General features: G+C 46.5%; 7 protein-coding genes and 2 pseudogenes across 9 annotated transcripts in view; 6 read left to right on the top strand and 3 right to left on the bottom strand.

Moving 5' to 3' along the window:
* CYP4F57 (cytochrome P450 family 4 subfamily F member 57) overlaps positions 1-18721 on the top strand; it is a 20211-nt gene extending 1490 nt beyond the window's left edge. Inside the window, exons 2-12 of the mRNA XM_007995614.3 lie at positions 1514-1658; positions 3585-3638; positions 3731-3858; positions 5738-5859; positions 6829-7099; positions 8135-8201; positions 8399-8528; positions 17550-17683; positions 17775-17839; positions 18050-18132; positions 18525-18721. Of these exons, the coding sequence (XP_007993805.3) occupies positions 1514-1658; positions 3585-3638; positions 3731-3858; positions 5738-5859; positions 6829-7099; positions 8135-8201; positions 8399-8528; positions 17550-17683; positions 17775-17839; positions 18050-18132; positions 18525-18702 (1377 nt within the window). The 3' untranslated portion in view covers positions 18703-18721. The remainder of the gene's footprint in view (positions 1-1513; positions 1659-3584; positions 3639-3730; positions 3859-5737; positions 5860-6828; positions 7100-8134; positions 8202-8398; positions 8529-17549; positions 17684-17774; positions 17840-18049; positions 18133-18524) is intronic.
* Positions 18722-26174: 7453 nt separating this feature from the next.
* Positions 26175-47983, top strand: CYP4F12 (cytochrome P450 family 4 subfamily F member 12). Of its 3 annotated transcripts, XM_007995615.3 has the most exons (13): positions 26230-26303; positions 26697-26895; positions 30457-30601; positions 32433-32486; positions 32580-32707; positions 34588-34709; positions 35676-35946; positions 37017-37083; positions 37268-37397; positions 46773-46906; positions 46998-47062; positions 47268-47350; positions 47742-47983. In XM_007995615.3, exons 2-13 carry the CDS (start codon positions 26698-26700, stop codon positions 47917-47919), a joined length of 1575 nt encoding a protein of 524 aa, XP_007993806.3. In that variant the 5' UTR covers positions 26230-26303; position 26697; the 3' UTR covers positions 47920-47983. The 3 variants fall into 3 exon arrangements, 2 of the variants coding, with proteins under 2 accessions (XP_072872935.1, XP_007993806.3); XM_073016834.1 differs by lacking the exon at positions 30457-30601 and having other exon boundaries at positions 26175-26303; XR_497546.3 differs by lacking the exon at positions 46998-47062 and having other exon boundaries at positions 46773-46939; positions 47742-47765.
* A 2416-nt stretch (positions 47984-50399) lies between these two features.
* LOC119621843 (olfactory receptor 10H4-like) lies at positions 50400-53347 on the bottom strand (annotated as a pseudogene).
* On the top strand, positions 52120-67131 carry LOC103234385 (cytochrome P450 4F11-like). Its single transcript, XM_073015756.1, has 6 exons — positions 52120-52155; positions 54115-54332; positions 55085-55355; positions 56442-56508; positions 56707-56836; positions 67059-67131. The coding sequence occupies exons 1-6, from the start codon at positions 52120-52122 to the stop codon at positions 67129-67131; spliced, it is 795 nt and encodes a 264-aa protein (XP_072871857.1).
* Positions 67132-72566: 5435 nt separating this feature from the next.
* Positions 72567-73986, top strand: OR10H2 (olfactory receptor family 10 subfamily H member 2). Its single transcript, XM_037996078.2, has one exon. The coding sequence runs from the start codon at positions 72978-72980 to the stop codon at positions 73923-73925; it is 948 nt and encodes a 315-aa protein (XP_037852006.2). The 5' UTR covers positions 72567-72977; the 3' UTR covers positions 73926-73986.
* Positions 73987-82853: 8867 nt separating this feature from the next.
* LOC119621842 (olfactory receptor 10H3) lies at positions 82854-88170 on the top strand. The gene is made up of 2 exons (XM_073017279.1): positions 82854-82920; positions 87209-88170. Exons 1-2 carry the CDS (start codon positions 82899-82901, stop codon positions 88168-88170), a joined length of 984 nt encoding a protein of 327 aa, XP_072873380.1. The 5' UTR covers positions 82854-82898.
* A 1921-nt stretch (positions 88171-90091) lies between these two features.
* On the bottom strand, positions 90092-94961 carry LOC119623389 (cytochrome P450 4F11-like; annotated as a pseudogene).
* Positions 94962-107144: 12183 nt separating this feature from the next.
* Positions 107145-108840, top strand: LOC103234088 (olfactory receptor 10H5). Its single transcript, XM_073017278.1, has one exon. The coding sequence runs from the start codon at positions 107148-107150 to the stop codon at positions 108102-108104; it is 957 nt and encodes a 318-aa protein (XP_072873379.1). The 5' UTR covers positions 107145-107147; the 3' UTR covers positions 108105-108840.
* A 9605-nt stretch (positions 108841-118445) lies between these two features.
* LOC103234087 (olfactory receptor 10H1) lies at positions 118446-119399 on the bottom strand. The gene has a single exon (XM_007995618.3). It carries the CDS (start codon positions 119397-119399, stop codon positions 118446-118448), a length of 954 nt encoding a protein of 317 aa, XP_007993809.3.
* Between the last annotated feature and the right edge of the window lie 22734 nt (positions 119400-142133).

Raw genomic sequence — 142133 nt, 5'->3', positions numbered from 1 at the left:
GCGCGCAGACCTTTCATCTGTGGGAGGAACCAGTGCCTGTGTGGATCAGCCAGGACACAAAAGGATGTGGGAACCAGCCCTAGGGATATGTCCTGAGGCCACACTGCTGCCCCAAACCTCCTCCCATGGGGACCTTTCCCTGTAAAGCAATCCCCAGACTGAAATCAGTTCCAGGATGAGAAAACACATCCTCTTGAGCAGAGAGCTTATCTTCTCCCTCTGCTTTGGTGTTTACCCTCGGATCCTGGGACAGCCCCAAGAGAGAAGGAGCAGAGGTCAGCAGAAATCCCCTGCAGCTGTTCAGAATCCAGACACGCTGCTCACTGCAGAGGCTGCACCACGTCCGGTGGCCGCAGGGGGCACTTGTCGCGGCTCCTTCTGGGGAGGAGCATTACTCAGGGTCCTCCTTAGAAACAGACAGGGTCTGTTTCTTCTCACCTCTAATGCATGTATGTATGGAGACAGAAAGAGACAGAGAGATGAGAATTTATTATGGGAATTGGATAATGTGATGATGGAGACCAAGAATTCCCATGATATACCATCCACAAGTCAGAAAGGAGGGATGCTGGTGGTATAAATTCAGCCTGAGTCCAGAAAGGCCTGAGTTGGAGTTCTGAGGGCAGGAGAAGACGGATGTCTCAGCTGCAGAAGAGCGAGCAAATTCTTCCTTTCCTCTGTCTTTTTGTCCTGTTCAAGAATTCAATGAATTGGATGGGTTCTGAGGTCTCAGGGTGGATGGGCTTCCTGAGGGGCTGGACTTCCAGTAGGGGCTCAGGGAGCTGGGTATTGATGGTGGCTGGGGTCTGGGACCCCAGAGAAGCGAGAGACATGGCTCACTCATTCCTCTGCTCACTCACTCATTCCTCTCCTCGCTCACTCATTCCTCTATCCACTCACTCGTTTCTCTCCTCACTCACTCATTCCTCTCCTCACTCACTCATTCCTTTCCTCGCTCAGTCATTCCTCTACCCACTCGTTCATTCATCTCCTCACTCGCTCATTCCTTTCCCTGCTCCCTCATTCCTTTCCTCACTCGCTCATTCCTCTACCCACTCACTCATTTCACTCCTGATTCACTCATTCTTCTCCTCACTTCTCTGCTCACTCATTCCTCTCCTCACTCCTCTGCTCACTCACTGATTCCTCTCCTCGCTCACTCATTCCTCTACCCACCCACTCACTCCTCTCCTCACTCACTGATTCCTCTCCTCACTCACTCATTCCTCTCCTAACTCACTCGTTCCTCTCCTCACTCACTCATTCCTCTACCCACTCACTCATTCCTCTCCTTGCTCATTTCTCTCCTCATTCATTCATTCCCCTCTTCAGTAACTCATTCCTCTGCACCTACTATTTCCATCCTCAGTTCAGCTTCAAACACTAGTATCTCCTGAAACACTCTCAGAGACCCACATAGCAATAATGTTTGACTGGGTATCCTGTAGCCCAGTCAAGTGGACACCTAGAATTAACCATCACAGGAGTTGACAGCCCCCTGACTTGCTTTCAGATCGCTCCTACAGAGGAGGGCATGAAGAACTTGACCCAGCTGTCGGCCACCTATTCCCAGGGGTTTACAATATGGATGGGTCCCATCATCCCCTTCATCGTTTTATGCCACCCTGACACCATCCGGTCTATCACCAGTGCCTCAGGTACCCATGCAGAGCTTGTGGTGGTGGTTGCCAGGCCAAGCCTCTGCGTGGCCCCTGCAGTACCCAGGCCCCTCCTTGAGTATTCATGCCCATCACTGAGACTTCCATCTCAATGTCTTCTCCCTCCATTGCCATCTGCTTCCTGCTTTGGTGTTCTGGGCACCACTGGGGCCCCAAGATGCCTCAATTCAGGGCCCTTTCTTGAAGGAATCCTCATGCTTGAGGACAGAGACATTTCCAGCTTCATGGGATCAGGAATGGGCAAGAGAGAGATGGGTGTGACAATCTAGAGGAGAACTGGGTGTCTGCTGGGGCAGGCTGAAAGGCTTCCTGGAGGAAGAGTTGCTGGAGCTGAGTCTGGACCAATGAGTAGGATTTTTTAAAAGTGTGTGGCAGGATGATGCAGTGGGGATCATTTGTATTTGTGGGCCCAGCCAGTCCCAGCGTCAGCCTTGTCCATCCCTCAGCCCAGAGTGGTAGGAGGACTTGTGGCTGGTGGAGAATCTGGGCTGCTATTCCTGTGACCTCCATCTATGATGAGTCAGTTCCTTCTACCTCATCCTGTCACTCATCCACCCTGCGATCACTGCCTTCCTCCTGCAGGCTTCAGGATTCTCCAATAGGAGATCCCACACCAGCTGCTTGATCTTCCCTGCTCTCTGCCCTTCTCGTCCTTGGACAGACCAGGCTGAGCAAGGGAAGGGGCAGCATCCCACAGAAACTATGGCTCTGACCCTAAAATGCTTAGTGACTCTGTGCAGGTCACCAGCTCTCTCTGGCTGCTGAGGTCTCTTTCAGTTGTGAGTGCTGGAAACTCAACTTTGTGTGCTCTTAGCAAATAAAGAGAATCAAAGTAGTGTAAAGTCCAGAGGGTGGTCTTCAAGCATGGCTGGATCCAGGTGTCAATGAACATCATCAGGAATCTGTCTCCTTTTCTTAAGTTCACCATTCTCTGCATCACTTTTTCTTTTAAGGCAGTCCTTTTCTTACGGTGTCAATCATGGGTCCCAGAAGCTCAGTTTTTGTCAGAAAGCTCACCTTTCCCCCAGGGGCCCCATAAATATTCTATGATTTCTATATTACACCTCGTTACATCTGGTATTGTTTTCCTGGGATCATATGGAGAAGTCATCATGTGTGTGGCTCAGCTGTGGCCAAGGACACTTGGGGCATATGCCAGACTTTCTGGTTCTTCTCTGACATGTAATTTGAAATTGTCTTTTCTCCTCCTTGTCATCTCTTGGCAATGTTTGTAGCTTGCCTAAGATCTGGGACCCAGGGTCCCTTTGAGAACTGTCAGAGTTATTATTTTAGTGTTCCTGAGCCAGGTTTCAGAATCCATTGGAATCATACTTGAAGAAGAGTCTTGGTTATACCTGTGACATGTCCAAGACATTTAAGAACTCATATTTAAATCCTATCTGGGCCCTGTCTTTGGGGTACACAGAGGTCATGTCTGACTATCTCAGGTCCATGTCAGACGATGTGTCATTTAGGGCTCCTCATGTGTGTTGTGGCTATGCCAAGGCATGTTAACGTATGTTGGGGACATGTCCCAAGTCCCAGGTCCATGTCAGGAGATGATAAAGAGTGCTGTGGCAGACAGGGTGCCCTAGGCCTCTTTAAAGGTATTTTGTAGAGTGTGGAGCTACGCTTGAGTGTTGTAGAACATGCTGGGTCATGTAGGAGCCATGTCAAGGTGTTGTGGGGTGTGCTGTGCTCTGTTAGGTTGTGTCATTGCTCTACTGTGCTGTTACAGCCTGGTCTGGTCCTTCTTCCTGTATCCTCCATTCTTCCTTTGCCCTTGGCCTCCTGCCTGCTCTTCTAAGCATGGAGTGGAGAAATTCTTGGTAGGGAGCCTCCCTCTACACCTGAAGTTCCTCTCTTGCCCTTTGCATGGCCCCTGATGGTCGTCATTCATGCCAGCTGCAACTGCACCCAAGGATGACCTCTTCACCAGGTTCCTGAAGCCCTGGCTGGGTGAGTACCTGCAGGCGAAAGGGGTTGGGGATAACTTTGTGGGGGGTGGGGATGATGCTGCTCTTGCCCACTGCCCTTGGTTGCCCTACTAGGAGAAGGGATAATTCTGAGTAATGGTGACAAGTGGAGCCGCCACCGTCGGATGCTGACGCCTGCCTTCCATTTCAACATCCTGAAGCCCTATATAAAGATCTTCAATGAAAGTGTGAACATCATGCTCGTGAGTCCTTTGAACTCTGGTTCCCAGCTAGAGTCTTCGGGTGGAGGGACCAGGGACAGATCTGGTCTGGGATTTTGGCTCTCCTGGGTGGCACTGAGCCATTGTTCTTCCTGTCTGAGACTTGGTTTCTGCATCTTTAAAATGGGGATAATAATCCCTAATTAAAAGGTGGCAAGACGATCGAATGAAGTCATTTGCTTGGCACATAGTAGGTTCTCAGAAGGTGTTAGTTCCTGTTTTTCTCACAGAAACCCTGTAAACTCAAGACAGCAAAGATGAAGATTGCATAGTAGTCATTGCTGATTACAAACCACTTCAAAACTCATTGGCTTAGAGCAATAAGGGTTTATGATTGCTAACAAGTCTGTGAGACAGTTGGCTGGTTCTTCTGGATGTGGAAGGAATCACTCTTGGCACATGAGCAGCTGGGGATCAGGTAGGAGCTTTGCTGATCCTGGCTCAGTTCATTCACATGTTTGGGGCTTCACTGGTTTCAGGCTGATCTGGGATGGCCTCAGCTGTGACACCTGGATTTTCCCCCATGTGATTCTCTGCCTCTAGAAGGCACCCTGTTGCTCACATGGCAGAGAGGCTGCAATGTTTCTGGACATTGTCTCTGCAATGCTTCAAAGTTCAGCCAGGTTTGGGTCTATCAGAGTTATTACATCATCATTTCACCACATTGTATTGGCCAAAGAAAGTCAAAAGTCCAGTACAGACTCAAAGGGGTGTAAAATGGAATTAATCTCTTAATGGGAGTTGCTGAAAAATTACTGTACAAAGGGTGTGAATACAGTGAGAAGCGAAGAATTGGGGGTCAGGATTTCGTGAAGTGTCTAGGATTTTTTTTTTTTTTTAAATATACAAGCTGGTAAGTTAGCTTGTTACTGTTTCATGGATTCTAACAGAAGACACGAGACTCCTGGGTCAGAGACAAAGGGTAGTTGATTACTCATGGCACAATAAGCAACGTGTACTTCTTGTTGGTTTGTATCCTTTTTCTGAGCCAGCCTATATTCCATGGGGATGACACTGGTGGGCCTGTATATTAGCTTGCTCATGCAGTACATTGCATGACAGACAATGGGCATTAGGCTTAGGCAATCTGCTTTAATAGTGGCAGATACAAGCCTGATATTGGTCCAGGGGGAGTCATTGCCTTATCTCTCCAGGTTGTTGTCTGCAAACACAACTCTGAGATATGGCTCAGGTAAGAACATCACAGTCTTGCATTGGTGGCATACCCAGCAAGGATGCTCAGGGCTGATGAAGAAGTGTCTCTTCCAACACAGGGATATTTTTGAAATGAACTTATTACAATGGAGATGAATAAAGTGAACATTTACTGGTCACTCACCATATGCCTGAGAAAATGTCATGTCCCAATGCCAGGATATATGTTGTCTAATTTAATAACCCTGTGAGGTTGTGGTTATTTTTGACCTATTGCAGATGATGAACTGAGGGCCAGAGAGATTAGGGAGCTGAACACAGTTCAACCAGTTAGTAAGTGAGCTAGGAGTGGTGGAACAGAGATTGTATCCTGGTTTATCTGTCCCCAAAGCAGATCACCTTGACCATTATTGAATATTTGACAGGTGGGACCTAGAGGAGGGCAATAGGTTGTACCAAGGGCACACAGAGCATAGGAGACAGAGCTGAGACTTGAATGCCGGTCTCTTGGCTCCAAGTCATGGGTCTTCATCTCCTAATACTAACGCCTTCTGCTTCCATCCAAGTCTGGTTCTCTCTGGCAATGGGTTCCCGGGGCAGAGGACCAGCAGGCTGGTTGTGGGGAAGTCCGTCCTGATGTTTGGGGCTGGGGAGGGGCACAAAGGAGGCAGGGCCCAGCTCTAGCTCTCTTCCCTTCTCTGGCCAGGACAAGTGGCAGCACCTGGCCTCAGAGGGCAGCAGTCGTCTGGACGTGTCTGAGCACATCAGCCTGATGACCTTGGACAGTCTGCAGAGATGCATCTTCAGCTTTGACAGCCACTGTCAGGAGTGAGTTTCTTCCCAGGGCCTGGGATGTGAATCCACGGACCAAAGGGAGTTAAGTTGGGGAGGGAGGAATGAGCAAAGTAACCCGAAGTACCTTTCAGGAGGATTTGTATCATAGTTGGGCTTTGAAGGTCGAGGAAGAGGAGAAAGTGCTGTCTTTCCAGGTAGGTAGAAACATTTGGGTAAAAGCAAGGTTAGGATGAGCCAAACATGTGCAAGATACAGTAGAAATGAGGTTGTGGAAGTAGGGGCTAGATATTAGGGACACTGAAAATTAGGAAAAGTGGTATGAAGTTTATCAAGAGATTTTCAGAGAGCTTTTGTAGTTTCAGCTGATGATGGATGTGGTAAGAGCTGAGCTGTGTGGGAAACTGACGGCTTGCTACCACACCCGGCTAATTTCTGTACTTTTAGTAGAGAGGGGGTTCACCATCATGGCCAGGCTGGTCTCAAACTCCTGACCTCAGTTGATCCGCCCGCTTTGGCCTCCCAAAGTGCTGGGATTACAGGCGTAAGTCACTGTGCCTGGCTGCTCCTTCTGTCTTACAGTGTGAAAGTTGAAACAGAGAGAGAGAGAGAGAAAGAAAGAAAGAGAAATAGAGTTGTTTATGGTGGGAGTTGGAGCAGGGATCAACTGGAAGAGGATGAAGTCTGAGTTGTGTGGACATTTTTGGTAAGGAAAATGATCAGTACTGGATACTGGGTGGGAGACAGAGGAGAGAAACATGGTGTCCAACCTATAGTCTAGGTGCCTTGGTGCATGGAGACTGCTCTCTCAGAGATAGGAAGCAGGGAGAGAAGACAGTCTGGAGAGTCAATCTCACGACTGATACCCACCATGCATCTCTAGGACCATCTGTTTCTAGATACTCAGTTTCCTGATGGGAGGTAGCTCCTGGCTGCTGGTGGGAGGTGTTCCTAGGGCTTTGTATATGTTACATTGTTGCCTCCCTTTCTGCCCTCGGCCTGCAGGAGGCCCAGTGAATATATTGCCACCATCTTGGAGCTCAGTGCCCTTATAGAAAAAAGAAGCCTGGATATCCTCCAGCACACGGACTTTGTGTATTACCTCACCCAAGACGGGCGGCGCTTCCGCAGGGCCTGCCGCCTGGTGCACAACTTCACAGACGCCGTCATCCAGGAGCGGCGCCGCACCCTCCCCACTCAGGGTATTGATGATTTCCTCAAGGACAGAGCCAAGTCCAAGACTCTGGATTTCATTGATGTGCTTCTGCTGAGCAAGGTGGGTTTCTCTACGATCTGAATTTAAGTGAGAGAATAGAGCTTGATGTCAAAGGTCAGATGAAATAAACTGGGCTTCATCCAGAGGGCACTGGGAGCCATGGAAGATACTTGAGAAAGAGAAGGTCACAGGTAGGTTTTAGAGGTGACTCTGTTGAATGCAGCCATCAGGGCACTGCTAATTTTGAAACTGTGAAGAGCCTGAGATTTTACTCAACTTACAAGTCAGTTTGTTAGTCTTTCACATTTTTAGGTATATATATATGTCTATGTCCTTGTCTAAATCTATGATAAAAGATGCACCAAACCCCTGGATCACAGCAGCCCATTAGCTATTTACAGCAATAACAGCAGGCAGGGTAGGATTGTAGTGCTGGCTCCCCACTCCTAGAGCATCACAATGTTTTTACCTGTAAAATTTGCACCATACGAGAGGGGCCCCCACATGATGAGTTTTATATCTTATATAGGACAGCTAGCTCATATGCTTCTTCTTTCTTACAGGGTGAAAGTTGAGACAGAGAGAGAGAGAGAGAGAGAGAGAGAGAGAACGCTTTGTTCTGGAGTATAAACTACTCCTCTCCAGTGAGATGGCAATTTCTGTAGTTTATAACCCAAATATCTTCTGGACAGATAAGATTCTCTTCCGTTTACCGCTCTAGAATGTGAGCAAATATTTTTGGAGCAATACATAATTTCTAACCTCCAAGGCAAATTGCCACTCAAATATCCTGTACCCCAGGTTGCCAGTATCTTTTTCTCTGAAAGTCTGCATGATGCAGAAATATGAAAATATTCCAGAGCCATTGATTCCTCCCACCAGGGACCAAAGAGGAGGCAAGAGAGCTGGGGGAAGCCCTTGGAGAGGGGGCTCTGGTGATGGTGACCAAGAGAGATCTAGAAGGGCAGAGTGGGTTTGAGTTTCTGGAAGATTGGATCTTCAGATATTGTCTCAGGTTAGACTCGGGAGTCTCAGAGATAGTATAATATGTGTGTGTGTGTGTGTGTGTGTGTGTGTGTTTTACTTTCTCTTCAGGATGAAGATGGGAAGGCATTGTCAGATGAGGATGTAAGAGCAGAGGCTGACACCTTCATGTTTGCAGGTGAGGGTCCCAGTGTGGGACTACAGTGGGAATAGGGGTTCTTCCATCTCAGGAACCTGCTGGGTGGACACTGGATCACTTCATTCTGCCCATCGTCCCCCTCCCTCCATCCTCGTGAGGGCCTCAATATATGGGCACTGTCCACCTGGTGGTGTTGAAGCAGCCTGGAGACCCAACCATACCTGGCTGCTCCTCAGGCCATGACACTACGGCCAGCGGTCTCTCCTGGGTCCTGTACAACCTCGCGAGGCACCCAGAATACCAGGAGCGCTGCCGACAGGAGGTGCAAGAGCTTCTGAAGGACCGTGAACCTAAAGAGATTGAATGGTGAGTGCAGGCTCTTGTGGACTGTTCCTGAGCCTGTCATTTCTTTGATCCCCAGGTGGTGGGGGGAGGAGTAGCTGCTTTGTTGATTCTGCCACTATTGCTTAGTGGGTATAAATGCAGAGCACCACAGGTGGGGCTTGATACTCAGCCTGGCTGAGTATCAGGGTAAAGGTTACAGGCCTTTAGGATTGAAAGACCCGGGCTGCTGAAAAAATTAGTGACAGTATGTGAGGACAGATTATGCCACATTGCACATATTCAGCAAGTGAACTTCCCTTCCACTCTCTTTCTTTTCTCCTGGAAATATATATGTGTGTGTGTGTGTGTGTGTGTGTGTGTGTGTGTATGTATATATATTATATATTTTTTGAACATCTTCACTTCTTGAATGTTTGCTCAGGTGGCGAGGGGGAAGTTGTTTTTGTCAATTCTTCCATTATTGCTTAGTAGTACTAGGAGCAGAGCCCAGAGGCAGAACTTGGTATCCAGCCTGGCTAGCAGGGGAAAGTTTCCAGGCTTTTGGGACAGAGAGTCTTAGCCTGCTGAGAGAACCAGTGACAATATGTGAAGGCAGATGATGACACCTAGACATATTCAGTGAATGAATTTTTCCTTCACTCCTTTCTTGTTTTCTCTGAATTATCATTTTTTTCAAACATCTTTACTTCCTGAATGTTTGCTCTTCTGTTCCCTAATTCCTACCCTCCAGTTCAGTCCAGGGAATTGTAAGAGAGACCTGGGGGTAAAAGTCATATATCTCTTGTCTAGAACACCTGCATCATTCATCCATTCAGTCTTCATTCAGCAAACTCCTCCACATGCCTTTCCAATGCGTTCTGTTCCTAGCACCTTTCTGTGCTCTGGAGACCTGGAAAGAACGCTGCCAATGGATGTGTTTTCCAGGTACTCCCAGCCTAGTGGGAACAGTCCCAGTGCAAGACATTCCCAGTCCACATGGGCAAGAATGGAGTTGAGAGCAAGAGAAGCATGGCTGGGAGTGTAGAAAGTGTTTCAAGCTAAACGTGGTGGCTGGCGCCCGTGATACCAAATACTAAGGAGGCTGAAGTGGGAGGATCACTTGAGGTCAGGTTTAAAATGAACCTGGACAATATCTAAATCTGTAAAAAAATCCATCTAAATCTGTAAAGAACCCATCACTGAAAAAGTAAAAAAACAAAATAATAAAGTGCCTCAACTGAAAACCTGAATGATGATCAGTAGATGTTTGGAGGCAGTAGTGCCCTAGGTCAGAAAGACAGCCTGGGCAAAGATGCAGACAGCAGGGGGTGGGGGGCAGAGAGGGAGAAGAGAGAAAGAGAGAAGGAGTGGTTTATGCATCGGGGGAAGGAGATGGTTATACAGGGAGAAAGAAGTAAGACGGAGGGAAAGTGAGGGAGAGCAAGATAGATGCTTGCTGGGAGAGCAATAGAGGAGGGAAGAAAGAAGGAGACAGAGAGAATGAGAGAGGAAGGAACTGAGTTATGATGAGATAATAACCAAGGTAGTGAAGGCAGAGTCCGGCTGTGGAAGGCATCGGAAAGTGGTAATGGCTTCCATTTTAACCCAAAGGCAATGGGGAGCCATAGCAAGTGGTTGAGCAGGGGAGGGTTGGGTCGGATCTGGGCACCAGAAAGATATTTTCCGGGCAACTGTGGAGAGAGGACAAGCTGTAGAATGAAGTCCCCATGAAGATATTCTGGGACCTGAGCCAGGCCAGGGGCTGGGGATGAAGAGGAGGCAATGGACTGGACAGGTGTTTTGGAGGCAGTGTCCTCCCATCCAAGCCTTTGCTCAGCACAGCAGTCTTAAAAGGTGGCAACATATTTTTATGCTTTTAAAAATCAAAATATCAAGTAACATTGTGCACTTTGTAAACAAAAAGTGTCCAAAACATTCATAAAAATGAGCTTCTTTCTTAAGTCTCACCCTAGTGGTTTCTACCATGAATGGTTTTGTGTGTGTCCCTCCAGAAAATGGCTATCCTGATGCCCACTTTATATGAACACAGACTTCTTCTATACAAAAAAGAGTATATAAAAAAGACACAGTATTTTTTCCCAAGACGGTGGATTGGAGGCAATGTCAGTGTGCTCTCCCATGTGGAAGGACAGAATAATGTGTAGAGATTCACACTGTGAACTTTCTTTTCCCAAGAAACAACACGGGAACTTAACAGGAAAACCAAAAGAATCCACAGACCCTTCAATAGAAGCTGCAGGCTGCAGCCTACTCTGTGAGACACGTGAAAAACTGTAAATCCCCAGAGTGTGAGAGTGGGAGAGACTGCCTCCAAGATGCACATCTTCACTGGGGAATCTGAACATCCAGACCACAGGGGAAGGCCTTAACTCTACCTAGGGCTTGAACTGATTTAAGGAATGGTGAGAAATATAAAAGTAGAAGTAGCAGCAGGAAGTGCCTTGCAGGCATTTCCAATCTCCAGCAGGACTGAGGGAAGCCATTCCTTATTGTATCTCACAGGGGGCCTTGGGGAAGTCAGACAACTAGCTCAGGCAGGGGTCACAGGTTGAAATGCCCAACTGAATTTCTTGATATAACCTTGAGTGGGGATGAACGCCCTTGACCAGAACCTGGCAGGCAAGCAGGAAGTGTGCTGTAGACAGGAGTTCAGGAGCTGGGTGCCTGGCCTTGGACAGGGACAAAAAAGGGCGTGCCCTGAAAGCATTGCTATTTCTGCGGGAAAAGTTTATGGCCTGGGACAGGTCTGAGTTCTGTGCAGACTGCCTGGATCTAAATCCAGTACTATGAGTGGAACACTGCAGGTGTGACACCCACCTTGTGCCAACTGCATGGGAGCTGGATGAGGCTTACTGCCACCTGATACTCTCCACTCCCTTGGCAAACTCTTCTGTGTGGCAGAGGCAGGTATACTCACCTCCGGAACATTACCTCAGTGACCTGAGAACTGCCCTCTGACTTTCACAGAAAGTGACTTTTCACAGAAAGGCAAAACAAACAAATAAAAAAAAGTTGCCAAAAAAAAAAACAAAACAAAACAACAACAACCACCTAGGAATATACTTCACCAAGGAGGTTAAAGCTCTCTATAAGAAGAACTACAAAGCAGTGCTGGACAAAACCAGAGATGACACAAACCGATGAAAACATATCCCACGTTCATGGATTGGAAGAATCAATATTGTGAAAATGATCATACTGTGCAAAGCAATCTACAGATTTAATGCACTGCCTATTAAAATACCTTCATCATTTTTCACACAACTGGGAAAAGCAATTCTAAAATTCATATGGAACCAAAAAAGAGCCTGTGTAGTCAAAGCAATACCAAGCAAAAAGAAAAAATTTGGAGGCATCACATTACCAGACTTCAAATTACATTACAAGGCTACAGTTACCAAAACAGCATGGTACTGGTATAAAAGTAGGCATTTAGACTGATGGAACAGAAAGGAGGACCCAGAAATAAACCCAAATACTTACAGCCAACTGATCTTTGACAAAGCATACAAAAACATAAATAGGGGAAAGGACACCCTATTCAATAAATGGTGCTGGGAGAACTGGATAGCAATATGTAGAAAAATGAAACTGGATCCTCATCTCTCACCTTGTACAAAAATCAAAGGCTTAAATCTAAGACCTGAAAGCATAATAATTCTGTAAGACAACCTTGGAAAAACTCTTCTGGACATTGGCCTAGGCAAAGAATTCATGACCAAGACCACAAAAGCAAATGCAACAAAACCAAAAATAAACCAGTGGAACTTAATTAAATGAAAAAGCTTCTGCATAAAATCCATCCAGCAATCCAACTACTATTCACCCAAAGGAAAATAGGTCATTATATGAAAAAGATACAGGCACATGCACGCTTATAGTAGTACAATTCACAATTGTAAAGATATGGAACCAACCTAAGTGCCCATCATCCAACGAGTGGGTAATGTGGCATATATATACCATGGAATACTACTTGTCCATAAAAAGGAATGAAATAATGTCTTTTGCTGCAACTTGGATGGAGCTGGAGGCCATTATTCTAAGTGAAGTAACTCAAAAATAGAAAACCAAATACCATATGTTTTCACCTGTAAGTGGAAGCTAAGCCGTGAAGACATAAATACATACAGAGTGATATAATGAGCTATGGAGACTCGGAGGACAAGGTAGGGAGGTGGGTAAGGGAGAAAAGACTACATATTGGGGACAGTATACACTGCATGAGTGATGGGTGCACTAAAACCTCAGAATTCACCACTATAGAAATCATCCATGTAACCAAACCACTTGTACCCCAAATGCTATTGAAATAAAAAGAAATAAAGTAGACACAGATCTGCACATTAAAATATATCTTTGGGAGCTTTTCTTTTCTTTTTCTCAAAATATGAGTTTCGGAAAATTTGTTATTTTTAATTGACAAATTTTAATTATATATATTTATGCGGTGCAATGTGATGTTATATGTATACAATGCGTAATGACTAAATCAATTTAATAAACATTCGCATCATCTCATATACTCATTATTTTTGTGGTGAGAACATTTGAAATTTGTTCTCTTAACAATTTTGAGATATATATTATTATTAACTGTAGTCATCATGCATGTAATAGACCTCAAAACGTATTCCTCCTGTCTAATGGAAACTTGCACCCTTTGACCAAAGCCTTTCCGTTCTTTCTTCCTCTCTTCTCTGGTAACCACCATTCTCTTCTCGGTTTCTATGATTTCTGTGTTAACTATTTTAGATCTCACAGGTAATTAAGGTCATGTGTTATTTTTCTTCTTGTGCCTGGCTTACTTCACTTAGCGTAATGTCCTCCAGGTTCTTCCATGTTGTCACAAATGAAAGAATTTTCTTCTGTTTTTAAGGCTGAATAGCACTCAATTTTGTATATATACCACATGGAAAATGAGTTTTGAATAACAAAAGCAAAGATGAGAACAGGTTCTTCTTGCACTCAATGAGACATTACAGATAAGACAAGGGTTATCTTTGACATTCCTGCTACCCCACCTAATCTCCCTTTCTCCAAGGAGGCCTGCAGAGATACTGATCTGTCATCTCTCTGCCTATTTATCCATATATCTACATATCTTTCTATCATATATCTCCTTTTATATTCCATATATTTTTTGTCCTATGGTATTTACATATATGGACATTTGCGAACATGCTTTTTTTCCACTCAATAGTGTGTCTAATAACTATTTTTTCTGAGTGCTGAATAGCATTCCATGTTTTATTTGTCCCATCCCTTTCTTGAAGACACTTGTGTAAACATTTCCAATCATTATAGATATGGTCAATTTGCCTTCCAGAGTCTCTGTACTGATTTACCTTCCGGCCTGCATTGTGTGACAGGACTACTGATCCTTATTTTCTCCTTTTGTGTAGCTGTATAGTATTCCATCTTGTGTATGTTTATCTAAACGTCTTCCCATCCATGTATATTTGGCTCGTTTCATGCTTTTGCTAAATTAAACCTGTGCAATTGGCATGTGTGTACAGAGACCATTGCTCATATGTGTAAGCATCTCTGCAGGACAAATTCCCAAAAGGGTAAATGCTGAATCAAAGAACACTTGCATTCTACAATTGTAATAATGATTGCAAATCCATTTCTGTATTAGCTGAGTTTGATGGCACAAGCTTTCCCACAAAGTTGCCAAAAGTATTATTGTATTATTAAAGTTAAAATTTTTGTCAATCTTCACAGTTCACCTTTTAATTAGCGTTTTCTTAAATAAGAGTGAGAAAGAACATCCTTTGCCCAAGTTGATAAGCCACTTATTTTCTTTCTATGGGAGTGGTCACCTTATATTTTCTGCTGTTTTTCTTTGGGTTCTTTTTTCTTATTTACTTATAAGAATGTGCATCACAATTAATGGGTTTTTTCCTGTCTTTTGTTGCAAAAGATTGCCTTTTGACTTTTTTGGGGGGTGCTTTTGGTTAATTTTTATGAAGTTACATTTGTCCATATTTTCTTTTGTATCACATTACCCATCTATTTCCCAGAGTTTTGTGGCGCTTCCTTCAGTGGATGGGAAGTTTTCACTTATTCATACGACTGTCTCTGACCTTTTTAGTCTTTTGAATGCATCTGTTTTTATGACATTGCCAGACTATTTTTATTACTGTGACTGCTTTTTTTTCTTTTATTGAGATGGAGTCTAGCTTTGTCGCCCAGGCTAGAGTGCAGTGGTGCAATCTTGGCTTACTGAAACCTCCTGCCTCCTGGGTTAAAGCCATTCTCCTGCCTCAGCCTCCCGAGTAGCTGGAACTACAGGCACCCTCCACCACACCTGGCTAATTCTTGTATTTTAGGTAGAGATGAGGTTTCACCACGTTGGTCATGCTGGTCTCAAACTCCTGACCTCAAGTGATTCACCCACCTTGGCCTCCCAATACTATGACTTTCTGAAAGATTTTAATATCTGGCAGAGTAGTTTTTTGTTGTTGTTAAATCAACCCTTACAAACATTTGTTGTATGATAAAGTGTATGTTTTATTGAGATTGAGGGAAATTTATAATGAAATACAGAGATTTCATGTTTCTTCTTTTTTTTTTTTTTTGAGAGGGAGTCTCACTCTGTTGTCCAGGCTGGAGTGCAGTGGCATGATCTCTGCTGACTGCAAGCTCCACCTCCTGGGTTCACGCCATTCTTCTGCCTCAGCCTCCCCAGTAGCTGGGACTACAGGCACCTGCCACCATGCTTGGCTCATTTATTTTTTATTTTTTGTAGTTTTAGTAGAGATGGGGTTTCACCATGTTAGCCAGGATGGTCTCGATCTCCTGACCTTGTGATCTGCCTGCCTCAGCCTCCCAAAGTGCTGGAATTACAGGCATGAGCCACCGCGCCTGGCCTCATGTTTCTTTTTAAGTTTCATCCAGGTTTTGTTTTTTTTTTTTTTGATACGGAGTCTCACTCTGTCACCCAGGCTGGAGTGCAGTGGCGCGATCTCGGCTCACTGCAAGCTCCGCCTCCTGGGTTCACGTCATTCTCCTGCCTCAACCTCCCCAGTAGCTGGGACTACAGGCGCCCGCCACCTCGCCCGGCTAGTTTTTTTGTATTTTTTAAGTAGAGACGGGGTTTCACCACTTTAGCCAGGATGGTCTCGATCTCCTGACCTCGTGATCCGCCCATCTCGGCCTCCCAAAGTGCTGGGATTACAGGCTTGAGCCACCGCGCCCGGCCCATCCAAGTATTTTATGTTATTATGACTAGCATCTTTTCTTTCATTATCTTTTCAGTTGACGGTTAATTCTACATGGCAAAACTAACGATTTATGCAAATAAATTCTGTGCCCAATGAACACAGTACATGCTAAAGATGGTGTTGTGTATCAGGAGAAAAAATATAGATAATTAAGTAAAAGTTCTTGGGACAACTGGAAAGCCTTCTGGAAAAAAGGCAACTGAACCTGGTTCTCGTATCTTATGACAAGATAACGTTCAGATTAATCATTTTTTTTCTAAAAGAGTCCTAAAAGCTCTAGAAGGAACCATGAGAAAATTATTTCATAGCTCCAGAGTAGGGATAACCTTATTTTGACGTAAGTCCCAGGGGCTATGAAAAAGTGATACACTGTTAAATGAGAAAACATACATGCCAGGCATGGTGGTTCATGCCTGTAATCCCAGTACTTTGTGAGGCCAAGGTGGGGAGATCACTTGAGATCAGTTCAAGACCAGCCTTGTCAACATGGGGAAAACCCGTCTCTACTAAAAAATAATTTAAAAAACAAAATTAGCTGGCCATGGTGGTGAATGCCTGTAGTCCCAGCTACTTGGAAGGCTGAGGCAGGAGAATCGCTTGAACCTGGGAGATGGAGGTTGCAGTGAGCCGAGATTGCGCCACTGCACTCCAGCCTGGGTGACAGTGACTCCATCCCCCCTTGCCCCCCTCAAAAAAGGATACATAATAGTGTCTACAGCAGATGATGTGCTCCTATACAACTTTTTAAGATGCTAACAATCAGCCCAGAAAGCACGCATTAAAAAAATAATAACCTGGCAACGTGTGGGGAGAAGTAAGTGGCACTGGGCCATAGGAGTGGATTATGTTTTATAGTTTTCAAATTCTGAACCAGATAATTGTAGACGGTATTAAAATTTTAAATAGCCACTGCAAAAGAAGAAAGATTAAGCATAGAATTCAGCTCCTTTGCTGGATCTTAAATGTTTATCAACGTTTTCCAGTGGGGCCTCTAGTGTTTCCTAAGTATAAAATCACTATCTGCCAAAATGATACATTTACTCCCACATTTCAAATGGCATGACTCTTTTTTGCCCTTGCCTAATTGCACTTGCTGTATCTCTAGTACCATGTTAAATAAGAGCAAAACTTTGGATCTGGGTATTTTGTTTGTTATTCATTTGCATTTGAGTTTGCTTTCTTGCCATAGACAATATTTATTTTTATGCAAATTTGTTAACTTTTTACCGCTGGCTTCTGGGTGTTTTCCTCAGAGTGTGTGTATATATATATAAATATATAAAAAAAAATATATATATATATATATATTTTTTGAGATGGAGTCTCGCTCAGTTGCCTAGGCTGAAGTGCAGTGGTGTGATCTCGGCTCACTGCAAGCTCCGCCTCCCGGGTTCACGCCATTCTCCTGCCTCAGTCTCCCAGGTGGCTGGGACTACAGGCGCCCGCCATCACGCTTGGCTAATTTTTTTGTACTTTTTAGTAGAGACGGGGTTTCACCGTGTTAGCCAGGATGGTCTTGATCTCCTGACCTTGTGATCCGCCCATCTTGGCCTCCCAAAGTGCTAGGATTACAGGCGTGAGCCACCGCACCCGGCCAGAGTATATATTTTTAACTACTTGGCTAAATTTTCTCTGATGCTTTTCTAATTCTCTGCTTCTCTAATTATTTTCCGCTTTTTAAAATTCTCAAATGTTTGATCCCCGTAGAGTTTATTTTCGTAATAGGGAGAAAAGGTCTCACTTGCAAATAGAGAAACTGGAGCGTTGTGTCTTTGCTCTCTTGATAATGATTGGGGCTGGGGTGTTTCCTTAGGGACGACCTGGCCCAGCTGCCCTTCCTGACCATGTGCGTGAAGGAGAGCCTGCGGTTACATCCCCCAGCTCCCTTCATCTCCCGACGCTGCACACAGGACACTGTTCTCCCAGATGGCCGAGTCATCCCAAAAGGTGCCCATAGCCTCAGGGGGAGGAGCCTCCCAGGTAGGAAGATGGGCCCTTCAGGGGATCCACGTCCTGACTGCCCCCTTCTCTCCCATAGGCATTATCTGCATGATCAATATTATAGGAGTCCATCACAACCCAACTGTGTGGCCGAATCCTGAGGTGCTGCCTTCCTCATCCACCACCACCACCCCCATCCTCTACCTTTTTTTTTTTTTTTTTTTTGGTGAATTTCAATGTTCCTAGTGGAGGGGGCAGGGTTTTGATGAGGAAAATCCAACATCACCTCCCCCCAACACACACACACAACTGTCTCTCCAAGGCTGCTGGACCTAGGAGACCCCACCCAGCAAACCTTTGTCTCACCTGCAGGTCTATGACCCCTTCCGCTTCGACCCAGAGAACAGCAAGAAGAGGTCACCTCTGGCTTTTATTCCCTTCTCTGCAGGTCCCAGGTAAGAGCGCCCTGTGTCTGAGGCAGGGGTGGGGTGATGGGTGCAGGAGTCGAAAAAGGAGGACGTTGCAGATGGTCCCAGTTCCAGCTCTTCCCTCCATTCCTTCACAGTTTATGGGAAAATGTCCATGGAATGGGGATGACTAGGTCCTAGAGGAGTCCCTGGAGTGCTCAAAATCCCCTTCTCCATCTGCTGGTCTGAGCTGGGAGCTGGAGTCTGGCCCAGGCTCTGGGACACGCAAGCCCACATGGGGGTCCCAGGCACACTTAGCCCCTCTCTACATCTCTCAGGCTGACCTGGGTGTGGTTGGGGGGTCCCGGACCAGGTTCCTGGAGTGATGGGACCCAAATGCGGGTCTTGGGCGCAGTCACAGTCCACTCTCCCACCTGCAGGAACTGCATCGGGCAGGTGTTTGCCATGGCGGAGATGAAGACGGTCCTGGCGCTGTTGCTGCTGCACTTCCGGTTCCTGCCGGATCACACTGAGCCCCGCCGGAAGCCGGAGCTGACCATGCGCGCCGAGGGTGGGCTTTGGCTGCGGGTGGAGCCCCTGAACACGGGCTTGCAGTGACTCTCTGATCCATCCACCTCTTCTTTTTGCAGATTCTAATGAATAAAACGGTGATGTCACCTCTGCCTGGGCCTCACTGACTGCCGGCAGGGGGCTTTGGGGATTGGGAGGCTTCAGGGTGAGGTCTAACCTCGGTGGGTTGGGCGGGGTGTTGTCCCTGACCCCAAGACCCTGACTGCCTCTTTGGCTGAGCATAGGGCCTCCATGCCTACAGCAGGGTCTCTCAGAGCCCAAGTATGGACTTTATCCTGTGGACAATATGGAGCCATGGGAGGGTTTTGAACAGGAGAGAGACCAGGATTAAGAACGGATTTAAGAAGCGAGACCGAGGCTTAGTCAGTGAGAAGCAACCATAGAGGGAGATCCTTTCTTCTGGTGTGGGAGTGTCCCAAGACCGAGATCCCTGGCCAGTTCAGAACATACGGATAGAAGGGTGCAGCTTTTACCCTGGCAGGCTCTCAGGAATTCTGTTTCCTTTCTTGCCAACGTCCCACCCTATGTCTCCCCTTTCCAGTTGATCACTTTTCTGATCCCCTTTTCCTAACTTCAGGCAGCTCCATTTTTTCCCTCTTTTGAGCCCTCTGACTCTGCCCAGGCAGCCCGTCCATCAGGTACTACCTGAATCCTCCCCGTACTCTCTTCTGTTATGTGCCAGGCACTCTCACAAGTGTCAGAGGTTGGGCACGTCCTCACCCTTTCACCTCTAGATTCCTCCTTCATTCCCATCACTGACCCATCTTGGGGTCAGGATCTTCCCGTTTGACACTTGAGATTCAAAGCCAGATGATTGGAAATAAAACACCACCCCAAAGGTATGGGATCTGGAGCCAGACTGTGGTGCTGAAGTCTCACATTTGCTGTGTGACTTGAGCCAGTTAATTCCCCTCTATGTACCTCAGTTTCCTCAAACATATAATGCGGGCAACACTACTTACCTCAGGGTTGTTCTGAGGACAAAGTTTGAGGAACTCAGAACTGTGCCTGGTGCACACTGGATGCTTAATAAATGCGGCCATTATTACCTCCTCTCTGAGAAAGTCTGGCTAATAAAGCATGTTGCCTTTCAAGATAGTATTTTTTTCTACCATGACTTTAAAGACTGTCTTGGAACTCATAGGCAAAAATTCTGATATCTGCTCCTTGAATAATCTCTCGCCTTTTAGGGGACTGTGCATTTAGGAGGCAATTTTTTCCAAGACTGGTTGCGGGCACCTGAAAGTGCAAGGTTGTAGGAGAAGAAAAGAAGCTTCAGTTAATGTTTTAAAATGATGTCCTGCTGCAAACATTGACCTCTGTTCATAGTCTAAGGAATCCTGCGCCACTGCACCCTGCTGACTTGTCAAATCTTTTCTCCAGCTCATATCTCTCCCTTGTTACACTCAGTCGCCATGTCCTTGATTCTTATCTACAAATAAATTGTGTTTTCTTGTTTAGTGCCATTGTACTTCCGTTGTACTTTTGTGAAAGATCAGTTGCCTATATTATCGGGTCTATTTTCTGGGATTTATATTCTGGTCCATTGACCTATTTGTCTTTTCTTTTACTAGTACCACAATATCTTGATTACTGTAACTTTACAGTAAGTCTTGAATTTGTACAACTTCAATAAATGATGCACAACTTCAATAAATTTGTTGAATCTGCACAACTTCAATAAATGATGTTGAGAGAATTGGATGTGTACGTGCAGAAAATCAAACTAGAGTCTTAGCTCTTACCATATTCAAAACTCAAATCAAAATGGATTAAAGACTTAAATGAAAAATCCTAAAACTGCGAATTACTCGAAGAAAACATTGGGGAAATGCTTGAAGAAACTGATACGGGCAATAAGTTTTTTGATAAGAACTCAACAGCATAAGCAGCCAAGGCAAAATAGATGGATGGAGCTAAATCAAACTAAAAAGCTTCTTCAGAGCAAAGAAATCAATCAACAAAGTGAAGAGACAACCTACGGAATGAGAACAAAAATTTTCACATTTTCAGTCTGACAGAGGATTAATAATCAGACCATATGAGGCACTCGAACAACTAAACAGCAAAGGAAGCCCATAAATAATTTAAAGAAAAATGGGCAAATAATTTGAATAGACATTCCTCAAAAGAAGACATACCAATAGGTATATGAAGAGTTGCTCAACATTACTAACCATCTGGGAAATGTAAATCAAAAGCACAGTGAGATAACACCTCACCCCCATTGAAATGGGGATTATGGAAAAGACAGTTTATTTATTTTATTTTTCCTGAGATGGTGGATTGGAGGCATTGTTAGCATGCTTCTCCCACTTGGAAAAACAAATGCATGTGTAAAGATTCACACTGTGAAGTTTTTTCCAAGAAGTGACACAGGAACTTCATAGGAAAACTGAAAGAAATCACCCTTTGAAAGAAGCGTGAGGCTGCAGCCTACATCACGATTCAGGTGGACAACTGTAAGTCCCCAGAGTGTGAGAGAGGGATAAAGTACCTCCAGGATATACAGTCCCACCAGGGAATCTGGCAATCCAGGCCACGTGGAAGGTCTTAAGGAAATGAGGAAATGGGTATATTCTTGGAAACATAAACTCTCCTAGCTTGAAACAGGAAGAAATAGAAACCCTGAGCAGACCAATAACAAGCAGTGAGATTGAATCAGTAATAAATAAATTGGCAACAACAACAACAAGTCCAGGGCCAGTTAAATTCACAGTCAAATTCTACCAGACATTCCAAAAATAATTGGTACCAATCCTACTGAAAGTAGTCCAAAAGATTGAGAAAGAGGGCCTATTCTCTAACTGACTCAGTTTATGAATTCAGTATCACTCTGATAACAAAACCAGGAAAGGACATAACAACATACAAAAACTACAGACCAATACGCTTGATGAACATAGATGCAAAGATCCTCAACAAAATACTAGCTAACCAAATACAACAGCACATCAGAAGGACTATACACAATTGTTAAGTGGGTTTTATCCCAGGGATGCAGGGATGGTTCAACATATGCAAGTCAATAACTGTGATTAATCACATGAACAGAATTAAAAGCAAAAATCACATGATCATCTCCATAGACACAGAAAAAGCATTCTATAAAATCCAGCATCCTTTTATGATAAAAAGAGTCTCAACAAACTAAGCATAGAATAAATATACCTTAACATAATAAAAGTCTTACAAGGCAAAACCACAGCCAACATCAAATGGAATGGGAAAACCTGGAAAACATTTCCCCTGAGAACTGAAACAAGACAAGGATGCCTACTTTCACCATTTCCATTCAATATACTGCTGGAAATCCCAACTACAGCAATCAGGCAAGAGAAAGAAATAAGTCATCCAAATTAGAAAACAGGAGGTCAAAGCATCACTGTTTACTGATGATATGATCATGTATCTAGAAAACCCTAAAGACTCCACCAAAAGACTCCTAGATTTGTTAAATGATTTTAGTAAAATCTCAGGTTACAACATCAATGTAAACAAATCAGCAGCACTGCTATACACCAGCAACGACCAAGCTGAGAATCATATCAAGAACTTAATCCCTTTTGTAATAGCTGCAAAAAATAAAATGCCTAGAAATACACCTGACCAAAGAGGTGAAAAATCTCTACAAGGAGAACTACAAAACACTGCTGTAAGAAATCATAGATGACACAAACAAATGGAAACACATGCCATGTTCATGAGTTGGAAGAATCAATTTGTGAAAATGACCATACTACCCAAAGCAATCTACAGATTCGATGCAATGTCTATCAAAATACCATTATTTTTCACAGAACTAGAAAAAGCAATCCTAAATAGTGACCAAGAGACATCTAGGAGTGCAAGCTGGGCTTGGCTTTCTGGAAGGAGGATGGATCTTCAGAGATTATTTCATGTTAGACTGAGGGGTCCTCAGAGCTGGTGTGATTTTCAAGGGTGTCTTGCCTTCTCTCCAGGATGAAGATGGGAAGGAGTTGTCTGATGAGGACATAAGAGCAGAAGCTGACAACTTCATGTTTGAGGGTGAGGGTCCCAGTGTAGGATTACAGTAAGGGTCAGGATCTCTCATGCCAGGGATGTTGTGGGTGGACCCTGGATCACTTCACCCTTCCCATTCCCCTTCCCCCATCCTCCCACAGGCTCTCAATGCACGGGTGCTGTCCATCCTCTGGTGCTGAAGCAGCCCAGAAACCCAAGACTGCCTGGCCGCCCCTCAGGCCATGACATCATGGCAGGTGGTCTCTCCTGGGTCCTGTACAACATTACAAGGCACCCAGAATGCCAGGAGCGCTGCTGGCAGGAGGTGCAAGAGTTTCTGAAGGACCGCAAGCCTAAAGAGATTGAATGGTGAGTACAGGTGCTGGTGGCTGTTCCTGAGCTCCATGACTCATGTTGGCAGTGTCCATGACTCTGCTTTCCAGGTGGGGAGGGGAGGAAGAGTTGTTTTTGTCTACTCTGTCACTATCGTTTTGTGGAAATGAGCAGAGGACGACAGGCAGGGCTCAATACCCAGTCTGGCTATCAGGGAAAAAGTCGCAGGCTGTTTGGACAGAAAATATCTACTCTGCTGAGAGAATTGGTGACAATGAATGAGGGGAGATGATGCCACTTAACACATGTTTAGTAAATGAACTTCCCCTTCACTCCCTTCTTTTTATCCCGAAAAGTTATTTTGCATGCATCATCTGTTTTAGTTATTACGACAACTTTGTGAGATGGTGCTACTGAAACACCCATTTACAAACGTGAAGGAGCACAGCCTGGTGGTCAGGGGGATACAATGTGAGGCTGGGTGGGTGGTCTGGTGCACAGCCCAGATCCATCAGCTATGTGACTGTGAGTAGTCACTTATTTTCCAGACTTGATTTCTCATTTGTGAAATGGAAAAACAAAATGGTTAATATACTTAAAAGACTTAAAACAGGCTCCATGACTCATGTTGGCAATGTCGATGGCTACCATTCCTGCTCTAGGTTGCCTGCCCCTCCCAGGCACACAGGAGGTCCACAGTGAGCTGAGCCCCTCTAGCCACTGGGGGCACTTTCTTCTCTGTCCCTAGGACTCTGGCTGTTCATCAACCTCTGGCTTTGCTCCCTGAGTAACAGGGATGGAACCGCCAGCAGGTGAGGTCTGTCCTTGCAGAAGGAGTGGGGATTTTGGGGGATGCACCCTACGCGACTGAGGCTGTAGGGCCAGGTGCCTGAATGCCCTGGCTGTTTGAGTTGGCAGGGGTAGTGGGGTGGGGGTGGTCTACGTGCTCCCCAACACCCAACCAGTGTCAGGAGTACTGGCTTCCCCACCCTCCTGCTCAGCATTTCTACTAGGAGCCCCCTCCTTCAAGCCTCCCCTTACCTAAGTCCACCCCACAGGGAAATTCTGGACAGGATCTAGGGAGGGCCAGGAGGGGAGCCCTGGCCCCCTCTGTTGGGCGGAAAATCCTGCGTGTGGGAGAAGGAGCCAGGTACTGTCCAAGGGCCTCAAGATATTTCCCCTTTGGGGCCATCACATTGCCTGAGATTCCTCCACTATAAATGTCCCTATATTAACATGGCATTGACGCTAATGAATGGGGACGGTGCAGCATGGTAGAGAGAACAGATTTGGACTTGAGGGTCTCATAGACCTGAATTCCTGTGAGCTCTGCAACTTGGACTAGGGGACTGCCCTCTCCGAGCCTCAATTTGTTTTTATGTTAAATGGACACCTTCCCTCCTCTGGGTGCCATCACTCAGGTCTCTCCAACAATGCCCAGGGTTCTGGTCTAGAGAGCCGATGGGAGGGTGGTGGGACAGCTTTGGGCACTGTGATGCAGGTGAGCATCTGATACAGTCGGGTGCACGTTATGTAGAACACCTGGCACATGGTAGGTGCACGTTATGTGGAGCACCTGGCACACAGTAGGTACACTTTATGTGGCATACCTGGCACACAGCAGGTGCTCTTTATGTAGCATATCTGGCACACAGTAAGGCACACTTGATATACTGCATCTGGCACACAGTATGTGTGCTTTATGTCAAATATGTTGCACAGAGTACTTTTACTTTATGTAGGGGATCTAACACACAGGAGAAGCATTTTATGTGGAACATCTAGCACACAGTAGGTGTGCCTTATTTAAAGCACCTGGCACACAGCAGGTATGGTTTATATAAAGGGCTAGGGACTCAAGATACAGGTTTTGTGAAGGGCACCCAGCATACAGTAGACACTCTTTATGTGGAGCACCTGGCACACAGTAGGTGCACTATATGTGGAGTAGCCAGCACATAATAGACAAGATTTATGTAGAATACTTGACACAGAGTAGGTGCGCTTTAGGTAGGTCACCAGGTACATAGTAGACATGTTCAATGTGGAGCACCTGACACACAGTAGGTATGCTTTATATACGGCACGTGGCACAGAGTCGGCACGCTTTATACGAAGTACTCTGCACAAAGTAAGCTTGCATTATATAGAGCATGCTGCACACAGTAGGTGAGCTTTATGTGGCACACCTGGCACATAGTAGACAGAATTTATGTAGAGTAGCTGATACACAGTAGGTGCACTTTATATAGTGAGGCTGGCACACACTGAGTGCACACAGTAGTACTTTCCATACAGTCTTTTGCACAGAGTAGAGACAGGCACACAGCAGCTGAAGTGCTAGTTGCCATCCCCTTCCCTTTGGTCCTTCTTTTTGGAGCTCTTTCTTCTTAGGAGCCTTCCCCTGTCGCCCTCTAAGGCCTCATCTAATATCCCATTTCCCAGATGGGAAGCACGAGCCCAGGAGGGCCACATTGCCCACAGTCAGAGAAAGGACAGGGCAGAACAAGGACTCCACTCAGGGTCCTCTCGCTTTGCCCTCCCCTGCCTGGACCCCGTCCACTCACGGTCACTCTCAGCCTCATCCCCTATGCCTCCACTCTGTCCTCCTAAGCCAAGCCCAGCCTGTAGGCCTGTAGGTTTGCTCCTCCAGCTGGACTCTTTATCCTCAGAATCTGACGCTGGTAATCCTCAGTGGGGTTGGGGCTGCATTCCTACTTCCTGCTTCCGGCAGTCAGGTCTCAGCTCAGGCCTTTGGCTGCCTGGAGGCAGGACTTGAACTCTTGCCAGGTTGTGAAGCCAGAGATGAGAGGCTTCTGTCTCTGAATCTCCTAAGTCTGCACCATATATGGTGCCTGATATCCTCCCCGCCTATGTTTGGAGAGGAGCCCACATGATCTGGGACAAGGGTTGGCCTGGCCCAGCTCAACTGGCTGCGAACTCTCACAATAAGTATATGCTTTTATCTGAACACCCTTGTCTTGGAAGGGTAGGGTGAAGGTAAACTTGGGGCTCAGATGCCCCTTTAACCACCCCCCAACTTCCCCTGCAGACTGCCAAGAAGGTACTGAGACCTGAGAATTCAGTGCTCTTGCTGGAGCACCCTAAGCTGCACCCAGCTGGCCCAACTCGAGGTTTTGGCTGGCTGCCCAGGCACGGAAGACACACCCAGACTGTGGGGATTGGCTGCCTCAGCCCATCCCAGCCCAGCCCAGCCTCCTAAGGCCTTCCCTAGGTCAGGGACCAGGGCCAAAGACCTCCCAGCAGAAGCAGAGAGGAGTTTCTGTGGGACAGGCTGTTCCCAACAAAAGGTGCCAGGCTGGGGGTGGCCGGGCTGGAGGGTCCTGGCCTGGAATGGGGAGGGGACTGCCCAAGGCTGGGGTGGCTACAAGCTGCTGGCATGGGAAACTGGTGGTTTCCTGGTAACTGAACTCCTAGCAAATTCCCAAGGATTCAGGCTGGGCCCTTCTGGACTCTAATCAGCCCATCTCTTTCCCTTTCTCTGTGGTTACCAGATCACTGGAGGCCACTTGGTTGTTGGTTTTGGTTGGGCCTTTCTGGACTTTAGATCTCAGCCCTTGTTTACCCACCTCTGAGCCCTCCCTGCCCTGCCCCCAGTAGTTCCTGATCCTGCTCTTCTCCACTGTCCCTGGAGCTCTTCCCTGGGCCTCAGGACCTCACCTTCCATCCCGTCTGCCCTGCAGGATGTCACTGCTGAGCCTGCCCTGGCTGGGCCTCGGACTGGTGGCAACGTCCCCAGGGCTGTTCCTGATGCTGGTTGTGGGCTCCTGGCTCCTCGCCTGCATCCTGGCCTGGACCTATGCCTTCAATGGCAACTGCCGCCGGCTCCAGTGTTTCCCGCAGCCCCCAAAACAGAACTGGTTTTGGGGCCACCTGGGCCTGGTGAGTGTGACAGCAAAATGTGCCTGGGGTCTCAGGGTGGATGGATTTCCAGAGGAGCAGGAATGGTGCTCAGGGAGCTTGGTATTGATGGTGTCTGGGGCGTGGGACCCCAGAGAAGCAAGGGCGATGGCTCACTCATTCCTCTCTTCACTCACTTCTCTACCCACTCATTCATTCCTCTCCTGACTCACTCATCCCTCTACCCACTCACTCATTCCTCTCCTCACTCACTCATTCCTTTCCTCACTCACTCATCCCTCTACCCACTCACTCATTCCTCTACCCACTCACTCATTCCTCTACCCACTCACTCATTCCTCTCCTCACTCACTCCTCTACCCACTCACTCACTCCTCTACCCACTCACTCATTCCTCTACCCACTCACTCACTCCTCTACCCACTCACTCATTCCTCTACCCACTCACTCATTCCTCTACCCACTCACTCACTCCTCTACCCACTCACTCATTCCTCTACCCACTCACTCATTCCTCTACCCACTCACTCACTCCTCTACCCACTCACTCATTCCTCTCCTGACTCACTCATCCCTCTACCCACTCACTCATTCCTTTCCTCACTCACTCATTCCTTTCCTCACTCACTCATTCCTCTACCCACTCACTCATTCCTCTCCTCACTCATCCCTCTACCCACTCACTCATTCCTCTCCTCACTCACTCATTCCTTTCCTCACTCACTCATTCCTCTACCCACTCACTCATTCCTCTCCTGACTCACTCATTCCTCTCCCGACTCACTCATTTCTCTCCTCACTCACTCACCCCTCTACCCACTCACTCATTCCTCTCCTCACTCACTCATTCCTGTCCTCACTCACTCATTCCTCTATCTACTCACTCATTCCTCTCCTCACTCACTCATTCCTGTCCTCACTCACTCATTCCTCTATCCACTCACTCATTCCTCTATCCACTCACTCATTCCTCTACCCACTCACTCATTCCTTTCCTCACTCACTCATTCCTCTATCCACTCTCTCATTCCTCTATCCACTCACTCATTCCTCTACCCACTCACTCATTCCTCTCCTCACTCACTCATTCCTCTATCCACTCACTCATTCCTCTCTTCCCTCACTCATTCCTCTACCCACTCACTCATTCCTCTCCTCACTCACTCATTCCTCTATCCACTCACTCATTCCTCTACCCACTCACTCATTCCTCTACCCACTCACTCCTCTACCCACTCACTCATTCCTCTCCTCACTCACTCATTCCTCTATCCACTAACTCATTCCTCTACCCACTCACTCATTCCTCTACCCACTCACTCATTCCTCTCCTCACTCACTCATTCCTCTCCTCACTCACTCATTCCTCTATCCACTCACTCATTCCTCTCCTCACTCACTCACTCCTCTATCCACTCACTCAGTCCTCTATCCACTCACTCATTCCTCTACCCACTCACTCATTCCTTTCCTCACTCACTCATTCCTCTATCCACTCTCTCATTCCTCTATCCACTCACTCATTCCTCTACCCACTCACTCATTCCTCTCCTCACTCATTCATTCCTCCATCCACTCATTCCTCTCCTCCCTCACTCATTCCTCTATCCACTCACTCATTCCTCTATCCACTCACTCATTCCTCTACCCACTCACTCATTCCTCTACCCCCTCACTCATCTCTCTCCCCACTCACTCATTCCTCTCCTCACTCACTGATTGCTCTACCCACTCACTCATTCCTCTCTTCACTCACTTATTCCTCTCCTCACTCACTCTTTCCTCTCCTCATTCACTGATTCCTCTACCTACAGACTCATTCCTCTCCTCTTTCATTCATTCCTCTATAGTTTCATCCCAAACCTTTCTCACCTCCCTGTCCTTCCACCTCAGCCTGCTTGGATCCTTTTCCTGCCTTTCTTCCCTACAATAGTGCACCTCCCAGAGGCTCCTGCATGGGTGTGGGGTGCACAGAACAGGGCTCTCCTGGCATTCCCACCTTCTCCTCTGCTGGACTTGAGGCCTCCTGAGCCCACTATACAAAGGCTGCTCCCTGCGTGGCCCATTTGCTTAGGCGACATGCTCTTCCCCACTAAGATGTCCAAATGAGCCCTGTAGCCCTACTTGGATATAATTTGGCCACTCCCTTCCCCTTTCAGAAGCCGTCCTTGACACTCCCAAACCTTGCCCTCCGACTTGGACCAGCCCTCCCCTTTGGGGGATGTGGCCTCCATCTGCTTACTTACAAATGGCAGGATTGATGGGCGTTTCCACATGTCCACAGGAGGCGCTAGCACAGAGCCTGGCGTAAGGGAGGCTCTCCCAGGTGGGAGCTGCCATCATGATGGACCTTAGAGTCACCTCCGCTCCCCTGGGGGCTGCTAAGAATGGAGGGCCCTCAGCATGCAGACCCTTAGTCTGTGGGAGGAACCAGGGCCCATGTGGACCAGCCAGGACACAAAAGGATGTGCAAACCAGCCCTAGAGATATGTCCTGAGGCCACACTGCTGCCCCAAACCTCCTCCCATGGGGACCTTCCCATATAGCAATCCCCAGATTGAAATCATTTCCAGGACGAGAAAACACATCTTCTTGAGCAGACAGCTTGTCTTCTCTCTCTGCTTTGGTGTTTACCCTTGGATCCTTGGACAGACCCAAGAGAGAAGGAGCAGAGGTCAGCAGAGGTCAGCAGAAATCCCCTGCAGCTTTTCAGAATCCAGACACGCTGCTTACTGCAGATGCTCCACCACATCTGGTGTCTGCAGGGGGGACTTGCCACGGCTCCTTCTGGGGAGGTGCATTACTCAGGGTCCTCCTTAGAAACAGATAGGGTCTGTTTCTTCTTACCTCTAATTCATGTATGTATGGAGACAGAAAGAGATGGAGAGATAATAATTTATTATGGAAATTGGATAATTTGATGATGGAGGCCAAGAATTCCCATGATATACCATCTGCAAGTCAGAAAGCAGGGACGCTGGTGGTGTAAATTCAGCCAGAGTCCAGAAAGGCCTGAGTACCTGGAGTTCTGAGGGCAGAGAAGACGGATGCCCCAGCTGCAGAAGAGCGAGCAAGTTCTTCCTTTCCGTCCTGTTCATGCCCTCAATGGACTGGATGGAGTATGGGGTCTCAGGGTGGATGGACTTCCAGAGGGGTGGGACTTCCAGTAGGGGTTCAGGGAGCTGTGCATGGATGGTGGCTGTGGTCTGGGACCCCAGAGAAGCAAGGGAGATGGCTCACTGATTCCTCTCTCACTCACTGATTCCTCTCCTCAGACACTCATTCCTCTTCTCGCTCACTCATTCCTCTCCTCGCTCACTCATTCCTCTCCTCGCTCACTCATTCCTCTCCTCGCTCACTCATTCCTCTCCTCACTCACTCATTCCTCTCCTCACTCACTCATTCTTCTGCACCTACTATTTCCATCCTGTTTACCTTCAAATGCTAATATCTTCTCAAACACTCTCACAGACACACACAGCAATAATGTTTGACTGGCTACCTGGGCATCCCTTAGCCCGGTGGAGTGGACACCTAGAATTAACCATCACAGGAGTTGACGGCCCCCTGACTTGCTTTCAGATCACTCCTACAGAGGAGGGCTTGAAGAACTTGACCCAGATATCGGCCACCTATTCCCAGGGGTTTACGATATGGATGGGTCCCATCATCCCCTTCATCGTTTTATGCCACCCTGACACCATCCGGTCTGTCACCAATGCCTCAGGTACCTATGCGGAGTTTGTGGTGGTGGGTGCCAGGCCAAGCCTCTGTGTGGTCCCTGCAGTACCCAGGCCCCTCCTTGAGTATTCATGACCCTCATTGAGACTTCCATCTCAACGTCTTCCCCCTGCCATCTGCTCCCTGCCTTGGTGTTCTGGGCACCACTGGGGCCCAAGACGCCTCAATTCAGGGCCCTTTCTTGGAGGAACCCCATGCTTGAGGGGACAGGTCTAGACAGAGACATTTCCAGCTTCATGGGGTCAGGAACAGGCAAGAGAGAGATGGATGTGACAACCTAGAGGAGAACTGGGTGTCTGATGGGGCAGGCTGGAATGTTTTCTGGAGGAGGAGTTGTTGGAGCTGAGTCTGGACCAATAAGTGGGATGTTTTTAAAGTGTGTGCCAGGATGATGCAGTAGGCATCATTGGTATTTGGGGGTCCAGCCTCTGGCACCAGCCTTGTCCATCCCTCAGCCCAGAGCGGTAGGAGGACTTGTGGCTGGCAGAGAATCTGGGCTGTTATTTATGTGACGTCCACCTATGATGGGTCTGTTCCTTCTACCTCATCCTGTCACTCATCCACCCTACGATCACTGCCCTCCTCCTGCAGGCTTCAGGATTCTCCAATAGGAAAACCCACCCCAGCTGGTTGGTCTCCCCTTGCTCTTTGCTCTTCTCATCCTTGGACACACCAGGCTGAGCAAGGGAAGTGGCAGCATCCCACAGAAACTATGGCTCTGACCCCAAAATCCTTAGTGACTCTGTGGAGGTCACCAGCTCTCTCTGGCTGCTGAGATCTCTTTCAGTTGTGAGTGATAGAAACTCAACTTTGTGTGCTCTAAGCAAATAAAAAGAATCAAAGGAGTGTAAAGTCCAGGGACGGTGGTCTTCAGGCATGGCTGAAACCAAGTGTCAATGAACATCATCAGGAATCTGTCTCCTTTTCTTAATTTCACCATTTCTCTGCATCAATTTTTCTTTTAAGGCAGTCTTTCTTTATGGTGTCAACCATGGGTCCCAGCAGCTTAGTTATTGTCAGAAAGCTCACCTTTCCCCCAGGAGTCCCATAAACAGCCTATAGTTTCAATATTATACCTGGTTGTATCCTTTCTGTTTAACCTGGGATCATATGGGGAAGTCATCATGTGTGTGGCTCAGCTTTGGCCTAGGACACGTGGGGTATGTCAGAGACTTTCTGGTTCTTCTCTGACATGTGATTTGAAATTGTCTTTTCTCCTCCTTGTCATCTCTTCGCCACGTTTGCAGCTTGTCCAAGGTCTGGGAGCCAGGGTCTCTTTGGAATTGTCAGAGTCATTATTTTAGTCTTCCTGAGCCAGGTTTCGAAATCCATTCCTATTATCCTTGATGAAAAGCCTTGGTTACACCTGGGACATGTCTGGGACATTTAAGAAATCATATTTAAACCCTATCTGGGGCTTGTCTGTGGGGTACACAGAGGTCATGTCAGACTATCTCAGGTCCATGTCAGGAGATGACAGAGAGTGCTGAGGCAGACAGGGTGTCCTGGGCTCCTTTAAAAGTATTTTGTAGAGTGTGGAGCTGTGCTCGGTTGTTGCAGAACATGTCGGGACATATAGGAGCCATGTCAAGGAGTGCTGGGCTGTGCTATGCCCCGTTAGGTTGTGTCATTTGCAACTGTGCTGTTGCAGCCTGGGCTGGTCCTTCTTCCTCTATCCTCCCTTCGTCTTTTGCCCTTGGTCCCTTCCCGCTATGCTGGGCATGGAGTGGGGAAAGTGCGGGTAGGGAGCCTTGCCCTACACCTGAAGTTCCTCTCTTGCCCTCTACATGGCCCCTGATGGTCCTCATTCATGCCAGCTGCCATTGCACCCAAGGATGCGCTCTCCATCAGGTTTATGAAGCCCTGGCTGGGTGAGTACCTGCAGGTGAAAGGGGTTGGGGATGACCTTGGGCAGAGGTGGGGAAGGTGCTGCTCTTGCCCACTGTCCTTGGCTGCCCTACTAGGAGAAGGGATACTGCTGAGTGGCGGTGACAAATGGAGCCACCACCGTCGGATGCTGACACCCGCCTTCCATTTCAACATCCTGAAGCCCTATATAAAGATCTTCAACAAGAGTGTGACCATCATGCTTGTGAGTCCCTTGAATTCTGGGTCCCAGCTGGAATCTTGGGGTGGAGGAACCATGGACAGATCTGGTCTGGAATTTTGGCTCTTCTGGATGACATTGGGCCATTGCTCTTCCTTTCTGAACCTTAGTTTCCTCATCTGTAAAATGGGGAGGATAATCCCTGCTTGAAAGGTCGTTTACTTGGCACGTAGTAGGTTCTCAGAAGGTGTCAATTTCTGTGTTTTTCTCACAGAATCCCTGTAACGTCAAGGGAGTAAAAGTAAAGATTGCGTAGTAGTCATTGCTGAGTACAAACAACTTCAGAACACACTGGCTTAGAGCAAAAAGGGTTTACAATTTCTAACGAGTCTGTGAGACAGCTGGCCAGTTCTTCTGGATGTAGAAGGGATCACTCTTGGCACATGAGAAGCTGTGGGTCAGGTGGGCAGCTTTGCTGATCCTGGCTTAGTTCATTCACATGTTTGGGGCTTCACTAGCTTCAGGCTGATCTGGGATGGCCTCCGCTGTGACACCTGGACGTCCCCCATGTGATTCTCTGCCTCCAGAAGGCACCCTGTTGCTCACATGGCAGAGACTGGGTTCCAAGAAACTGAGGGGAGGCTGCAATGTCTATGGACATTGTCTCTGCAATGCTTCAAAGTTCAACCAGGTTTGGTTCTATTAGAGTTACTACGCCATCATTTCACCACACTGTATTGGCCAAAGAAAGTCAAAAGTCCAGTACAGACTCAAAGGGGTGTAAACTAGAATGCATCTCTTAATGGGAGTTGCTGAAAAATTACTGTGCAAAGGGTGTGAATACAGGGAGAAGTGAAGAATTGGGGGTCAGGATTTTGTGAAGTGTCTAGGACTTTTTTAAATATGCAAGCTGATAAGTGTGGCTCGTTACTGTTTCATGGATTCTAACACAAGACACAAGACTCCTGGGTCAGAGACAAAGGGTAGTTGATTACTCATGGCACAGTAAGTGACATGTACTTCTTGTTGGTTTCTATCCTTTTTCTGAGTCAACCTAAATTCCATGGGGGTGACACTGGTGGGCCTCTATAGTAGTCTGCTCATGCAGTACATTGTATGACAGACAATGGGCATTAGGCTTAAGGAATCTGCTTTAATAGTGGCAAATACAAGCCTGATACTGCTCCAGGGGGAGTCACTGCCTTGTCTCTCCAGGTTGTTTTCTGCAAACACAACTCTGAGAAATGGCTCAAGTAAGAACATCATGGTCTTGCATTGGTGGCATACCCAGCAAGGATGCTCAGGGCTGATGAAGAAGTGCCTCTTCCAACACAGGGATATTTTTGAAATAAATTTATTGCAATGGAGATGAATAAAGCAAACATTTACTGGGCACTCATCGTATGCCTGAAAAAATGTCATGTCCCAATGCCAGGATATAAGTTGTCTAATTTAATTTTAATAACCCTGTTAGGTTATGGTTATTTTTGTCCTATTGCAGATGACGAACTGAGGGCCAGAGAGATTAGAGAGCTGGACACAGTTCAACCAGCCAGGAAGTGAGCTAGGAGTGGTGGAGCAGAGATTCTATCCTGGTTTATCTGGCCCCAAAGCAGATCATCTTGATCTTATTGAATATTTGACAGGTGGGACCTAGAAGAGTGCAATAGGTTGACCAAGGGCACATAGAGCACAGGAGACAGAGCTAGATTTAAATGCTGGTCTCTTGACTCCAAGCCATGGGTCTTCATCTCCTCATACTAACAGCTTCTGCTCTCATCCAAGTCTGGTTCTTGCTAGCAATGGGTTCCTGGGGCAAAGGACCAGCAGGCTGGTTGTGGGAGAGTCCATCCTGATGTTTGGGGCTGGGGAGGAGCACAAAGGAGGCAGGGCCCAGCTCTAGCTCTCTTCCCTTCTGTGGCCAGGACAAGTGGCAGCACCTGGCCTCAGAGGGCAGCAGTCGTCTGGACATGTTTGAGCACATCAGCCTGATGACCCTGGACAGTCTGCAGAAATGCATCTTCAGCTTTGACAGCCACTGTCAGGAGTGAGTTTCTTCCCAGGGCCTGGGGTGTGAATCCACGGACCAAAGGGAGTAAGTTGGGGAGGGAGGAATGAGCAAAGTAACCAGAAGTACCTTTCTGGAGGATTTGTATCAGCTGTGCTTTGAAGGTCGAGGAAGAGAAGAAAGTGTTGTCTTTACAGGTAGGTAGAAATATTTGGGCAAAAGCAAGAAGGTTAGGATGAACCAAGCATGTGCAAGAGACAGTAGAAACGAGGTTGTGGAAGTAGGGGCTAGATATTAAGGACACTGAAAATCAGGAAAAGTGGTATGAAGTTTATAAAGAGATTTCCGGAGAGCTTTTGTAATTTCAGCTGATGATGAATGTGGTAAGAGTTGAGCTGTGTGGGAAACTGATAGCCCGTCACCACGTCCAGGTAATTTCTGTATTTTTAGTAGAGAGGGGATTCGCCATGTTGTCCAGGCTGGTCTCGAATTCCTAACCTCAGGTGATCTGCCCTCTTTGGCCTCAGAAAGTGTTGAGATTACAGGCGTGAGCCACTGTGCCTGGCTGCTCCTTCTTTCTTACATGGTGAAAGAGAGAGAGGGAGAAAGAGAGAAGAGAGACAGTTGGTTATTGGGGTGGGGGGAGGGTAGCTGGAGCAGGGATGAATTGGAAGAGGATGAAGTCTGAGTTGTGTGGACACTTTTGGTAAGGAAAATGATCAGTACTGGATACTGGGTGGGAGAGAGAGGAGAGAAACATGGCGTCCAAGCTGTACTCTAGGTGCCTAGGTGCATGGAGACTGCTCTCTCAGAGATAAGACGCAGGGAGAGAAGACAGTCTGGAGAGTCAATCTCATGACTGATACCCACCATGCATCTCTAGAACCACCCGTTTCTAGATACTCAGTTTCCTGATGGGAGGTAGCTCCTGGTTGCTGGTGGGAGGTGTTCCTAGGGCTTTGCATATGTTACATTGTTGCCTCCCTTTCTGCCCTTGGCCTGCAGGAGGCCCAGTGAATATATTGCCACCATCTTGGAGCTCAGTGCCCTTGTAGAGAAAAGAAGCCAGCATATCCTCCAGTACATGGACTTTGTGTATTACCTCACCCAAGACGGGCGGCGCTTCCGCAGGGCCTGCCGCCTGGTGCACGACTTCACAGACGCTGTCATCCAGGAGCGGCGCCGCACCCTCCCCACTCAAGGTATTGATGATTTCCTCAAGGACAAAGCCAAGTCCAAGACTCTGGATTTCATTGATGTGCTTCTGCTGAGCAAGGTGGGTTTCTCTACGATCTGAATTTAAGTGAGAGAATAGAGCTTGATGTCAAATGTCAGGTGAAATAAATTGGTCTTGATCCAAAGGGCACTGGGAGCCATGGAAGATGCTTGAGAAAGGGAAGGTCACAGACAGGTTTTAGAGATGACTTTATTGCATGCAGCTCACGGGGCACTGTTAATTTTGAAACTGTGAAGAGCCTGAGATTTTACTTGACTTACAAGTTATTGTGTTAGTCTTTCACATTTTTATGTATATCTATATGTTTATGTCTACATCTATATCTATGATGACAGATGCATCAAACCCCTGGATCATAGCAGCCCATTAGCTATTTACAGCAATAACATCAGGCAGAGTAGGATTGTAGTGCTGGCTCCCCATTCCTAGGGCAACACAATATTTTTACCTGTAAATGCACAAGAATTTGCACCATAGGAGAGGGGCCCCCCCATGATGAGTCTTATATCTTATATAGGACAGCTAGCTCATATGCTTCTTCTTTCTTACAGGGTGAAAGTTGAGACAGAGAGAAAGAGAGAGAGAGAGAATGCTTTGTTCTGGAGTATAAACTACTCCTCTACTGTGAGATGGCAATTTCTATAGTTTTATAACCCAAATATCTTCTGGAAAGATAAGACTCTCTGAGTTGACCACTCTAGAATGTGAGCAAATATTTTTGGAGCAATACATAGTTTCTAACCACCAACACAAATTGCCATTCAAATATCCTGTACCCCAGGTTGCCAGTATCTTTTTCTCTGAAAGTCTGTATTATGCAGAAAAAGAAAACATTCGAGAGCCATTGATTCCTGCCACCAAGGTCCAAAGGGGAGGCAAAGGAGCTGGGGGAAGCCCTTGAATTTGGGGCTCTGGTGACGGTGAACAAGAGAGATCTAGATGTGCAGAGTGGATTTGAGTTTCTAGAAGAAGATCACAGCTTCAGAGATTATCTCTGGTTAGACTTTGAAGTCTCAGAGATAGTATAATTTGTGTGTGTGTGTGTGTGTGTGTGTGTGTGTGTGTGTGTGTGTGTGTGTGTGTGTGTGTATGTCTTGCTGTCTCTTCAGGATGAAGATGGGAAGGCGTTGTCAGATGAGGATATAAGAGCAGAGGCTGACACCTTCATGTTTGCAGGTGAGGGTCCCAGTGTGGGACTACAGTGGGGACAAAGGTCCCTCCATCTCAGGATCCGGGTGAGTGGACCCTGGATCACTCCATTCTGCCCATCTTCCCCCTCCCTCCATCCTCCTGAGGGCCTCAATGTCTGGGCGCTGTCCACCCCTGGTGCTGAAGTCAAGCTTACCTGGCTGCTCCTCAGGCCATGACACCACGGCCAGTGGTCTCTCCTGGGTCCTGTACAACCTTGCGAGGCACCCAGAATACCAGGAGCGCTGCCGACAGGAGGTGCAGGAGCTTCTGAAGGATCGCGATCCTAAAGAGATTGAATGGTGAGTGCAGGTTCTTCTGGCCTGTTCCTGAGCCCATCATTTGTTCTGCTCCCCAAGTGAGGAGGGGTGGAGGAGTTGTTCTGTTGATTCTTCCACTATTGCGTAGTGGGTATAAAAGCAGAGGACCACAGGCAGGGCTTGATACCCAGCCTGGCTGTCAGGGGAAAGGTTGCAGGCCTGTAGGACCGAAAGACCCGGGCTGCTGAGAGAATTGGTGACAGTATGTGAGGAGAGATTATGCCACTTTGCACATGTTCAACAAATGAACTTTCCCTCCATTCTCTTTCTTTTCTCCAAGAAATATCATATTTTTCACGCATCCTCACTTCTTGAATGTTTGCTCAGGTGGTGAGGGGGAAGCTGTTTTTGTCAATTCTTCCATTATTGCCTAGCAGTACTAGGAGTAGAGCCCAGAGGCAGAACTTGGTATCTAGCCTGGCTAGCAGGGGAAAATTTTCAGGCTTTTGGGACAGAGAGTCCTAGTCTGCTGAGAGAAATAGTGACAATATATGAAGGCAGATGATGACACCTAGACATGTTCAATCAATGAATTTTACCTTCACTTCTTTCTTGTTTTCTCTGAATTAGCATTTTTTTGAACATCTTTACTTCCTGAAAGTTTGCTCTTTTGTTCACTAATTCCTACCCTCCAGTCCAGTCCAGGGAGTTGTAAGGAAGACCTGGGGGTAAAAGTCATGTGTCTTTGTCTAGAACACCTGCATCATTCATCCATTCACTCTTCATTCAGCAAACTCTTCCATACACGTTTCCAATGCCAGTTCTGTTCCCAGCACCTTTCTGTGCTCTGGAGACCTGGAAAGAACCCTGCCTATGGATGTGTCTTCCAGGTACTCCCAGCCTAGTGGGAACAGTCCCAGTGCAAGACATTCCCAGTCCACATGGGCAAGGATGGAGTTGCGAGCAAGAGAAGCATGGCTGGGAGTGTAGAAAGTGTTTCAAGCCAGATGTGTTGGCTGTCGCTTGTGACACCAAGTACCAAGGAGGCTGAAGTGGGAGAATCACTTGAGGTCAGGTTTAAGATCAACCTGGACAATACAGAAAGAACCCATTTCTAAAAAAGTAAAAAAACAAAATAATAAAGTGCAGCTGAAACCCTGAATGATGATCAGTAGATGTTTGGATGATGTAGTGCTCTACGTGAAAAAGACAACCTGGGCAAAAATGCAGAAAGGGGGAGTGGGAGAGAGGGAGAAGAGGGAAAGAGAGGTTTGTGCATTGGGGGAAGGAGATGGTCATAAAGGGAGCAAGAAGTAAGAGGGAGGGAAAGTGAGGGAGAGCAAGATAAATAGAAGAGGGAAGAGAGAAGAAGACAGAGAGAGAATGAGAGAGGAAGGAACTGAGTTATGATGAGATAATAACCATGGCAGTGAAAGCAGAGTCCGGCTGTGGAAGGCATGGGAAAATGGTAATGGCTTCCATTTTAACCCAAAGGCAATGGGGAGCCATAACAAGTGGTTCAGCAGGGGAGTGACAGGTCATATCTGGGCACCAGAAAAATGTTTTCAGGGCTACTGTGGGTAGAGGACCAGCTGTAGAATGAAGTCCCAGTGAAGACATTCTGGGACCCGAGCCAGGGGATGGAGAGGAGGCAATGGACTAGACAGGTGTTTTGGAGGCAGTGTCTTCCCGTCGAAACCTTTGTTCAGCACAGCAGTCTTAAAAGGTGGCAATACTTTTTGTGCTTTTAAAAACCAAGATATCAAATAATATTGCACACTTTGTAAAAAAAAAAGTCCAAAAATTTATAAAAATGAGCTTTCTTCTTAAGTCTCACCCTAGTAGTTTCTACTAGCAATGGTTTTGTGTGTGTCCCTCCAGAAAACGGCTATCCTGATGCCCACTTTACATGAACACACACTTTTTCTATACAAATAAGAGCGTATAAAATAGACACCATATTTTTTCCCAAGATGGTGGATTGGAGGCAATGTCAGTGTGCCTCTCCCATGTGGAAGGACAGAATAGCGTGTAGAGATTCACACTGTGAATTTTCTTTTCCCAAGAAACAACACAGGGACTTAACAGGAAAACCAAAAGAATCCACAGATCCTTCAATAGAAGCTGCAGTTTGCATCCTATTCTGTAAGACAGGTGAAAAACTGTAAATCCACAGAGGGTGAGAAGGGGAGAGGCTGCCTCGAGGATACACATCTTCACTGAGGAATCTGAAAATCCAGACCACAGGAGAAGGCCTTAACTCTACCCAGGGCTTGAACTGATTTAAGGAGTGGTCAGAAATATAAAAGTAGAAGCAGCAGTAGGAAGTGCCTTTCAGGCATTCCCAATCTCCAGCATGGACTGCGGGAAGTCATTCCTTATTGTATCTCACAGGGGGCCTTGGGGAAGTCAGACAACTAGCTCAGGCAGGGGTCACAGGTTGAACGAAATGCCCAACTGAATTTCTTGATAAAACCTCGAGTGGGAATGAACTTCCTTGAACAGAACCTGGAAGGCAAGCAGGAAGTGTGCTGTAGACAGGAGTTCAGGAGCTGGGTGCCTGGCCTTGGACAGGGACAAAAAATGGCATGGCCTGAAAGCATTGCTATTTCTGTGTGAAAAGCTTATGGCCTGTGGCAGGTCTTAGTTCTGTTCACAGACTGCCTGGATCTAAATCCAGCGCTATGAGTGGAACACTGCTATGAGTGACACCCACCTTGTGCCAACTGCATGGGAGCTGGATGAGGCTTACTGCCACCTGCTACTCTCCACTCCTTTGGCAAACTCTTCTGTGAGGCAGAGGCAGTTATACTCACCTCTGGAACATTAACCCAGTGACCTGAGAACCGCCTTCTGACTCTCAGAGAGCAAAACAAACAAACAAACAAAAAGTTGCAAAAAAAAAAAAAAAAAATACCTAGGAATATACTTAATCAAGGAGGTTAAAGCTCTCTACAAGGAGAACTACAAAGCAGTGCTGGACAAAACCATAGATGACACAAGCCAATGAAAACATATCCCACATTCATGGATTGGAAGAAACAATATTGTGAAAATGATCATACTGTGCAAAGCAACCTACAGATTTAACGCACTGCCTATTAAAATACCTTCATCATTTTTCACACAACTGGGAAAAGCAATTCTAAAATTCATATGGAACCAAAAAAGAGCCTGTGTAGTCAAAGCAATACCAGGCAAAAAGAAAAAATTTGAAGGCATCACATTACCAGACTTCAAATTACATTACAAGGCTATAGTTACCAAAACAGCATGGTACTGGTATAATAATAGGCGTTTAGACCAATGGAACAGAAAGGTGGACCCAGAAATAAAGTCAAATACTTACAGCCAACTGATCTTTGACAAAGCATGCAAAAACATAAATTGGGGAAAGGACACCCTATTCCATAAATGGTGCTGGGAAAGCTGGATAGCCATATGTAGAAGAATGAAACTGGATCCTCATCTCTCACCTTCTACAAAAATCAAAGGCTTAAATCTAAGACCTGAAAGTATAACAATTCTATAAGATAACCTTGGAAAAACTCTTCTGGGCATTGGCCTAGGGAAAGAATTCATGATCAAGACCACAAAAGCAAATACAACAAAACCAAAAATAAATCAGTGGAACTTAATTAAACTAAAAAGCTTCTGCACAACAAAATAATAATAATAATAATAATAATAACAATAATAGCAGAGTTAACAGACAACCTATAAAGTGGGGGAAAATATTTGCAGACTATGCATCTGACAAGAGGCTAGTATCCAGAATCTACAAGGAACTCAAACAAATCAGCAAGAAAAAAAAAAACAACTCCATCAAAAAGTGGGCAAAGGACACCAATAGATAATTCTCAAAAGAAGATACACAAACAGCCAAGAAACATATGAAAAAATGCACAACATCCCTAATCATCAGGGATATGCAAATTGAAACCATAATGAGATACCACTGTATTTCTACAAGAATGGCCATAATTAAAAAGTTCAAAAACAATAGATGCATGTTGTGGATGTAGTGAAAAGTGAAATGCTCATACACTGCTATGAAATTAACACAACCTCTGTGGAAAACAGTAAGGATATTCTTCAGGGAACTGAAAGTAAAGCTACCATTCCATCCAGCAATCTCATTACTAGGTATCCACCCAAAGGAAAAGTCATTACATGAAAAAGACAAAAGCACACACATGCTTACAGTAGCACAATTCACAACTGTAAAGATACGGAACCAACCTAAGTGCCCATTGACCAATCAGTGGATAAAGAAAATGTGGCAGATATACACCATGGAATACTACTCAGCCATAAAAAGGAATGAAATAATGTCTTTTGCTGCAATTTGGATGGAGCTGGAGGCCATTATTCTAAGTGAAGTAAGTCAAGAATACAAAACAAAATACCATATATTTTCACCTATATGTGGGAGTTAAGCTATGAGGACACAAATACATACAGAGTGATATAATGAGCTATGGAGACTTGGAGATCAAGGTTGGGAGGTGGGTAAGGAAGAAAACTACATATTGGGGACAGTATACACTTGGGTGATGGGTGCACTAAAACCTCAGAATTCACCACTATAGAAATCATCCATGTAACCAAACCACTTGTACCCCAAATGCTATTGAAATACAAAGAAATAAAGTAGACACATATCTTCACATTAAAAATATATCTTTGGGAGCTTTTCTTTTTCTCAAAATATGAGTTTTGGAATATTTGTTTTTATTTTTAATTGACAAATTTTACTTATATATATTTATAGGGTGCAACGTGATGTTATGATATATGTATACAATATGGAATAATTAAGTCAATTTAATAAACATACCCATCATCTCGTATACTCATCATTTTTGTGGTGAGAACTTTTGAAATTTGCTCTTTCAGCAATTTTGAGAAATATATTATTATCATCTATAGTCACCATGCATGTAATAGATCTCAAAACTTATTCCTCCTGTGTAACAGAAACTTGTACCCTCTGACCAATGTCTTTCCATTCTTTCTTCGTCCCTTCTCTGGTAATCATCATTCTCTTCTTGGTTTCTATGATTTCTGTGTTAGCTATTTTAGATCTCACAGGTAATTAAAGTCATGTGCTATTTGTCTTCTTGTGCCTGCCTTATTTCACTTAGCATGATGTCCTCCAGGTTCTTCCATGTTGTCACAAATGAAAGAATTTTCTTCTGTTTTTAAGGCTGAATAGCACTCCGTTCTGTATATATACCACATGGAAAATGAGTTTTGAATTACAAAAGCAATGATGAGAACAGGTTCTTCTTGCACTCAATGAGACATTACAGATAAGACAAGGGTTATCCTTGACATTCCTGCTACCCCACCTAATCTCCCTTTCTCCAAGGGGGCCTGCAGAGATACTGATTTGTCATCTGTCTGTCTGTTTATCAATCTATCTACATATCTTTCTATCATCTCTCTCCTTTTATGTTCCATATATTTTTTGTCCTATGGTATTTACATTTATGGACATTTCGGAAAATGTTTTTTTTCCCACTTAATAGTGTGTCTGATAGCTATTTTTTCTGAGTGCTGAATAGCATTCCATGTTTTATTTGTCCCATCCCTTTCTTGAAGACACTTGTATAAACATTTCCAATCATTGTAGATATGGTCAATTTGCCTTCCAGAGTCTCTGTACTGATTTACCTTCTGGCCTGCATTGTGTGACAGGACTACTGATCCTCATTTTCTCCTTTAGTGTAGCTCTACAGTGTTCCATTCTGTGGATGTTTGTTGCGGGAAGTCAGGGACCCTGAATGGAGGTACCAGCTGGAGCCCCAGCAGAGGAACATAAATTGTGAAGATTTCATTTTAATATGGACATTTATCAGTTCCCAAATAATGCTTTTATAATTTCTTACGCCTGTCTTTAATCTCTTAATCCTGTTGTCTTCATAAGGTGAGGACGTACGTCAACTCAGGATCATTGTGATAATTGTGTTAACTGTACAAATTGATTGCAAAATGTGTGTTTGAACAATATGAAATCAGTGCACCTTGAAAAAGAACAGAATAACAGCAATTTTTAGGGAATAGGGGAAGACAACCATAAGGTTTGACTGCCTGCAGGTTTGGGCAAAAAGAGCCACATTTTTCTTCTTGGAGAGAGCCTACAAATGGACGTACAAGTAGGAAAGATATTGCTAAATTCTTTTCTTAGCAAGGAATATTCATACCCTGGGAAAGGAATGCATTCCTGGGGGGAGGCCTATAATGGCCACTCTGGGAATGTCTGTGTTATGTGGCTGAGATAAGGACTGAGATTCACCCTGGTCTCCTACAGCATCCTCAGGCTTACTAGGGTGGGGAAAACTCTGCCCTGGTAAATTTGTGGTCAGATCGGCTCTGTGCTATCAAACCCTGTTTTCTGTTGTCTAGGATGCTTATCAAGACGATGCATGCACTGCTGAACATAGACCCTTATCAGTAGTTCTGCTTTTGCACTTTGCCTTGTGATCTTTGTTAGACCCTTATCAGTAGTTCTGCTTTTGCCCTTTGAAGCATGTGATCTTTGTACCTACTTCCAGTTCTTACATCCCCTCCCCTTTTGAAATCCTTAATAAAAGCTTGCTGGTTTTGAGGCTCAGGTGGGCATCACGGTCCTACCAATATGTGATGTCACCCCCAGCCGCCCAGCTGTAAAATTCCTCTCTTTATACTGTCTCTCTTTATTTCTCAGCTGGCTGACACTTATGGAAAATAGAAATAAGCTACATTGAAATATCGGGGGTGGGTTCCCCCAATAGATATTTATCTAAACATCTCCCCATCCATGTATATTTGGCTTGTTTCATCCTTTTGCTAAATCAAACCTGTGCAATTGGCATGTGTCTACAGTGACCATTGCTCATATGTGTAAGCATCTCTGCAGGACAAATTCCCAAAAGTGTAATTGCTGAATCAAGGACCATTTGCATTCTACAATTGTAATAATGATTGCAAATCCACTTCTATATTTGCTGAGTTTGATGGCACAAGCTTTCCCACAAATTTGCCAATAGTATTATTGTATTATTAAATTTAAAATTTTTGTCAGTCTTCCCATTACATCTTTTAATGAGCATTTTCTTAAATAAGAGTGAGAAAGAACATCCTTTGCCCAAGTTGATAAGCCACTTATTTTCCTTCTATGGGAGTGGTCATCTTATATTTTCTGCTGTTTTTCTTTGGGTTCTTTTTTCTTATTTACTTATAAGAATGTGTACCACAATTAATGATTATTTTCTGTCTTTTGTTGCAAAAGATTGCCTTTTGACTTTTTTCGGGGGTGCTTTTGGTTAATTTTTATGAAGTTACATTTGTCCGTATTTTCTTTTGTACCACACTACCCATCTATTTCCCAAAGTTTTGTGGGGCTTCCTTTAGCAGATGGGAAGTTTTCACTTATTCACACTTCTGTCTCTGACCTTTTTAATCGTTTGAATGCCTCCTTTTTTATGGCATTGCCATACTATTTTTATTACTGTGACTTTTTTTTTTTTTTTTTTTTTTTTTGCTTTTTTTGAGACGGAGTCTAGCTGGAGTGCAGTAGTGCAATCTCGGCTTACTGAAACCTCCCATCTCCCGGGTTCAAGCGATTCTCCTGACTCAAGTCTCCTGAATAGCTGGGATTACAGGCACTGTCCACCACGCCCAGCTAATTTTTGTATTTTTAGTAGAGAGGAGGTTTCACCACGTTGGTCAGGCTGGTCTCAAACTCCTGACCTCAAGTGATCCGCTCACCTCGGCTTCCCAATACTGTGACTTTCTAATAGGTTTTAATATCTGGCAGAGTGGCTTTTTTTGTTGTTGTTAAATCAACCCTTACAAACATTTGTTGTATGGTAAAGTGTATGTTTTATTTGGATTGAGGGAAATTTATAATGAAATACAGAGATTTCATGTTTCTTTTTAAGTTTAATCCAGGTATTTTATATTATTTTGACTAGTATATTTTCTTTTATTATGTTTTCAGTTGATGGTTATTTCTACATGGTAAAACTAATGATTTATGCAAATAAATTCTGTGCCCAGTGAACATAGTACATGCTAAAGATAGTGTTGTGTATCAAGAGAAAAAATATAGATAATTAAGTAAAAGTTCTTGGGACAACTGGAAAGCCTTCTGGAAAAAAGGCAACTGAACCTGGTTCTCGTGTCTTATGACAAGATAATGTTCAGATTAATCATTTTTTTTTTTCTAAAAGAGTCCTAAAAGCTCTAGAAGGAACCATGAGAAAATTATTTCATAGCTCCAGAGTAGGGATAACCTTATTTTGACGTAAATCCCAGGGGCTATGAAAAAGTGATACACTGTTAAATGAGAAAACATACATGACAGGCATGGTGGTTCATGCCTGTAATCCCAGTACTTTGTGAGGCCAAGGTGGGGAGATCACTTGAGATCAGGAGTTCAAGACCAGCCTTGTCAACATGGGGAAACCCCGTCTCTACTAAAAATTTAAAAAATTAGTTGGCTATGGTGGTGAATGCCTGTAGTCCCAGCTACTTGGAAGGCTGAGGCAGGAGAATCGCTTGAACCTGGGAGATGGAGGTTGCAGTGAGCCAAGATTGCACCACTGCACTCCAGCCTGGGTGACAGAGACTCCATCCCCCCTTACCCCCCCCCAAAAAAAAGGCTACATAATAGTGTCTATAGTAGATGCTGTGCTCCCATATAATTTTTTAAGATGCTAAAAATTAGCTCAGAAAGCATACATTAAAAAAATAATAACCTGGCAACGTGTGGGGAGAAGTAAATGGCATTGGGCCATAGAGGTGGATTATGTTTTAAAGTTCTCAAATTCTGAACCAGATAATTGTAGACAGTATTAAAATTTTAAATAGCCACTGCAAAAGAAGAAAGATTAAGCAGAGAATTCAGCTCCTTTGCTAGACCTTAAATGTTTATAAACATTTTCTAGTGGGGCCTCTAGTGTTTTCTAAGTGTAAAATCACTATCTGCCAAAATGATACATTTGCTCCCACATTTCAAATGGCATGACTCTTTTTTTCCTTTGCCTAATTGAACGTTCTGGTATCTCTAGTACCATGCTAAATAAGAGCAAAACATTGGATCTGGGTATTTTGTTTGTTACTCATTTGCATTTGAGTTTGCTTTCTTGCCACAATGTTTATTTTTATGCAGATTTGTTAACCTTTTACCGCTGGCTTCTGGGTGTTTTCCTCAGAGTATTTATTTTTAACTGCTTGACTAAATTTTCTCTGATACTTTTCTAATTGTCTGCTTCTCTAATTGTTTTCTGCTTTTTAAAATTCTCAAATGTTTGATCCCCATGGAGTTTATTTTGTGATAGGGAGAAAAGGTCTCATTTGCAAATAGAAAAGCTGGAGCGTTGTGTCTTCGTTCCCTTGATAATGATTGGGGCTGGGGTGTTTCCTTAGGGACGACCTGGCCCAGCTGCCCTTCCTGACCATGTGCCTGAAGGAGAGCCTGCGGTTACATCCCCCAGCTCCCTTCATCTCCCGACGCTGCGCACAGGACATTGTTCTCCCAGATGGCCGAGTCATCCCAAAAGGTGCCCACAGCCTCAGAGGGAGGAGCCTCCCAGGTAGGAAGATGGGCCCTTCAGGGGGTCCTCATCCTGACTGCCCCCTTCTCTCCCACAGGCATTATCTGCGTCATCAATATTATAGGGGTCCATCACAACCCAACCGTGTGGCCGGATCCTGAGGTGCTGCCTTCCTCATTCACCACCACCCCCCCATTCTACTTTTTCTTTCCTTTGTTTTTTGTCAATTCCAATGTTCCTAGTAGAGGGGGCAGGGTTTTGATGAGGAAAATCCAGCATCACCTCCCCCCAACACACACATTTGTCTCTCCAACAAGGCTGCCGGACCTAGGAGACCCCACCCAGCAAACCTTTGTCTCACCTGCAGGTCTATGATCCCTTTCGCTTCGACCCAGAGAACAGCAAGGAGAGGTCACCTCTGGCTTTTATTCCCTTCTCTGCAGGGCCCAGGTAAGAGCGCCCTGTGTCTGAGGCAGGGATGGGGTGATGGGTGTGGGAGTCGAAAAAGGAGGACGTTGCAGATGGTCCCAGTTCCAGATCTTCCCTCCATTCCTTCACAGTTTATGGGAAAATGTCCATAGAATGGGGATGAGTAGGTCCTAGAGGAGTCCGCGGAGTGCTCAAAATCCCCTTCTCCATCTGCTGGTCTGAGCTGGGAGCTGGAGTCTGGCCTAGCCTCCAGGACATGCAAGCCCACATGGGGGTCCCAGGCATGCTTAGACCCTCTCTGTATCTCTCAGGCTGAGCTGGGTGTGGTTGGGGGTCCCGGGTCACGCTCCTGGAGTGATGGGACCCAAATGCGGGTCTTGGGCGCAGTCACAGTCCACCCTCCCGCCTGCAGGAACTGCATCGGCCAGGCTTTCGCCATGGCGGAGATGAAGGCGGTCCTGGCGCTGATGCTGCTGCACTTCCGGTTCCTGCCGGATCACACTGAGCCCCGCCGGAAGCCGGAGCTGATCCTGCGCGCCGAGGGTGGGCTTTGGCTGCGGGTGGAGCCCCTGAACGCATGCTTGCAGTGACCCTCTGATCCATCAACCTCTTTTTTTGCAGATTCTAATGAATAAAACGGTGCTGTCACCTCTGCCTGGGCCTCACTGCCTGCCTGCAGGGGCTTTGGGGATTGGGAGGCTTCAGGGTGAGGTCTAACCTCGGTGGGTTGGGCGGGGTGTTGTCCCTGACCCCAAGAACCTGACTGCCTTTTTGGCTGAGCATAGGGACTCCATGCCTATAGCAGGGTCTCTCAGAGCCCAAGTATGGACTTTATCCTGTGGACAATATGGAGCCATGGGAGGGTTTTGAGCAGGAGAGGGACCAGGATTAAGAACGGATTTAAGGAGCGAGACCGAGGCTCAGTCAGTGAGAAGCAACCCTAGAGGCAGATCCTTTCTTCTGGTGTGGGAGTGTCCCAAGACCGAAGTCCCTGGCCAGTTCAGAACATAGGGATAGAAGGGTGCAGCTTTTACCCTGGCAGGCTCTCAGGAATTCTCAGTTTCCTTTCTTGCCAACCTTCCATCCTATGTCTCCCCTCTCCAGTTGATCACTTTTCTGATCCCCTTTTCCTAACTTCAGACAGCTCCATTTTTTCCCTCTTTTGAGACCTCTGACTCTGCCCAGGCAGCCCGTCCATCAGGTACTACCTGAATCCTCCCCCTACTCTCTTCTGTTATGTGCCAGGCACTCTCACAAGTGTCGGAGGTTGGGCAAGTCCTCACCCTTTCACCTCTAGATTCCTCCTTCATTCCCATCACTGACCCATCTTGGGGTGGGATGCAGTCAGGACCTTCCCATTTGACCCTTGAGATTCAAAGCCAGATGATTAGAAACAAAACACCACCCCAAAGTTATGGAATCTGGAGCCAGACTGTGGTGCTGAAGTCTCACATTTGCTGTGTGACTTGAGCCAGTTAATTCACCTTTATGCACTTCAGTTTCCTCAAACATATAATGCGGGCAACAACCTACCTCAGGGTTGTTCTGAAGACAAAGTCTGAGGAACTCGGAACTGTGCCTGGTGCACACTGGATGCTTAATAAATGTGGCCATTATTACCTCCTCTCTGAGAAAGTCTGGCTAATAAAGCATGTTGCCTTTCGAGATAGTTTTTTTCTACTATGACTTTAAGGACTGTCTTGGAACTCATAGACAAAAATTCTGATATTTGTGCTCCTTGAATAAGCTCCTGGTTGCCATGGTGCTTCATTGATGATAACCACACACGCAAGTGTTGTCCAGAGTATGCAGGATAAGGCAAAGGATAGTTTGTTTTTGTTTGGAATTTTATAGCATAAACGTAGGATAAAACTTCCAACCATGTCATCTTTTGACCTTGCAAGGCCATGATCTCTGCTTTACTAGAATGAAATCTCTTTCAGTGTTGACCTTCCCATTCCAGCACCAGCAGGAAGCACAGGCGAGGGCACTATGAGTAGCATTAGAAGAGAATTCACACTGTAAAAATAATATTCATTCCTCAGCTGGTGGAACCAATGGCTAGAACCAGAAAACCAGAAAAATGATGCCTCCATTGGAGGCAAGGGAGTACATATCCTAGAATGACCCATTGAGATTGCAGAGCAACTGTGTCAAAAATGCTTGGAGGAGAGACGAAGCTATCTTATCAGGACATATTACAGACCTATTATTAAGATATATTAAGTCCTATTACCAACCTCCTTTTTTCTCTCTTCCTCCCTTTACCAGATTTTGCTCCAAATTCTTAGTTATTACATTTCCTGTACAGATAAAAAAATTTAAAGAACTCCCTTTTTACTTGACACCTGCTTTCTCTCTCTCTCTGGCTTCCTCTCTCTCTCTCTCTCTCTCTATTCTGTCAATATCTCTGTATCTCTCTCTTTATTCTGTCTATGTCTCTGTATCTCTCTCTGTCTTCTATCTCTGTCTCTGTATCTCTCTCTCTTTCTCCTTCTTGGTCTCTCTCCACTTTTGCATTCTGACATCCTTCACTCAACTCAACATATTAATATCCACACCCAAACTTAGGATATATCTCTCCCAAAGACAGTGAGGAACTTTATATAAGAACCAGTTTATCTGAGGGAAGTAGTGTATTTTCCTTTGTACATTTCTTCTAATTAAAAGGATAATATTTATAAAACACTGGACACAGTGCCGATGCATAGAAAAAACTTAATGCTTGGTGGCATTTATGACTATCATGTTATTCTTACTTTTTCTTACACTAGGGGAAAATAAAATATATTTTGCCTGTCCATTCAAGAAGAACCATGTTCATAAGTGCCCAGACACATCCACGTGATGATCCCCACCTGTCCATAGATAGAAAACACATTTCTAGGCACAGATAATAGGATAAAGTTCACAATGGCTCATAAACAAGAGATTGTGATCACTTGAGGCTAAGCAAAAAGGGATAAGAAACAATAGCTAGTATGTATCAAATAGATATTTTCACATACCTGAACCCTTACAACAGTCCTATGGAGACAGACATTATCTTCAGCTCTTCTATTATATTTTATCACCACCAAATTGGCATGCAGGAGCTTAGAAGACAGAATTTTCTGTAAAAGTTTTTATTTACGGCATTCTTCAGCTTCTTGTTCCTTAAGCTGAAAATGATTGGGCTAAGGAAGGGGGTGAAGACAGTATAGGTGGTGGCCATCAAGGCATCACTGTACATAGAATGGAAGCCCTTGGGCTTGAGGTAGATAAGGGAGGCAAAACTATAGTGCGTGACCACCACAGTGAGGTGGGATACACATGTGGAGAAAGTCTTGTGCCGGCCCTCAGCAGAGGGAATCCTCAAGATGGCAGCCACAATGAAGACATAGGAGAGGATGATGAGGAATAAACAGCCTATCAGGGCTGTGACACACACGAGCATCACACCCATGATGACAGATGATGTCTTGTTCCCACAGGCCAACTTCAAGAGGGAAAGCACATGACAGAAAAAATGGTGGATCACGTTAGACCCACAGAAAGTGAGGTGAAAAACGATCATTGTCACCATGATCATCCCCATGACTGAGCCACCAGCCCAGGTCCAGGCCACAAGACGGGCACAGTCACGGGGGCTCATGAGGACGTTGTAACGCAGTGGGTGGCAGATGGCCACGTAACCATCATAACCCATGATCATGAGAAGGAAGGAGTGAGTGAAGCCAAACATGAAGGAGAAGAACATCTGACTGGCACAAGACACAAAGGTGATGGAACGATGTGTGGAGAGCAGATCGGCCAGCATGCGAAGGGTGATGGCAACAGTGAACAGAATCTCAGAGACAGAGAGGGCACACAAGAAGAGGTACATGGGTGTGTGGAGTCTGTGTTCAATCCAGATTGTGGCCATGATGAGAAGGTAGCCCCGCAACGTGAACAGGAACATCAGGAGAACAACAGCAGGAACAAGACAGGCAGGAGCTGCTGGGGGAAGCCTGAGAAGCCAAAGAGGATAAATTCAGACATGGTGCTGTAGTTCTGACCAGGCATGGATACTGTATCTGGTGAGATCAGAAACAAAATTAAGTGACAGTGGTTAAAACACAGAATCTAGCACAGACCAAGCGACAACTCAATAGCTCTATGCTGCAACATAGATGAACTTTGAAAACATGATGCCGACGAGTGACAGGATGAGGTAGAAGGAATAAACTCACCAGAGGTGAACATCAGGAAGTTCCAGGGACAGTGGAGAGGGGCAAGGAAGGGCAGTGCTAGAGGCAGATCAGGGAAGGCTCTGACATGGGTAAACAAGAGCTGAGATCTAAAGTCCAGAAACACCCAATGAAAACCAGCAGCCAAGTGGCCTCCAGTTACACAGAAAGGGAGAGAGAGGCCGATTGGAATCCCGAAAGGCCTAGCCTGAATCACTGGGAGGTTGCCAGGGGTCCGGTTACCAGGAAATCACCAGTTTCCCATGCCAGCAGCCTGGACCCACTCCAGCCTTGGGCAGTGCCTCTCACCATCCCAGGCCAAGATCCTCCAGCCCTGCCACCCCCAGCCTGGCACCTTCTGTCAGGACCAGCTTGTCCCACACAATCTCCTCTCCCCACCTGCTAGGAAGTCTTTGCCTCTGGCCCCTGATGTAGGGAAGGCTGTGGGAGGCTAGGTTAGGCTGGGCTGGGCTGGGCGAGCCAGTCCCCATAGCCTGGGTGTGTCTTCCGTGCCTGGGCTGACAACCAAAACCTAGCATCAGGCCAACTGGGTGCAGAGGATCCAGCTGAGGGTGACACAGCATGGGCACTGGTTCTGCAGGTCTCAGCACCTCCCAGGTGGGTGAGAGGGGATCTTGAGGTGCAAAGGTGACTCTGAGCCCCAAAGTTGACAACCACCCTGCCCTTCCAAGGCAAGGGTGTGGCAGATAAAGGCATGAACTTGAGAGTTCAGGCAGCAGGTGAGCAGGGCCAGGCCAACCCTTGTCCCAGATCATCTTCTGAGCTCCTCTCCACGTGTGGTCCAGGAGTTCGCCATACACCATTTCTCAGTTCAGACTTAGGAGATTCAGGGACAGAAGCTCCTGGCCTCTGGCTTCACAGCCTGGCAGGAGTTCAAGTCCTGCCTCCAGGGAACCCAGGGCCTGGGTGGAGACATGACTGACAGGAGCAGGAACAAACTACCTAACTGTGCTGGGGATTACCCGGTCCGATTCCAGAGATAAAGAGCCCTGCTGGAGGAGAATACCTGGAGGCTGGGCTCAGAATAGGAGGACAGAGATGGGGCATGGGAGGTAAGGCTGAGAGGGCCATGAGCAGATGGGGCCAGGGAGGGGAGGGCCGAGCCAGGAGACCCTGAGTGGAGTCCTTATTCTGCCTTCTCCTTGCTCTAACTGGGCAGTGCGCCCCTCCTGGACTCAGGCTTCTCATCTGGGAAATGGGACGTTAGATGAGGCCTTAGAGGGGGACAGAGGAGGGATCACAGGAAAATGGGCCTTAGACGGGGACAGATGGATTCTGAGGGAGCCTGAAAAACGGAATGAAGGGAGGGGCTGGCAGCTAGTACTTTAGCTGCTGCGTGTCAGTCTCTGCTCTTTGCAAAAGACAATATGCACTATTGCGATATACTGGGTGCTGGACTCTACATAAAGCACGCCCACCCTGTGCCAGGTACTCTGTATACACGTTGTGTACCGTGTGCCAAGCGCTCTGTGTAAAGTGTGCCCACTGTGTGCTGGGTGCTCTACAGAAAATCGTGCTTCTGTGTTCTTGGACCTCCACATAAAGTGAAATTTGTGCAGAGTAACTTATGTAAAGTGTACCTACTCCGCACCTGCTGCTCTGTATAAAGCACACCTACTGTGTGTCAGATGCTGTACATAGAGCATGTTTACTACGTGCCTGGTGATCTATGTAAAGTGCACCTACTGTGCGCCAAGCGCTCTACACAAAGTGTGCCTACTCTGCGTGCTGGGTACACTTCATAAACTGTGACTCCATGTGTCCGGTACTCTACATAAAGCACACCTACTATGTGCCAGATACTCTACATAAAGTGTTCTTTCTGTGTGTTGAGTGCTCTATATAAAGTAAGCTTACTCTGTGCAAAGTTCTTGACATAAAGAATGCCTACTGTGTGCAGGGCACTCTCCACAAAGCACTCCCACTGTGTGGCAGGGGCTCTAGGTAAAGCATGCCTACTGCGTTCCATCTACTCTAGGTCAAGTGCACCTGCTCATGTCAGGTGCTCACCTGCATCACCATGCCCAACGCCTTCACACCAACCTCCCCTCGGTTCTCTGAGCCAGAGTCCTGGGATTGTTGGAGAGACCTGAGTGATGGTATCCAGAGAAGGGAATGTATCCATTTAACACAAGGGCAAACTGAGTCTCAGAGAGGGCAGGCCTCTAGCCCAAAGCTCACAGGAAGCCAGGTTTGTGAGACCCTCAAGCCCAAACTTTTTTCCTCTGCCATGCTGTTCTGCACCCATTCGTTAGGGTCAATGTCATATTGATACAGGGACATTAATAACGAAGGAATCTCAGGCTATGTAGTGGCCCCAGAGGGGAAATATCTGGAGGCCCTTGGATCAGCACCTGGCTCCTCCTCCCACACGCAGGATGCTCCGCCCACAGACCCAGGGCTCCCCTCCTGGCTCTCCCTGGATCCTGTCCAGAACTGCCCTGCGGGGTGGACTCAGGAGAGGGGGTGCTTGAAGGAGGGGGCTCCTAGCAGAGCTACTGAGCAGGAGGGCAGGGAAGACAGTGCTCCTGACACTGGCTGGGTGTTGGGGACCAGGAGAATGATTGCGGGGGATCCATCTTGGTGTTTGGGTCTGGGAAGGCACTCACAGGAGGCAGTTCCCAGCTTCAACTCTGTTTTTACTCTGGCCAGGACAAGTGGCGGCACCTGGCCTCGGAGAGCAGCGCCAGACTGGACATGTTTGAGCACATCAGCCTTACGACCTTGGACAGTCTGCAGAAATGCGTCTTCAGCTTTGAAAGCAATTGTCAGGAGTGAATCCTTTCCTATGGCCTGAGAACTTGGGCCACGAACCCAAGGGAGTAGGTTGGAAAAGGATGACTGACCAGGATAAGCCTTTCTGAAGGCACTTCCTATGTGTTGCAGCTGGGCTTTGAAGGATGGGGAAGAGGAGAGAGAAAGTACAGTCCTTTCAAGTAGGTAGAAATATTTGAGTATGGGCAAGACGACTAGTATGACGCAAGCATGCACAACAGACAGTAGAAATCATGTTGTGGAAGTAGACAGGGGATAGATTTCAGGACACTGAAAATCAGGAAAAGTGGCGTGAACTTTATCAGGAGGTTCCCAGGAATCTTTTGAAGGGAGTTGGGCCGATGTCAGGTGCGGTCACAGCTGAGCTCTGTGGAGGTCTGCCTGTCACATAGACACGACATGGAGCTGACATTGGATGCAAGTCGGTGATGGTGGGGGCTGGGCCAGAAAGAGCTGGAAGACAGTGAGGTCTTGTGAGTTTTGTGAACAGTTTTTGGAAGGAAAAAAGTCTAGGCTGGATACTGGGTGGCAGAGACAGGAGAGAAGCATAGTGTCCAAGCTATGCTCTGGGTACCTAGGTGCATGGAGGCAGCTCTCAGAGATGGGATGCCTGGAGAGAAGGGAGTTTGGAGAGTCAAGTCTCCTGGCTGTTTTCGGATATTCAATTTCCTGGTGGACAGTAACTTCTAGCTGCTGGTGAGAGGTGCTCCTGGGACTCTGCATATGTTAAGTTGTTACCTCCCTCATGCAGGAAGCCCAGTGAATATATTGCCGCCATCTTGGAGCTCAGTGCATTTGCAGAAAAAAGAAACCAGCATGTTCTCTTGTACCCAGACTTCCTGTATCATCTCACTCCTGATGGGCAGCGCTTCCGCAGGGCCTGCCACCTGGTGCACGACTTCACAGATGCCGTCATCCAGGAGCGGCGCCGAACCCTCCCCACTCAGGGTATTGATGATTTCCTCAAGAACAAGGCAAAGTCCAAGACTTTGGACTTCATTGATGTGCTTCTGCTGAGCAAGGTGGGCTTCTCTGGGCTGTGAATTCAAGTCACAGAGTGGAGATTTATGCCAATGTCAAATGTAAGAACTTGGACTTGATCCAGAGGGCAGTGGGAGCCATGGAATATGCTTGAAAAAAACAGGTCAGAGATAGGTTTGAGAGACGACTCTGTGGAATTCAGCTGCCAGGGGACCGCTAAGTTTGAAATAGTGAGGAACCTGAGATTTTACTTACATGTTAGTAAGTCAGTCTGACACATTTCAATGCATATCTATATGTCTATGTCTATATCTATGATGACAGATGCACCAAACCCCTGGATCACAGCAGCCTGTTTTAATCATTCACAGCCAATAGCAGCCACCAGAGTAGGATTGTAGAGCTGGCTCTCCATTCCCATATTCCTCCTAGGGTAGCACAATGTTTTTACCTGTAAATACACCAGAAGGCACTGCAGAGAGGGGGCCCCACATTATACATCTTGGAGCTTACATAGGATAGCTAGCACATCTGCCCCTTCTTCCTTCCATGGTGAGTGTGAGAATGGGAGAGAGAGGGGGTGGGGAGAGAGAGAGAGAGAGAATGTTTGCTTTGTTCTGGAGTAAAATCTACTCCTCTCCAGTGAGATGTCCATGCCCGTAAGTGCATGGTGTTATAGATTTATAACGTAGGTGGTGGTGTTATAGGTTTATAACCCAGATGCCTTCTGGAAAGATAAGAAGGATTCTCTGAGTTTACCACTCTAGAATGTGAGCAAATATCTTCAGAGCAATACTCAATTTCTAACCTCCAAGCCAAAGTGCCATTGAAATATGCTGTAACCCAGGTTGCCAGTAATGTTTCACTCCAAAAGTCCTCATTATTCAGAGACAAGATAATATTCACAGGTCATTGACTCTTCCCAGCAGGGCCAAATAGGAGAATCCAGCGGGGAAGCCCGTGGGTGGTAGTCTCTGAAGGTGGTGACCAAGAGACATCTAGGAGTGCACGATGGGCTTGGTTTTCTGGAAGGAGGATGGATCTTCAGAAATTGTCTAAAGTTTGACTCAAGAGCCCCCAGAGCTGGTGTGATTTGGGGCAGGGGTATTGTCTTGCCTTCTCTCCAGGATGAAGACGGGAAGGAGTTGTCTGATGAGGACAAAAGAGCAGAAGCTGACACCTTCATGTTTGAGGGTGAGGGTCTCAGTGTGGGACTACAGTGGGGACAGGGGCCTCTCCATCCCAGCGACGTGGTGAGTGGACCCTGTGTCACTCCATTCTGCCCATCCTCCCCCTCCCTACATTCTCCTGGAGGGCCTCAGTGTATGGGTGCTGTCCACCCTCTTGTGCTGAAGCAGCCCAGAAATCCGGTTTTGCTTGGCTGCCCCTCAGGCCATGACACCACAGCCAGTGGTCTCTCCTGGGTCCTATACCACCTCGCAAAGCACCCAGAATACCAGGAACGCTGCCAGCAAGAAGCGCGAGAGCTTCTGAAGGATCGTGAGTCTATTGAGATTGAATGGTGAGCGCAGGTGCTGGCCTGTTCCTGATCTTTTCCCATTGGTCCTGCTCCTCAGGTGGGGGAGTGAGGGAGGAGTTGTTTTTTGTCAATTCTTCCATTATTGCTTAGTGGGAGTCAGTGCAAATCCCAGAGGCAGGGCTTAATACCCAGCCTGACCAGCAGGGGATAGTTTGGAGGCTTTTGGGACAGAAAGACCTGGGCACTATAGACTCAAAGGTGAGTCAGATCAAGCCCTTGCCCCTGCAAGATTGCTCATGTGTGGGGTGATGCACCCGTGATCCGACAGTACAGTCCAGAGTTGCACACTGAAATGAAAGCAGGTGCTGTTAATATTAACCTCCCAATTGGCAGATGGAGGTGCAGAGAGATCAATTCACTTTACCAAAGCCACACAGCCACGGAGTGGATAAGCTAGGGTTTGAACCTGAGTCTGTCTGATATGAGTCAGTGCTGTGAAGCAAGGAACTATCCAGACTACGCTACAAGTCTCCCCTTCATCATTAATCTGTGTTTATGAGACTGAAGAGAAACGAACAATTCACGGTGGTGATCAGCTGATCTCTGTTCTAAGAAGAAAAAAAAGCCCCTGGAGCATGCAATTGAAGTGATGTCATGGGGTCTCCAAACCAAGCAATTAGTAAAATGTATCTGAACCTGCCACCTCCAGCCCTGCTCTAAGACTCTCAGTGCCCATCACTCAAAGCCCCCAGGTGTCTTTTCTGGCAGACACAACAGAGAAGAACATGGTTAGAGCCTTGATTGGTATTAAAGATCCCAGTGGGACAACTGTCGGCACAACTCGCGGAACTCCACTGCGTAACAATCCCCAGGAAGCCAATTCTAAGTTTTGTTAGTGAACAAGCCATGGGACTTTCACTGACACCTGGGGGCTCATTAAAAGTTGACACACAATTTCCATCTCCACCTCATTTTTTTTTTTTTTTTTTTCAAATGAAAGAGTCTCTAAGGATCAGCTACAGAGCTGCAGGGAGATTAGGTTTGAATGTATAGCTCAGGGATGAGGTGGAGACAGAAACACAGGCTCATCTCACTCTGGGGAAATGGTCCCAGAGAATTTTCCACTTAGCCTCAGGTCCAAACTTAGGTGTCTGATTAGCAGCAAGAGACGTAGGTAGGCACTGGAAGTGGCTCTTTCTTCCCCAAGACACTATAGTCCCAGAGCTCCACGTAGCCCAATGTTACAGAAAGCACCACAGCATCTTGGCTGTCAGAACCAAAGCATGCAAAGCACTTGGTGCCAAGAGTGGCTCCTGTGAACATTTTGCGCTGCTGGAGGGGATGGAGGGGAAGGTCTCCAGAGCTCCGAGGTGGGCCAGGTTTCCGCTTCCTCCATCCTAACACTTACCACACTGTCCTTATTATATAAATGACTTATTCATACTTACTCTCTTTCTCTACTCAACATTCCCCACAAGAGGATAAGACCACACTGTATTTGCTCAACTTTGTGTTCTCACTGCCTGGCACCTAATAGATGCTCAGTAAATATTCCCAGAGAAAACAAACAAATGACTCTCTCATTGCAACCCCATTCCATGTCTGTGAGTTGCAAAACCCTTCCAAAATGTGGCTATTCTCTAGTTAATCTGAAATTCATTTTGTAGATGTGGCTGACATCATTTGAACCCACCTGCCCTTATGTGTACATCCCCTGTGTAGACGAGTGTCATCTCAGGTCTCATAGATTATGAGGAAAGGTCCACTGGATGCAAACCTCTGCCTGTCTTTTAGGCTCCATGAACCACTCCTCACTCCTTGCTGCCCAAGGTCCCTCTCCTATTGGCCTTCTGCTCCTTGGATGAAGAGTTATTTTCCCACCCTAAGTCCTTTGCACATGCCCTTCTCTCTGCTTGGTACACAACCTTTCCTCTCCTTCTGCAGAATAACTCAGATGAAATGCTACCTCCTCCATGAAGTCCTCTTCTATCAGCCTGCCCTGCTTTCTGAGGATTCATTTGTCTACTCCTGTAGCCACTGCCATCCCTTCCTTATGCTCCTCCTGCTCTTGTCTGACATTCAGTTATTCATCATCCACCTTCTCTCCTCCACTATAAAGTCCACAAGAACAGGCACTAAGTCTGTACTGGCCATTGCAGTCTCCCCAGCTCCTGGCTCAGTGATGAGCTCCAATGCTCTGGATACATCTGTTAAATGGGTGGTAGCTGAGGTTGAAGTTCCTCTGAGCTGGAGATAAAGGTTATCTCATGCACAGTCTTTAGGGGTTGAAGCTGGTCAGTGTCACCATCTTAAGCAGCCAGTGTGGCTCTTTCTATTTCTCTGTGTCACCAAAGAGCAGATCAAGCATGAAGTTTCCTGTTTCTACTAATATTTATTTTCAGGCAGTGCTCATCTCAGATGGAGGAGACCTCTTAAGCAAGAAGTTGACCAAGGCATTGAAGAGCCCTTCAACCCAACTCAGCCTTCCAATCTTTAGTGAAAATGTTATCCTATGAATATTTATGACACACCTAAAATGTGCTAGAATGGTGACTGCGACTTGGATTCTACCTCTAAGAGCTTCTGAACAGAGAAGGGAGACAGACCAGTGCAATAGTCATTCAGATACCCCAAGATAAATGCAATGAAAATGTTGCAGACTGCAGACTCCTGCTTACAGTCCCTTTCCCTTCTCTGAAACTCATTGAAGTGAAAAGATCCAAAAAGGGAATTCATCTAGAATAAATTACCATTAATACTAAAGAGAAACTGCCTGGCTTGTTTCACTTAACGCAGTGTCTTCTAGGTTCATCCATGTTGTCACGAATGAGAGGATTTCCTTCTTTTTCAAGGCTGAGTAGTATTCCGTGTGTATTTATTACCTCATCTATTTATTCGTTGATGGACACTTAGGTTGTTTCCATCCCTTGGCTTTTGTGAATAGTGCTGCAGTGAACGTGGGAGTGAAGATATCTCTTCAACATACTGATTTCATTTCCTTTGAGTATATACCATACCCAGAAGTGGGATTGCTGGATTATATGATAATTCCATTTTTAATTTTCTGAGGAACCTCTATACCATTTTCTATAATGGCTGTACTCACCTACATTCCCACCCACAGTTTACAAGAATTCCCTTTTCTTCACATTCTTGCCAACATTTTTTTTATCTTTCATCTTTTTGATGTTGGTCAAAGAACATGAAATTTCAGTTAGACAGGAAGACCATGAGATCTATTGTGCATGACTATAATTAATAACAATCTATCGTATATTTGAAAATTATTGAAAGTTGATTTTGAGTATTGCCATCACAGAAAAGAATGATAAGTATGTGGGATAATGCATATGTTAACAGGCTTGAATAAACCATTCCACAATGTATACAGATATCCAAACATCGTGTCGTACAGTATAAATATATACACATTTTGCCAATTAATAAAATGAGTATCTGCCAGATTTCATGTATTTGGGATCAAATGGAAGAAACAGAGGAAATTGTCTCACAGTCCCTTACTCAAGGGCAGAATGCAGTGAAGGGAAGTAGATGGAGAAGATGTTTCTTTTTCTTTTCCTTCTTTCTTATTTTTTTATTTTTATTTTTTTCATTTTTTGGAGATAGAGTCTCACTCTACCACCCAGACAGGAGTGCAGTGATTTGATCCCAGTTCACTGCAACCTCCACCTCCCGGTTCAACTGATTCTCCCACTTCAGCCTCCCAAGTAGCTGGGATTACAGGCAGCCACCACCACTCCCAGCAAATTTTTGTATTTTTTGGAAAGAAGATGTTTCTTGAGGGAGGGATGAGTTCTGATCCACACCTCCTCACAGTTGTGAGCACAGGTTCTGGTGCACAGGAAGGGCTGATGCACGTTTGGGGAATGCATCTTCTGGAACTCATATTTTTCTGGTCATCCCTGGGTGAAGCCCAGTGGAGATGTTCAGAAATGCAAGGGCCCTGCCTGGCAGAAAAGCTGAGTTGAGCCACGAGGTTGAGGGTCAAAGGGACTTTTTGCTTATTTGCCACTCACTGCTGGGCACATAGTAGGCACTCAACAAATACTTACGGGGTGAATGAAGGAACAATGTGCACAGTTTAAGAAAAAAATGAAGGCTGGGTGCAGTGGCTCATGCCTGTTATCCCAACACTTTGGGAGGCCAAGACGGGCGGATCACCTGAGGTCAGGAGTTCGAGACCAGCCTGACCAATATGGAGAAACTCCGTCTCCACTAAAAATACAGAATTAGCAGGGTGTGGTGGCGCATGCCTGTAGTCCCAGCTACTCAGGAGGCTGAGGCAGGAGACTCGCTTGGATGCGGGAGGCGGAGGTTGGGGTGAGCTGAGATCATACCATTGCACTCCAACCCGGGCAACAAGAGCAGAACTCCATCTAAAAAAAAAAAAAAAAAAAAAAGAAATGGGGGAAAGGAAGTGGCATTCACCCCGACCAAACACCTACTCTGGGCCAAGATTCTCACACATAATGTGTCTCCTCCTGGAATAATCCAGCCCCATTTTACAAAACAGAAAATGAGATCCAGAGAGGCCAAGCCACTGGTCCAGAGTCACGGCGCCCCCACCAGGCAGGGCCGCAAGATGCAGCTGGAACTGTGACCTTGGTCCTCCCACCTCATCCCCCGGCTCACAACTCACCTTGTTTCCTGTTAACCCAGCCTCCCATCCTCATTTCTCTGGGCACCCAGAAGCAGCAATAAAACACCTCTCTCCTAGTCCTGGCTCCATCTCTCGGCTTAACATCTGTCCCTCTGATGTCCCTTCCTGGTTCGAGCTGTGCCAAAGAAATGTCTCAGGAGAAAATATCTGCAGGTCCAGCACAATTTCTCCAAATTCTGGGTCTTCTGCTGTCCTGGGAGGCTGGGCTTGGAGGAAAGTGTTGGCCAGACCCTCAGTCCAGGCTGGCATCTGTCCCTGCCAAGCTCGAGGCCCCAGCCGCTTCCTGGCCTCTCCTTCCAGCCTACCCTCCCCTTGGGCCCACAGTAATGATTCTAAGATGCCTCCAACTCCCTTCACAGTCTGGCCCCAATATGACTTCTCCAGCTCCCCTACCCTGTTGTGGGCACTCAAGCTGATTCCTCGGGCTAGGATGCCCTGCTTGCCACTGTGTCTGGGGACCCCTCCTCACCCTTCAAGCTCAGTGCAAATTTCACCCTCCCCACTTTCTCACCTGCCTTATGGAGTATCATGGCATTATACACGCCCTTCATTCATTATTTTCTTCAATGTACATTTCTTGAATATTTACTAGATGCCAGGACTTTTCTAGGTGTTGGAAACACAGCACAGACCCAATAAGATGCTGTCCTTGCCCTCAGGATGTTACAGTTTAGCAAGAGACACAGAGTGGTAACCAGGCAGTGACCACACTGTGTGGTGGGGGAAGCTCAGATCCAGAGAGGCACGTGACTCAGCCCAGGGTGGTGGAGCCATGGGAGGCTTCTTGGAAGAGGCGATGTGAGGCTTGAGACCACTTGATTGAGGCAGATGGGAGTGAGAAGTGAGGGAGGCACAGGAAAATGTGGCAACAGGCCGAGTGTAGTGGCTCATGCCTGTAATCCCAGCACTTTGGGAGGCTAAGGCGGATGGATCACCTGAGGTCAGGAGTTCAAGACCAGCCTGGGCAACATGGTGAAAATCCCATCTCTACTAAAAAATACAACAACAACAAAAACTTGGCCTGGGATAGTGGCATGTGCCTGTAGTCCCAGCTAATTGGGAGGCTGAGGCAGGAGAATCATTTGAACCCAGGAGGCAGAGGTTGCAGCGAGATGTGATCACGCCACCACACTCCAGCCTGGGTGACAGAGAGAGACTCCATCTCAAAAAACAAAACAAAACAAAAAGTTACAGGCCAGGTACAGTGGCTCACGGTTGTAATCCCAGCACTTTGGGAGGTTGAGGTGGGTGGATCACCTGAGGTCAGGAGTTCGAGACCAGCCTGGCCAACATGGTGGAACCCCGTCTTTACTGAAAATAAAAAATTAGGCCGGTGTGGTGGCACATGCCTGTAGTCCCAGCTACTCGGGAGGCTGAGGTAAGAGAATTGCTTGAACCCAGGAGGTGGAGGTTACAGTGAGCTGAGACCATGCCACTGCACTCCAGCCTGGACAATAGAGAGAGACTCGGTCTCAAAAAAAAATTAAAAATTAAAAAATTTAAAAAGAGAAAACGGGGTGAGCTAGAGCCCAGCATACTGAAAATACTCCCGTCTCATTTTGGCCCAGAGATTTAAATGTTAGACCTAAAACCATAAAAACCCTGGAAGAAAACCTAGGCAATACCATTCAGGACATAGGCATGGACAAGGACTTCATGTCTAAAACACCAAAAGCAATGGCAACAAAAGCCAAAATTGACAAATGGGATCTAATTAAACTAAAGAACTTCTGCACAGCAAAAGAAACTACCCTCAGAGTGAACAGGCAACCTACAGAATGGGAGAAAATTTTTGCAATCTACTCATCTGACAAAGGGCTAATATCCAGAACCTACAAAGAACTCAAACAAATTTACAAGAAAAAACAACCCCATCAAAAAGTGGACAAAGGATATGAACAGACACTTCTCAAAAGAAGACATTTATGCAGCCAAAAGACACATGAAAAAATGCTCATCATCACTCACCATCAGAGAAATGCAAATCAAAACCACAATGAGATACCATCTCACACACACCAGTTAGAATGGCAATCATTAAAAAGTCAGGAAACAACAGGTGCTGGAGAGGTTGTGGAGAAATAGGAACACTTTTACACTGTTGGTGGGACTGTAAACTAGTTCAACCATTGTGGAAGACAGTGTGGCGATTCCTCAAGGATCTAGAACTAGAAATACCATTTGACGCAGTCATCCCATTACTGGGTATATACCCAAAGGGTTATAAATCATGCTGCTATAAAGACATATGCATACGTATGTTCACTGTGGCACTATTCGCAATAGAAAAGACTTGGAACCAACCCAAATGTCCATCAATGACAGACTGGATTAAGAAAATGTGGCACATATACACCATGGAATACTATGCAGCCATTAAAAAGGATGAGTTCATGTTCTTTGTAGGGACATGGATGCAGCTGGAAACTATTATTCTCAGCAAACTGTCGCAAGTGTAGAAAACCAAACACCGCATGTTCTCACTCATGGGTGGGAACTGAACAATGAGATCACTTGGACACAGGATGGGGAACATCACACACTGGGGCCTGTTGTGGGGTGGGGGAAGAGGGGGAGGGATAGCATTAGGAGATATACCTAAAGTAAATGACGAGTTAATAGATGCCACACACCAACATGGCACATGTATACATATGTAACAAACCTGCACATTGTGCACATGTACCCTAGAACTTAAAGTATAATAAAAAAGAAAAAAAAAGAAAAGTAGGAATTCAATAAAAGATCTTAAATGACAAAAAAAAAAAAAGAAAGAAAAGAAAGGGGATAGAGGGTGGTAAAAGAGAGGGAGGGAGTTGAGAGAAGATAGCAGAGAAACTAACAAGGACCAGAGACTGCACAGAGCCTTGTAGGTTTCAATGAGGCATTTGGGCACTAGGGAGCCATGGTGGGTTCTAACTAGGGGTATGTGGGATGTAATCTGGTTTGTTCAACAGGATCCTTCTGGTGTTGTATAAGGTTTGGACTGTAGGGAAGGGAACTAAAGCAGGGTAGGTTGTATGGAGTCCCTCCAGTAATTCAAGTCCATTTAGAACCTCAGAATGTGAAATCATTTGGACATATGGTCTTTGCAGATATAATGAGTTACAATCTTGACATGAAACCATTCTGGATTAGGGACCACTCTAAACTTATGACAGGTGCCCTCATTAGAAAGGGAGTGAAATCCCGTCTCTACTAAAAATACAAAAATTAGCTGGGCATGGTGGCAAGTGCCTGTAATCCCAGCTACTCGGGAGGCTGGGGCGGGAGAATTGCTTGAACTGGGACCCAGGAGGTGGAGGTTGCAGTGAGCCGAGATCACGCCACTGCACTCCAGCCTGGGCTACAGAGCAAGACTCCGAAAAAAAAAAAAAAAAAAAAAAAAAAAAAGAAAGAAAGAAAGGAAGGAAGGAAGGAAGGAAGGGAGGGAGGGAGGGAGGGAGGGAGGGAAGGAAGGAAGGAAAAGAAGGAGAGAAAAGGAAGGGAAGGGGAGGGGAGGGGAGGGGAGGGGAGGGAAGGGAAGGGAAGGGAAGGGAAAGGAGCAGAAAGGAGCGGAAAGGAAAGGAAAGGAAAGGAAAGGAAAGGAAAGCAAAGGAAAGGAAAGGGCAGGACAGGAAGAAGGAAGGAAGAAGACACACAGAGACACAGAGAAGGCCATATGGAGAAAGAGACGCAGTTTTGGAGTAATAACATCTCCAAAGCAAGGAATTGCCAAAGATTGCCAGTAGCCACTGGGAGCCAGGAGAGGGGCATGAAAGAGATTCTCCCTCAAAGTCTCCAGAGAGAAGAAATCCAACCAACACCTTGATTTTGAGCTTCTGGCCTTCAGAACACAATGAACAAATTTATTTTTTAATTTTAGAGACAGGGTCTCCTTATGTTGCCCAGGTTGGCCTCCAACTCCTGGGCTCCAGGAATCCTCTTGCCTCAGGAGTAGCTGGCATTACAGGAGTGTACCACCACCTCTGACTAACTTGATGTTTTATTTAGGTCACCTAGTTTGTGGTACTTAGTTTTTTAAACTGTATTTATTGTTAATTTTTGTGGGTATATAGTCAGTGTGTGTATTCATGGGGTACATCAGATGTTTGATACAGGCCTGCAATGTGTAAAAGTCACATCATGTAAAATGGAGTATCCATCCCCTCAATTATCCTTTGTGTTACAAACAATCCAATTATACTGCCTTAGTTATTAGTAAATGTACAATTAAATTATTATTGACTATGGCCACCTTGTTGTGCTATCAAACACTAGTTCTTAATCATTCTAACTATTCTTTTTGTACCCATTAATCATCCTCACTTACCCCTCACCCTTCCACTACCCTTCCCAGCCTCTGGTAACCATCCTCCTACAATCTATCTCCATGAGTTCAATTGTTTTAACATTTTAGCTCCTATAAATAAGTGAGAACATCTGAAGTCTGTCTTTCTGTGCCTGGCTTATTTCACTTAACACAAAGTCCTCCACTTCCATCCATGTTGTTGCAATGACAGAATCTCCCCCTGTTTATTCTTTCTTTCTTTCTTATTTTTTTTTTTTTTTTGAGACTGAGTCTCGCTCTGTCACCCAGGCTGGGGTGCAGTGACACGATCTTGGCTCACTGCAATCTCCACCACCTGGATCCAAGATTCTCCTGCCTCAGCCTCCCGAGTAGCTGGGATTAGGCGTTGGCCACCACGCCTGGCTATTTTTGTATTTTTAGTAGAAACAGGGTTTCGCCATATTGCCCAGGCTGGTCTTGAACTCCTGACTTCAGGTGATCCACCTGTTTTGGCCTCCTAAAAGTGCTGGGATGATGGGCATGAGCCACCACACCTAGCCAGGTCTTATTCTTTTTCACGGCTGAACAGTACTCCATTGTATATATGTACCACATTTTCTGTACCCATTTACCTGTTGTGGGACACTTAGGTTTCATCAAAATCTTGGCTATTGTGAATAGTGCTGCAATAAACATGGGAGGGCAGATGCCTCTTTGATAGAATATTTCCTTTCTTTGGGTGTGTACCCAGCAGTGGGATTGCTGGATTGTGTGGTAGCTGTAGTTTTAGTGTTTTGAGGAACCTCCAAACTGTCCTCCATAATGGTTGTACTAATTTATATTCTAGTTTGTGGTACTTTGTTGTGGCAGCCCTAAGAATCTAATACAGAGACTGATGCTGTCTTCCAGGTTAGTAGTGCCTGCACCAGGTTGGGAGTCTTGGAGATGAGATTATGGAAAATAAGCAGGTTATGGCGGGAGAGGAGCTACCCTGAGCTCCATTTTGGCTCCAGAGCCACATGACCATGGAGGGTCGGGAAATCCCATCCCAAGCCTCAGGGTTGGAAGGGCCGGGTCTGGCACTGTTTCCTCCTTCCCTCTCCAGTCCTTCAGCCCTGGGCTGCCTGGGTGAGGGAAAGGGGTGCTGTGTGTGAGATTCTGGCTTTGACCTGCTCCTCAGCTTCCCACAGGGCCAGGCATCGGCCTGGCAGAGGCCCCATCCCTCTTATAGGCTGCTCCCAGGAGTGGGACCCTGGACTTCCCAACCCAAGTGGACCCACGGGCTGCTCCTTGATCCTGTGCTGTCCTCCCAGGGATGGCCCAGGGGCGGCTGTTGGGGACTGTGGTTGGATCCTGGACTTCTGGGATGGGGTGTCCACACAATAGTCCCTTCCAGTGAGGAAGAAGCCAGGGGCCAGGAGAGAAAAGGAAGGGCACAGGCCTCTGTTCCTACTCCTTCCCCAACCCAGGATCTATTCCCGTCCTGGTGCGGAATTCCCAGGGCCATGCCTCAGACCAGCGGTCCTCTTTGGGGCCTCAAAAGAGCTGGGCTCTGACCTGGACACACAGGATCGTCAGGGAAGATTTGGGGAGCTGCATTTATAAATGCGGACCGATTTGAAGGAAGCCTGACAGGCCGCGAGGGGTCCCCAAGGCCCCGGCCCGTTTCCTGGGTCCTATCCAGCACCAGGCTCCCCTGAGATTCATTTGAAACTCGCCCCTGGAGAAGACAGGGATAATGTAAGGGAGCAGCCTTCCACCCCGCCCGTCCTCTTCTGAGCTCACTGCCTGGGTGAGGGAGCCAGGCTTTTCCGATAACCCCCGCAGGGCAGTCTTCGTGGGCGCAAAGACAAACAAGCGTGCGCCCAGGGCTGCCTTCCTGGAGAAGGTGACGCAAGCGCGGAATCAGGATACGGGCTGAGGGTAATCAGAATGTTAGGGGTGGATCTTGGACTCAGAAAGGGACCGAATGATGCCTGAGGCGAGTAGAGACTCAGGAATGGGTCCTCATTACTGAATCCTGTACCCAGGATCGCTGTGCGCTTGTCGCCACGGGTCCTAGGGTGAATGTTGCGTGTGGGGGACACCGTCAGGTACCATCCTCTGCGCGTCTCCCTGAGTAGTGCTGCGAGTGCGCATGTCTGCACGCATCTCCAGGTATGCATGGTGCCAGGACGCTCTGCAGGTGCGTGTCCACCTCCGCGGGCAGGGTCTCTGCCTCTGTGAGGGCTCGGGTCTGAACACTCGTGCTCGTGCGCGCGCGTGCCAGTTGTGTGCACGCTTGGTGTTGGTGACAGAGCCTGCAGCACATGGGGAGAGGTGGCAGGTGGATGCGGGTATGTGGACAGGAGTGTGAGGGACACAGTAGGCACCCGTGTCTCAGTCTGTGGATTTTCCTGAGGAGCCTCCCGCTCTGCTTTCAGACACACCTGGGTTGGGGCTCAGCGCTGTCCTGGGCGGGAGCAGGAAGGCTGAGCCTGGACGGCGCTGTGGGTTCTGCCTCCCTTAGCTCCGGGCTGACCCTGGACACCCCAGGACCCTCCCACTCCCTTCCTGAGCACAGGCTGGGCTGTGAACACAGTGCAGAGAGAGGGAGAGGTAGAACAAGGCTGAGGGTGGCCCACGGTGCATTTCTTTTTCTTTTTCTTTTTTTGAGATGGAGTTTCACTCTGTCACCCAGGCTGGTGTGCAGTGGTGCAATCTCAGCTCACTGCAACCTCCTCCTCCCGGGTTCAAGCGATTCTCCTGTCTCAGTGATTCTCCTGTGATTCTCAGTGATTCTCCTACCTCAGCTTCTCGAGTAGCTGGGATTACAGGCATGCACCACCACATCAAGCTAATGTTTGTATTTTTAGTAGAGATGGGGTTTCACCATGTTGGCCAGGCTGGTCTCGAACTCCTGACCTGAGGTGATTCACTTGCCTTAGCCTTGCAAAGTGCTAGGATTACAGACGTGAGCCACTGTGCCTGGCCCCATGGTGTATTTTTTAAAAACTGAAATAAAATTCACATAACATTGAATTAAATATTGTAAAGTATACAACTTAGTGGCATTTAGTACACTCACAAGGTTGTACAACCACCACCTTTATCTAGTTTAAAAATAGTTTTGTCCCCATCCTTAAAAACCCATACCCATGAGCAATCACTCCCCATTTCTCTCTCCCAGCCCCTGGCAACCAACACCTGCTTTCTGTCTCTATGGATTGGCCTGTCCTGGACATTTCATAGCAATGGGATCAGAATATATGTGACTCTTTTGTCTGGCTTCTTCCACTCAGCATCATGTTTTCAAGGCTCCTCATGTTGCTTTTTTCCTTTAATTTTTATTTTTTATAAGTACATAGTAGGTGTGTATACTTACAAGGTACATGAGCTGTTTTGACACAGGCATCAATGAGTAATAATTACATCAGGGTAAATACAGGATCCATTACCTCAAGCATTTCTTGTTTCTTTGTGTTACAAACATTCCAATTATACTTTTTTTTTTTTTTTTTTTTTTTTGACAGAGTCTCGCTCTGTCACCCAGGAGTGCAATGGCATGATCTTGGCTCACTGCAACCTCCACCTCCCAGGTTCAAGTGATTCTCCTGCCTCAGTCTCCTGAGTAGCTGGGACTGCAGGCACACACCATCACACCCAGCTAATTTTTGTATTTTTAGTAGAGACGGAGTTTCACCATGTCGGCCAAGATGGTCTCAATCTCTCGACCTCGTGATCCATCCGCCTCGGCCTCCCAAAGTGCTGGGATTACAGGCATGAGCCACCACACCTGGCCTCCAATTATACTTATTATATTAACTAATTATATTTCGCTCTTTTAAAATGTACAATAAATTATTGTTGAGTTTAATCCCCCTGTTGTGATATCAAATACTAGATCTTATTCATTCTGTCTAACTATACTTTTGTACCCATTAATCATCCCCACTCCCCCATCTATGCACACTACCCTTCCCAGCCTCTAGTAAACATCCTTCTACTCTCTAGCTCCCTGAATGCAATTCTTTTAATTTTTGGCTACCACAAATGAGTGAGAACATGCGAAGTTTGTCTTTCTGTGCCTGGCTTATTTCACTTGACATTATGACTTCCAGTTCCATTCATTTTGTTGCAAACAACTGGATCTCATTCCTTTTTTGTGTCTGAGTAATACTCCATTGTGTATATGTACCACATTTTCTTTAACTAATATCTGTTGGTGGACACTTAGATTTCTTCCAGATTTGGACTATTGTGAATAGTGCTGCAGTAAACATAAGAGTGCAGAAATCTCCAATATACTGATTTCCTGGCTCACATCTGTAATCCCAGAACTTTGGGAGGCCGAAGTGGGTGGGTCACTTGAGGTCAGGAGTTTGAGACCAGCTTGGCCAACATGGTGAAACCCCTATCTACTAAAAATACAAAAATTAGCTAGGTGTGGTGGCAGGCACCTGTAATCCCAGCTAATCAGGAGGGTAAGGCAGGAGAGTCTCTTGAACCTAGGAGGTGGAGGTTGCTGTGAGCTGAGAATATGCTATTACACTCCAGCCTGGACAATAGAGTGAGACTCTGTCTCAAAAATAAAATTATGATTTCCTTTCTTTGGGGTATATGTCTAGCAGTGAGATTGCTGGATTGTAAGGCAGTTCTATTTTAGTTTTTTGGGAAACTTCCATACTGTTCTCCATAGTGGCTATACTAATTTACATCCCTACCAACAGTGTATGAAGATTCCCTTTTCTCTATGTTCTCACCTGGATTCTCTGTCTTCCGGACAAAGCTATTTATTGTCTTCTATCTTTTAGATAAAAGCTATTTTAACTGGGATAAACTTTCTAAAATTTAGATTAAATTTATTTAACCTGAAATTATCCATTAAATATTTTAAAGTGGACAATCAGTGGCATTTAGTACATTCACATGTTATGCAGCTACCACCTCTAGTTACAAGACATTGTCACCATTCCAAAAAGAACTTCATATCCATTCGTCAGTCATTCCCCATTCCACACTAGCCCCATTCCCTGACAACCACTCATCTGCTTTCTTTCTCGGTGGATTTAACTATTCTGGACATTTGCTATAAATGGAATCATATACTATGTGGCCTTTCATGTCTGGCTTCCTTCACTCAGCCTCATGTTCTCAAAGTGCATCCACGTTGTTGCGTGTGTCACTGATTCAACCTTTGCATGGTTGCATAATATTTCATTGTATGATCAGACCACATTTTCTTTATCCATTCATGCATTGATCCGGTTTGCATTTTAACATAAACGTTTGTATTTTGCATCCAGCCTGTTTGCAGACTGGCAAGAAAGAGAGAGGGAGAGGAGTCACAGCCTCCTATTTTAGTTTTTTAGGGAACTTCCATAAACTAAATAAAGGAGAAGGCCTTCTGTTGGTGCAGGAAGGAGAGCTCTCCTGGCAGAGAAATTGGGCAGATCTGACTCTGTGGCCACTCAGGGAAGGTGATGAGAGAAGCCATGGCTGACAGCCTAGGTTTTTGCTGTTAGGTTTGGGATTGGAGGATTGGGGTAGGGGGTCAAAGAGAGGAGGAGACCAGCAGAGTCACGTAGTGGAAGCGAGCTGGGCCCATAACCCAGATGTCAGTGAACCATAACCAGCCTCTGTTAAGAAGTTTTTGGCCGGGCATTGTGGCCTATGCCTATAAATCCCAGCACTTTGGGAAGCTGAGGCAGGCTGATCACTTGAACTCAGAAGTTCAAGACCAGCCTGGGCAACATGGCGAAACCCCGTCTCTACTAAAAATACAAAAATTAGCCAGGTGTGGTGTTGGAGGCCTGTAACCCCAACTACTCAGGAAGCTAATGCAGAAGAATTGCTGGAACCCAGGAGGCAGAGGTTGCAGTGAGCCGAGATCACGCCACTGCACTCTAGCAGGGACAGAGTGAGACTCTGTCTCCAAAAAAAAAAAAAAAAAGTGGGGAGGCGGGGAGAATTGCTTGCTCAAGATAGAGAAAGAGTAAGTAACGCAGAGTCAGCTTTGCAGGGGACTGGCATTTTATTATTACTCAAATCAGTCTCCCTGAGTATCCAGGGAACAGAGTTTTTAAGGACAACTTGGTGGGTTGGCGGGAAGCCAGTGAGCCAGGAGTGCTGATTGGCCAGAGATGAAATCATAGGGAGTCAAAGCTGTCTTCTTGCAGTGAGTCAGTGCCTGGGTGGGGCCACAAGATCAGTTGAGCCAGTTTATCGACCTGGGTGGTGCCGGCTGATCCATCAAGTGCAGGATCTGCAAAATATCTCAAGCACTGAACTTGGGACCAAATTAGGGAGGGTCAGAATCTTGTAGCCTCCAGCTGCATGACTCCTATACCATAATTTCTAATCTCGTGGCTAATGTTAGTTCTACAAAGGCAATCTAATCCCCAGGCAAGAAGGAGGTCTGCTTTGGGAAAGGGCTGTTGTCGTCCTTGTTCCAAACTATAAACTGTCAACTAAATTTCTCCCAAAGTTAGTTCACCCTATGCCCAGGAATGAACAAGGACTGCTTGGAGGTGAGAAGCAAGATGGAGTTGGCTAAGTTAGATCTCTTTCGCTGTCTCAGTCATAATTTTGCAAAGGTGGTTTCGATTTTCCAGGGGAGCAATGAGGCTCAGAGAGGCTAAGCAACCTGCACTGCATCTCATAGCTAGAAAGCAGTGGTGCTGAGAATTAAACAGATCTGGACGTTTCCATGCCACAGGGAAGAGATGACTTAGAATTAAACAGATCTGGACGTTTCCATGCCACAGGGAAGAGATGACTTAGAATTAAACAGATCTGGACGTTTCCATGCCACAGGGAAGAGAGGACTTCCAGCTGAAGGTGGCAATCAGAGAGCAGCTTGCCCATAAAATGCAGATAGGATTTGGACCCATAAAGACAGGGAGAAGCATGAAAAGACCAGCGTGAGCAAAGGCAGAAAAGCAAGGTGTCAGTGGTGGTGCATGGGTCTAATAATCGTGATGGCAATAACAATGGCAGAATGATTATTATTATCAATATTTATAATTAAAGACTTACCTTGTGTCAGGACCTGTGCAAAGCACTTAAGATGAGTGATCTTATTTAAACCTCAATACATTATTATTAATGCCTTTCTGAAGATGGAGTAACCATGGCTTGGACAGATGAAGGAGGTGCTCTCAGATGTCCTCCCAGGTAGGAGTCACTAGACGCCCCCGTGCTCCTAACCACTGGTTCTTCTTTCCTCTCTTCCCCAACTAGGGGTGGCCGCCATGCTGGGGCTAAACCACACCTCCACGTCTGAATTCATCCTCGTGGGCTTCTCCGCCTTCCCCCACCTCCAGCTGATGCTCTTCCTGCTGTTCCTGCTGATGTACCTGTTCACGCTGCTGGGCAACCTGCTCATCATGGCCACCGTCTGGAGCCAGCGCAGCCTCCACACGCCCATGTACCTCTTCCTGTGTGCCCTCTCCGTCTCCGAGATCCTCTACACAGTGGCCATCATCCCGCGCATGCTGGCCGACCTGCTGTCCACCCAGCGCTCCATCGCCTTCCTGGCCTGTGCCAGTCAGATGTTCTTCTCCTTCAGCTTCGGCTTCACCCACTCCTTCCTGCTCACCGTCATGGGCTACGATCGCTACGTGGCCATCTGCCGCCCCCTGCGCTACAACGTGCTCATGAGCCCGCGGGGCGGCGCCTGCCTGGTAGGCTGCTCCTGGGCTGGTGGCTCCGTCATGGGGATGGTGGTGACCACGGCCATTTTCCAACTGACTTTCTGTGGATCCCATGAGATCCAGCATTTTTTATGTCATGTGCCACCTCTGTTGAAGTTGGCCTGTGGAAATAATGTACCCGCTGTGGCCCTGGGTGTGGGCTTCGTGTGTATCACGGCCCTGCTGGGCTGTTTTCTCCTCATCCTCCTCTCCTATGCCTTCATCGTGGCCACCATCTTGAAGATCCCTTCTGCTGAAGGCCGGAACAAGGCCTTCTCCACCTGTGCCTCTCACCTTATTGTGGTCATTGTGCACTATGGCTTTGCTTCTGTCATCTACCTCAAGCCCAAGGGTCCCCACTCTCAGGAGGGTGACACCCTGATGGCCACCACCTACACAGTCTTCACGCCCTTCCTCAGCCCCATCATCTTCAGCCTCAGGAACAAAGAACTGAAGGTTGCCATGAGGAAGACCTTCCTCAGCAAACTCTATTCTTCAGGCACCTGAGTAGCTGGCGTGGAGGTGCTGATAGAATATGATAGGAGGTTGGCCATCCCCTTGTCTGTACAGTGTGGTTAGTAATGCTTACCTTGTAAGGCAGGTGTAAAGATCTGTGTATATGACAACACTCATCACATAGTAGGTGCTCAATAAATGTTAAAAGCATGTTTTCTTCCACAACTCTTGATCTGTATGTCTTTATCTGAGTTTTAGTTTTTGAGTTATAGTAGCTTTATTAAGATGTAATTCACATACCATACAATGTACCCATTAGAGTGCACACTTTCATGGTTTTTGCATATTCAGAGTTATGCAACCATCATGACAATTTGGCTTAGAGTATTTTAGTCATCCAAAAAAGAAACCCAGATCCTAGTGCTTTGGAAGGCTGAATGGGAGAATTGTTTGTTGTCAGGAATTCAAGATCAGTCTGGACAACATAGTGAGATGCCATCTACACACACATACACACACACACACACACATTCTGATAATTAGCCAAACGTGGTGGTGGCACATTCCTGTAGTCCCACCCACTCCAGAGGCTGATGTGGGAGGATTGCTCGTATCCAGGAGTTTGAGGCTGCAGTGAGCCACGATCACCAATGAACTCTGGCTTGGGCAACAGAGCCAGACCTTGTCTCAAACAAACAAACAAACAAACAACCCATACTCATTACTGGTCACTCTCTGTTTCCTCCAAATCTCCATACCCTCCAGCCCTAGGGAGCCACTAATCTTTCTGTCTGGATAGAGTTGCTTATTCTGGACATTTCATATCTATTGACAACTATAAATATAATTCTTTTATTTTCAAAAGAATTGTTTCACTGAGCATAATGTTTTTGAGGTTCTCCTACATTGTAGCTTGTATCAGTACATCATTTTTTTTTTTTTTCAAGACAGAGTCCCACTCTGTCACCTAGGCTGGAGTGCAGTGGTGTGATCTTGGCTCACTGCAACCTTCGCCTCCCAGGTTCAAGGGATTCTCCTGCCTCAGCCTCCCAAATAGCTGGGATTAGAGACGCCTGCCACCATGGCTGGCTAATTTTTGTATTTCAGTAGAGACGGGGTTTCACCATGTTGGCCAGGCTGGTCTTGAACACCTGACCTCAAGCACTCCACCCACCTTGGCCTCCTAAAGTGCTGGGATTTCAGGCATGAGCCACCGTGCCTGGCCAGTACATCATTTTGATTGCCAAATAATATTCCATTGTATGGATACACTACATTTTATTTACCCATTTGTCATTGATGGACATTTCAGTGTTTCTAATTTTTGCTATTTTGAGTAATACTGCTATTAGTGATCAGTACAAGTGTTGCAATATATGCTTTCATTTCCTTGGGATATTTACCTAGTAGTGAAATTGCTGGGTCAAATGGTATTTCTATGTTTATTTTTTTAGGAACTTCCAAGCTGTTTCCTAAAGTCTATACATCATTTTACATTCCCACTAGCAATGCTGCAGGGGTCTAGATCCCCGCAACCTCACCAATACTTGTTACTGTCTTTTTGATTATAGCCATCTTCGTGGGTGTGAAGTGGTATCTCACTGTGGTTTTGATTTGTATTTCCCTAGTGAGTAAGGATGTTGACCATCTCATCGTGTGCTTGTTGGCCATTTAGATATCTTCTTGGAGAAATAGCTCTTGAGATACTCCACCCATTTTCCAATTGGGCTGTTTGTATTTTTGTTAAGTTGTAAGAAAACTTTACATTTTTAGTTAAGATTCTTTTATCTGATTTGTGATTTTCAGTTATTTCCTCACAGTTTGTGGATTGTGTTCTCATGGTCTTTTCGGTGCCCTTCTACAGCACAATAGATTTACATTTTGATAACATCAATGTACGTATTGTTTTCTTTTGTTGCTTGTGCTTTTGGTGTCACATCTAAAAAAGCATTGTATTGCTTTATCCAAGGTCATGAACATCTATTTACCTCATAAGAGTTTTGTAGTTTTAACTCTTACATTTGGGTTTTTGATATATTTTGAGTGTCAAACTTTGTGTATGGTGTGAGGTAGGGGCCTAATCTCAGTGTTGTCTAGGTTCAGTGTGGTTGAACGAATCCTGTCTGTGAACTTCCATCAGTGACCTATGTCTGTGATTATATAAGTTTGTAAGGATGAGGAAATCATCACACACACACACACACACACACACACAGAGTTCTAGACAGACACATCATTCAGACTGAATTATTAGTGAACAGATACTTCATTCCCAATTATTAGGTTGCTTCCCATGCTGCTGCACAGCAATAGTAAAATAATAATAGTAGCCACTGTATGAGTGTCTACTGTATGTTGAGCTGTATACTATGTTCAGCACCCATCATAGATCATCTCTTCATTTCTGAAACTGTGTAACAGGTAAAAAGACAAGTGTGCCAGCAAAAATTGCTTATTATTTATAATTTCTCAATGGCTTTGAGGGCGATTGAGCTCTAGAAAAAGATTTCTCTATGCAAGCTGTGGAAGGTGGGCATGGTGGCTCACGCCTGCTATCTTAGCTATTTGGGAGGCTTAGGTGGAAGCATACCTTGAGTTCAGGAGTTTGAGGCCAGCCTTGGCAACACAGGGAAACACCAATTCTACCAAAAAAAAAAAAAAAAAAAATTAGCTGGGCATGCTTGCACTAGCCTCTAGTACCACTTACTCAGGAGGCTGAGGCAGGAGGATCACTTGAGCCCAAGAGATTGAGGCTGCAGTGAGTTGTGATAACATCACTGCAATCCAGCCTCGGTGACAGAGTGAGATCCTGTCTCAGAAAAAAAAAAAAAAAAAAAAAGACTGCCTCAAGCCTAGTTTGCTGTATACTACTTGTACTTGGTGACAAGTTGGACTGTGCACCTAATTTTATGACTTTGTGAACAGAACATGCCTACTCCAGGATAAGCATATTGGGTTGTGTCCTTAATGGGGCTCAGTAGTGAGTGAAGACTTATTGTCCCAGGAAAGAATAGTGATTTCTCGCTCTAATATATTAAACGTTTCCACTGTGGATCTTCCATTGAGCTCTGCAAGGTTTTACACAACATCTTCATTTTCCAGTTGCTCAGAGCACCATTGGGTCTGTTGGATTTTGAGAAATAAAAATAAAATCCTAAGGCCTCCAACCAAGTGAACAGACACCCTCTTGAACATAGGAACCCCAGAGAAATCTTAAAAACCGAGTTCCCAGCTATGATGGAAGGAGAGGTCGGCTATCCCTCAGTATGTCCCTTCCATATTAATCTTTAACCAGAATTCTCTCCATTCTTATCTCCTTTGAGACTGGAATCTTCCCATCCTTTGCACGAGCTAAAGTCTTCCTGGGCAGAGAGGTAGCAGTGAGCCCTGTGTGCTGGAAGAAGAGGTGGAGGTTGCAGGTTCCTGAATGCCCTCTGAGGCTCCTCCTGGCCTCTCCAGACCCAGAGGACAGCCCTTCCAGGGTGATTTCCTGGAGAGGCCCATGGGAATGACCTGCTGGGGAGGCCACTGCAGGAATAAAGCTCACAGCACCAGTTCAAGGAGGCCCTGGGTCTGGCTCCTACACTTGCCTACAGGTGACCTGTGAAAACACTTAAAAGGGTGTTTTTTGTGCCTTTTTCTTATAGCCACCTCACTGAAGGCAGCCCCAGGTGGAGGGAGACCAAGAAGAGGAGGGTACAAGGGCAGAGTCAGAGAGTTGTGGATGGAGCTGCCCAGCCTAGAGTTGGGGAGCAGAACTGGGGAGACGGGGAAAAGAGAGAGATCTCAGCCTTAGGTGACTGCATGGGGCCTTCGTTTGCCCAGTCAAGATGCCTGGTTGTTTAGTGAGCCCAGGTACCCATATCAGTTCTCAACTGGACATGATTCTGGTCCCCAGGGGACAGTTGGTCATGCCTGGAGACAGTTTGGTTGTCATGACTTGTGTATGGGGCTTGGGGGGATTTTCCTACTAGCATCTAAGGGATTGAGGCCAAGCATGCCGCTAAATGTCAGACAATGCATAGGACAGCTCCCACCACAAAGAATGACCTGGTCCCCAAATGTCACTAGTGCTGAGATTGAGAAACCCTATTCTAGGTATATTTTGTCTTCACTGTTGTGCCCCTGCTAACCTGGGGGCAAGGCTCTGTGGGAGGGCAGGATACACTCTAGTGCTGTGAGATGTTTGCTCAGTGCCTATGTGTGAGCCATCTGCAATGATACCAGAGTAGGCAGAATTCTGGCCACCTGTCAGAGGAGATGGGGAAGCCTGGCCTTGAGAGCTGTGGCTGCTCCAGCAAGCAGTAGTCGGGATGTTGGACTGCAGGGGTGAGATAGGGGCTTGAGAGAGGGAGAAGGTTAGATCAGACTCTTGGTGGGATCAGACACTGTTACGTGTCATTGCCAGAAATACTGAGGACTCTGCTGGGGTCAGAGAATTAGCCTAGAATGGGGTCAATGAGTGACATCTGGTGCAGAATGACACAAACAAACCATCTCAGAAGACCAAAATCATTATCAGTCAATGACAATGACTTTTACAAGGTGGACTCTCGCAGTGCTCTGCTTACTCCTGTTTTTCACTTGGGGAGAGGAGCCTCAGAGCTGCAAAGTCCTTTCTCCAAAGACACACAGTGAGAGCTGGGGTTTCCACCCTGGGTCTGATGCCTTCACAACTTGTAAGCATTTCAGAAATTTCTCTCTAGAAGCCACAGTGGAGTGTGTGCAGAGGAAAGGAGATGAGTAGGAGGGTGGGGCGGCGTCCCAGGAGAGGGGATGGAGAGGAGCGGAGCAGATGGAGAAGTGCTTAGTAGGAGAGAGGATGCCCGGCAATGGGAGGGATGGGGAGGGAAGGTGGCTGATGCTGGGGGATGGTTTCTGAGTAGGGCAGTTGCGTGGTCAGAAGACTTTCCTTCCATGTCATAAGTGTGGTCTTTCCATGTGGGATACGTCATCCTCACTCCAGTAAAGTTCCTCACTGTCCGGGTGATTCTGTGTTTTCCAAGCACTGGGCTGACTCCTGTTTTGGTGGGGGGGATACTTGGGGACAATGTCCTAGTGAGACTAGTAGGGGGTGTAATGATGGATGGGCCCATCCAGAACGAGGGATTTCAGAAACTCTTGTAGCAATGTGGCTCACATTATTCATAAAAATATTTCTGTTTTCTTTTACGGTAGAATTCAGGTGCAGAAGTTGGAGGCCGTGATATTTCCAGTTTGTGGCTTTTGATTGACACTGGTTTATGTAAGATTCTTATTTCATTTCTTTATCCCCTTTGGTTCACTTTGTTTCCATTCTTTGTGTGACAGGCATTTTCATATACTTAATATGCATTTTTTTGATTTGTATATGTTCTTATACACATTGCTTTCTGTCTGCACAAAATGTAATGTGACTGCTTTTCAATGGTAAATTAATGGACTTAATTTTATTGGAGAAGTTTTAACTTTATAGAAATATTGGTCAGAAAGTATGGAGAGTTCTCACATACGTCTCACCCCTGCATGTGGGGCCGTCTCTCCTGTTATTGACATCTTGCATTTCTGTAGCACCTGTGCTACAATCAAAGAACCAATATTGATGCACTATTATTAACTAAATTCCATAGTTTATATTAGGTTATACTCTTTGCATTGTGTATATGGATTTTGACAAATGACATGGGTTCATTATTAATATATCATTCAGAATCATTTCATGTACATATATTCTTAATGTGTCCACATGGAATTATGCTAAAGAGTTCATTCTGTTTTGGTTTTTTTTCACTCAATACTATTTTAATGATTCACTTACATTACTATGTGTGCATCAAACTCCTGCTAAAAGCTCTATATCCTTTTGCCTTCATATCCATTGTTTGCCTCTATATCTTTTACCTGCCTTCTCTCCAATTAGGAACAAGCAGGGTTATCCAACACCCCCACTGAAATAACTCCTGCAGGGAACATTCTCTTACATGTCCCACTGTAAACAGGTTTCAGAAGTCAAGATGGATACACAGTAGCAAGTTTGCTGGTACACAGAGCATGAATCCCATTAAAAATTTTAATTTCCACCATTCTACATGCCCACTAATAGTGCATAAGTATTTCTTCTTCACCTCCCCCTCCTCTTCCCCTTCTTCTTCCTCCTCCTCCTCTTCCCCTTCCCCTTCCTCTTTTTCTTCTTCTTCTTCTTCCCTTCTTTATTATTATTATTATTATCATTATTATTACTGAGATGGAGTCTCACTCTGTGGCCAAGGCTGGAGTGCAGGGGTGGGATCTCAGCTCACTGAAACTTCCACCTTCTGTGGCTCAATCGATTGTCATGCCTCAGCTTCCCAAGTAGCTGGGATTACAAATGTGTACTCCCAGCCTGGCTGATTTCTGTATTCTTGGTAGAGATGGGGTTTTGCCATGTTGGCGTAACAGGTCTTAAACTCCTGGCCTCATGTAATCCTCCTGCTTCGGCCTCCCAAAGTGCTGGGATTACAGGCGTGAGCCATCATTCCTTGCCTATAGTGTGTAAATATTTCTTTCTCCTCATAGCCCAACCAATACTGGACATTTTATAATTTGGAGAATTGCACAGGCATACAGTGAAATTCCACTGCTGTCTTTCATTTTCCCCTTCCCTTGATTCTTTTCTTCCTTTTTGTTTTCCTTTTTCTGTGTGTGAGCATCCTTTCATTTGCCTGAGTAACTCCTGTGCATCATCTTCTCACATCTTTTGCTTTTTGCATTAAGGTACCGACTTCTTCTTGATATAACTGGTTTCTTGTTTGTTCTAGATATTATTCCCTTGTCGGTTTTTAAGAAACTCCCCACACTACTTGGATGCGCTCCTGTCGGTTTTAGACAATGCAAATATCTTTTCCCCATTTCCCATCTACCTGTTAACTTCATCCCAGAAATCCTTTGTTAAGTGGAAATCCTCAATGTTGATTTTTTTTCATGTTTTAAAAATCATCTTAATGTTTGTGCTTTGGAAATGTTGTTTAGGAAGTCTTTCCTCAAGCCTAGATCACAAAGTTATTCTCCTATACTTTCTTCTATTAAATTTATACTTTGATATTTGGTATTTATTTCTTGAATGCATCTGGATCCTCCTTTGCATGTGCTGTTAGGCAGAAATTCATATTTACTTTGCTTCATAAAATGAGCAGTTTTCTCACCACAACAAGTGAACAATCTACCTTTTCCTCTTGATTTGTGCCAGCACATTTATCATGTACGATATTAGGTTTTGAATAATTCAGGGTTATTTTCTTAGATTTCCAGTCAACTTACTCAGATCTGTGTCTGTTCCACGTTTCATAATTTTAAAAATGACTATGTCTCTATTGTGTGTCTCAGCATGTGGGAAGGAACAGCTCTTCTCTTGATTCCACTTTTATAATATTAGTATGGTTTTGTGCTAACATTTATTTATTTATTTATTTATTTATTTATTTATTTATTTAAGACAGAGTCTCACTCTGTCGCCCAGGGAGCACACTGCAACCTCCGCCTCCCGGGTTCGAGCAATTCTCATGCCTCAGCCTCCCAAGTGGCTGGGATTACAAGTGTGCCATCACACCCGGCTAATTTTCCTATATTTCGTAGAGATGGGGTTTCGCCATGTTGCTCAGGCTGGTCTTGAATTCCTGACCTCAAGTGTTCTGCCCAACTTGGCCTCCCAAAGTGCTGGGATTATAGGCGTGAGCCACCGTGCCTGGCTTGACATTTATTTTTCTGAAGGAAATTTCAAATACTTTTATCAAATTTAGAGTTGATTCACTGGAATTGTAAATATAATACAATATTATATTATTGAGTATGATTAAGTATTGAGGTTATAATTTGAGGTTGAATTGACATCATTAGCATGTCAGGCCATCCCAGCCAAGACTTTACACTGCTCCCCACGTGTTCAGATCATCTTCTACATTTTTATTAGTATGTATTTAAATTTTTTTCTTTGGAGTTATGGCATGTTTTTGGTTAATTCCTAGATATGTTATAGCAGATTTTTTCAAAGTGTGATAAGAGGACCTCTGCAGGGTGGTCCCTGAAGTCCTTATTTTTCAAATTTACATATGAGAATATATTTTCATAATATGCCTCAACATATTGACGCAGACTGAATGAAGAGGCAGATTAAAGCATCAAACTGTTTCCTGTCAAGCCAGGACATATGATGTATTTGCTAAAATGTCAAACAAGGCCACTCTTCTCATGAAATGCTTTTTTCCTAATGTGGTTATTTGCCTGAAAATGTTTCTTATATTAGCATGCAATGGGTTTATTACTGCTCTTTAAAAAAATTTTTTTGAGATGGAGTCTCACTCTGTTGCCCAGGCTGGAGTACAGTGGCGTGATCTCTGCTCACTGCAATCTCCTCCTCCAGGGTTCAAGCGATTATCGTGGCTCAGCCTCCCGAGTGGCTGGGATTACAGGTGCATGCCCCCACACCCAGCTAATTTTTGTATTTTTTGTAGAGACGTGGATTCACCACGTTGGCCAGGCTGGTCTCAAACTCCTGACCTCAAGTGATCCACCCACCTCGGCCTCCCAAAGTGCTGGGATTACAGGCATGAGCCGTCATGCCTGGGAGTGCTCTTTTAAATATACTAATAACTAAATATTTTTAATGATTTTCAATTTTCATTTCCAATATGGTAAAAATGGATAGTTCTAAACCACATAAACAAAAGCCCTTTAGAGTGCTTAGTAACTTTGAGGTGTAAAGGGATCCCCAGCGATGTTTCTTTATATTAATTGTTTGTGTTGCTATTCAGAATGTTCTCTTTCTCTGTATTCAAATTCTACTTCTTAAATGCTTGTTACTGGTGTGGTACTAGGAGGAACACCGTGATTTTTGCCAGCTGACCTTGCCTTCTGCATCACTGGGCTCTGTTATTGTTCTAACAGATGATGTCATCATTCTTTTATCTTTTCTAGGTAGATGATCACGTCTCTTCCCTTCCAGTCCTTAGATACCTTAGATGCGTGGTTTCTTTTTCTTGCCTCATACCATCACTCACGACGTTCAGCTCCATGTTAAAGAACAGCAGAGTTAGTGAGTATCCTTGGCTTTTTCTTGATCCTAAAGTGATGCATCAAAAGCTTTCTTCTTTAGAGTTATATTTGCTGATTTTGTGCTATATATTCTATATCTAGCTAAGAAAGTCTCCCTGGATTTTGTGTTGTGAAGTGTTTTTTAAAAGATCATAATAGGAATAGAGTTTTAGAGAATGTATTTATTCCTTGATTGAAATAGTTGTGATTTTTCCTTTTAAATCGATTCCTGTGATAAACTGTACGATAGGTTTTCTGATGTTAACCAATCTCGTCATTTATGGAATAAACCAATACCACTTGATCATGGTAAACTATTTTTAATAGATTTGACTAGGTTATGTTTTATTCTGGAATTTTAAATCTGCCTGGATAGGTGAAGTAGGCGTATAATTGTCTCTTTTTTTGGTGAAGATTCTTACCTGATTTTAGACCAAGATTGTATTAACCTGAGGAGGTATGCTGGTCAGATTTCCTAACTTTTCTGTTTTTTTGGAGATCATGTATAGGATACTAACCAACTGTTTTCTTAACAGTTTAATAGTACTTACCACACTTTAATAAAATCCACTGGGGCAAAGATTTTAGAGAGAGTTGATCTTTGACTACCGTTTCAATTTATTTAAAGCTTATTTGAGCATATGGGATCCCTTTTTTCTTACACCAGTTTTGGAATTTTATATTTTTCTAAGTACTTGTTCATTTCATCTACAATGTAAATTTATTATTTCTTTTACTGTTTTTATTAATTTAAAAATAACCATTGTCTCTGTCATCATTTCCCATTTGTAATTTTGGGTTCTGTTATTGGTACCTTCTCCTTGTTTATCTCTATCTTATTAATTTTTTCCAATAACTTGATTTTGATTTTATTAAGCATGATTTTTTTCTTGAGACAGTTTCTTGATAAAGGTATTTTGAACTGTGTATTTCCTTCAAAGTACTATTTTAGGTTAAAATGTTGACATTAAATTTTTAAATTATCATTTAATTCTAAATATTCCCCTATTTTATAATTTATTGTTGAAACTGAAGATTATTTAATTACATAGTTATCTTCCAAATACATGAGATTTGTAAAGCTATTTCTCCCCTATTGATTTTTAATGTTAATTCATTATAATCTATATCACATTATTATGCTTTGGAATTAAATAAATGTTTATATCCTAATGAAATGTCAGTTTTTGTAAAAGTCACTTAGTGGTTGAAAAAATGTTAATTTTCTTTTTGGTGAAGAGTCTAATATATCTAATAGATAACTGAAGGGGCGGCCTGACCCTCCACACCTGTGGGCGTTTCTCATTAGATGGAATGAGAGACTTGAGAAAAGAAATGAGACACAGAGACAAAGTATAGAGAAAGAAAAAGTGGGCCCAGGGGACCAGCGCTCAGCATACAGAGGACCCGCGCCGGCACGGGTCTCTGAGTTCTCTCAGTATTTATTGATCATTATCTTTACCATCTTGGAAAAGGGGAAGTGGCAGGATAATAGGATCATCGTAGGGAGAAGGTCAGCAGTAAGACATATGAATAAAGATCTCTGTGACATGAATAAGTTTAAGGAAAAGTGCTGTGCCTTGATATGCATATGAAAACATCTACATAAACCTTTTTAGTGCATAAAGAGCAGCATTGCCCTAAGGCGGTTTTCTCCCACCTCAGTAAATAGAACATACAATCGGGTTTTACACTGAGATGTTCTGTTGCCCTGGGACGGGCAGTAGACAGATGCTTTTCTCTATCTCAACTGCCAAGAGGCCTTCTTTCCTCTTATACTAGTCCCCCTCAGCACAGACCCTTCACGGGTGTCAGGCTGGAGGATGATCAGGTCTTTCCCTTCCCACAAGGCCATATTTCAGACTATCACATGGGGAGAAACCTTGGACAATACCAAGCTTTCCTAGGCAGAGGTCCCTGTGACCTTCCGCAGTGTATGTGTCCCTGGGTACTTGAGATTAAGAGAGTGGTGATGACTTTTAACCAGCAAACTGCCTTCAGGCACTTGTTTAACAAAGCACACCCTGCACAGCCCAAAATCCGTTAAACCTTGAGTCACCAAAGCACATGTCTCTTGCAAGGACAGGGTTGGGGGTAGGGTCACAGGTTAATAGCATCTCAAATACAGAACAAAATGGAGTCTCTTATGTCTACTTCTTTCTATATAGATACAGTTACAGTCTGATCACTCTTTCTTTTCCCACAATGTCTGGATATTATTAATTGCTTTATAATTAATAATTAATAAATTGCATTTCCTAACTCTGCTACAATTTCTAACTATAATAATCTATCTGCCTGTATATAGATTGTGGTGGCTCACACCTGTAATCCCAGCACTTTGGGAGGCCAAGGAGGGCAGATCACCTGAGGTCAGGAGTTTGAGACCAGCCTGGCCAACGTAGTGAAACCCCGCCTCTACTACAAAAATTAGCTGGGTGTGGTAGCATGCGCCTGTAATCCCAGCTACTAGGGAGACTGAGGCAGGAGAATCAGTTGAACCTGGGAGGGGGAGGTTGCAGTGAGCCAAGATCGCACCATTGCACCCCAGCCTGGATGACAGAGCAAGACTCCATCTCAAAAAAAAATAATCAATCTGATGTTGATTTGGCTATTGCTATCTATCTCACTGAAGTTTTGTTGATTATTTATTAATTAATATTCCAAGATATATAGTTATATAGATTTATAGTATTTATGCTAGTTGCTATGTTCTTTTAATGGGTATAAATAGTATTCTCTTTCCCTTAGTGTGTGTGCATGTGTGTCTGTGTGTGATTTAAAAATCTTAGTATACATTGAAAAAGTAAACATTTTTCTTCATAGTCAAAATAACCAGATAAAACTTAAAAAAATAATTAACTGGGCATGGTGGCTCATGTGTATAATCCCAGCACTTTGGGAGGCTGAGACAGGAAGATCGCTTGAGGCCAGGAATTAGAGACCAGTTTGGGCAACAAAACAAAGCCCTGTCTCTACGGAAAAAAAAAAAAAAAAAAAAAAAAAAAAACCATTAAATTAAACGGATGAGGTGGCACACACCTGTAGTCCCAGCTATTTAGGGAGCTGAGGAGAAGGATCACTTGAGCCCAGGAGTTCCAGGATGCAGTGAGTCATGATCCTCCTACAGCACTCTAACCTGGTGGACACAGTGAGACCTTATCTCTAAAAAAATTCATAACTTGATCAATAATAATGCTTTACTATTACTCATACCTAATCATTCATTCATACTATAATCAAAATGTTCTCTATTGCCTTAAAAATACTTACAGCTGGTTACGTAGATCAAGATTCAACTAGTTCCCTATGTTGCATTCAGTGGTTATGTCCTGGAATCTCTCTTATCCTTTGAATGAGCCTTTATCCAATGAGACCAGACCAATTGTTCTGTGGAATTATCCACCTTCTGAATTTTTCTGAAAGCTTCCTCACAGTGTCACTTAGCTTATTCCTCCATCTTCTGTACAATGATTATTCTTTTTGGCTAGTGGGCATCTTTTCAATCTAGTACCTGCAGGCTTTTAATATTATCCCATTACTTAGTGAAAGTTTCATTTCACACTGGTACAAGATATCCAAAGCTTTCTTCCATGTCCAGACCACAGATCTGCCATGTCTCAAGGAACTCTGGTTCCCTGGAGTGGCATATGGTATTAGAGATATTGTGATCACTGTTTCCTTAAATTCCACCTTTTATTATTATTAAGATTGCAACCTCAACTTTCAGTTGGTGCATATTTGTCTGACGTGTATCCAGCCTTTTCTTTTCAAATTTTCTGTTGAATTTTTTAGAATAGTAAAAGTAACATTAGAAATAAGATGGCATAAATGAGTACCAATAAAACAGTATTAAAATAAATGTAAATGGGTTAAATAAGCAATTAAAAGATAAAAACACTCAGGGAAAAAAATTTTAAACCTCAAGATCAAAACATATGTTTTCTAGAACTGGCACATTATCAAGAGACTCTGACCCTGATCATCTATGCCTCTCTCTAATGGCTCCAAGTATTGAACCTTTTCTTTGTGTTAGTCAGTGTTACTAGAAACCCAATTAGTATCCAAAATCTGACTTGATCATCTAGTATATTGATCTCATTTGATCTTTGTCACATTGCTGAATATTAAGAACTATTATTATTTACTCCATTTTACAGATGAGGAAAGTGAGACCCAGAAAATTCTGCCAGTTGTTGAATAGCATAGAGTTGTTGAGCTGCCATTTGGTCTGTGCTAGAGTCTATGTTTTAACCACTGTCACTTAATTTTGTTTCTGATCTCACCAGATACAGTATCCATGCCGGGTCAGAACTACAGCACCATGTCTGAATTTATCCTCTTTGGCTTCTCAGCCTTCCCCCAGCAGCTCCTGCCCGTCTTGTTCCTGCTGTACCTCCTGATGTTCCTGTTCACGTTGCTTGGCAACCTTCTCATCATGGCCACAATCTGGATTGAACACAGACTCCACACACCCATGTACCTCTTCTTGTGTGCCCTCTCCATCTCTGAGATTCTGTTCACTGTTGCCATCACCCCTCGCATGCTGGCCGATCTGCTCTCCACGCATCGTTCCATCACCTTTGTGTCTTGTGCCAGTCAGATGTTCTTCTCCTTCATGTTTGGCTTCACTCACTCCTTCCTTCTCATGGTCATGGGCTATGATCGTTACGTGGCCATCTGCCACCCACTGCGTTACAACGTGCTCATGAGTCCCCGTGACTGTGCCCATCTTGTGGCCTGGACTTGGGCTGGTGGCTCAGTCATGGGGATGATGGTGACAATGATCGTTTTTCACCTCACTTTCTGTGGGTCTAATGTGATCCACCATTTTGTCTGTCATGTACTTTCCCTCTTGAAGTTGGCCTGTGGGAACAAGACATCATCTGTCATCATGGGTGTGATGCTGGTGTGTGTCACAGCCCTGATAGGCTGTTTATTCCTCATCATCCTCTCCTATGTCTTCATTGTGGCTGCCATCTTGAGGATTCCCTCTGCTGCGGGCCGGCACAAGACTTTCTCCACATGTGTATCCCACCTCACTGTGGTGGTCACGCACTATAGTTTTGCCTCCCTTATCTACCTCAAGCCCAAGGGCTTCCATTCTATGTACAGTGACGCCTTGATGGCCACCACCTATACTGTCTTCACCCCCTTCCTTAGCCCAATCATTTTCAGCTTAAGGAACAAGGAGCTGAAGAATGCCATAAAAAAAAACTTTTTCAGAAAGTTCTGCCCTCTAAGCTCCTAATGGCCAGTTTGGTGGTGATAAAATATAATAGAAGGGCTGGGGATAATAATGTGTATCTCCGTAGGACTGTTGTAAGGGTTCAGGTATGTGAAAATACCTGAAAATATGTGTTTGATACATACTAGCTATTGTTTCCCACCCCCTTTTGCTTAGGCTCCTGTGATCATAATCTCTTGTTTATGAGCCATTGTGATAAACTTTATCCCATGATCTGTGCCTAGAAATGTGTTTTCTATCTATGGACAGGTGGAGATCATCACGTGGATGTGTCTGGGCACTTATGAACATGGTTCTTCTTGAATGGACAGGCAAAAAGTATTTTCTTTACCCCTAGTGTAAGAAGAAGCAAGAATATCATCATAGTCATAAATTCCACCAAGCATTGAAGTTTTTCTATGTATCTGGTACTGTGTCTAGTGTTTTACAAATATTATCCTTTTAATTAGAAGAAATGTACAAAGGAAAATAAACTACTTGTCTCAGAGAAACTGGTTTCTTTTCCTTCTTTTTTCTTTTTCTTTTCTTTTCTTTTCTTTTTTTTTTTTTTTTTTTTTTTTTTTTTGGGAAGGAGTCTTGCTCTGTCACCAGGCTGAAGTGCAATGGTGCCATCTCAGCTCACTGTCACCTCCCCATCCCTGGTTCAAGTGATTCTCCTGCCTCAGCCCGGCTAGTAGCTGGGACCACAGGCACGCGCCACCAGGCCCAACTAGTTTTTGTATTTTTAGTAGAGGCGGGATTTCACCATGTTGGCCAGGATGGTCTCGATCTCTTGACCTCTTGATCTGCCCGCCTTGGTCTCCCAGAGTGCTGGGATTACAGGCGTTAGCCACCGCGCCAGGCGGCCGAAATTGGTTTCTTATTTAAAGTTCCTCACTGTCTTTGGGAGACATATACCCTAACTGTGTGTGTGTGGATATTATGTTGAATTGAGTGAAGGATATCAGAATGCAAAAGTGGAGAGAGAGCAAGGGGAGAGAGAAAGAGAGAGAGATACAGAGACAGGAGAAAGGCAACTAGCAAGGCCCACTGTGTCACCCCATGGAATTTAGGTTGACTCTGAAAAAGGATACAAACCAACAAGTCTCACATGCTGCTTGCTGTGCCTGAGTAATCAACTACCCTTTGTCTCTGACCCAGGGGTCTTACGTCTTCTATCAGAATGCATGAAACAGTAACTAACAGTAAGCTAACTTATCAGCTTGCAAGTAAGAGAAACACCCTAGGCACATCACAAAATCCTGACCCCAAATTCTTCACTTCTCCTTGTATTTACACCCTTTGCACAGTAATTTTTCAGCAGCTTTCATTAATAGATAGATTCTATTTTACACCCTTTGAGTCTGTGCTGGACATTTGACTTTCTTTGGCCAATACAGTGTGGTGAAAATGATAATGTAATAACTGTAATAGCCCCAAGCCTGGTTGAACTTTGAAGCATTGTAGAGACAATGTCCAGAAACATTGCAGCCTCCTCTCAGTTTCTCGGAAGCCAGTCTCTGCCATGTGAACAAAAGGGTGCCTTCTGGAGGCAGAGAATCACATGGGGGAAAGTCCAGGTGTCACAGCTGAGGCCATCCCAGATCAGCCTGAAGGTACTGAAGCCCCAAACATGTGAATGAACTGAGCCAGGATTAGCAAAGCTGCCCACCTGACCCACCGCTTCTCATGTGCCGAGAGTGATCCCTTCCACATCCAGAAGAATCAGCCAACTGTCTCACAGACTCATTAGCAATCATAAACCTCTATTGATCTAAACCAATGGGTATTGATGCAGTTTGTAATCAGTAATGGCTACTATGCAATCTTCGTCTTTACTGTCTTGCATTTACATGGCTTCTGTGAAATAAACATGGAATCTAACACCTTCTGAGGGCCTACTATGTGCTAGGGACATGATTCTTTTGCATTATCTTACCACCTTTCAAGCAGGGATTATCCTCCCCATTTTACAGATGAGGAAACCAAGGCTCAGAGAGGAAGAGCAATGGCCCAATGTCATCCAGAGGAGCCAAAATTCCAGGCCAGATCTGTCCATGCTTCCTCCACCCCAAGACTCCAGCTGGGACCCAGAGTTCAAGGGACTCACGTGCATGATGGTCGCACTCTTGTTGAAGATCTTTATACAGGGCTTCAGGATGTTGAAATGAAAGGCGGGCGTCAGCATGCGACGGTGGCAGCTCCACGTGTCACCGCCACTCAGTAGTATCCCTTCTCCTAGTAGGGCAGCCAAGCAGAGTGGGCAAGAGCAGCACCTTCCCCCACCCCTGCCCAAGGTCATCCCCAACCCCTTTCACCTGCAGGTACTCACCCAGGCAGGGCTTCAGAACCTGATGGAGAGATCATCTTGGATGCAATGGCAGCTGACATGAATGAGGACCATCAGGGGCCATGTAGAGGGCAAGAGAGGAACTTCAGGTGTAGAGCAAGGCTCCCTATCAGCACTTTCCCCACTCCATGCCCAGTGTAGCAGGAAGGGGGCCAAGGGCAAAGGACAAAGGAGGATAGAAGAAGAAGGACCAGCCCAGGCTGCAACAGCATAGTAAAGCTATGACACAACCTAACAGGGCACAGCCCACCCCAGCACCCTTTGACATGTCTCCTGCATGGCCCAACATGTTCTGCAACACACAAGCACAGCTCCACACTCTACGAAATACCTTTAAAGGAGCCTAGGACACCCTGTCTGCCTCAGCACTCTCTGTCATCTCCGGAAATGGACCTGGGACCTGGAGCATGTCTCCAACATATGTTAACATGCCTGACATGGCCACAACATACATGATGAGCCCTAAATGACACATCATCTGACATGGACCTAAGATAGTCTGGCATGACCTCTGTGTACCCAACAGGCCCCAGATAGGATTTAAATATGATTTATTAAATGTCCTGGACATGTCCCAGGTGTAACCAAGACTTTTCTTCAAGCATGATTGCAATGGATTCTGAGACCTGGCTCAGGAACACTAAAATAATAACTCTGACAATTCTCAAAGGGACCCTGGGTCCCAGACCCTGGACAAGCCACAAACATGGTCAAGAGATGACAAGGAGGAGAAAAGACAATTTCAAACCACGTGTCAGAGAAGAACCAGAAAGTCTAGCACATGCCCCAAGTGTCCTTGGCCACAGCTGTGCCACACACATGATGACTTCTCCATATGATCCCAGGTAAAGCATACAAGATATAACCAGGTATAATATAGAAATCATAGGCTATTTATGGGACCCCTTGGGGAAAGGTGAGCTTTTTGACAAGAACTGAGCTTTCAAGACCCATGGTTGACACCATAAGGGAAGGGCTGCCTCAAAAGAAAAAGCGATGCAGAGAAACAGTGAAATTAAGAGGAGACAAAATTCTGATGCTGTTCGTTGACACCTGGATCCAGCCATGCCTGAAGACCACTTCTCTGGACTTTACACTCCTTTGATTCCCTTTATTTGCTTATAGTGCACAAAGTTGAGCTTCCATCACTCACAAGTGAAAGAGACCTCAGCAACCAGGGAGGGCCGGTGACCTGCACAGACTCACTAAGCATTTTGGGGTCAGAGCCACAGTTTCTGTGGGACACTGCCCCTTCCCTTGCTCAGCCAGGAAGAGCAGAGAATAAAGGAAGATCAACAGGCTGATGTGGGATCTCCTACTGGAGATTCTTGAGGCCTACAGGAGGAAAGCAGTGAACACAGGGTGGACGAGTGACAGGATGAGGTAGAAGGAACTGACTGACCCATCATAGGTGGACGTCGCATGAATAGCAGCGCAGATTCTCCACCAGCCACAAGTCCTCCTACTGCTCTGGGTTGGGGGATGGACAAGGTTGGTGCCAGGACTGGCCGGGCCCCCAAATACTAATGATCCTCATTGCGTCATCCTACCTCACACTTAAAAAAATTCCTACTCATAGGTCCAGACCCAGATTCAACAATTCCTCCTCCAGGAAGCCTTCCAGCCTGCCCCAGCAGACCCCTAGTTCTCCTCTGGGTTGTCACACCCTTCTCTCTCTTGCCCATTCCTGACCCCATGAATTGGGGATGTCTCTGTCGAGATCCGTCTCCTCAAGTGTGGAGGTTCCTTCAGGACAGGGCTCTGGATTGAGACTTCTTGGGACCCCAGTGGTTCCCAGAACACCAGGACAGGGGGTCAGATGGCAATGGAGGGAGAGGACGTTGAGATGGAAGTTGGCGAATATGTGAAGGAAAGCAGAAGATGCCTCTTCTTCTTTCAATGGAGGGAGAAGAGAGGGCGGGGGGTGGGGGGGTGGGAACTGCAGGGGCTTCACAGAAGCTTAGGGGATAAGAAGCTGGAAGCCCTAGGATGGAAACCCCCAGCACCAACCCCCCCAAGCTCTGCATGGGTACCAGAGGCATTAGTGATAGACCGGACAATGTCAGGGTGGCATTAAATGATGAAGGGGAAGATGGGACCCAGCCATATCCTGAAGTCCTGGGGACAGGTGGCCGACATCTGGGTCAAGTTCTTTAAGCCCTCCTCCGTAGCAGTGATCTGAAAGCAAGTCAGGGGCTGTCACCCCTGTGATGGTTAATTCTAGGTGTCCACTTGACTGGGCTAAGGGATGCCCAGATATCCGGTCTAGCATTATTTCTGCGTGCGTCTGTGTGGGTGTTTCAGGAGGGATTAGCATTTGAAGGTAAACTGTGGAAGGAAGATTCACCCTTCCCAATGTGGGTGGATGTCATCCAATCCATTGAGGGCATGAACAGGACAAAAAGGCAGAGGAAAGGAGGAATTTGCTCTCTTCTGCAGCTGGGACATCCATCTTCTCCTGCGCTTGGAACTCCAGGTTCTGAGGCTGTTTTGGACTCAGGCTGAATTTATACCACCAGCGTCCCTGGCTTCTGGCTTGCAGATGGTATATCATGGGACTTCTTGGCCTCCATCATCACATTATCCAATTCCCATAATAAATTCTCATCTCTCTGTCTCTTTCTGTCTCCATACATACATGCATTAGAGGTGAGAAGAAACAGACCCTATCTGTTTCTAAGGAGGACCCTGAGTAATGCACCTCCCCAGAAGGAGCCGCGACAAGTGCCCCCTGCGGCCACCGGACGTGGTGCAGCCTCTGCAGTGAGCAGCGTGTCTGGATTCTGAACAGCTGCAGGGGATTTCTGCTGACCTCTGCTCCTTCTCTCTTGGGGCTGTCCCAGGATCCGAGGGTAAACACCAAAGCAGAGGGAGAAGACAAGCTGTCTGCTCAAGAGGATGTGTTTTCTCGTTCTGGAAATGATTTCAGTCTGGGGATTGCCATATGGGAAGGTCCCCATGGGAGGAGGTTTGGGGCAGCAGTGTGGCCTCAGGACATATCCCTAGGGCTGGTTCCCACATCCTTTTGTGTGCTGGCTGGTCCACACGGGCACTGGTTCCTCCCACAGACTAAGGGTGTGCATGCTGAGGGCCCTCCGTTCTCAGCAACCCCCAGGGGAGCAGAGGTGTCTCTAATGTCCATCAGGATGGCAGCTCCCACATGGGAGAGCCTCCCTTACGCCAGCCTCTGTGCTAGTGCCTCCTGTTCACCTGTGGACACGCCCATCAATCCTGCCATTTGTAAGTGAGCAGACAGAGGCCACGTCCCCCAAAGGGGAGGGCAGTTCCAAGTCGGAGGGCAAGGTCTGGGGGTGTCAAGGATGACTTCTGAAAGGGGAAGGGAGTGGCCAAATTATATCCAGGTTGGGCTACAGGGCTCATTGGGACATCTTAGTGGGAAAGAGCACGTCGCCCTTGGAAGGGGAGGGTGTGGGAGACTGCCCACACTTCTCTTCTGGCCCAGCTGTGTCCCTCCATAGGGGAAGGGAGTCAGAGCTAATTCCTGTGGGAAAGCAGCAGCCCAGAGATAGGCAGACAAAAGCTAATGGGCCAGGCAGGGAGCAGCCCCTGCACAGTGGGCTCAGGAGGCCTCAAGTCCAGAGTGGAGAAGGTGGGAATGCCAGGAGAGCCCTGCTCTGTGCACCCCCACAGTCCTGCAGGAGCCCCTTGGAGGCACACTATTGTACGGAAGACAGGCAGGAAGAGGATTCAGACAGGCTGGGGTGACAGGACAGGGAAGTGAGAAAGGATTGGGAAGGGACAGCAGAGGAATGAGTGAGTGAGGAGAGGAATGAGTGAGTGAGGAGAGGAATGAGTGAGTGGATAGAGGAATGAGTGAGTGAGGAGAGGAATGAGTGAGTGAGGAGAGGAATGAGTGAGTGAGGAGAGGAATGAGTGAGTGAGGAGAGGAATGACTGAGTGAGGACAGGAATGAGTGAGTGAGGAGAGGAATGAGTGAGTGAGGAGAGGAATAAGTGAGTGGGTAGAGGAATGAGTGAGTGAGGAGAGGAATGAGTGAGTGAGGAGAAGAATGACTGAGTGAGGACAGGAATGAGTGAGGAGAGGAATGAGTGAGTGGGTAGAGGAATGACTGAGTGAGGAGAAGAATGACTGAGTGAGGAGAGGAATGAGTGAGTGAGCCGCCTCCCTCTCTTCTCTACCGGCCCACACCTCGGCCACCCTCTAAAGCCAGCTCCTTGAGCCCCACTCCTGCCCTTTGGGAAGTCCATTCACCCCGATACCCAGGGTCTTCCTGCTGCCACACTCACCAGGTCCTGGTGACCCCAAAACCATTTCTGTTTGGGGGTTGTGGGAAATACTTGAGGCAGCGGCAGTTGTCCAAGAAGGCACAGGTCCAGGCCAGGAAGCGGGTCAGGAGCCAGGAAGCCCCAGCCAGCAGCAGGAGCAGCCATGACGATGCTGCCACCAGGCCGAAGCCCACCCAGGATGGGCTCAGCTGCGGCATTCTGCAGGGCAGACAGGATGGAGGGTGAGACCCTGAGGCACAGGGAAAGGCTCAGGGAGCTCCAGGGACAGTGGAGAAGAGCAGGGAAGGGTTGGGGTGAAGGCAGTAAAGGGAAGACTCTGGGATGAATAAACAAGGACTGAGAGCTAAATTCCAGAGAGCCCCAGCCAAATCCAATGGCCAAGCGGCCTCTAGCTGCCTGGTAACCACCCAGAAAGGAGAAGAGAGAGAGAGAGAGACTGTTCAGAGTCCAGAAAGGTCCAGCCTGAATCACTGGGAGGTTGCCAGGGGCTGGTTACCGAGAAACCACCAGTCTCCCAGGCCAGCAGCCTGGAGCCACCCCAGCCTTGGGCAGTGTCCCTCCCCATCCCAGGCCAGGACCCTCCAGTCCCACCACCCCCAGCCTGGAACCTTCTGTCAGGAGCAATTTGTAGAACACAGCCTCCTCTCCTCTTCTGCTGGGAGCTCTTTGCCTCTGGCCCCTGATTTAGGGAAGGTCGTGGGAGGCTGGGCTGCGCTGGGCTGGTCAGTCTCCACAGCCTGGGTGCATCTGCCTTGCCTGGGTAGCCGGCCAAAATCTGGGGTCTGACCAGCTGAGGGCAGAGGACCCAGTTCAGGTAGGGGGACTGGATTCTCAGGTCTCAGCATCTCCCTCTCAGTTTAGAGGGGACGTTGGGGAGTGGTTAACAGGGATTCTAAGCCTCAAGTTTACAGCCACCCTGCCTTTTCTTTCTTTTTTTTTTTTTTTTAATTAATTTATTATTATTATTATACTTTAAGTTCTAGGGTACATGTGCATAACGTGCAGGTTTGTTACATATGTATACTTGTGCCATGTTGGTGTGCTGCACCCATTAACTCGTCAGCACCCATCAACTTGTCATTTACATCAGGTATAACTCCCAATGCAATCCCTCCCCCCTCCCCCTTCCCCATGATAGGCCCTGGTGTGTGATGTTCCCCTTCCCGAGTCCAAGTGATCTCATTGTTCAGTTCCCACCTATGAGTGAGAACATGCGGTGTTTGGTTTTCTGTTCTTGTGATAGTTTGCTAAGAATGATGGTTTCCAGCTGCATCCATGTCCCTACAAAGGACACGAACTCATCCTTTTTTATGGCTGCATAGTATTCCATGGTGTATATGTGCCACATTTTCTTAATCCAGTCTGTCACTGATGGACATTTAGGTTGATTCCAAGTCTTTGCTATTGTGAATAGTGCCGCAATAAACATATGTGTGCATGTGTCTTTATAGCAGCATGATTTATAATCCTTTGGGTATATTACCCAGTAATGGGATGGCTGGGTCATATGGTACATCTAGTTCTAGATCCTTGAGGAATCGCCATACTGTTTTCCATAATGGTTGAACTAGTTTACAATCCCACCAACAGTGTAAAAGTGTTCCTATTTCTCCACATCCTCTCCAGCACAGCCAACAGACATATGAAAAAATGCTCATCATCACTGGCCATCAGAGAAATGCAAATCAAAACCATAATGAGATACCATCTCACACCAGTTAGAATGGCAAACATTAAAAAGTCAGGAAACATCCTGCCCTTTCAAGGCAAGGATGTGGCAGGTAAAAGCATGAACTTGAGAGTTCGCAGCCAGCTGAGCTGGGCCAGGCCAACCCTTGTCCCAGATCATCTGGGCTCCTCTCCAAACATGGGCGGGGAGGGTGTCAGGCACCATATCTTGGTGCAGACTTAAGAGATTCAGAGACAGAAGCTTCTCATCTCTGGCTTCACAACTGGCAAGAGTTCAAGTTCTGCCTCCAGGCAGCCCAGGGCCTGAGTTGAGACCTGACTGCTGGAAGCAGGAAGAAAGAATCCAGTCCCAACCCCACTGAGGATTACCCGCGTCAGATTCTGGGGATAAAGAGCCCAGCTGGAGGAACAAACCTACAGGCTGGGCTCAGCCTAGGAGGACAGAGTGGAGACAGAGGGGATGAGGCTGAGAGGGGCCGCGAGCAGACGGGGTCCAGGCAGGATAGGGCAGAGTGAGGATATCCCAGGTGGAGTCCTTGTTCTGCCCTGTCTTTTCTCTGACTGTGGGCAATGTGGCCCTCCTGGGCTCAGGTGGGAAATGGGATGTCAGATTAGGGCCTTAAAGGGGGCCAGAGGAAGGCTCTTAAGAAGAGAGAGCCCCAAAAAGAGGGACTGAAGGGAAGCGGGTGGCAACTACCACTCGAGCTGCTGTGTGCCTGTCTCTACTCTGTGCAAAAGACTGTATGGAAAGTACTACTGTGTGTGCACCTACTGTGTGCTGGTCTCACTATATAAAGTGCACCTACTGTGTGCCAGATGCTCTACATAAATTCTACTATGTGCCAGGTGTGCCACATAAAGCTCACCTACTGTGTGCAGCATGCTCTACATAATGCAAGCTTACTTTGTGCAGAGTACTTTGTATAAAGCGTGCCTACTCTGTGCCACGTGCCGTATATAAAGCATACCTACTATGTGTCACGTGCTCCACATTGAACATGTCTACTGTGTACCTGGTGATCTACCTAAAGTGCACCTACTCTGTGTCAAGTATTCTACATAAATCTGGTCTACTGTGTGCTGGCTACTCCACATACAGTGCACCTACTGTGTGCCAGGTGCTTCACATAAAGAGTGTCTACTGTATGCTGGGCGCCCTTCACAAATCCTGTATCTTGAGTCCCTGGTCCTTTATATAAACCATGCCTGGTGCTCTAAATAAAGCACACCTACTGTGTGCTAGATGTTCCACATAAAATGTTCCTCCTGTATGTTGGGTGCCCTACATAAAGTAAAACTACTCTGTGCAACATACTTGACGTAAAGCCCACATACTATGTGCCAGGTACACTACATAAAGACCACCTACTGTGTGCCAGGTATGCCACATAAAGTGTGCCTACTATGTATTAGGTACTCCACATAAAGTACACCTACTGTGTGCCAGGTGCTCTACATAAAGTGCACCTACTGTGTGCCAGGTGCTCTACATAAAGTGCACCTACTGTGTGCCAGGTGCTCTACATAAAGTGCACCTACTGTGTGCCAGGTGCTCTACATAAAGTGCACCTACTGTGTGTCAGGTGCTCTACGTAAACCAAACCTGCTTGTATCAGAATCTCACCTGGATGACAATGCCCAAAGCTGTCCCACCACCCTTCCATCAGCTCTCTAGGCCAGAGACCCGGGGATTGTTGGAGAGACCCGAGTGATGGCATCCAGAGGAGGGAAGACGTCCGTTTAACATAAAAGCAAACTGAGGCTCAGAGAGGCCAGGCCTCTAGCCCAAGTTGCAGAGCTCACAGGAACTCAGGTCTATGAGATCCTCAAGCCCAAATCCTTTCCCTCTACCGTGCTTCTCTGCCCCCATTCACTAGGGTCAATGCCATATTAATACAGGGACATTTATAATGGAGGAACTTTAGGCAATATGGTGGCCCAGAGGGGAAATATCTGGAGGCCCTTGGATCAGCACCTCACTCCTCCTCCCACACCCAGGATGCTCTGCCCAACAGATCCAGGGCTGTCATCCTGGCCCTCCCTGGATCCTGTTCAGAATTGCCCTGTGGGGTGGACTCGGAAGAAGGGGTCTTGAAGGAGCCACCTCCTAACAGAGCTGCTGAGCAGGAGGGTGGGGAAGCCAGTGCTCCTGACACCAGCCAGGTGTTGGGGAGCCCCTGGACCTCCCCCACCCCACCACCACTGCCAGCTCAATCAGCCAGAGGATTCAGGCAGCTGGCCCTACAGCCCCCAGTGAGTGGGGTGCATCCCCCAATATTCCCACTCTCTCTGCAAGGACAGACCTCACCTGCTGGCAGCTCCATTCCTGTCAGGCTCAGGGAACAAAGCCAGAGTTCCATGAACAGGTGGGCAGACCGCTTTGAGCTCAGGAGTTGGAGACCAGCCTGATCCGCAAGACTAAACCCCGTGTCTATAAAAAGTATAAACACTGGCCAGGCACGGTGGCTCATGCCTGTAATCCCAACACTTTGGGAGGCCGAGGGGGGCGGATCATGAGGTCAGGAGATCGAGACCATCCTAGCTAACACGGTGAAACCCCATCTCTACTAAAAATACAAAAAAAAAAAAAAAAAAAAAAAAAAATTAGCCAGGCATGGTGACGGGCACCTGTAGTTCCAGCTACTTAGGAGGCTGAGGAAGGAGAATGGCATGAACCCGGGAGGCGGAGCTTGCAGTGAGCCGAGATCACGCCACTGCACTCCAGCCTGGGGAGAGCAAGACTCCAACTCAAAAAAAACAAACAAAAAACTAAACTAACCAGACATGGTGGCACATGCCTGTGGTCCCAGCTACTCAGGAGGCTGAGACGAGAATCACTTGAAACTGTAAGGCAGAGGTTGCTGTGAGTCGAGATTTTGCCACTGCGCTCCAGCCTGGGTGACAGAGTAAGACCCTGTCTCGGAAAAAAAAAAAAAAAAAAAAAAAAGCTAGATTGCAGTTAACTTTCTTTAAGCACATGGGAAAGGACATCTATAGTTTTCCAGATTTTACTTTTGGCATTGAGAAGTTAACTGTCCATCTCCCCATCTCCTTAGAATTTAATCTCTCTCTTTACTCCCTCTTCTTAACTACTTTGATTTTTTTTCCCTTTTTTTTTCCTGAAGTTTTACCACAATGTGTTAAGGTGTGGAATCCTCTTCATTTATTTTGCTTGGGGTTCATTGAGGTTCTCGAATCTATGGACAACTGTTTTTAATCAGTTTTAGAAAAATCTTGGCCACAATTTCTTCAAATAATGCATGTGCCCTATTTTTTATTTTATTTCTGAGATTCTAATTAAACAGAAGTTACACGTTCTCGTTCTGACACTAATGTCTTCTTCCCTCTCTTTTATTCATTTATTTATTTATTTATTTATTTGCTTGTTTATTTATTTTGAGACAGAGTCTCACTCTGTCGTCCAGGTTGGAGTGCAGTGGCACCATCCCCGTTCACTGCAACCTTCGCCTCTTGAGTTCAAGCAATTCTTCTGCCTCAACCTCCCAAGTGGCAGGGATTACAGGTGTTCCCCACCACACCTGGCTAGTTATTGTATTTTGAGTAGAGATGGGATTTTGCCATGCTGGTCAGGCTGGTCTTGAACACCTGACCTCAAGTGATCCGCCTGCCTCAGCCTCCCAGAGTGCTGGGATTATAGGCGTGAGCCACCACACCCGGCCTCCAATTCACTAATTCTCTCTTCAATTCTGTCTGACATACATTAAACTTCTCCTGGGATATTAATATCATATTTTTGGTTCTAAAAAATTATATTTCTTTTTTTTCTTTCCAAATCAACCGTGCCACTCTTTACAATGCTTTATTCCTTGAAGATATTTCCAAAATTGCATTTCATTATTTAAACTTAGTAAGCAATATTGTTTCATAGTCCCTGCCTGACAATTCCAATATCTGAAGTCTTTGTTGGACTGTTTCTGGAGCTATGGGGAAGTGGGAGATTCTGAAGGTGTTGATGCCTGTGTCGTGATGCACCCTGTTAAGTTTACGGGGAGGAAGAGGCAGAGCTGGAGCTCTTGGCTCCTCCACTCAATCTGGGCTTGCTGCAGGAGCCTGCCGTGTGACCTTGGCCTTGTTCCCTGCCTTCTGTGGGTTTGTGTTCCCAGAGGCAACCATAAAGGATGCTGCTTCTGAGAACCACACCTCTGTATTTCTCCAGATCTTTTTCCTGATATCTGCTGAGAAGAGACACCATCCTGGGAAACATCACCCAGAGTCCAGTTCCAATTTTCCAAAATGCTTGGAACTGGGGCAGCCCAGCCCAGCCCAGCCTCGCTAGCTGCAGGGGGTGGTGGTGGTGTCGGGGGGTTGATGATGAGATCTTTAGGGAGGAGGTGATGTAAAAACTGAGACCTCAAATGAGAACAGGACTGAGACAGGTGACAGTGAGTAGTAGTGGAAGGAATCCCAGGCAGGAGAGAGGGAGGAAAGATGGAAGAAGGGAAGAAGAGAGGAAGGAAGGAAGAAAAGGAAGAAAGGAGGGAGGGAAGGAGCAAACGAGGGAGGGAGGGAGGCAGGAATGGAGAGGGCATTCCCAAGGCCCCCCGCCTCCCTCCTTGGACTTCGATTACCCTGCATCCTGCATCCCAGGCAGGCTCCTCAAGACACCTCTGGGAACCTGCCACTGGGGAAGACGCCTGCAGAGATAAAGCTTTCACCCCGGGTGCACTGTGTCCAGGGCCATTGCAGTCCTGGCTGCAAGGCGTCCCTAAAGGTCTCTGATGAAGGTAAGTGGAGTCCTCTATTTCCAAAGCTGCTTTCCAGGATGAAGTGGCAAGAGTACTGGGAGGTGGAAGGGAGAAGGCAAGAGAAGCAGGGAAAATTGGAACAGAGGGAGGCACAGGTTTGGGAAAAGAAACGAGAGGGAGCATGGGATGATATGGAGTAGGGGTTCTATAGCCTCAGCCACCTGGCTCCAGGCTGGGTCGGCCCATCCTCACTCCAGATCCCCCACAGAGTTCACCTACTGCCCAGAGCGGCCCCCTTTCCACAGCAGTTGTGGCCACCAGGGTCCATGCTGCTGCGGGGAGTGGTCTCCGTACTAAGTTGTGGAGGAGGGTGGTTCTGAGCCAGGAGGGCAACACTGAGTGTGTCACCATGCACATGGGTGCACTTAGGCATCACCTATGTATGCTCCTGCCTTCATTGTGTGTGTGTGTGTGTGCGCGTGCGCATGTGTGCAGTTGTGTGTGCTTGTATGGGATTATTGTAGCTGTCATTTCGAAGTGCCACAAACCTTGTGGCTTAAAACAAGATAAATGCATTTTTGCACAGTTCTGGAGGCTAGACGTCTGAAATCAAGGTGTCTACAAAGTTATACTCCCTCTGAAGATTCTAAGGAAGAAGCTTCCTTGCCTTTTCCAGATTCTGGGTACTCCAGGCATTGATTGATTTGTAGTTGCATCGCTCCAATCTCTGCCTCTCTCTTCACGCGACCTTCTCTCTGTGTGTCCTCCCCTCTTCTTCGAAGGGCACCAGTCATTGGATTTAGGAAGCAGCCTTATTTAGAATAATCTCATTTTTATTTTTATTATTATTATTTTCAGGACAGGGTCTCACTCTATCACTCAGGTTGGAGTACAGTGGCACCATCACAGCTCACTGCAGTCACAACCTCCCAGGCTCAATTGATCCTCCCACCTTGGCCTCCCAAGCGGCTGGGACCACAGGCATGCACCACCACACCCAGCTAATTTTTGTAGAGATGGGGTTTTGCCACGTAGCTCAGGCTGGTCTTGAACTCCCGGACTTAAGCGATCTTCCCGCCTTGGTCTCCCACAGTGCTGGGATTACAGGTGGGAGCCACCACATCCACCCAATCTCATTTCTGGATCCTTACCTTAATGACATCTGTAAAAGACCCTATTGCCACCTAAGGTCACATTCTTTTAGTTTAGTTTAGTTTAGTTTCAGGGTACATGTGCAGGATGTGCAGGTGTGTTACACAGGCAAATGTGTGCCATGGTGCTTTGCTGTACCTATCAACCCATCACCTAGGTATTAAGCCCAGCACGCATTAGCTAGTTTTCTGATGCTCACCCCACCCTTGCCCTACCCCAGCAGGCTCCAGTGTGTGTTATTCCCCTCCCTGTGTCCAAAGGTCACATTCTGAGGTTCTGAGTGAACATGAGTTTTGGAGGGACATGATTCAACACGCACAGCGCCCTCACACATGGAATGGCTGTGTGTCCCCAGTTTATTTCAGCCCCAGATGAGCACCAGGCACTTGGCAAGGGCTCCGTAGGTGTGTGCAGAATGAGCGCTGGTGTCTCTGGTTCTGGCTGGAGGTGTCACTGCCAGTGTGCATTTCAGAGCCAGTGCGACTGTGTGGCATTGCTTAGATCTGTCTGCCTTTGCATCTATGTGTCCAGTTATACGATAAAGTACATAAGCAGAAAGAGCTGGATGAGTGGAATTGTGTCTCCTTTGAGGAGGGAGGGCACTGGAGCAGGGTCTGGGAGCCTGCATGTGTGCCAGCCTGGGGTTCTGCATTTGCAACAGCCTGGGATTCTGTGTGTGCACCAGCCTAAGGTCCTGCGTGTGCACCAGTCCGGGATTCTGCCCGGGAGCCCTCAGCCGGGAGGAGGGCCCTGACCTTCCTCCTTCCCTACGTCTAGACTTGTGCAGGGGAGTTGGAGAGCCCCCTTGGAGATTTCTGCTAAGGTGCTGTTCTGGGAAAGAGTAGGACAGAAAGTGCCAGAGGGAGACAGGGAGTTGAGAGAGCCCTTTCTGTATTTTTTTTTTTTTTTTTTTTTTGAGACAGGGTCTCACTCTGTCACCCAGGCTAGAATGTACTGGCATGAACATGGCTCACTGCAGCCTCGAATTCCTGTGCTCAAGCAATCCTCCCACCTCAGCCTCCTGAGTAGCTGGAACTACAGGTACACATTACCACGCCTGGCTAATTTAAAAACAATTTTGGGGGTAAAAATGTAATCTCACTATGTTGCCCAGACTGGTCTCAAAATCCTGGCCTCATGCGATCCTCCCCGCTCAGCCTCCAAAAGTGCTGGGATTATAGGTGTGAGCCACTGGGCCTGTCCTCTTTCTGTAATTTTTAGTAATATTTGTGCATGTAGGAGCAGGGACCTTGGAGCCTGTTGGTAGCCAGTAGAGAGGACGAGGTGAGCTGCACGAGGGAGGGAGTGCTGGAGGATCAGGGGCATTTACACCGACAGAAGGAAGTTAGCCTGGAATGGGGTTAAAGTCCCGGACTGTTGCGGTGCCAATGTGGGTCACCTGGCAGGCAAGGAGGAGTGGCAACCAGCTCAGCAGACAGCAAACAGCCATGATGACGGAGGTTATCACAACAATGTCGGCTGGCAGCCTTGAGAAATGCGTGCTAAGCACTTGGCATCCCGTCCCCCAGAGAACCCCCAGGGCAGGTCTCTGGTTATCCCAGCATACAGTGAGAACCTGGGATTTGAACCACGGGGTCTGCGTGACTCCACAGCCTGGCTGTGTCTTAGAGAATTGTCTCTGACTGTCAGAAGAGGGATGGGACAGAGGAGGGGAGACTGGTAAGCACCATTGACTGGGAGAGAGGGTGCGAGGCCAGAGCTCGGGTTGTGTCCATGCGATGGAGGGGCAGAGGAGGCTCACAGACGGCAGGTGACGGAGAGGAGGGATGAAGAAGAGGAGGGAGTTGAGACTGTGCTGCAGTTATTGGCTTGGCCGGCTGGGTCCCCTCCAGCCCACACATGCTACTTTTCTGTGTGGAATGATTGTTCCTAGCTTGAGCCAAATTGTCCATTTTCCAGGTAATATTCTGAGTCCTCCAAGCACTGGGCTAACCTTGGCTCTGAAAGATAGTGACAATCTTCTAGGCAGGGCTAGGAGGAAGTGTAATATTGGGGTGAACCCAGGTCCCGGGTAAGTATTCGAAAACCTGCTATCAAAACAGTAGCTTTCTCATAGAAGTAAAAAGTAGGACAGAGGATACTAGAGGCTGGGAAGGGTAGGCAGAAGGGAGAGATAGGGAGAAATTGGCTAAAAGACACAAAATTACAAATAGAGGCTGGGGTGGTGGCTCACGCCTGTAATCCCAACACGTCGGGTGGCCGGCCGAGGCAGGCAGATCACTTGAGGACAGGAGTTCAAGACCAGCCTGGCCAACATGGCAAAATCTTGTCTCTACTAAAAACACAAAAATTAGCCGGGCGTGGTGGCGGGCGCCTGTAATCCCAGCTACTCAGGAGGCTGAGGCAGGAGAATCGTTTGAACCCAGGAGGCAGAGGTTGCAGTGAGCTGAGATCATGCCACTGCACTCCAGCCTGAGCAATAAGAGCAAAACTCCATCTCAAAACAAACAAACAAAAATAAGTAAATAAAAATAAAATTAAAAAACAGTAGGTTTCAGTTAGTCAAAGATATCTACATAATTATATAGATACCATACACACACATACACACACACAATTTTTGTTGGACTTAAACTGCAGATGTACTCCACAACTCCTCAATGATATTTTATCATCCTTATTTGATCATCATTGATATGCACAACAGGGGTGATTTCATTTTATTTATTCCCATTTATCATCATGTCTCACTTCTACTCTGCTTTCCTGCCCCCACTACAGACAGCTGTTCCAATTTATTCGAAGTGTATCCCTTTGTTTGCATGAATTCTTATTAAATTCTCCAGCCTAGGTGACTCATTCTCAAAAAAAAAAAAAATCCTCTCTTTTAGCTTTTTTGAAAATATGCGATAAGTTACAATTAGCCATATTCACCCACCAGTGCCGCAGATCTTACTAGAATTTTGCCAGTTTGTTGACTAATTCCCTCTTTATGTTCTAGGGCACAATTCATTTCATTTAGTTGTTATTTCTATTTTTCATTATCATTTTTGTTTGTTCTTCGCATTTTTTAATTTTCCTTTTATTCCAAAGATTATTCAGTGATATGTTACTGTGGCAATGTCACGTAATTCAACCTGATATTTATGTTCTAAATATATAGGTAGTGTTAAGGGTCCTTATCTTAAGAATTTCCAATTTTATTTCAGAATGCTCAGAACACCTGGGTCTTTCTTATATTGGCACTTGCTACAATTTAACAGAACCTGAGTCTGACTATCCATGCCTGTCCTCAAACTTAAATTCTTTGTTTGTTGTTTTCTTTGCTTTTGAGACAGGGTCTCACTCTGTCGCCCAGGCTGGAGTGCAGTGGTGTGATCTCAGGTCCCTGCAACCTCTGCCTCCTGGGCTCCAGTGATTCTCCTGCCTCAGCCTCTCAAGTAGCTGGGATTACAGGTGCATGTCACCACACCCAGCTAATCTTTATATTTTTAGTAGAGGCGGGATTTCACCATGTTGGCCAGGCTGGTTTTGTACTCCTGACTTCAAGTGATCCACCCGCCTTGGCCTCCCAAAGTGCTGGGATTACAGGAGCGAGCTACCGTGCCCGGCCCTCAACCTTACATTCTTAAGTGTTTATTCCAGGCCCTGTGGCAGGTACCTTATGAGCATAATCTTATTAAATCCTCATAACAACTCCGTCAATTTGGGATTATTATCAACTTTCTTTTAGGGATGAGAAAACTAAGGCTCACAACAATCAAGGGATCAACCACGGTTGCCTAGCTCTGAAGTGGGGATCCAACCCAGGTGTGGCTGAATAGAGATCACTGGGACTTAAAAACAGGAAAGTTATTATTATTTTGTATCAGTATTACTATTTGTGAGGTTCTTACTATGGGCTAAGACCTGTGCAAAGCAAGTAAGATGCATGATCTTATTTAAACCTTAACAGTTTGTTTTTGTTTTATGAGATAGCATCTCGCTCTATCACCCAGGCTGAAGTGCAGTGGCTCAGTCATAGCTCACTGCAGCCTCCATCTTCCAGGCTCAATAGATCCTCCCACCTCAGCCTCTCAACTAGCCGGGATCACAGACATGCAGCACCATGTGTGGCTCATTTTCTTATACTTTGTAGAGTTGGGGATCTTGCTATTTTACCCAGGCTGGTCTCAAGCTCCTGGGCTCAAGTGATCCTCCTGCCTCAGTCTCTCACGTAGCTGGGACCACAGGCATGCGCCACCATGCCTGGTTAATTTTATTTTTATTTTGTAGAGATGGAATTTCACTATGTTACTTAGGGTGGTCTCGAACTCTTGGCCTCAGATGACCCCCTCTGCCTCAGCCTCCCGAAGTGATGAGATGACAGGTGTTAGCCATCATTCCCAGGCTAAACCTGAGCACATTATTATTAACCTATTTTTGGCCGGGTGCAGTGGCTCACGCCTGTAATCCCAACATTTTGGAAGGCCGAAGCAGGTGGATCACCTGAGGTCAGGAGTTCGAGACCAGCCTAGCCAACATGCTGAAGCCCCATCTCTACTAAAAATACAAAAATTACCCAGCGTGGTAGCACATGCCTGTAATCCCAGCTACTCTGGAGGCTGAGGCAGGAGAATCGCTTGAACCCAGGAGGCAGAGGTTGCAGTGAGCTGAGATCACACCACTGCACTCCAGCCTGGGCGACAGAGTGAGACTTCATCTCAAAAAATAAAAATAAAAATAAATAACATATTTTTGCACATGGAGTAACCATGGCTTGGACAGATGAAGGAGGTGCTCTCAGATGTCCTCCCAGGTAGGAGTCATTAGACACCCCCATGCTCCTATTTACTGGCTCTTCTTTCCTCTCTTCCCCAACTAGGGGTGGCCGCCATGCTGGGGCTAAACTACACCTCCACGTCTGAATTCATCCTCGTGGGCTTCTCCGCCTTCCCCCACCTCCAGCTGATGCTCTTCCTGCTGTTCCTGCTGATGTACCTGTTCACACTGCTGGGCAACCTGCTCATCATGGCCACCGTCTGGAGCCAGCGAAGCCTCCACACGCCCATGTACCTCTTCCTGTGCGCCCTCTCCGTCTCCGAGATCCTCTACACCGTGGCCATCATCCCGCGCATGCTGGCCGACCTGCTGTCCGCACAGCGCTCCATCGCCTTCCTGGCCTGTGCCAGTCAGATGTTCTTCTCCTTCAGCTTCGGCTTCACCCACTCCTTCCTGCTCACCGTCATGGGCTACGACCGCTACGTGGCCATCTGCCGCCCCCTGCGCTACAACGTGCTCATGAGCCCGCGGGGCGGCGCCTGCCTGATGGGCTGCTCCTGGGCTGGCGGCTCCGTCATGGGGCTGGTGGTGACCACGGCCATTTTCCACCTCACCTTCTGTGGACCCAGTGAGATCCACCATTTCTTCTGCCACGTACCACCTCTGTTGAAGTTGGCCTGTGGAGACGATGTGCTGGTGGTGGCCAAAGGCGTGGGCTCAGTGTGTATCACGGCCCTGCTGGGCTGTTTTCTCCTCATCCTCCTCTCCTATGCCTTCATCGTGGCCGCCATCTTGAAGATCCCTTCTGCTGAAGGCCGGAACAAGGCCTTCTCCACCTGTGCCTCTCACCTCACTGTGGTGGTTGTGCACTATGGCTTTGCCTCTGTGATTTACCTGAAGCCCAAAGGTCCTCAGTCTCTGGAAGGTGACACCTTGATGGGCATCACCTACACGGTCCTCACGCCGTTCCTCAGCCCCATCATCTTCAGCCTCAGGAACAAGGAGCTGAAGGTTGCCATGGTCGCCATGAAGAAGACCTTCTTCGCTACACTGTTTCCACAGAATTGCTGAAATGGCTGGCTTTCTCTCAAGAGATGTAGTGAATGGGAACACTTCAGTCTTCCTCCTTTCTTTCTTTTCCTTTCCTCTCTCCCTCCCTCCCTCTTTCCTTCCTTCCTTCCTTCCTTCCTTCCTTCCTTCCTTCCTTCCTTCCTCTCTCCCTCCCTTCCTCCCTCCTTCTCTCACTTCCTTTCTGCCTCCCTCCCTCCTTACCTTCCTTCCATCCTTCCTCCCTGCTCCTCCTTCCTTCTTATCTCCCTCCTTCATTCTTTCCCTTTTCTCTGTCTCTTTCTGTTTCTGTGCCTCTCTGTCTCTGTCACTCTCTTTCTCCCTCCTTGTTTCTTTTCTTTTCTTTTTTCTTTTCTTTTCTTTTGACGAGTCTCGCTCTGTCGCCCAGGCTGGAGTGTAGTGGCGCGATCTTCAGTCAATGCAACCTCTACCTCCTGGGTTCAAGCGATTCTCCTGCCTCAGCCTCCCAAGTAGCTGGGATTACAGGCACATGCCACCACGCCTGGTTAATTTTTGTATTTTTAGTAGAGACGGGGTTTCACCATGTTGGCCAGACTGGTCTTGAACTCCTGACCTCAGGCGATCTGCCCACCTTGGCCTCCCAAAGTGGTGAGATTACAGGCATGAGTCGCTACACCCAGCCCTGACTTTTTTATTATAGACATCCTAGTGGTTTCTTATTGCGGTTTTGGTTTGCATTTCCCCGATGACTAATGACAGGCTTTAGGTGCTTAACACACATGAGTTCTTTTACTTCACAAAGAAGACAGGATTGCTAACTCCATTTCGTTTGTTTGTTGGTTGGTTTGTTTTAGACACGTCTTGCTCTGTTGCCCAGGCTGGAGTGCAGTAGTGCAATCATGGCTAAGTGCAGCGTCGACTTCCGGGCTCAAGCAATTCTCCCACCTCAGCCTCCAGAGAAGCTAGCACTGCAGATGCATGCCCACTACAAGGGTAATTTTGTATTTTCTGTAGAGACAGGATCTCAGTATGTTGCCCAGGCTAGCCTTGAACTCCTGGTCTCAAGCAATCCTGCCATTTCAGCCTCCCCAAATGCTGGGATTACAGGCATGAGCCGTGACACCAGCCAAGTTCTATTTTGAAGATAAGGAAGCTAAGTTATAAAGAGATTAAGTTAATTATCTAAAGGTTTCATCACTGATGTGGAAAAGCTAGAATTGAACCTATTCTTTAAATGAGAGCTGGGGGTAAGAAGTAGACATTTCTCAGGGCCTGTGAAGAGGGGAAGTCAGGATGTTCTGACTTCAGAAAGAGAGGAAGAGCTGGATTGAAAACAAGAGGCAAATTCTAGCTAGCGCCGATGGAATGAGCCCAGAACTAGAAATACTCTGTCTTCGTGGGTTTAGGAAGAATCACCCAGTGTCAGAGAATTACGGATACACTATGAGTTTGGCCAAACTGGCTTTAGTACTTCTGTGTTTGTTTTTTTTAGTAGACATGTTAATACAAAAGAGAGTGTCACATTCAAATATTAAATTGGGCCAGGCGTAGTACCTCATATCTGTAATTCCAAAACTTTGGGAGGCCATGGCAGGAGGATCACTGGAGCCTGGGAGTTCAAGACCAGCCTGGGCAACAAAGTGAAACCCTATCTCTACAAAAAAAATCAAAAAATTAGCTAGACATGGCTGCATGTGCCTGTAGTACCAGCTACTCGAGAGGCTGAGGTGGGAGGATTGCTTGAGCCCAGGAGGACAAGACTGCAATGAGCAGTAATTGTGCCACTGCACTCCAGCCTGAGTGACAGAGTAAGACCTGGTCTCAAAAAAAATAATAATAATAATTAAACTCTTTGAAAAAAAAAAAAATCTACCTGAGTTGTATTAGAAGTTCCAGGGCACTTAACTACTAATATCTAGGGGGCATTCTTTGCCTCCCCTATAAAATGCAAAGGGATCCCAAATGTTAAACTTCCACCCCCATCACGTGGAGTTGTCATGCACAAGAGAATGTTTATACCCTGCTTATACCCCACATGTCCTGGGGTGTAGCTTGTGCTTTCTAGCTGGTCATGGTTCTGAAGATACCTTGGAATAGGCTGGGAAACAGGTAAAAATCAGACTGCGTGAGTTTGAAAGAGTGCAGGAAATGTGGCTTCTGGGTTATATCCAAGATGTGTCATTGCGGTTCCCCGTGGTGATCAGAAAAGCAAGCCAGCTTGCTGTAGTTTGGTTAACCAATGTCCATGCATTCTGAAATTAAAATAAGCTTTGTGATTACTCCTTCACTTTATTTAGTAGTAACCCTTGTGTAAATTTAAAACAACCAAAGAAGTTGGGCTTAGTGTTGTTTTTATACATGGCATATTCTAGACCCCAAGGGCCACGTCAGGGTGAGGTGAGGAAGACACCTCACCTCCTTTAAACATTATTTAAAATGTTGACATTTTGTTCACCATAGATTTTTTTTTGGCATTCATTTTGGTTTTTTAAAATATTGCATTAGGCCGGGTGTGGTGGCTCACTCCTGTAATCCCAGCACTTTGGGAAGTCGGGACAGGCAGATCATTTGAGGTCAGGAGTCCGAGACCAGCCTGGCCAACATGGTGAAACCCCATCTCTACTAAAAATACAAAAATCAGCTGGGTGTGGTGCCCGCATGTGGTCCCAGCTACCTGGGAGGCCAAGGCAGGAGAATTGCTTTAACCAGTGAGACAGATGTTGCAGTGAGTCAAGATAGCGCCACTGCACTCCAGCCTGGGCGACAGAGTGACACTTCATCTTAAAAAAAAAAAAAAAAATGCATAAATATAATTTATCTTGATTGCTGAATTTTTTGGTGGCCCCTTACATCGGGTGTTCAAAGTGACTGCCTTATCTCCCCACGAATTAAAAACTAAATGCTTGCATTTTTCCCTCAAAAGACTAAAAAATAGAAGCCATCATTAATTTAAAATAGGATTAAGTGCCAAAAGTTCAGTGAAAACACAGCAGGTCCGGGGGTGACGACTCCCCATGCCCCAGGGGTGGAGACAGCCCCTCCCTGTCTGCTAGCTTTGGCCAGTCCCCCTCCCCTGGGACCCTGTCCTCGTCTCGCCCCATTTATCAGCCTTCACTTTCTGAAGCCCCACACCTCCTGCCTTCCTCGCTGTTTGCCCAGCCTTGATAATGGTCCCCTCTGTGCTTGGCATCCCCAAGGCAGGACCAGAGCCCAGAGAGGTGATTAAGGGGCAGGAGCACAGAGAGGAGCGTCAGATCCCAGGCTTCAGGGGACCTGCTCCCTGAGTTCCTTGGAGCCCAGTGTTGTAGTCGTAATTGCTAGAGACCAAGGCCAGCCTGAGAGATGCGATCTGTGTCCTTCACTTCTTTTGCTCTTTTCTTCCCCCGTGTTGGCCTAACCCCCTTGCTTGTGGATAAAAATTCAATCCTCTCCTCATGGAGGTTGTCCCTCTTGTTTCACCCCCAAAATCCTCCAGTCTCTGTCTGCCCAGCAGCTAGAAGGAGCTGTTTTTTTGTTTTTTTGTTTTTGAGATGGAATCTCACTCTGTTGCCCAGACTAGAGTGCAGTGGTGCGATCTCAGCTCACTGCAACCTCCGCCTCCCGGGTTCAAACGATTCTCCTGCCTCAGCCTCCCAAGTAGCTGGGATTGCAGGCGCCCGCCACCACACCCAACTAATTTTTGCATTTTTAGTAGAGACGGGGTTTCGCCATGTTAGCCAGACTGGTCTTGAACTCCTGACTTCAGGTGACACTACCACCTCGGCCTCCCAAAGTGCTGGGATTATAGGCGTGAGCCACCGCTGCCAGCCAGAAGGATCTTTCTAAAGGGAAATTCTGAAAAATCATCTCTATACTTAAACCTTCCATTTCTCTTAGGATACAGTACAGACTCCAGTGTGATCATCAGGGCTGTGTGGCCAGGTCTATACTTCATCCCCAAATTCATCCTCTGACTCTATAGCCCAATGGGCTCCCTGCTGTCCCGGCAGTAAACCAAGCATGCCCGCACCGCAGGAACCTTGCATCTACTCTTTTTTTTTTTTTTTTTTCTTGAGAGATTGGGACATGAAATCTTCCATTTCTCTTTGCATTGCTGGTTTGCATTATTGGGGGGTATTAGATGACGCTGGCTTTTGGCTAGAGGAGTCTAGATTCCAGGTTTGGTGCTAACTGACAAAGTATCTTGCGGCAGGTAGAAATAATCAGTTTTCTTGCATTTTTCCCACAAAAGACTAAAAAATGGAAGCCATCATTAATTTAAAATAGGATTAAGTGCCAAAAATTCAGTGAAAACACAGCCAGGTCTATGTTTTCTCTGTGTTCGTATCTCACACACAATTCCTCTCCAAATACATCCCTGGTGCTATTTAAACATTATGTATGTAATTGTATGTTGTCTACAAGGTAAACCTTAAAAGTATGACAAATACAGGTTACTATATGTTCATTGAATGTCTTTTTTTTTTTTTTTTTTTTTTTTTTGAGAGAGAGAGAGAGAAAGAAGATCTCACTCTGTCACCCACGCTAGAGTGCAATGACATGATCTCAGCTCACTGCAACCTTCTCCTCCCAGGTTCAAACGATTCAATTCTCCTGCATCAGACTCTCTGGAATTACAGGCATGTGCCACCATGCCCAGCTAAATTTTGTGTGTGTTTTTAGTAGAGACAGGGTTTCATCATGTTGCCCAGGCTGGTCTCGAACTCCTGGCCTCAAGCAACCTGCCCACCTCGGCCTCCCAAAGTGCTGGGGTTACAGGCGTGAGCCACCGCGCCTGGCCCCTTGCATCTACTCTTGTTTCTACCCGTGATATCCTTCTTCCTCCACCTGCTCCCACACTCTCTTGGGTCTTCCTGAGGGTCACCTCCTCAGAAAACTCTTTCCTGACCTCCCCACACTCGGTCACCACCCCTATTACAAGCCCTCATAGCAACTCACGTAGGTCCCTCGGAGCTTTTATCACAATGTCCCATATATATTAATTGGTGCAATTATTGACTTAATATCTATGTCTTCCTCTTTCTAGGGCAGCCACTGCGATCAGGATGTCTTATCTAATTGGTTCAACACTGTCTTCCCAGTGGTGCCTAGAAAAATGCCTGGTACACAGTAGGTGCTCAATAAATGCTTTTTGAGTGAATACAGCAGGGTTTGTCATTCTGGGCCCTGTTGACATTTGGGGACGGTGGGGGGGGGGGCTGTTCTGTGCATTGTAGGATGTTGAGCGGCGTCACTGACTTTGACCTACTAGATGCTGTAACATACGTACCCTCTGCCTCAGTTGCAAAGACCAAAAATTGTCTCTAGAAACTTCCAAATGTCCCCTGGGAAGGGGAGCAAAATCACCATTGGTGGACAAGCATGGGAATGCAAAGACCGGGCTAATAGAGCTCCAGGTGCAGCAGTCTTACCCCTCTTGGTTCCCTTAGACCTTTGTTCATGGGATGGTTCGTTTTACGTGTCAACTTGACTGGGTCAGGAGATGCTCAGAGATCTGACTGGATGTTATTTCTGGGTATGTTTGTGAAGGTGTTTCTGGAAGAGATGAACATTTGGATTGGTGGATTGAATAAAACAGGTGGGCCTTTCCAGTGTGAGAGGGCATCCTCTAATCTGTGGAGGGTCCGAATAGAATAAAACAGCAAAGGAGGTTGGACTCACACTCCCTCTGCCTGATCATCTTCTCCTTGCTCTTACTGCTCCTGGTTCTCAGGCCTTCAGGCCCAGATTGGACTCTACACCATTAGCTTTCAGCTCTCAGGCCTTCAAACTATTGGCTGAGTCAACATTGGTTTTCCTGGTTTTCTCACCTTGCACATGGCATATTGTGAGACTTTTCAGCCTCCATAATTTTGTAAGCCAATACCATATATATATGTGTGTGTGTGTGTGTATGTGTGTATGTGTATATATATATATATATATTTATTTTAAGATAGAGTCTCGCTCTGTTGCCCAGGCTGGAGTACAGTGGCACACTCTTGGGTCACTGCAACCTTCACCTCCCCGGTTCAAGTGATTCTCCTGCCTCAGCCTTCTGAGCAGCTGGGATTACAGGCACACGCCACCACGCCCCGCTAATTTTTGTATTTTTAGTGGAGACGGGGTTTTGCCATGTTGGCCAGGCTGGTCTGAAACTCCTGACCTCAAGTGATCCACCTGCTTTGGCCTCCCAAACTGCTGGGATTACAGGCATGAGCCACTGCACCCAGCCCTTATAATATATATCTACGCATCTACCTACTTATCTATCTATCTATCTATCTATCTATCTATCTATCTATCTATCTATCTATTCATTACCTATTTATCATCTATCTATCTGTCTATATCTTATTGGTTCCGTTTCTATGAAGATCCCTGACTAATACAATCCATATCTTGGTCACAGCCCTGGTATTTCTCTGTGTATCACTGCACCAGGTAACATGCGAATGCCTCAAAGGCTGGGAACAGAAACAAAGGCCTCTCTACACCCCCAAAACTAGCACAGTTCTGAAGACAAAGTCCACAAATAATTATTAAACTAATCTTAGCCCAGATACGGTGGCTCATGCCTGTCTTTTATTGGCTGGGCGTGGTGGCTCATGCCTGTAATCCCAGCACTTTTGGAGGCCAAGGCAGGCAGATTGCTTGAGCTGGGGATTTCAAGACCAACCCTGGCAACATGGTGAAACCATGTCTCTACAAAACATTCTAAAAATTAGCCAGCGATGGTGGCACATGGCTGTGGTCCTAGATACTCAGGAGGCTGAGGTGGGAGAATTACTTGAGCTCAGGAGGTTGAGGTTGCAGTGAGCCACGATCACACCACTGCACTCCAGCCTGGGCAAAAGAGCAAGAACCTGTCTCCAAAAAAACAAAACAAAACAAAACGAAAACAAATGACAACAAAAAACCCACCAAGCCTGTCCTTTATTAATGGGCGTATCTAATGATTTTCTGATATTGAAGCAGAAAGCTTTAGGCAGTGAGAGAGAAGCCATGTGGATATCTTGTGGGGAGAAGGGAATTCGTAGTAGTGGGCACAGCACGTGCAAAGGTCCTGAGGTAGGAGTATATTTGGTGTGTTTGAGGGACAGTGGGGAGGCTAGAGCAGAGTGACTGAGGGAAGAAGAAAAGGGAGGTGAGGTCAGAGAAGAAGCAGCAGGGCCCAGGTGTGTAGAGCTTTGTTGGCACTGTAAAATTCGAATTTCCCTGTGAGTGAGACAGGGAGCCATTGAAAGGTTCTTAGTAGAGGAGATATATTACAATGTGCACCTCCTAGGCTCAAGCAATTCTCCTGCCTCGGCCTCCCAAGTAGCTGGGACTACAGGCGCCCACCACCACGCCTGGCTAATTTTTGTATTTTTATTAGAGACGGGGTTTCACCATGTTGGCCAGGCTGGTCTCGAACTCCTGACCTCAAGTGATCCACCTGCCTCGCCTCCCAAAGTGCTTTTTCAATCATACATGTCACTGCTCTAAACATCCTTTTGTTTATACCGACGTGGAATGTCTATAAGATATCAATCGAATTGGTGGAAATTAGGAGGCAGGATTTCAACCCAGGTCCTTCTCACTCAAACACGACTCCCCACACACACTTTTCCACTGCCCTGGGGGTCAAGGAGGTTTCTTTTTCACAGCAAATACGTAAGTCAGCATTCTGGATTGTTCAGTGTTGTAGGATTAAATTAGTCCACTTTAGTAATATTTGTTAAGAATTGACATATCGTCCAAGTATCGTGCTGATGCTGGACGTGATAATGTACGAGATGATCAAACCTCATGATCACTTGCAGCTGGCAGCTTAAAGGATCAGAATAAGTTAGCATAAGACATCCAGTGCCTAATTCATAGTGAGTATCCAGCCTCTTTCCAGGGTCTCTATCCATTTGGATACTGGTAGGATCAGAGGCCAATGGGGTCTTTTATGAAGAAAGAAAAAAAAGAAAAGAAAAGGGGAGGGAAGGGGAGGGGAGGGGAGAGGAGGGGAGGGGAGGGGAGAGGAGGCCTGACTTATGTTCCTGCCCAGGTGGCTCTTTTGTCAGGAGAGGGGAGCATCTTGGCTCAATGCATAGAAGTTACTCAAGAATTTCTACAAGACTAAAACTTATTTTAAAATCATGAAGCGCTGTTGAATTTGTAGAAATATTCCATCTGTGTTCCAAGGATGCAAGCTTCAGGGCATAGAGGGTTGCCGCTGTCTTCTGTGCCATAAAAGAGGCTAAGGATGCTGAGATGTTTCATTTGAAGAAGCACCCGTCCTCCGGAAATTAGGATCCGACTGTAAAAAGGCAGTGCTTGAAGTGTTGAATGGAGAAGACTCGGAATCCGAAAAAAAGACTGACATCGAAGCTTGGCTCTTCCAAGTTGGGTGGTCTCTGATGAGCCATGCATCTTTTGTGCCTCAGTTTCCCCTCTATCAAACAGAGGGACTGTGATTGCATCTGCTCTCACTCCCACCTTGTGAGGCACTAATGCCTGGTGGGTAACAAGAAACATGAACTGTAGCACATATTCTGCAAAGGGAGCTTCTCTGAGTTTCCAAGTTTTGACTGAAATCATTTCCCACATCCTCACTCTTCATGCTAATGTGGGATGTTGTGACTACTTAAATGATAGAGAATTCATACTTTGAAAAAAATGATGCATAGCTCAAACCCAGGAAGACCTATTGTCAATACATATATAAATACTCTACAGTAGTGTCAATCTTAAATCCCTGCCTATTGGGAAGTGGGTGAGCGTGATGCCTGAGAGACCATGAGATAAACTTTCTTTTTTTTTTTTTCTTTTGAGACAGAGTCTCTCTCTGTCACCCAGGCTGGAGTGCAGTGGTGCAATCTCAGCTCACTGCAACCTCCACCTCTGGGGTTCAAGCGATTCTCCTGTCTCAGCCTCCTGAGTAGCTGGGATTACAGGCGCCTGCCACCAAGCCAGCTAATTTTTGTATTTTTAGTAGAGACAGGGTTTCAGCAATTTGCTCAGGCTGGTCTCGAACTCCTGACCTCAGGGGATCCGTCCACCTCGGCCTCCCAATGTGTTGGGATTACAGGCATGAGCCACCGTGCCCGGCCATGAGATAAACTCTCATCCTGGGCTCTGCACTCACTGTCCGGATTCAACAGAGAGTTCCTGGCTGGCCCACGAGCCATGTCACCTTCTAACACAGCATTTGGTATCTCACAGTATGATTTTTTTCCTTGATCCAACCATGAAGACATCTCAGTCTCTCTACAGTCATTTAAGGCTCACCCTTCAAATGCTAAGGTTTCCTTGATGTTTCCAGAGAGTCTGTTTATTGCTCTTAGATCTGTGCAAAGCTGAAATTTAGGGTACTTTTCTCCCCTCTGCTATAATCTGCAGTAGGCTTACAAAATCTGAGTTGTAGCTACCTGGTGTTGCGCTCATAGAGGGTGGGGCATGAAATCTTCCATCTCTCTTTGCATTGCTGGTTTGCATTATTGGGGGTATTAGATGACCCTGGCTTCTGGCAAGAGGAGTCTAGATTGAGGTTTGGTGCTGACACAGTATCTTGCAGCAGATAGAAATAATCAAACCTGGTTTTCTCTGTGTTAGTATCTCACACACACTTCCACTTCAAATACATCCCTGAGGCTGATTAACCCTTATGTTTATAACTGTATGTCGTCTACAAGGTACCTTGTAAACCTTAAAGCATGACAAATAAAGGTTACTATATGTTCATGGATTGTCTTTCTTTTGGGGGTGGAGGGAGAGATAGGGTCTCACTCTGTCACCCATGCTAGATTGCAGTGGCACAGTCATAGTTCACTGTAACCTCAAACTTCTGGACTTAGGCAATAATCCCACTTCAGTCTCCCAAGTAGCTGGGACTACAGGCATGTACCACAATGCCAAGCTATTTTTTTCTTTAAGTTTTTGTAGATATACGGTCTTGCTATGTTGTCAAGGCTGGTCTTGAACTCCTGGCATCAAGCAGTCCTCCTGCCTTGGAATCCCAATGTGCTGAAATTATAAGTGTGAGCCACAGTGCTTAGCTGAAATGTAATTTTCTTTTCTTTTTTTTTTTTTTTTTTTGAGACAGAGTCTCACACTGTCGCCCAGGCTGGAGTGCAGTGGCGTGATCTCGGCTTACTGCAAACTCCACCTACCAGGTTCAAGCGATTCTTATGCCTCAGCCTCCCAAGTAGCTAGGGTTACAGGCATGTGCCAACATGCCTGGCTAATTTTTGTATTTTTAGTAGAGATGGGGTTTTGCCATGTTGGCGATGCTGGTCTCGAACTCGTGACCTCAGGTGATCCACCTCCCTCGGCCTCCCAAAGTGCTGGGATAACAGGCGTGAGCCACCACAGAATGTAATTTTTAACAATAGGCTTCGGTAATCCAATTTAGTTGTGCTCAGTGAATTTCTCCTAGATCGTTACATTTTTTTCTGGGTAGAGTTTACTGAAGAAGGTCTTCATGGCGACCTTCAGTTCCTTGTTCCTGAGGCTGAAGATGATGGGGCTGAGGAAGGGCGTGAGGACCGTGTAGGTGATGCCCATCAAGGTGTCACCTTCCAGAGACTGGGGACCTTTGGGATTCAGGTAAATGACAGAGGCAAAGCCATAGTGCACGACCACCACAGTGAGGTGAGAGGCACAGGTGGAGAAGGCCTTGTTCCGGCCTTCAGCAGAAGGGATCTTCAAGATGGCAGCCACGATGAAGGCATAGGAGAGGAGGATGAGGAGAAAACAGCCCAGCAGGGCCGTGATACACACCAAGCCCACGCCCAGGGCCACAGCAGGTACATTATTTCCACAGGCCAACTTCAACAGAGGTGGCACATGGCAAGCAAAATGGTGGATCTCACTGGGTCCACAGAAGGTGAGGTGGAAAATGGCCGTGGTCACCACCAGCCCCATGACGGAGCCGCCAGCCCAGGAGCAGCCCACCAGGCAGGCGCCGCCCCGCGGGCTCATGAGCACGTTGTAGCGCAGGGGGCGGCAGATGGCCACGTAGCGGTCGTAGCCCATGACGGTGAGCAGGAAGGAGTGGGTGAAGCCGAAGCTGAAGGAGAAGAACATCTGACTGGCACAGGCCAGGAAGGCGATGGAGCGCTGCGCGGACAGCAGGTCGGCCAGCATGCGCGGGATGATGGCCACGGTGTAGAGGATCTCGGAGACGGAGAGGGCGCACAGGAAGAGGTACATGGGCGTGTGGAGGCTTCGCTCGCTCCAGATGGTGGCCATGATGAGCAGGTTGCCCAGCAGTGTGAACAGGTACATCAGCAGGAACAGCAGGAAGAGCATCAGCTGGAGGTGGGGGAAGGCGGAGAAGCCCACAAGGATGAATTGAGTCACTGTGGAGTGATTGGCTCTCTGCATGGAGGCTGTGCCTGGGGTGAGATGTGACAGGGAGAGGTCAGTTACTGCATGAAGAAAGGTTCTCAGCCTTCACCATACCTGGATTTGCCCAAGGGCCTACTCTTGATAAATGGTAAAGATGGCTTTGGTTCTGTTCCCACTCTGTGCCTCCTATAATTTAATACCCTCATCAACCTAGTGAGAACGGTACTATTTTTTCAACCCCCTTTTGAAGTACCTTGAGCAATGTCATTGAGAATATTGACGTGCAGGGCTTGCTGAAGGCAAAGCTGTTGAAAGGGTAGATCCGGAGACTTGAAGCCATAGGTGGGCTGGTTCTAAAAACTATACCCTTCACTATTTCTCTATGTGGCCCCCGCCCTCAAACGAAAATGCTCCAGGCTGGCGTGGTGGCTCACATCTGTAATCCCAGCACTTTGGAGGCTGATGGGGGAGGATGGCTTGAGCCCAGGAGTTCGAGGTTGCAGCAAGCTATGACGACACCCCTGCACTCCAGCCTGGGTGACAGAGCCAGACTCTATCTCTTAAGAAAAGAAGAAAATGGCCGGGCGTGGTGGCTCACACCTATAATCCCAGCACTTTGGGAGGCTGAGGCAGGTGGGTCACGAGGTTAAGAGATGGAGACCAGCCTGGCCAAAATGGTGAAATCCCAACTCTACTAAAAATATAAAAATTAGTCGGGCATGGTGGCGCGTGCCTGTAGTCCCAGCTACTTGGGAGACTGAGACCTGGGAGGCGGAGGTTGCAGTGAGCCAAGATGGCACCACTGGACTCCAGCCTGGCAACAGAGCGAGACTCCGTCTCAAAAAAATAAAAAAATAAAAAGAAGAAAAACATATTCCTTTACTGGAACTTCCATTCATTCCTTCTCTGTCCTCCTACTCCCTTCTAATAAATCCTGTTCATCCCCCAGCTCCAGGTATCGCGAGATGTTCCCACCCATGATTACAACTCCTTGGAACAGAGAGCATCTCTAAATCTGAACCAATCAGACTTCCTCTGGGGTTATCCATGTAGGAAAGCAGAGGCAGGAGACTGTGTTGCTCTAAGAAAAGAGCCAGAAATCATGTTCTGATTGTTTTCCAGCTCCCACGAGGTATGCCTCTATGTTCTGAGGCAGTGAAATGTAGCCATCAGACAGAAAGAGGGGCTTGGGAATCAGCAGACCTCAGTTCAAATCCCTCCTCTGACTGTTGTGTAATGATTTTTTATTTATTTATTTATTTATTTATTTTTGTAGAGATGGAGTCTCATTCTGTTGCCCAGACTGGAGAGCAGTGGTGCAATCATAGTTCACTGCAACCTCAAACTCCTGGATTCAAGCAATCTTCCTACCTCAGTTTCCCAAGTAGCTGAGACTATAGGCACACACCACCTCACACAGCTAATGTTTTACTTTTTATTATAGAGATGGCATCTTGCTATGTCACCCAGGCTGGTCTGGAACTCCACGCCTCAAGTCATCCTCTTGCCTGGGATTCCCAAAGTGCTGGGATTACAGAAGTGAGCCACTGCACCTGGCCAATATTTTATAAAGTTGAGCAGAACCTACCTCAAAGGGTTGTTGTGGGAAGTAAATGAGCTTTTCTTAGATGACCTAGCATGCAGTAGGTGCTATATATGACAATTAATACAGTAAATAGTGACTATGCATGGTCTTTGCTCAGCAAGTAACTTTAATTTCATGAGATTTCCATGTGTCTTTATGAACCACTTAAACATATTTTATTTTATTTTTTTCAAAAGACAGGGTCTGGCTCTGTCACCCAGGCTGGAGTGCAGTGGCACAATTATCACAGCTCACTGCAGCCTTCAGCTCCTGGATTCAAGTGATCCTCCCTCCTCAGCCCCCTCAAATAGCTGGGACTACAGGCATGAACCACCATGCTTAGCTAATCTCTTTTTTAAAAAAGATTGGCAGTGTATGACCAGGTGCAGTGGCTCACGCCTGTAACCCCAGTACTTTGGGAGGCCAAGGTGGGCGGATCACTTGAGATCAGGAGTTCAAGACCAGCCTGGGCAACATGGTGAAACCCTGTCTCTACTAAAAATACAAAAATCAGCCAGGCGTATGTGGTTCCAGCTACTCAAGAGGCTGAGGCAGGAGAATCGCTTGAACCCGGGAGGTGGAGTTTGCAGTGCGCCGACATCACATCACTGCACTCAAGCCTGGGCAACAGAGCAAGACTCTGTCTTTAAAAATAGGGCTGGTGGCGATGGCTCACGCCTGTAATCCCAGCACTTTGGGAGGCTGAGGCGGGCGGATCACGAGGTCAGGAGATCGAGACCATCCTGGCAAACACGATGAAACCCCATCTCTACTAAAAAATACCAAAAAACTAGCCTGGCGAGGTGGCGGGCGCCTGTAGTCCCAGCTACTCGGGAGGCTGAGGCAGGAGAATGGCATGAACCCGGGAGGCGGAGCTTGCAGTGAGCTGAGATCGCACCACTGCACTCCAACCTGGGCGACAGAGCAAGACTCTGTCTCAAAAAAATAAAAAATAAAAATAAAATAAAATAAAATAGGCAATGTACTTGCGATATTCCCTACAGAGGACATGAACTCATCCTTTTTTATGGCTGCATAGTATTCGATGGTGTATATGTTTTACATTTTCTAAACCCAGTCTGTCATTGATGGACATTTGGGTTGGTTCCAAGTCTTTAAAGTTTATGAAAGAGTAAACTATCACTTTGCTTTCTGTTTCTACGGATGTGTCTGTTCTGAACACTTTACATAAATGGAATTATACGAGATGGGGTCTTCTGTGTCTCATTTCTTTCACTGAACATAATGTTTTAGGGTTCATTTGCATTGTAGCATGCAATTGTAACAGTATTAAAACACCACAGCATGCATCTGAGCTTTATTCCTGTTTATGGCTGAACGATTTTCCATTTTATGAATATGTGTCATCTCTTCGTGGACATGAGGGTTGTGCCCCACCTGTTGGCCTTCGTGAAGGATGCTGTAATGAAACGCTTGTAGCATTTGGAACCTATCAGTGGTTTCCAGGGGCTGGGGTGAGGGGAGAATGGGGAGTGACTGCTAATAGATACAGTATTTCCTTTTGGGCTAATAAAAAATTATTACCTTTGTCCGGAGCTAGACGAAGGTGGTGTTAATGCAACATCGTAAATGTCCTTGATGCCACTGAATTGTATACTTTAAAGTGGTTATGTGGAAATCCAGTAATAAAAGGTAAATGCAGTGGGCTTTCTCAAAAACTAAAATAAAAAATGAAAAAAGAAAGGAAAGAAAAGGAAAGGAAGAAAAGAAATAAATAGGTAAATTTCAGGTTGTACGTATGTTATCAAAATAAAAAGATCATTTTAGAAAGGATAGTTCACTTCCCCTTAAGTGGGCTCCGGTCCTCAATCAAGCCCTGGCAGGTTTATAATGAGAGATGAAGGAAGAACCGGCTCCTTTGTGAGCGGAGGCTGCATTCTCCAAACATCATTGGTCTCCAGAGTTTCTTGGTCTCTCTTCCGGGAATCACTCTCATTTTCCCCTCCTTCTGGGTCAGTACTTGCCCGTAGCTCTGCAGAATAGTGGCCCCCACAGCACCACCATGTCCCGCCACTCTGAGACCTTAGAGGAGTAAATGACTTTGAAACAAGAACCTCCAAGAAGAGACCAAATGGGCGAGACTGGTGCCCTGGGGTGGTGCTCACGAACCCTCTGTGGCTCCCCAGTGCCTGGGGCAGGGTTTCTCAACCTTGGGACGGTTGACTTTTAGGGCCAGGTCATTCTTTCTGTGGGGAGCTGTTCTGTGTCTCATAACATGTTTAGTAGCATCCCTGGTCTCTGTCAACTGAATGCCAGCAGCTCCTGCTCCGTCATGACAACCAAAAAATGTCTCCAGAAAACACCCATGTCCTGGGGCTCAAAGTCACCCCCAGGTGAGAACCCCTGATCCAGAGAGTGCAGCCACAACTCCTTCGCACCCTTGTTCTGCTGGGATCCCCATTCCTCCACTTCTTCACCTGGCAAACCCCTGTTTGTTGTTAAGACTCAGCTTAGATGTCACCTCCTCCATGCAGCCCTCCTGGACATTTCTTCCCAAGGCATATTTAGCCATCCATTCCTGGGTGCTTTCAAAATAAGGATTCCCAGTCAATGGTAACAGCAGGCGTTGGTTCAGTTCTCACTCTGTGCCTCCTGCAAGTAACTCTAAAGCTCCTTGCTCATGACTTTGTTATGATGTTTGCCGTGACATGTCACGTTGGAGCTGTGTCTATCCCTGGAACCTGACTGTGAGTCCCTGAAGCAAGGGACTGCTGTGTCTACAGCACCAATGTTGAGTACTCAACAACACCGATGAGAACAGCTGCCCTTTACTGGATGTGTCCTACGGTCCAGACATTGCACTCACATCACTCATGCTGTTCTTATTGAATCTTTACCCCCACATTAGAAGTCATCTGCTCTGATCCCTATTTTACAGACAGGGAAACTGAAACCCACGACACATCACTTGCCTTAGGTTCCTTGAGTCTGAAGTGGGGGCCCAGGGTCTGAGCTTAGGTCTGATTGATCTCAAAGCCTGTCTTTTTCTAACCTCTTGTTATACTCACCAGTTGCTGGTGGCTGTTTCAAAGGCCACTAGGAGAGGCTGCTTCCCCGTGACTGACCGTCTACATACTCTTGTTCTTAGCAATTAAGATCACAAGAATCCACAGCGAGTGAGTGAGCAAGCCGGCGGGGGGTGGGGGTGGGGAGAGAGAGAGAGAGAGAGAGAGGAGAAGAAGAAGAAGAAGGAGGAGGAGGAGGAGGAGGAGCGGGAGGGAGAAGGGGGAGAAGGGGTAGGAGGAGGAGCGGAAGGGGGAGGAGGAGCGGGAGGGGGAGGAGCGGGAGGGGGAGGAGGGAGAAGGAAGGAAGGAAGGAAGAAAGAAAGAGACAGAGAGAGGGAGGGAGGAAAAAAGGAAGGAAGGAAGGGAAGTGCAGGAGGAAGGAAAGAGAATGAGGAAGGAGGGAGGGAGGGAAGGAAGGAAGGAAGGAAGGAAGGAAGGAAGGAAGGAAGGAAGGAAGGAGAGTGAGGGAGGAAAGAAGGAGAGTGAGGAAGGAAGAAAGGAGGGAGGGAAGGAGGAAGAAAAGGAAGGAAGGGAGGAAGGAAGGAAGGAAGGGAGGGAGGAAGAAACCTTGAGAGGACAGGAGCCAATCACGTCTGCAGGAGATGGCTGAGGGCTGCATGTAACACCCTCTGGGATGATGGGGTGCAGAATGCAGCTAAAAGGGTCATCCAGTCATTCTGGAAACATTAAAACTATGGAGACAGCAAAAGATCAGTGACTTCCAGGGGACCAGTGGGTGAGAGGGAGGGATGAATGGGTGGGGCACAGAGGGTTTTTAAGACAGTGTAACTATGTTGTGGGATGCTGTCATGGTGGACATAGGACATCGTGCATTTGTTAAAACCCAGAGAAAGTACAACCCCAAGAGTGAACTCTAATGTAACTGTGGATTTCAGTCAATGACAATGTGTCAACACTGGTTCATCCGTTGTAACAAATTTACGGTAAAAATCCCAGTTACTAATTATAGGGGAAATTGTGTGCAGGGGGAGAGAGGGAATACGGCGATTCTCTGCAGTATCTATCTGCTCAATGTTCTGTAAATCTAAAACTGCTCTTAAAATAAAGTCTATTAATTTTTAAAAGTAAAACAAAGCAAAACCCACGGTAGATGTGGGACTAGGATAGCAGCGAAGAGGATTTAGAGCTTCTGGGCATTGATTCACCAGCAGAACACCCAGCGGGGTCTTCTGTAGGTAAAACAGAGAGAGAGAAAGGTGGGAAGAGAAAGAGAGAGATGGGGAGAGAGAGAGAGAGACAGAGAGAGGCAGGGGGAGAGAGAGAGAGAGAGGTGGCGAGAGAAACAAAGAGAGAGAGAGGTGGGGAAAGAGAGAAAGAGAGGTGAGGAGAGAGAAAGAGAGACAGACAGAGAGGTGGAGAGAGAGACACACACAGAGAAAGATGTGGGGAGAGAGAAGTGGGGAGAGAGACAGAGTGGGAGGTGGAGAGAGTGAGAGACAGAGAGAAGGATGAGGAAAAAGACACAGAGAGAGAGGTGGGGAGAGGAGAGAGAAGTGGGGAGAGAGACACAGAGAGTGGGAGGTGGGGAGAGAGAGGGGTGGCGAGAGAGAGAGAGAGAGAAGGGTGGGGAGAGAGAGAGAAGTGGAGAGAGAGGAGAGGGAGGCAGGAAGAGAAAGAGAGAGGAAAGAGAGGTAGGGAGAAAGAGGACAGAGAGGGGAAAGAGAGAAGAAAGAGGTGAGAAGAAAGAGAGAGGAACGGGGAGAGAGAGAGAGAGAGAGAGAGCAAGCCCACTGCCTAGCACGGACAGGAACCCCCAGTGGGGCCAGTTCTCCACCCAGAGACTCTGGGGCTAAGCGTGGCTGTGCACAAGTCCTGCCCACAGACATCCCTGGAACAGGGTTTCCCACCTTCAGCATTAAGGACACTAGGGGCGGATCATTCTCTCTTGGGGGTCGGTGGCAGTTGGGGCATCCTGTGCACTGCAGGAGACAGAGCAGCACTCCTGGTCTCCACCCACCAGGTACCAGCAGCATTCCCCAGTCCCGACAATCAGAAATGTCCTTATACCTTCTCACGTGTCTCCTGGGTGACAAAATCACTCCACGGGCCAGGCCTGTCTTTCCTCTGAGACCCCATCTGGCCTCACCTCTCACCCGTCCTGGCTCTCTCTTCTTAGTGAAGCTGTCTGGCCTCCCCTCTCTTCCACTTAAGCCACCACTTCCCTCTCTTTTCTCTCCATCCTCTCCATCTTCTCATCTCCAGCTCCTAACCATCTCCTCACCACCTGCTCCCATTGATGACTCCCTGCTGCTTTTGTGTGTGTGTGTGTGTGTGTGAGACAGGGTATCCCTCTGTCACCCAGGCTGGAGTGCAGAGGCATAATCACAGCTCATTGCAGCCTTAGCTTCCTGGGCTCAAGCAATCCTCCCACCTCAATCTCCGGAGCAGCTGAGACTACAGGTGCCTGCCCCCACACCTGGCTAATGTTCGTATTTTTTGTATAGACGGGGTCTCACTATGCTGCCCAGGCTGGCCTCAAACTCTTGGGTTCAAGTGATCCTCCCACCTTGGCTTCCCAAAGTGCTGGGATTGCAGGCATGAGCCACCGCACCCAGCCCACCCTGATTCTTTACACCCTGGGGTGGTGGCTGGAGCCTCTGAACCCTGAATCCTCTTTCTCTCTTTTCTCTGCCTCTTCCCAAACCTATTTCCATAGACTTCTTCCCTGGACAGACGGAGAAGAGAGGTTAAAATCAGACCATCACCTTGGGTCACATTGAGCATTGGCTGTCTTCTCTCTGCACCTGTTACCTCACTTGTCCAAGGGACCTACCTCCTGAGGCAGCAGGAGATCTAAAGAAGGTAAGTCCTGGCTGGGCGCGGTGGCTCGTGCCTGTAATCCCAGTACTTTGGGAAGCCGAGGCAGGTGGATCACAAGATCAGGAGTTCAAGACCAGCCCGTCCAGCACGGTGAAACCCCCATCTCTACTAAAAATACAAAAAGTTAGCCAGGCATGGTGGCACACGCCTGTAGTCCCAGTTACTCAAGAGGTTGAGGGAGGAGAATCGCTTGAACCTGGGAGGCAGAGGTTGCAGTAAGCCGAGATCGCACCATTGCACTTCACCCTGGGCTACAGAGCAAGACTCCATCTCAAAAAAAAGAAAAAAAAAAAAAAAAAAGAAGAAGAAGAAGAAGAAGAAAGAAGAAAGAAGGAGGAGAAGGAGGAGAACGAGGAGGAGGAGAAGAAGAGGAAGAAGAAGAAGGAGGAGGAGGAGGAGGAGGAGGGCAGGGGTGGGAGGTGAGTCCTGCTAAGCAAACAGCACACTGACTAAGACGTGGTGAGTGGCCTCTGCCTGTCACCCACTGCCCTGTGGACTCACATTGATAAAGGAGTCATATAAACCCGTGGTTTCTTCGAGTCCCTGGCAGGTGCTGGTTCCCCAGGTCTCTCCTGGTCAGGTGGATGAGAGGAGAGGTGACTCACCTGGGACTCAAGGCGTCTGCTTCTGCTTCTGCTTCAACTAGAGCCAAACTAGTGGGAGTCTCTAGTTTGGAGTTTCTCCACAGGTGAGAGCTGACCAGGTGTGGGCTGCACCAAGCAGCTGAGCTGGGGGCTTGACTGAGCCCAAATGCAACTATTTATCCCTCCTGACTCCCTGCCCACCAGCTTTCCTCGCTGTGGTCCTACTGTCTCTGTCTCCGCTACAGGGACGCTGGGACCCCGGGGACCCTGCCAGAGAGGAGGCAGCCTCAGGGAATCTGTATCCTCACTTTCCCTCCCTCCCCACCTGCCAGGGGTGAGTCAATTTCCTGGGCTTCTCAAGAGCTTGAGCAGAGTCTAATGCTCTACAAATTTGGGGTTTGGGCCCCTGACTGTTGAAATTAACAGGAGAGCAGCCCTGCCATTGCCCACTGGGGCTGAAGAGGTTGCCTTGATATGCCCTGTCACCTTCATTCTTCTCCAGCTGCCTCATTTGCCCAACTAAATGTCTTTTAAAACAATTTTTTTAAAAGCAACACACACACATGTATTTGCTTGTTTTTATTTTTATTTATTTTTATTTTTTGAGACAGGGTCTAGCACTGTTGCCCAGGTTGGAGTGCCATGGTGCAATTATGGCTCACTGCAGCCTCAACCTCCCGGGCTCAAATGATTCTCCTGCCTCAGCCTCCTGAGTAGCTAGGACTAAAGGTGCGTGCCACCACACCTGGGCTAAGTTTTAATTTTTCTGTAGAGATGGGGTCTCACTTTGTTGTCCAGGCTGGTCTTGAGCTCCTTGGCTCAAGGGATCCTCCCACCTTGACCCCTCAAAGTGCTGGGATTACAGCTGTGAGCCGCCATGCCTGGCCTGTTTCTTCTTATGTAACTGAAATGCTACATACAAAGCAGCAACCCATGCAATGGCCAGCCAGGCAATCGTGACGGTGAATTTAACGGGTAATCCTTCAGATCTTCATGAGCATGTAGGATGTGAAAAAAATGCAAACCCATAAGATCAGAGTTCCGTTGTGCATTGTTGTTGCTTTTGCTTTGTTTTGCTTTTTAGGTGAAATTCACATAAGATAATTAACCACTCTACAGCATACAATTTGCTGGGATTGAATGCATTCACAATGTGGTGTGGCCGCCGCCTCTGTCTAGTACCAAAACACTTTCATCACCTCATACCCATTAGCAACCACTCCCCATTTTTACCTCCCATACCCCACCCAGTCCTTCAAAACCACCAATTTGTTTTCTGGCTCTGGCTCTATGGACTTACTAGACATTTCATATAAATGGGACTATATGCTACTATATATAATGGTGCATTATGATTGCCCCTGTGAGTAGCCACGGCACTCCAGCCATTTTGTCAACACAAAAACGTCGACATTGCCAAGACTGAGAAACCTTGGTCTGCATAAACTCACATAAAGTTCACTCTAAGATGCTGAGTGAAAAACCAAGTTACAGAAAGATATCTACGGGAGAATCAGATCTGCGTTTTAAAAACACACAAAATCGTTTGATGGTTTATCAAAAAGTTAACTCCTAGGTACATACCCAAAAGAATGGAAAAGGATTCAAACAAGCCTTGGATATCAAATGTGCATAGCAGCACTGTTCACAATAGCCAAAGGGTATTTCTTAATTTTTCTGTAGAGAGTAGGATCTCACTTTGTTTCTCAGGCTGGTCTTGAACTCCTGGGCTTAAGCGATCCTCCTGCCTTGACCTCCCAAAGTGCTTGGACTGCAGGTGTGAGCCACGGGGCATGGCCTGATCCAAATGTCTATCAGTGGAAGATCCAAATGTCTATCAATAGATAAATGGATAAACAAAGTGTGGTATAATCATATAATGGCTATTACTCAGCCACAGAAAGGAATAAAATCCCAGTCCAGGCCACACGGCCACACTACAGATAAACCTTGAAAACATGTACTATGTGAAAGGAGCTACGGTCTTAATTTTATGGATAATTCCATACATATGATATCTCTTTGATACACTGATTTCTTTTCTAAGCAGTGGCATTTCTGGATCATATGATAGCTCTATGTTTAGTTTTCTGAGAAGCCTCCATACTGTTATCCATAGTGATTGTATTAATTTACTTTCCCACCAAAAAATCATGAGGGTTCCCTTTTCTCAACATCCTTGCAAGCATTCCTTATTGCCTGTCTTCTGGATAAAAGCCATCTTAACTGGGTTGAGACATTATCTTGCAGTGTTGATTCGCATTTCTCTCATGATCAGTGAGGTTGATGTACACCTGTTTGCCATGGGTATGTCTTCTTTTTAGAAACATTTATTCAGATCTTTGGCCCATTTTAAAATCAGATTATTTATTTTTTTCCTGTTGAGTTGTTTGAGCCCCTTATGTATTCTGGTTATTAATCCCTTATCAGATGAATAGTTTGTAAGTATTTTCTCCCATTCTGTGATTGTCTCTTCACTTTGTTTATTTTTTATTTATTTGTATTTTATTTTATTTTATTTTTTTGAGACGGAGTCTCACTCTGTCGACCAGGCTGGAACGCAGTGGCTCAATCTTGGTTCAATGCAACCTCCACCTCCCAGGTTCCAGCAATTCTCCTGCCCCAGCCTCCCGAGTAGCTGGGATTATGGGCACACGCCACCACGCCCAGCTAGTTTTCCGGATTTTTAGTAGAGATGGGGTTTCAACATGTTGTCCAAGCTGGTCTCGAACCCTTGACCTCAGATAATCCGCCCACCTCGGCCTCCCAGAGTGCTGGGATTACAGGTGTGAGCCACCACACCTGGCCCACTTTGTTTATTGTTTCCTTTGCTGTGCAGGTTTTAACTTGACGTGATCCCATTCACCCATTTTTGCTCTGGTTGCCTATGCTTGTATTCAAGAAATTTTTGCCCAGACCAGTGTCCTGGAGAGTATCCCCAATGCTTTATTTTAGTAGTTTGGGGTCTTAGATTTAAGTCTATAATCCATTTTGACTTTAGTTTTGTATATGGTGAGAGACAAGGGTCTAGTTTCATTCTTCTATAGATGGATATCTGCTTTTCCCAGGATCATTTATCGAAGACAGCGTCACTTCCCCAGTGTATGTTCTTGGCACCTTTGTCTTGGAGGAATTTAGACACGCCGGAAGGACCCGCAGAAATAAGATATGGGAGCACGTATACAAATTCAAGCCTTAAAATTTTTGGAGAGATTTGTCAAAATTTGGAATGATATAAACAGAATGAATAACTTTGAACTTAACCATTTCTATCTTATTTGTTCCAGGAGCACATAAAAGGACTAATCGGGATTTTAAAACATGCTCACACTACGTAAGTAATACGCAAACATTTATGGAGCGACAACTGTGTGCCCGGCACCAAGGTACAAAGATAAATGAGGCTGGATACCTTCTCCTATGGAGTACACAGTGGCAGGAAAGAAACAAATATTAAAGTTAAAATTATGTCACAGTGGCCGGGCACAGTGGCTCACGCCTGTAATCCCAGCATTTTGGGAGGCCGAAGTGGGTGGATCATGGGGTCAGTTCGAGACCAGCCTGGCCAAGGTGGTGAAACCCCATTTCTACTAAAAATACAAAAGTTAGTTGGACACAGTGGCGGGCGCCTGTAATCCCAGCTACCTGGGAGGCTAAAGCAGGAGAATCGCTTGAACCCAGGAGGCGGAGGTTGCAGTGAGCCAAGATCGTGCCACTGTACTCTAGCCTGGGTAACAGAGTGAGACTTCATCTCAAAAAAAAAAAAAAAAAATGTCACGGTGTGATCGATGCTGAGCTAGCACAGAGGGGTGGCAGGACCAGGAAAAGTCCATCAAAGTTGGTGATGAGTATTATAAGGATGAGTAGACTTCAACCAGTCAGAAGATCAGAGTGAAGGTGCTACAGGTAGACAGAACAAGAGCCTTGAAGATGGCTTCAGAGGGATGTGGTGGAATGAGCTTGAATGAAGTCTTGTAAGCCAGGGACATGAGGCAGGGAGAGGAAAAAGATGGAAGAGGGTCTGGAGAGGTGACCAGGACAGCTTAAGAAGCCCTGGAGGGTGGTCAAAGGAGCTGTGGCTTCCTCTTGATGTCTGGCGAGTCACCAGAGGGTTTAAATCCTTGTAATCCCAGCATTTTGGGAGGCCGAGGCAGGAGGATTACTTGAGGCCAGGAGTTCGAGACCAGCCCGGGAAACATAATGAGACCCCCCCCCGCCGCCATCTCTACCAACAATTATTTACAAATTAAAAATAACTAAATAAATCCTATGAGTGACATGTTCAGCCACCTGGGGGAGGACGGGACGGGGAGAAGTGATGACTTTACAGCTTCAACCAACTCAGAAGAGCCAGTTGTCAACGTCTGAAAAATTTTGCAACCTTGTTGTTAAACACAGCTCTGATTAAAAGTAAATTGTATGAAATTACAACGAAATAAATTAAGGGAATCTAGGACTGAGCTCTGTCTTATCACTTCTGTCATAATCGAAAAGGTTCATCTATGATTCTTAGCATTATTTTCAGCACCTATCAATAGATAACAGGTCTTCTGTAAATATAGATTATAAGGAGATTGATTCTTCTATCTGAAAGTCTCAGAAGTTGTTAGAGACAATAAATTTCTTAAAGATTAAGCAGGTGAGAAAGTGATAAACTCTAGAAGCTTAAAATGGTAATAACTGCTTAAAATGTATCACTTCTCAATTATTGCATATATATTTTACCATTGTCTGTGCTTTTGAGTTTATGACTATTGCATGGGTACTGTGGAAATACTCCATATTCTGCACATCAGCAGGCTTCAACCTTTTTGGCACCAGGGACCAGTTTCATGGAAGACAATTTTTCCATGGACTGGGGTTGGGGGATGGTTTCGGGATGATTCAGGTGCATCACATTTATTGTGCATTTTATTTCTATTATTATTACATTGTAATATATAATGAGGTAATGATACAACTCACCGTGTAGAATCAGTGGGAGCCTTGAGCTTGTTTTCCTGCAACTAGACTGTCCCATCTGAGGGTAATGGGAGACAGTAATAGATCATCAGGCATGAGATTCTCATAAGGAGCACCCAACCCAGATCCCATGTAATGTTTGCATATTACTTACGTAGTGTGAGCACGTTTTATAATCCCGATTAGTCCTTTAAATTACCTTAAATTTCTCCCAGTTCACAATAAGGTTCACGCTCCTATAGGAATCTAATGCCAGTGTGCCACCATTGATCCATCTGACAGGAGGCGGAGCTCAAGTGGTAATGCTCACCCCGCCCCACCCCTTCCGCTACTCCCCTGCTGTGTGGCCCAGATCTAACAGGCCACAGACCGGTACCAGCTGGGGGTTGGGGAATCCCTGTCTTATGGGACACAACAAAACCAGTGCTGAAGAAGAAATATAACCTTGGTGTCTTCTTCAGTTGTGAGACTATTGCGACCGTGTCTGTGGGTGGCTGAGCTGTTACATAGCTGCAGGGACTGGAGTCACTGAGGTCACTCACACTCATGACCTGGGTTCCACCACTGGGTGACAGAATGAGACTTAGTCTCAAAAAACAAACAAACAAAAAAAAAACAGGTTCAAATAAAAGGCCAGGTGCAGTGGTTCACAGCTGTAATCCCAGCACTTTGGGAGTTTGAGGCAGGAAGATTGCTTGAGCCCAGGAGTTTGAGATCAGCCTGGGCAATGTAGCGAGGACCTGACTCTATTATAAATAAGGAAGTAAGTAAAAAAAAAAAAAAAAAACCTTTTCAAGGTGACAGACCAAGAGACAGGTCCCAAACCTGTGCTGCTCACTTATATACTCAGTGACCACCCTCCCAGAAGACACTGCATTGTGTGTGTTTCAGGTTTTTGCACCATCTCAGTGAGCGTGGTTTTCCCGTCCTTAGCCATAGTTTTCTCCCTTCACTAGGCTAAGAGGATTCAAAGGACAGGGATTATTCCAGTCTTCTCCCTTCAATAGCAGCATCTGAGTGGCTGACCAGACAGGTATTTCCAAGAAGTGAGAACTGGGCTTGGGGTGAGAAAAGCTAAATGTCCTAAGGGGTTTCCTTTTAGATGATGGTGGGAGATACCAAGAGACTCCTCCCTCCTGGGCGATGTGGGGAGGGGATGCACCCAGCAGCTCCCCTGAGAGGTCCCACAGGCACATCTCAGGCTGTCCTCTGGGAAGAGATGACCCAGGAGCTGACATTTACCCGGCAGCTTGTGGGCATCTTAGATCAGCCCCAGGCAGTTCTGAAACTCAGGACCAGGAAAAGATAAGAGGGTGAGGTCACATCACCCTGCAACGTTTCCAAAAGGGAACTGTCGGGCCTCTGAGCCAAAGCTCTGTCATTGTAACTCCTGTGACCTGCACATGTATGTCCAGATGGCCGGCAGGAGCCAAGAAGTCTGCAGCAGCTGAAAAACCACAAAGAAGTGAAACAGCCAGTTCCTGCCTTAACTAATTAACCCCCCTTACCACATTCTACCATTATGACTTGGTCCTGCCCTGCCCCAACTGATCGATCGACCCTGTGAGATTCTTCTCCTGGACAATGAGTCCCATCATCTCTCCCCCATGCACCTTGTGACCCCCTCCTCTGCTGACAATAGATAACCACCTTTAACTGTAACTTTCCACGGCCTACCCTACCCCTATACAGCTGCCCCTCTCCTATCTCCCTTCACTGACTCTGCTCAGACTCAGCCCACTTGCACCCAAGTGAATAAACAGCCTTGTTGCTCACACAAAGCCTGTTTAGGTGGACTTCTATATGGGCATGTGTGACACTTGGTGCTGAAACCGGGGACGGGGGACTCCTTCCGGAGACTGGTCCCCTGTCCTCGCCCTCACTCCGTGAGGAGATCCACCTACGACTTCGAGTCCTCAGATCAGCCCAAGGAACATCTCACCAATTTCAAATCAGGTTAGCGGTCTCTTCACTCTTTTCCCCAGCCTCTCTTGCTACCCTTCAATCTCCCTGTCCAGTCTTTTTCCTGTCTAGTAGAGACAAAGGAGACACATTTTATCCGTGGACCCAAAACTCCGGCGCTGGTCACAGACTCGGGAAGACAGTCTTCCCTTGGTGTCTAATCACTGCGGGGATGCCTGCCTGATTATTCACCCACATTCCACTGGTGTCTGATTACTGCTGGGATGCCTGCCTTGGTCATTCACCCACATTCCCATGGTGTCAAGTCAATTGCAGGGACACCTGCTTTGACTGCTCACCTCCACCCTTCTCTGTGTCTCTACTTTTCTCTTTAAACTTACCTCCTTCACTCTGGGCAAACTTCCGCCCTCCATTCCTCCCTCTTCCCCCTTAGCCTGTGTACTTAAAAACTTAAAACCTCTTAAACACCTGATCTAAAACCCAAACGTCTTATTTTCTTCTACAATGCTGCTGGGCCCCAATATAAACTTGGCAATGCTTCCAAATGGCCAGAAAACAGCACTTTCAATTTCTCCATCCTACAAGACCTAGATAATTTTTGTCAAAATATGGCAAACGGTCTGAGGTGCCTTACGTCCAGGCGTTTTTTACACTGCGCTCCCTCCCTAGCCTCTGGTCACAGTGCGACTCACCCTAAATCTTTCTTCTTTCTCTCCCGTCCAGTCCTTCAGTCTCTACCCCAACCTCAGAGTCCTCTGAATCCCCCTTTTCTGCAGACCCCTCTGACCTCTCTCCCCCTCCCCAGGCCACTCCTCGGCAGCTGAATCAAGTCCCAGTTCTTCCTCAGCCTCCGCTCCCCCATCTTATAATTATTCTATCACCTCCCCTCCTCACACTCGGTCCGGCTTACAGTTTCATTCCACGACCAGCTCTCCCCCACCTGCCCAACAATTTCCTCCTAGAGAGGTGGCTGGAGCTGAGGGCACAGTAAGGATTCATGTACCTTTTTTTCTATCAGACCTTTCCCAAATCAGTCAGCGTCTGGGCTCTTTCTCATCAGACCCCACTAAATATATACAGGAATTCCAATACTTGACTCAGTCCTACAATTTAACCTGCAGTGGCTGAAATGTCATCCTGACCTCTACCCTCTCCCCAGATGAGCAGGAAAGAGTTCATACCCTAGCCCAATCTCACGCTAACACCCGCCGGCATCATGAGCCAGATCTCCAAGAAGGCACCAGGGCAGTTCCCTGAAAGGATCCCTGATAGGAATACCAGACAGGCTCCCCAGGTATAGCCAGGCGAGATTACGTGGTCTCTTGTCTAGCTGAAAGGCTGAAAAAGGCAGCATACAAAGCTGTTAATTATGACCAGCTTAAAGAAGTCACCCAAGGTAAAGATGAAAATCCAGCCCAGTTCATGGCCCGTTTGGCGGCTACCCTTAGACGCTTTACAGCCCTAGACCCTGAAGGGCCAGAAGGCCGTCTTATTCTCAACATGCATTTTATCACCCAGTCAGCTCCTGACATTAGGAAAAAAGCTTCAAAAACTGGAATCTGGCCCTCAAACCCCATAACAGGAATTAATCTCGCCTTCAAGGTGTTCAACAATAGAGACGAGGTAGCCAAGCAGCAACGTATTTCAAAGCTGCAACTGTTTGCCTCTGCCGTAAGACAAACCCCAGCCATGCCTTCGGCACACAGAAACTTCAGAACAACCAAACTGCAGCCTCTGGGCACTCCTTTAAAACCTCCTCATGGACCTTGCTTCAAGTGCCACAAAACCGGCCACTGGGCCAAGGAATGCCTGCAGCCTGGGATTCCTCCTAAGCCATGTCCCACCTGGGAGGGACCCCACTGGAAATCGGACTGTCCAACTAATATCGCAGCCACTTCTAGGGCCCTTGGAGCTCCGGCTCAAAGCTCTCTGGCTGACTCCTTCCCAGATGGCCTCGGCTTAGTGGCTGAAGACTGACGCTGCCCGATCGCCTCAGAAGCCTCCTGGACCATCACAGACACCGAGCTTTGGGCAACTCTTACAGTGGAGGGTAAGTCCATCCCCATTTTAATCGATACAGGGACTACCCACTCCACATTACCTTCTTTTCAAGGGCCTGTTTCCTTTGCCTCCATAAACGTTGTGGGTATTGACGGCCAAGCTTCTAAACCCCTTAAAACTCCCCCACTCTGATACCAACATGGACAACATTCTTTTATGCACTCCTTTTTAGTTATCCCTACCTGCCCAGTTCCCTTATTAGGCTGAGACATTTTAACCAAATTATCTGCTTCCCTGACCATTCCTGGGCTATAGCCACATCTCATTGCTGTCCCTTTCCCCAATTCAAGGCCTCTTTCGCATCTTCCCCTTCTATCTCCCCACCTTAATCCACAAGTACGGGATACCTCTACTCCTTCTTTGGCAACCGACCATGCACTCCTTACCATTCCAATAAAATCCAATCACCTTTACCCCGCTTAATGCCAGGATCCCATCCCACAGCAGGCTTTAAAGGGAACTGAAGCCTGTTATCTCTCGCCTGTTACAACGCGGCCTTTTGAAGCCTACAAATTCTCCTTACAGCTCCCCTATCCTACCCATCCAGAAACCGGACAAGTCCTATAGGCCAGTTCAAGACCTTCACCTCACAAATCAGATTGTCCTTTCCATCCATCCTGTTGTGCCAAACCCTCTACTCTCCTCTCCTCAATACCCCCTTCCACAACTCATTATTCTGTTATTGACCTCAAAGATGCCTTCTTTACCATTCCCTTGCATCCCTCCTCCCAACCTCTCTTCGCCTTTACTTGGACTGACCCTGACACCCACCAGTCCCAGCAACTTACCTGGACCATGCTACCCCAAGGTTTCGGGGACAGCCCACACTACTTCGGTCAGGTCCTCTCTCATGACTTACTTTCTCAGGCAATCCCCTTTTCCTACGCATCAGGCTCATGGATTTACTCCGACACAAGATTGGCAAATTGACTTTACTCACATGCCTCCGTGTCTGTAAATTTCAGTATCTCCTGGTTTGGGTCGATACCTTCACCGGATGGGTCGAGGCCTTTCCCTCTAGCTCTGAAAAGGCTACTACAGTCATTTTTTCCCTTCTGACAGACATAATTCCCCGATTTGGCCTCCCTACTTCCACAGTTTCTCAGGCTCTTGGTATTCAGTGGAAACTTCATACCCCCTACTGCCCTCAATCTTCAGTAAAGGTAGAACAGATGAATGGTCTTTTAAAAACATACCTCACCAAACTCAGCCTCCAACTTAAAAAGGACTGGACAGTACTTTTACCACTTGCCGTCCTCAGAATTAGGGCCTGTCCTTGAGATGCCACAGGGTACAGTCCATTTGAACTTTTATATGGACACACCTTCTTACTCGCCCCAACCTTGTTCCAGACACCAGCCCCCTGGGTGACTATCTTCCAGTCCTCCAGCAGGCTAGACAGGAAATTCACCAGGCTGCTAATCTTCTCTTACCTACTCCAGATTCCCAGCCATATGAAGACACGCTAGCTGGGCGATCAGTCCTTGTCAAAAGTCTGATCCCTCAAACTCTACAGCCTCAATGGACCAGACCCTACCTGGTCATCTATAGCACCCCAACTGCCGTCCATCTGCAGGACCCTCTCCATTGGGTTCACCGCTCCAGAATAAAGCTATGCCCATCAGACAGCCAGCCTGATCTCTCCTCTTCCTCCCCGAAATTGCAAGATTAGGCCGAGAGCCGACCAGACAAACAACCTACAACCCTTAAGCTCCTGGCAGCGCCCAGTCAAGGCCATGCTTCCATGCAACATTCCTTCCAAAAGGCCATCCAAGCATGCTTCCAAGCAGGCTTCATCCGTTCCTCTGGACCCTAATCTCTTAGGACCTGCCACCTATAAAAAGGATCATCTTGAAACCCTATCCTCTTAACATTTTTTCCATACCCAAGATAAAATATCTCTAGGTCAAAAGTCTAAAACGCTTAGGCTGGCAACCATCAGATCCTTGCCCATGGTGTCCTCAAGCCTACTCTTATAGAAATGGACAATAGTAGGCGTATATGGGGCCAGTTCCACATATTTGGCAACCAGACCAGCACCCAGGACAACACAAAGTATGCCGTTGGTTGTTAGAGGGCTTGGGACATTTCTCTTTTCGCCAGCCTCAGCTTAATCCAGGAGACAAAGATTATTTTCCTTATTATCTCTCCTGCTTAGGATCTGCACTCAGAACTATTGAACTTCTCCATTCAGACCGCCACTCACACCTATGGGAAAGAGTAATATAATAGGTCATTGGTTTAACAACAGGAATCCTATTCATATGATGGAAAATGGGGACAAAAGGCTTTGATATATAAAACATTATTCCTTCCTTGGCCTAAAAACGCATTGCCACCTACATTAACGCTAATATGCCTGATTACTGTTTTTAGAGAACTTGTTTTATTAGGGCAGTTCCAAGCTCAAAAATATGCTAACTGGCACCTTGTTAGCGACATAAAAATGCACCCTAGACCTGAAACTTACTGGACTAACTCATTATAAAATGTTATTTAAGGTGTCCACACAGTCCCTGGTCACGCTTGAAGCAGTCCTGAGAAACATCGCCCCTACCCCAATAATCCCCAGAAGGAATTGACATTTTATCTTTTAACTTTATATTTTATAAATAAAAAGACAAAAATGCCAGGCTTCTGAGCTGAAGCTCAGCCATGGTAACCCCTGTGACCTGCACATATATGTCCAGATGGCTCACAGGAGCCAAGAAGTCTGGAGCCCCCGAAAAACCACCAAGTGAAACAGTCAGTTCCTGCCTTAACTGATTAACCCACCTTAGGACATTCCACCATTATGACTTGGTCCTGCCCTGCCCCAACTGATCAATCGATGCTGTGACATTCTTCTCCTGCACGATATCTCCACCATGCACCTTGTGACCCCCCTCCTCTGCTGACAATAGGTAACCACCTTTAACTGTAACTTTCCACAGCCTGCCCCAGCCCTATACAGCTGCCCCTCTCCTATCTCCCTTCGCTGACTCTCTTTTCGGACTCAGCCCACTTGCACCCAAGTGAATAAACAGCCTTGTGGTTCACACAAAGCCTGATTAGGTGGTCTTCCAGACGGACACGCGTGACAGGAACCTCAACGCAAAGGCAGTCTGATGAGGTGCCTAAGAAAAAAGGGGCAGCACAAAGGCTTTTTAAAACAGAGGCGTTTCATGTGATTTTCCTCTCCTTTCCTTGTATGTGAAAAGGTCGCAGATAGAAAACAAACCTTCCTAAAAGAATCAGCCACTGCTCTGTGGAAAAACGATCATTTAAATGCCAAGTTGGTTTGAAACGCACAACAAAGGGACTAACAGTTGAGAACCATGTGGATTGCAGTGGAAACGCTGGCGTTAGGGAATGTGGGGAGGGAAACGTTCATTACAAGATTTACCGCCAGCCCAAGGGGGAGCGAGGCTGGGGCACGGGGTCGCGGAGTCCCGGCTTCGCACACCTTTTGGAAGACTCAGGGACAAGCGGGAGCCGCCTACGGGAGAAAAGCGGGACTGGGGAGCCCACAGGCCACGGCTCCTCCCACAAGAATCCCACGCCAGAGGCGGGATCCCCTCATGGCCCTCCCGTGGTCTCCGCGCAATTTGGGGAGACACGGGGCTGCGGGCGCGGAGCTGCCCAGAGAGGGCTCCGGGGCGACAGTCACCGCGCAGGGACGGAACAGGACGCCGGAGTCCCAGCTGCCGGCCCAGCCCTACCCTGCGGCCGAGGAGACCGAGGGCCGAGCTGCTCCAGGGGGACTCGGGTCCCAGACCCTGGAGTCACAGCGGACAGGTCCGGGTCCCGCCACAGCCAGATTCGGCGGGTTCCATCAGCCCCTCCTCAGGTCCCGGGACGTCCGGCCACCGCACACTCAGCATTTCCGGCTTCCGGGTGTCCCGGCGTCCTCCCTCGGGCCTGCTCACTTCACAGAGGGGCGGCGACGGCGATTACCGGGGGGCCTGTGCGAGCAGCAAAGACGCCAAACCCAGCGTGGCGGGAGCGAAAAAACAAAGAAACCGCCAGAAACTGAAGTACCCACCGCCCGCCACGTCCCCCCCGGCTACGGCTAGGCTCCTGATTGTACAATTAGCACGGCCCCCACAGTGTCCCTGATTGGATACCGCATCGGGTCACCCTCCCGCGTCCGGGAGGTTAGAATGACAGGAGACAGGAGAAAACACAAATGGACGGTTCCTGGTCCGTGGGCCTGTGCCTTCCTCGTGTCCGGATGTAAAAAGAAAAGTAGAAGTTCTTCTTCAAAGACTTCCTTCTTCATCTAATTAAGAATAAATAGTGTTTGAAATGCTTGTTTTCTGGTGCCCTAAAGAAATAGCACTTGAACATTAATTTATTTAGCAAGGCCATTTTTACTTCCTGCAGAAAGGGTACGCTCGCCAGCAGTTTTGCCACGAGAGTATACCAACAAAGGAGACAGGGTCATTTATAACCTGAGGCGTCCACCCTGCTACAGTGTCCAGTTTCCACAGGCAGGCAGATCACTTGAGGCCAGGAGTTCAAGATCAGCCTGGGCACCATGGCGAAACCCCATCTCTACTATAAATACAAAACTTAGGCAGGCATGGTGGTGCACGCCTCCTAGCTACTTGGGAGGCTTAGGCACGAGAATCGCTTCCATCCAGGAGGCTGAGGTTGCAATGAGCCAAGATCTCGCCACTGCACTCCAGCCTGGGTGACAGAGCAAGACTCTGTCTCTAAATGAATGAATGAATAAATGAATAAAATATCCATGTGGCTAGTCAGTTAACCCAGTGCCATTTATCGAATATGCCAACTTAAAAAAGGGTATCTGCCAGATTTCATGTGTTTGGGATCAGATACATGAAATAAGTGTATTTTATTGGAAATAGATAAATATATTTATTTGTACGTATTTATGCTGCACATCACAACATTTAGATGTATGTATACATAGTGGAACGGCTCCATCAAGCCAGTTAATATATGCATACCTCACACATTTATCATTTATTTTTGTGGTGAGAATGCTTAAAATCTACTCTCAATAATTTTCAAATACACAATAGATTGTTATAACTATAGTCACCATGATGTACAGTAGATCTCTTGGTCCTCCTGCCTAACTGAAATTGTGTGTACTTGGATCAACATCAAAAAGATGAAAGATAACAAGTGTTGGCAAAGTGAAGAGATCATGTCAAAACCCTCAACAAATAAGGCATTAAAGGAATATATCTGAAAATAATAAGAGCCATCTATGGTCAACCCACAGCCAACATCATACTGAATGAGCAAAAGCTGGAAGTATTCCCTTTGAGAACCCGAATAAGACAAGGACACCCACTCTTATCACTCCTATTCAACATAGTACTAAAAGTCATAGCCAGAGCAATCAGGCAAGAAAAAGAAATGAAAGACATCTAAATAGGAAGACAGGAAGTCAAACTATCTCTGTTTGCAGATGATATGATTTTATCCTTAGAAAACTCCATAGTTTTTGCCCAAAAACTCCTCAATCTGATAAACAACTTCAGCAAAGTTTCAGAATAAAAACCAATGTGCAAAAAATCAATAGGATTTCTACACACCAACAATGTCCGAGCTGAGTGCCAAATCAAGAACACCATCTCATTCACAATAGCCACATAAAAAATAAAATACCGAGAAACACAGGTAACAAGAAAGGTGAAATATCTGCCTGTTGTCCCCAGCTACTTGGGAGGCTGAGGCAGGAGGATCACTTGAGCCTGGGAAGTCAAGGCTGCAATAAGCTGTGATTGCGCCACTGCACTCCAGGCTGGGAACGGACTGAGAGCTTGTCTCT

The sequence above is a fragment of the Chlorocebus sabaeus genome, chromosome 6 (genome assembly GCF_047675955.1).
Source record: "Chlorocebus sabaeus isolate Y175 chromosome 6, mChlSab1.0.hap1, whole genome shotgun sequence".
In the NCBI taxonomy this organism is placed as follows: domain Eukaryota; kingdom Metazoa; phylum Chordata; class Mammalia; order Primates; family Cercopithecidae; genus Chlorocebus; species Chlorocebus sabaeus.
The sequence above is the reverse complement of the archived record's forward strand: the minus strand, read 5'-3'. Positions and strand labels throughout refer to the sequence as shown.

Bases quoted from the DNA above. Each gene is read 5' to 3' on its own strand.
- LOC103234385 (XM_073015756.1), top strand. From the start codon at position 52,120: ATGGGCACTGGTTCTGCAGGTCTCAGCACCTCCCAG. The intron at 52,156-54,114 runs GTGGGTGAGAGG...GTTGGGGACCAG, and splicing joins CAGGTCTCAGCACCTCCCAG to GAGAATGATTGCGGGGGATC. The intron at 56,509-56,706 runs GTGAGGGTCTCA...GCTGCCCCTCAG, and splicing joins TGACACCTTCATGTTTGAGG to GCCATGACACCACAGCCAGT.
- LOC103234087 (XM_007995618.3), bottom strand. From the start codon at position 119,399: ATGCAGAGAGCCAATCACTCCACAGTGACTCAATTCATCCTTGTGGGC.
- LOC103234088 (XM_073017278.1), top strand. From the start codon at position 107,148: ATGCTGGGGCTAAACTACACCTCCACGTCTGAATTCATCCTCGTGGGC.
- CYP4F12 (XM_007995615.3), top strand. From the start codon at position 26,698: ATGTCACTGCTGAGCCTGCCCTGGCTGGGCCTCGGACTGGTGGCAACG. The intron at 37,084-37,267 runs GTGAGGGTCCCA...GCTGCTCCTCAG, and splicing joins TGACACCTTCATGTTTGCAG to GCCATGACACCACGGCCAGT. The intron at 47,063-47,267 runs GTGCTGCCTTCC...TCTCACCTGCAG, and splicing joins CCGTGTGGCCGGATCCTGAG to GTCTATGATCCCTTTCGCTT.
- LOC119621842 (XM_073017279.1), top strand. From the start codon at position 82,899: ATGTTAAAGAACAGCAGAGTTA. The intron at 82,921-87,208 runs GTGAGTATCCTT...TGATCTCACCAG, and splicing joins GTTAAAGAACAGCAGAGTTA to ATACAGTATCCATGCCGGGT.
- OR10H2 (XM_037996078.2), top strand. From the start codon at position 72,978: ATGCTGGGGCTAAACCACACCTCCACGTCTGAATTCATCCTCGTGGGC.